Source organism: Macaca nemestrina, chromosome 10 (assembly GCF_043159975.1).
Source record: "Macaca nemestrina isolate mMacNem1 chromosome 10, mMacNem.hap1, whole genome shotgun sequence".
Lineage (NCBI taxonomy): Eukaryota > Metazoa > Chordata > Mammalia > Primates > Cercopithecidae > Macaca > Macaca nemestrina.
In genome coordinates this window covers 61,175,764-61,292,436 of record NC_092134.1, presented here as the reverse complement: position 1 = coordinate 61,292,436, position 116,673 = coordinate 61,175,764, and the positions used below count along the sequence as shown (strand labels likewise).

Sequence of the window (116,673 nt, the reverse complement as noted above, 5' to 3'; positions counted from 1 at the left end):
TGATTGCTGTTCTATAATGATTTATTCCATATGAACTGTGGGTAGGAGATTTTACATTGAGCAGAGTTGTTTCAATGTAGACAGAGGAAAGAAATAGTGATCTATAACTCTAGCAGTAGCTATTGTTTTGTAAATGAGCCTAAATGGCCAGTAAAGATTTGTGTTATTGTTTTAATGGGAGGAAATGATGAAAAATAGAGTACAATTCCAATGTGCTCAAATGAGAACCATGTCCTATTAAGTTGGCAAGTACAAGTATGTCTCTTTTCCTGTCACTCTCAGGCAATCTATGTTTGTGAAATGTGTCGTATAGACTCTAGTTCAGCAGAGGGTAATTGACCAAGTCAACTTTGCCAGTCAGTGGTTGTCATTACCAGCTATAATTCCACGTCCCCTGTGAGGAATCTGAGGCACACTTTAGTTACTGGAGTCCCTCTTTAAGAGAAAAAAAATGTTTTCTGACTGTTGAACATTAACTCATGGTACAGATGTGGTTGAAACAAGGAAGCAGTCCATTTCAGAGAGTGGGGACACTGGTTCTATTGATAGTCTGATTTCCTTATCCTGATGACGTATATTAGATACATGAGTTTGTGTGTATTTGACAGCCCCTGGTGATAAAGGACTGTAAGCAAAAGGAGAATCTGTGTATTAACTGTTTCTACTCAGTTTCTCATACTATTTAACAAGCAAACATACAAAAAGGCAAACCTTCCCTGAGTAATTTAGAAAGGCTACTTATTTTCTTTATAAGTAGAAAGTAGAATGAAACAGCTCATTGTGCTGGAAACAAAATCCCATTTGGGACTATGAAAGAACAATTTGACAATTATCTCCCTAGTTCTAAGGTCTGAGGGAGAGAAATGACAACATTTTATTATAAAGCACTTTTAATTGAAGTAATTAGGAGCAAGAATGCTTGTTCAGGCTGAAAGACTGTCAGAAGGGAAATAGATTTCTGGTCAAGTTTGCTGAGTTTGGAGGCTCTTGATGAACTTTTGTGATAATAATTAACATAATACTTCTGAGGCATTTTTAGCCTTACCAAAAATTTTTTTTCTCAGCCTCGTTCTTCTTTCAGATGAAATAATAATGTTTAGCACTTAGCCGGCATCTTTCATTCAGATGGGTCCCCTGGTTCTTAAACAATTTTTCTATCTCTACATGTGTGAATATGTGTCTACACAGAGTCATTTTAGCAATTGCCAAAATTTTCAGCAATCCCACTGGGTAGCACGTTGCAGCTGTTCAGTATTATCCAGCAAAGCTACAGTGTTTGGGAGGAAGGAGGTATAAGGAAAAAAAAAGTCAAGAAAAAAAAAAGTTTAAACTTGATGTTTATACTCTAGGAAGAATCTGGAAAGCAGAAATGTGTATATATACAAAAGGATTCGCTCAGCATCTACCTACCCTTGCTTTAATATATGAGCCACGGAGTATCTGGGAGCCAGGAAGGGACTGTGAAGTCAGTTTTAAAATACCTTTGAAATATAGTACTGTCAGCAGCAGGGTTTCCTGATGCTGTACAGGGGCATCTGTTCAGCACTGACATAAAGCATATATGCCACTTCAATGAATTAGCAATGTACTTCCTATAGCCTGCTGTGTATTTCTTAGAGATCTCACTCAAGGACTGGCCATGTGTGCTGTCTAGCTTTTAGGAGCTGATAAGTAACTGTGATCAGCCATTCAGATTTCATCTGAAAAGAAATAAAATGATTTAATTGCTTTAAAAATATGTGTACACTCACAGCATTGGTGTAACTGGAATTTGAAAAGTGATGACTGCTTTCTCCAGTAAATAGTGTAGTACCTGGCACACAATAGGTACCACCTATTAAATGAGTAAATGAAAGCATTGAATTCCTGATGATAATAGCCCTCATTTTGTATGATGGTAACTACTTTTCAACACACTTTCATAGATAACGACTTTTTTGATCTCATTGATATTTTACTGAATTTAATTTGATATGGTTAACATTGTAAGAATTTAATGTAAGACATACATCAATAAGATGACTTACATTTCTCTTTGACAAGCCATTAATCACATTCCTCAATGGATTAAACTTCTAAGTCCTGGGCTAGTCACACTGCATTCTGTGAAAAACTGCCTGACTTAGAGGCTTTGTTTCCTGTGAAGCCCAATTTTTAGCCATGTGATCCTTTTCCATTTTGTTGGCTCTCAAACCAGCTTCATAGGCCTAAGGTGAACCTCAGTAGTAGTGGTCTCACCAAAGGGCAGCCATTACAGGCTGCCCAGTAATGTATGACCTGTATCTTCATTTCCAAAGAGAAGTTGAATCAGGCAGATTTTCTCTTAAGAATTTTTTTTTTCTTTTTTTTTGAGATACAGTCTCACTTTCTCACCCAGGCTAGAGAGCAGTGGTGTGATCATGGTTCACTGCAGCCTCGAACTCCCAGGCTCAGGTGATCCTCCCACCTTAGCCTCCCTAGTAGCTGGGATTACAGGTGCACACTATCACAGCTGGCTAAATTATTTTTTATTTCTTTGTAGAGAGAGGGTTTTGCCATGTTGCCCAGGTTGGTCTTGAACTCCTGGGCTCAAGTGATCTGCCCACTGTGGCTTCCCAAAGTGCTGGGATTACAGGTGTGAGTCACTGGAATCAGTCTTCTCTTAAGAATTTGCAGTCAGTGACCGTGTACAGTGACTCATGCCTATAATCTCAGCACTTTAGGAGGCCGAGGTGCATAGATCACTTGAGGTCGGGAGTTCGAGACCAGCCTGGCCAACATGGTGAAACCCTGTTTCTGCTAAAAATACGTAGTTTTATAGAGATGGAGTCTCCCTATGTTTCCCTGATTGGTTTTGAACTCCTGAACTCAAGTGATCCTCCTGCCTCAGCCTCCCAAAGTACTGAAATTACAGGCATGAGCCACTGCACCCAATTCCAACTCTTTAATTACATGGCTGGTTCCTTTGGCAACCAGCCCCCATCCTGAGCTTTCTAGGGGCCCACCAAGACTCACCTTAGCCTCACCCCTGTTATTTAGAAAATTCCATGGGTTTAAAAAGCTTTGTGCCAGGAACCCAGGACTGAAATCAAATATATATTTCTTATTATATCATAATATCATGTAATTGATATTATGATATTGGGAAGAATAAACAAGCTAATGCCTTGAAAGATGCTTTCAACTTTCTATATGGCCTGGGTTCTTTTTTCTTATTCATCATAGTGCTTAAGTGCTGCTCATTATATGGTTTACATCAGGTTCTTTGCACTCTAGGAGCTTATATTCCAACTCAACTGGTTATTTGTTAAAGTTTTACCTTAGTTTTTTTTTTTTTTTCTTTTTTACCAGAATTTTCATTGGTTCTCTCAGTCTTTCTCTGATTGGTTTTCTAGACCAGACCTATCTGCAGGTCTTGCATTCAGAGAAATTTGGGTCCTAGCGTGATAGCCTCTTATTTCTGAGTTAGGTTTATGCCAGGGGCTCCTGGATCTAACATTTTGGGGAATGAAAAAGAAAAAAAAAGCGTGCTGGGTAGGCAATCCAGTCAGCCAGTCTTATAAAACTCTGTCAAACATTCCTGTCTAAATATTTCACAGGTACCTCAAGAGCATTCGAAAATACAGCTGATACTGCAACAACTTAGGTGTTAGATGTGTCCACGCCTGTGCAGCTGAAAATCCATGTATAACCTTTGACTCTAAAATACTTAACTACTAAGAGCCTACTGTTGTCAGGAAGCCTTACCAATAACAATCAGTTGATTAACATATATTTTGTATGTTATAAATATTATATACCATATTCTTAAAGTAAGTAGAGGAAAGGAAATGTTATTGAGGAAAATCATAAGGAAAATAAAATATATTTACTATTCCGTTAAGTGGAAGTAGATTATCACAAAAGTCTTCACCCTTGTATTGTCTTCACATTGAGTAGGTGGAAGAGAAGGAAGAAGAGGGCTTGGGCTTGCTGTCAAAAGGAAGGGAGAAGTGGAAGAAAATCCATGTATAAGTGGATCTTCACGGTTCAATGGTGTTTAAGGGTCAACTGTGTGTGCAATGATTTGGAGGTGAGAGAGGGGATGGCTTATAGATCAAATGTGGAGACCCATAAGTAGCACAGGATGTGGAGAGAGTAAAGAATGTGAGGAATAAGGAGGAGAACAGAGGCAAAATATTTGTTTCTGTGGTAATTTGTTCCCTGACAATTTAACTAAGCTGGAACTGTGTTCCTCAGTATTATTTTCATGGTATGGTTCCTGCAAGGTTTGGGTTAACTACAAGATAAATTTATTATTTTGTTTAAAAAATTCTTATTTGTGAATTTTGTGGGTACATAGCAGATATATATATAAATGGGGTATATGAGATATTTTGATACAGGCATAGAATGTGTAATAATCACTTCAGGGTAAATGGGGTATCCATCTATCCTTTCTTTGTGTTAGAAACAATCCAATTATATTCTTTAAGTTATTTTAAATGTTCAATTATTTTTGACTGTAGTCTCCATGTTGTGCTATCAAACACTAGATCTTATTTATTCTATCTAACTATATTTTTGTAACCCTTACCATTCCTTCTTCCCCCACCCTCCTCCCACTATTCTACTGTATCTCTATGAGTTCAGTTGTTTTACTTTTTAACTTCCACATGTGAAGTTTGTCTTTCTGTGCCTGCCTTATTTCACTTAACATAATGACCTCTAGTTCCATCCATATTGTTGCAAATAACAGGATCTTATCCTTTTTTATGGCTGAATGGTGCACTCCATTGCATATAAGTACCACATTTTCTTTATCCATTTGTTTCTTGATAAGATGCTTAGGTTGCTTCCAAATCTTGGCTTTTGTGAATAGTGCTGCAATAAACACGGGAGTTCAGATATCTCTTTGATATACTGATTTCCTTTCTTTTGAGCATATATCTAACAGTGAGATTGCCGAATCATATGGTAGCTCTGTTTTTAGTTCTTTGAGAAATCTACAGAATATTCTTCCCAGTGGTTGTACTAATTGATATTCCCACCAAGCAGTGCACAATGGTTCCCTTTTCTCCACATCCTCACCAGCATTTATTATTACGTGTCTTTTGTATAAAAGACATTTTCCCTGGGGTGAGACGATGTCTGGTAGTTTTGGTTTGCATTTCTCTGATAATCAATGATGTTGAACACCTTTTCATACTCCTGTTTGCCATTTATATGTCTCTTTTTTTTTTAAAAATTTTACTTTAAGTTCTAGGATACATGTGCAGAACATGCAGGTTTGTTACCTAGGTATACATGTGCCAAAGTGGTTTGCTGCACCTATCAACCCGTTATCTAGGTTTTAAGCTCTGCATGCATTAGGTATTTGTCCTAATTCTCTCCCTCCCTTTGCCTCCCCACCCTCTGACAGGCCCTGGTGTGTGATATTCCCTTCTCTGTGTCCATGTGTTCTTATTGTTCAACTCCCACTTATAAGTGAGAACATTCGGTGTTTGGTTTTCTGTTCCTGTGTTAGTTTGCTGAGAATGATGGTTTCCAGCTTCATCCATGTCCCTGCAAAGGGCATGAACTCATTCATTTTTATGGCTGCATAGTATTCCATGGTGTATATGTGCCACATTTGCTGTATCTAGTCTATAATTGATGGACATTTGGGTTGGTTCCAAGTCTTTGCTATTATAAATAGTGCTGCAATAAACATACGTGTGCATATGTCCTTATAGTAGAATGATTTACAATCCTTTGGGTATATACACTGTAATGGGATTGCTGGGTCAAATGGCATTTCTGGTTCTAGATACTTGGGAAATCACCACACTACCTTTCACAATGGTTGAACTAATTTACACTCCCACTAACAACGTAAAAGTGTTTCTATTTCTCCACATCCTCTCCAGCATCTGTTGTTTCCTGACTTTATAATGATTGACATTCTAATTGGCAAGAGATGGTATCTCATTGTGGTTTTGATTTGCATTTCTCTAATGACCAGTGATGATGAGATTTTTTTCATGTTTATTGGCCACATAAATGTCTTCTTTTGAGAAGTGTCTGTTCATATCCTTTGCCCACTTTTTGATGGGGTTGTTTTTTTCTCATAAATTTATTTAAGTTCCTTGTAGATTCTGGATTTTAGACCTTTGTCAGATGGGTAGCTTGCAAACATTTTGTTCCCATTCTGTAGGTTGCGTGTTCACTCTAATGATAGTTTCTTTTGCTGTGCAGAAGCTCTTTAGCCTAATTAGATCCCATTTGTCAATTTTGGCTTTTGTTGCAATTGCTTTTGGTTTGTCTTCTTTTGAGAAATGTCTATTTGGATATTTTGCCCATTTTTAAATTGGATTATTAGAGTTTCTTGAAGAGTCATTTGTGCTTTTTAAAATATTCTGGTTATTAATCCCTTGTCAGATGGATATTTTGCAATTTTTTTCTCCCATTCTGTAGGTTGTCTCTTCTCTTTGTTGTTTTCTTTGCTGTGCAGAAGACTTTTTTAGCTGAACGTAATCCCATTTTTCCATTTTTTCATTGGTTGCCTGTGCTTGTAAAGAAGACTTTGCTCAGTCCAATGTCCTGGAAAGTTTCCCTAGTGTTTTCTTTTACTAGTTTTATAGTTTGAGGTCTTAGATTTAGGTTTTTAATCCACTGTGATTTGATTTTTTATATGGTAAGAGATAAAGGTCTAGTTTCATTCTTCAACATATCAATATCCAGTTTTCCCAGCACCATTTATTGAAGAGACTGCCCTTTCTCTGATGTATGCTTTTGGTACCTTTGTTGAAAATGAGTTCCTTGCAGATGTATGAATTTATTTCTGGATTCTCCATTCTGTTCTATTGGTCTGTGTGTCTGATTTTATGCTAGAACCATGCTGTTTTGACTACTGTAGTTCTGTGGTATAGTTTGAAGTCAGATAATGTGATTCCTCCAGTTTTGCTACTTTTGTTCAGGATCACTTGGTCTATTCTGGGCCTTTTGTTGTTCTGTATAAATTTTAGGATTGTTTTTGCTATTTGTGTGAAGAATGTCATTGGTATTTTGATAGGGATTGCATTGACTCCGTAGACTGCTTTAGAAAATATGGACATTTTAACAATATTTATTCTTCTAATCCATGAACTTGGACTATCATTTCACTTATTGTGTCTAATTTCTTTCATCAATATTTTATAGTTTCCATGTAGAGACCTTTTACTTCTTTGGTTAATTCCTAGGTATTTTATTTTGCTTGTAGCTATTGTAAATGAAACTATTTCTTGATTTTTTTTTTTTTCAGATTGTTCACTGCTGGCACATAGAAATGCTGCTGACTTCAGTATGTTGATACGTTGATTTTGTACCCTGTAACTTTACTGCATTTGTTTTTCAGTTCTAATGGTTTTCTTGTGGAGTTTTTAGGTTTTTCCAAATATAAGATCATATAATCTGTAAACAAGGATAATTCGACTTTTTCCTTTCCAATTTGGATATCCTTTTTTCTCTTGTCTGAGTGCTCTGGCTAGGACTTCTAGTACTATGTTTAGTAACAGAGGTGAAAGTGGGCATCCTCGTCTCGTTCCAGATCTTGGAAGATTTTCCCTATTCAGTATAATACTAGCTGTGGGTCTATCATATATGACTTTTATTGTGTTGAGGTATGTTCCTTCTATACCCAGTTTTATGAGATTTTTGTTTTAAATCATGAAGGGATGTTTAATTTTATCAAATGCTTTTCCAGCAGTATTTGAAGTGATCATACGGTTTTTGTCCTTCATTCTGTTGATATGATATAGCACATTGTTTGATTTACATATGTTGAACCATCCTTGCATCCCAGGGATAAATCCCACTTGATCATGATGAGTAATCTTTTTAATGTGTTGTTGAATTAGATTTGCTTGTATTTTGTTGAGGACTTTTGCATCAGTATTCATCAAGGATATTGGCCAATAGCTCTTTGTTGCTGTGTCTTTGTCTGTTTTTGGTATCAGGGTAATACTGGGATTGTAGAATAAGTTTGGCAATATTGCCATTCTATTTTTTGGAATGATTTGAGTAGGACCAGTCTTAGTTCATTCTTCTTTTATGTTTGGTAAAATCCATCAGTGGAGGCATAGTGTCCCAAGCTTTCCTTTGCTGGGAGACTTTTTATTATGGCTTTGCTCTTGTTACTTGTTACTGGTCTGTTCAGGTTTTGGATTTTTTTCATGGTTCAGTTTTGGTAGGTTGTATGTGTCTAGAAATCCATTTCTCCTAGGTTTTCTGACTTATTGGCATATAGTTGCTCATAGTAGCCTCTAACAATTCTTTGATTTGCTGTGGTATCAGTCATAATGTCTCATTTTTTATCTCTGGTTTTATTTATTTGGGTCTTTTCTCTTTTTTCTTAGTCTGGCTAAAGTTTTGTTGATTTTGTTTATCTTTTGAAAAAAACAGCTTGTTGTTTTATTGATCTTTTGTATTGTTTTACTCATTTCAATTTCATTTATTTCTGCTCTGATCTTTATTTTAATTTTTTTCTACTAAGTTTAGCTTTAGTTTGCTCTTGCTTTACTAGTTCCTTAAGATGCATCATTAGGTTATTTATTTGAAATTTTTCTTCTGTTATGACATAGGCATTTACAACTTTAAATTTCCCTCTTAGTACTGCTTTTACTGTATCCCGTATGTTTTGGTATGTTGTGTTTTCATTATCATTTGTTTTAAGAAATTTTTCAATTTCCTTATTTTCTTCATTTACTCACTGGTCATTCAGGAGCATATTATTTAGTTTCCATGTGTTTGTATTATTTCCAAAAATTCCTCTTGTTATTGATTTCTAGTGTTATTACATTTTGGTCATAGAAGATGCTTTATACTATTTCAATTTTTTGAATGTTTTAAGACTTGTTTTTTGGCCTAACATATGGTCGATCTTTGAGAATTATCCATGTGCTGAGGAGAAGAATGTACATTCTTCAACTGTTGGATGATATGTTTTGTAAATATCTATTAGGTCTGTTTGTTTTATAGTGATGATTAACTCCAATGTTTCTTTCTTAATTTTCTATTTGGATAATTTGCTTAATACCGAAAGTGAAGTGTTGAAGTTTCTAGTTATTATTATATTGGGGTATATCTCTCTCTTTAGGTCTAATAATATTTGCTTTATGTATCTGGGTGCTCCACTGTTGGGTATGTATATATTTACAATTGTTATATCCTCTTGCTGAATTGACTCCTTAATCATTATATAATAAGCTTGTCTCTTTTGACAGTTTTGTCATGAAATCTATTTTATCTAAGTATAGCTACTTCTACTCCTTTTTGGCTTCCATTGTCATGGAATATGTTTTTCCATCCCTTTATTTTCAGTTTATATGTGTCTTTATAGGTGAAGTGTGTTTCTTGTAGGCAACAGATCGTTGGGCCTTTTATTTTATTCATTCAGCCACTCTATGTCTTTTGATTGGAGAGTTTAGTCCATTTACATTCAATGCTATCATTGATCAAGTAAGGACTTTCTCTTCTCTTTTTTTTTTTTTTTTTTTTTTGAGATGGAGTCTCATTCTGTCACTAGGCTGGAGTGCAATGGCGATCTTGGTTCACTGCAACCTCCACCTCCTGGGTTCAGGTGGTTCTCCTGCCTCAGCCTCCCATGTAGCTGGGATTACAGGCATGTGCCACCACGCCTGGCTAATTTTTGTATTTTTAGTAGAGATAGGATTTCACCATGTTGGCCAGCATGTCTCGATCTCCTGACCTCATGATCTGCCTGCCTCAACCTCCCAAAGTTCTGGGATTACAGGCGTGAACCACGATGCCTGGCCTACTCTTCCCATTTTAAAATTTGTTTTCTAGCTGTTTTGTGATCTTCTCTTTCTTCTTTCCTTGCTTCTTGACTTCCATTAATGAAGGTGATTTTCTCTGGTGGCATGTTTTAATTTCTTGCTTTTTATTTTTGTTATCTGTTTTATGTTGTTTTTATTTGAGGTTACCATGAGGCTTGCAAATAATATCTTAAAACCCATTATTTTAAGCTAATGATAACAACACTGATTACATAAACAAACCAACTAACAAACAAGCAAAGAGAAAACTTATAAGAATTCTACCCCTTTAACTTCATCCTCCTACTCTTTAACTTTTTTTTTTTTTTTTTTTTTTTTTTGAGATGGGGTCTTGCTCTGCTGCCAGGCTGGAGTGCAGTGGCACAATCTTGGCTCACTGCAACCTCCACCTCCTGGGTTCAACCGATTCGATTCCCCTGCCTCAGCCTCCCGAGTAGCTGGGACTACAGGCATGTGCCACCACACCTGGCTAATTTTTTGTATTTTTAGTAGAGATGGGGTTTCACCATGTTGGCCAAGATGGTTTTGATCTCCTGATCTCGTGATCTGCCCCTGTTGGCCTCCCAAAGTGCTGGGATTAAAGGTGTGAGCCACCACACCCACTGCTCTTTAACTTTTTGTTGTTTCTATTTATATCTTATTGTACTGTCTCTGCCTTGAAAAATTGTAGATAAAATTTTTGATCAATTCATCTGTTAGTCTTTCTACTCAAGGTATGAGTAATTCACACACCACAATTACAGTGTTGAAATATTCTGTTTCTTTCTGTATATTTACTATTACCTGTGAGTTTTGTACCTTCAGATGATTTCTTTTTTCTCATTAATGTCCTTTTCTTTCAGGTTGAAGAATTCCTTTTAGTATTTCTTGTAGGATAGGTCTGGTGTTGATGAAATTCCTCAGTGTTTATCTGGGAAAGTCTTTCTTTCTCTTTCATGTTTGAATAGTATTTTTGCTGGATATACTATTCTAGGATATAAAATTGTTTTTTGTTTTTTTTTTCCTTAATCCCTTTATATATGTCATACCACTGTCTCTTGGCCTGTAAGGTTTTGACTGAAAAGTCTGCTGCCAGATGTTTTGGAGCTCCATGTATGTTACTTATTTCTTTTCTCTTGCTGCTTTTAGAATTCTTTCTTTATTCTTGGCCTTTGGGAGTTTGAATATTAAGTGTCTTCATTTAGTCTTCCTCAGGTTAAATTGCTTGGTGTTCTATAACCTTCTTGTGCTTGAATATTGATATCTTTCTCCAGGATAGGGATGTTCTCTGTTATTAACTCTTTGATATTGTTTGGCCCTGTTTCCACACCCAAATCTCATCTTGAATTGTACTACATAATTTCCATGTGTTGTGGGATGGACCTGGTGGGATTTGAATCATAGGTTTCTCCCTTACTGTTCTCATGGTAGTGAATAAGTTGCATGAGATCTGATGGTTTCATCAGGGGTTTCTGCTTTTGCATCTTCCTCATCATCTCTCCCTACTGCCATGTAAAAAGTGCCTTTCTCCTCCTGCCCTGATTCTGAGGCCTCCCCAGCCATGTGGAACCGATAGTCCAGTTAAACCTCTTTTTCTTTCCAGCCTCAGGTATGTTTTTATCAGCAGCATGAAAATTGACTAATACAGTAAATCGGCACCAGGAGTGGGGTGTTGCTGAAAAGATACCTGAAAATGTGGGAGCAACTTTGGAACTGGGTACTAGGCAGAGTTTGGAACAGTTTGTAGGACTCAGAAGAAGACAGGAAAATGTGGGAAAGTTTGGAATCTCCTAGAGACTCGTTGAGTGGTTTTGACAAAAATGCTGATAGTGATATGAACAATAAGGTCCAGGCTCAGGTGGTCTCCGATGGAGATGAGGAACTTGTTGGGAATTGGAGCAAAGGTGACTCTTGTTATGTTTTAAAAAAGAGACTGGAGGCATTTTGTCCCTGCTCTAGAGATTTGTGGAACGTTGAATTTGAAAGAGATGATTTAAGGTATCTAGTAGAAGAAATGTCTGAGCAGCAAAGAGATGAAAGAGATGACTTGGGTGCTGTTAAAAGCATTCCATTTTAAAAGGGAAACAGAGCATACAAGTTTGGAAAATTCATAGCCTGATGAGGCAGTAGAAAAGAAAAACCCATTTTTTGGAGGAGAAATTCAAGCTGGCTGCAGAAATTTGCATAAGTAACAAGAAACTGAATGTTAATCCCCAAATGGGGAAAATGTCTCCAGGGCATGTCATAGGTCTTCACAGCAGACCCACTATAGACCCAGAAGCGTAGGTGGAAAAAATGGCTTTGTGGGCCAGGCCCAGGGTCCCCTTGCTGTGTGCAACCTGAGGACTTGCTGCCCCACCCCCCAGCCACTCTAACGATTGCTAAAAGGGGCCCAGGTACAGCTCAGCCTTTGGTTTCAGAGGGTGCAAGCCCCAAACCTTGGCAGCTTCCATGTGGTATTGAGCCTGAGGGTGAACAGAGGTCAGTAATTGAGGTTTAGGAACCTCCACCTAGATTTCAGATGTATGGAAATGCCTGGATACCCAGGCAAAGGTTTGCTGGAGGGGCAGAGCCCTCATGGAGAACCTCTGCTAGGGTAGTGCAGAAGGAAAATGTAGGGTCAGAGCCACCCTGCGCCCCCACCCCAGAGTCCCTACTGGGGCATCACCTAGTGGAGCTGTGAGAAGAGGGCCACTGTCCTCCAGATCCTAGAAAGGTAGATCTACCAACAGTTTGTACCCTGCACCTGGAAAAGCCACAGACACTCAACACTAGCCCTTGAAAACAGCCAGGCGTGGGACTATACCCTGCAAAACCACACGGGCAGAGCTGCCCAAGACTATGGGAACCTACCTCTTGCATCAGTGTGACCTGGATGTGAGACGTGGAGACAAAGGAGATCATTTTGGAGCTTTAGAATTTGACTGCCCCGCTGGATTTCAGGCTTGCTTGGGCACTGTAGCCCCTTTGTTTTGGCCAATTTCTTCCATTTGGAATGGCTGTATTTACCCAGTACTTGTTTCTAGGAAGTATCTAGCTTGCTTTTGATTTTACAGGCTCATGGGCAGAAGGGACTTTCCTTGTTTCATATGAGACTTTGGACTGTGGACTTTTGGGTTAATGCTGAAATGAGTTAAGACTTTGGGGGACTGTTGGGAAGGCATGATTAGTTTTGAAATGTGAAGACGTGAGATTTGGGGGGGCAGTGGCAGAATGATATGGTGTGGCTCTGTGTCCCTACCCAAATCTCATCTTGAATGGTACTCCTATAATTTCCATGTGTTGTGGGAGGGACCTGGTGGGAGATAATTTGAATCATGGGGGCAGTTTTCCCCATACTGTTCTTGTGGTAGTGAACAAGTCTCACGAGATCTGATGGTTTTATCAGGGGCTTTCGCTTTTGCATCTTCCTCATTTTTCTCTTGCCACCACCATGTAAGAAGGCCTTTCATCTCTTTCCAAGATTCTGAGGCCTCCCCAGCCATGTGGAACTATAAGTCCAATTAAGCCTCTTTTTCTTCCCAGTCTCAGATATATCTTTATCAGCAGTTTGAAAACGGACTGACACACTCCTTGAATAACCTTTCTGCCCACCCCCATCCACATTCTCTTTAAGGCCAATAACTCTTAGATTTTCCCTTTTGAAGATGTTTTCTAGAGATTTTAGCTGTGCTTTATTCTTTTTTATTCTTTTTTGTTTTGTCCCTCTGACTATGTATTTGCAAGTAGCCTGTCTTCAAGCTCACTAATTCTTTCTTCTCTTTGATCAATTCTGCTACCGAAAGATTCTTATGCATTCTCAGTATGCCAACTCATTTTTCAACTCCAGAATTTCTGCTTCTTTTTAATTATTTCAATCTTCCTGTTAAATTTATCTTGTAAGATTCTGAATTCCTTTCCCGTATTATCTTGAGTTTCATCAAGTTTCCCAAAACAGCTATTTTGAATTATCTGTCTAAAAGGTCACATATCTCTCTCTCTCCAGGTTTAGTCCCTGGTGCTTTATTTAGTTCATTTAGTGAGGTCATGTTTTCTTGGATGGTCTTGATGCATGTGTGTGATCTTCTGTGTCTGGACATTGAAGAGTTAAGTATTTATGATAATCTTTGCAATCCAGGTTTTGTACCTCTTTTTGGGAAGGCTTTCCAGGTATGTAAAGAGTCTTGGGTATTGTGATCTAAGTTTTTGGTTACTGTAGCCGTATCTGCATTAGGAAGCACCCCAAGCCAAATAATGCTGTTGCTCTTACAATCTTATAGAGGTACCAACTTGGTGGGCTTGGATAAGATCCAGAAGAAATCTATGCATTAGCAGGCAGAGACTCTTGTTCTCTTCTCTTACTTTCTCCCTAATGAAATAAGTCTCTGTCTCTGGGCTGAACTACCTGGAGCTGGGGGAAGGGTTACACAAGCACCCCCAGCACTGCACTGGGTCAGAACTGAAGCCAGCATAATGCTGGGTCTTGCCTGAGGCCTATGGTAATGACTGCTCTACAGTCAGCAGTTGGTGAAGCCAGCCAGGCTTGTGTCTTTCCCTTCAGGGTGGCCAGTTTCTTCCAGTTCCAGGTAGGTCCAGAGATGCCATCCAGGAACCAGGGCCTGGAGCTGGAAACCTTAGGAATCTATCTCGTGCTCTATTCTACTGTGTCTGAGCTAGTCACAAGAGAGTCTTTTCCACTCGTATCTCCCGTTTCCACAAGGAGAAGAGTATCTCTCCACAGTCACTGCTGCCCCAGGCCCCCAGAAGGTAATACCTGGCTATCTACCATGTTCACTCAAGGCCTAAGGGCTTTTCTGTTAGCTTGTGGTGAAGGCTGCCGGGCCTGGGACTCTCTCTTCAGGGCAGTGGGCTTCCCTGTGACCCTGTGCAGGTTCATAAATGCTGTCCAAGAGTCAAAGACTGGAGTTGGAGACCCCAAAAGCCTATTTAGTGCTCTACCAAACTGTGGCCAAGCTGATACCTGAGGTGCAGGACAAAGCCCCCTTTACTCTCCTCTCTCATTTTCTTAAGCAGGAGTCTCTCCCTGTAGCCACCACAGCTGGGAATGTGCTGGATCACACCTGAAGCCAGTATGGCTCTGAGTCTCACCCAAGGCCACAGCAAGTACTGCCTTGATGTTAATTCAAGGCCCAAAGGCTCTTTGCTGAGCAGGTGATAAATCATGCTAGGACTAGATCCTTCCTTTCAACACAGGGGCTTTTCATCTGGCCCAGGGTATGTCTAGGAATGTCGTACAGGAGTGAGGGCTGGAATGGGGACCTCAGGACTCTGCCCCGTGCCCTATTTTACTGAGGCTGAGATGGTATCTAAGATGCAAGACAAAGTCCTCTTTACTCTTCCCTCTCCTTTCCTAAAGTGGAAGGAAGGGGTCTCTCCCAGAGCTGCCAGTTCTGCTGCCTGGGGTTGGGGAAGGGATGGCACAAGACTCCCTTGGCCACCCCAGGTGTTGTCTCACTAGACCATGTGCTCCCTAAGTCCACTGGCTCCACTGGTGCTCCAGTACAGCACCAACATTTGTACAGGAATTGCAGTCCTTGTGGCCTAGACTGCCTTTCAGGTTTATGTAGGTCTCCAGAGCACTTCAGCTCATATTGGCAGGGCTTTCTGGAACTTAGGTTCCAACTGCTGTGATGGACAATTCCTTTCTGGCCAGGGTTGGTCTAATTGCTTTCTCTGTGGGCACCAGCTGAGTTTTGCTCTGTGTTGCTTTCCATTGTGACAGGGCAGCACTGAATTTCAATGCAAAGTACCACCATCACTGTGCTCTCTTTCCTCTAAGCACAGAGATGCTCTCTCCATACCATGCAGCCACTACCAGGTGATAGGGGAGAGGTGATGGTGGCTATTCAAAACTATCTTTTCTACCCTCTTCAGTCCTCTTTCAGTGACGTGATGTTAAACTGGATACTATGATAGTTCACCTGCTTTTTGGTTCTTATGAAGGTGCCCTTTTTTTTTTTTGATGTGGCTAGTGGTTCAGTTTGGTGTTCCCATGGGGAGAACAATTGGTGGTGGCTTCTATTTGATCATTTTGATCTGCCCTGGTCTATGAGAGAAATTTAACTGAGATTTGGAAGGTGGAAGTGTAGCAGTAGCCAGATGTCTGTATAGGACCAAGTGATCTACTGGCTTGTCTTACCTGGGTGGTGTAGGGCCATAGCCAGGCCAGCTCTCTGTGCCTCCCCTCCTTTTCCCTGTCAATACCCTCCTTCAGCTTTTCTGAGTCCTGTCTTTGGCTTTGTGGTAACAGATATCTACTATTCTTCATATCACTCACACCAAGAAGGAGGGAGGTGGTGGGAGAAATGAGGGTTCCAGTTTGTCCTTGTTTCTTCCATTTTGTCCTCATAAGTTGCCCCTTGTTTTTGTTCTTCCCTATTTCAAACCCATATTTTCTTCTGTGCTAGTGGCCCTGCTGACTTCAGGCTGAGCTCTGAAGGCAGAAGCAATAGTTTACTCAATTGCAAAGGATTTAATCTTTACAATCAATTCTTTATTCTGTGTCATTCATCATATTTCTTGCCTGTGATTAAACCCTAACAGACATCGCTCTTATTAAACCTATTGGTTTAATTGATTAATTGATTAGTTATGACATTAACATTTTTCTCCATGTAAGAATTTTAGACAGTGACAAAATAGACTGTTTAGCCAGTTTTAATAAATCAGTAGCAGGATATTCTTTGCTGAAAAAAGTCCCATTTTTAAAGAAATGTTTTCCTGTAGTAGAATGCCATGTTCAAGAAAGTGACTTTTGAAATAAATGACTTCTAGAGAGTTTTTTTCCCAATAATAGTACTATTTATATTTTAATTGCTTTAGTAAAGAAGGTAACTTTTTTTTTAACTGGTAGTTAACTCAAAACACTTAGAGCTTTATATGGCAGCATTCAAAAGGAAGTCACTTTTTTGGATATTTGAGAGCTCTAACATAGACATTGCTCTAGAGATCATGGTATTAATGATCTAATCCAAAAAATAGGTCTTCTATGTGAGTAGAAATGGCAACCCCAAATATATCTTTTTCTTTTTGTTCACAAGGAACTCCAAACCTAAATATTTTTAAAAATATTTTTTAAAAATTTATTAAAAAATATTTTTTTTAAATTTAAAAATTTAAAAATATTTTTTAAAAATTTATTTTAAAATATATTTAAAAATAAATAAAAATATATTAAAATATATTTTTAAAAATTTTAATATAAAGTTTTAAAATTTTATATTTAATATTAAAAATATGTCATAATTTTATTATATTAAATTATATTTAATTTAACATAATAATCTTATTATATTATATTAAAATTATAATATATTTTTAATATAAATATATGATATATTTTAATATAAAATAATGAAATTTTATATTTTAATATAAAATATATTAAAATATATTTTAAAAATTTAAATATATTTTAAAAAATATATTTAAAAAATATATTTAAATATGTAGTACACAGCCTTTTAAAACATACCTTCTAAATGTTTCTTACCTTAAAGGATACTATGAGGACAAAAAAAGTGAAAGCTAACAACAAAAAACCACACTGTCTTGAGCTACACATTTAAAAAAAGAAAACTATTGTGTCCTAATCCCTGGTTGCAACCGTTAATCTGGTAGATAACATTCGTACCCAAGGTTAATTTTTTTTAGTTAAGTTTAATTTATAGTATACACAGGCAATAGTGTTTTTGAAACTGGAAACTTAGCAAACCTACTGGAAACAGGTTGTGATAGTGCTGTGTACACTAGAATGAACCGAATTTAATCTCTTGGGCAATGGGAAGCCACTGTAGGTTCTTGCACCAGAAAGTAAAATTCCAAGGGATTACTTGAGCAGGGAAGTGAATACTTCAGGAAGATTAATCCTAGGGAGCTACGAAAGATATGTCAAAAATTATATTTGAGTACGATAGTAATAAATATCTATTAAAATATTCTCTCTATATTAAAAACAATGCATTTTCATTAGAGAAATTTGAAAAACTCAGATAAGTAGAAAGAAGAATATTACAAAACTCATAAAGCGTCATCATTGAATCCCAATGTTAGCATTTTTGGCATATTTTCTTCTCACCTTTTTTTCTGTTTAGGGTAACAAAGTTTTAAACATGATAGGTACATACTTTTTATCGTAATATCTTCTCATTTAACATTGTTGAATATCCTTGAAATTTATAATTTTCATAATGAGATTTTTTTATGTTTAAATTCATTAATACATTTGAGTGTATATTTTTACCTTTTTAAAAACAAGTTTATTAAGGTATAATTTTGCACAATAAACCTCAAATATAAAGTGGATAATTTGATGAATTATGACAGAAATATATATATGCATATATATATAAAATGTATGTGTATATATATAAATATATATATGTGTGTGTGTATATATATCCATGAAACTGCCATTGCAGTCAAGATATTGAACATTTGCATGATCTCCAAAGGTTTTATCATGCCTCATTACAACCATCCTTCTCCAGGCAGCCACTGATCTATTTTATACCTTTGTGTGTATTTTCTGGTATTTTATATAAAAGGAATCTTACAATATATACTCTATTTTTTGGTCTGGCTTCTTTCATTCAGCATAACACATTTGAGACTCATCTATATTGTTACATGATCAGTGGTTTGTTCCTTTTTCTCACTGAGTGTTATGCTGTTGTACAGGCATATAATTTTCTTCATAAAATGTGCATGCAGAGAACAACAAAACCACTGTGAGATTCAGACAGGAGGCACCTCCTGTATATTAGCCCTCATACATCTGATTCATAGTGCCTGTGAATCAATTAATGCCTCACCATAATTACATATTCTTATAAGCCATATAATTAAGGTCACCTGCAAATGGTCAAAATCCCTAATGTTCAATAAATTTATTCATACATTTAAGATGTGTAAGTTTTCCAGGCCTTCTAGGTACTTGAGATACATCAGCAAACCAAATAACTTTTTTTTGTTCAGATCATATTGTAATAGGAGAAGATAGGAAATTTTGTTTACAATAAGTAGTAAATAGAAACATGTAAGTCATCCAGTTTGTTAGAAGGTGATAAGTTCTACACAAAAAGGAAAAAATAGAACTGGGAACAATAGATTGGGAGTGCTGGGTATGTGTTTGTGGGGATAGAAGTAGTTGCAAGATTAAATAGAGTGATCAGGTTAGGCGTCAGTGAGATCTAAATGTTAAAATCTGATAATGTCAAACATCTACATTTTATGGCATTTTCTATGTAATTCTTTGTTAGTATTATATGACTACGTAATATTCACTTGAATGATTATGTCACACTTTGCTTATTCAGAGCTATAGTGGAACATTTAGATTACTTCTAATTTTCACAACTGTATTTAATGGTGCTATAAACGTTGTGAGCAAAGTTTTTGAACTGTACATGTTTGCAGGCATGGTGGCACATGTCTGTAGTCCCAGCTATTTGTGAAGCTGAGGTTGGGAGGATCTTGAGCCCAGGAGTTAATTCTTATAACATAACAAGATCCTGTCTCTAAAAAAAGAGAAATCATTGAATTGTCTATTGTTTATGTAACATGGATTTAGAAAAGCAAAATTACTGTAACAAAAGATATGAACTTTTTCTTTTAATGTTTTAGGTTTTTAAATGTTGAATCATTATTGCATTCCTAAAATAAATCCTCCTCAGATATGATATATCCTTGTTTCCTAAAAACACTGCTAGATTCAATTTGTTAATATTTTATTTAAGATTTTCCATATATTTAAAAAATAAAATTGACTTGTAATTTATTTTCTTGTGCTTTTTTTAAGCATTGGTACTAAGGTTGCTTTATCATCATAAAATAAATGGGCAGCTTCTCCTCTTTTTTCTATTCTCTGGAATCGTTTTGTATAGAGAGTTTTGTTTCTTTAAATGATCATCACCAGGCAAGAACTTCACCCATTGAATTGCTTGTTGGTTCCCTTCACATACCATCTTTAATACTCCTTTATCCCTCCAACATACACTCCTATGTATTTAATGTATTCCTTCCATTCATTGTTCATACACTTACATATTTTTGTTCTTTAAAAGTATATAGTATTTTAAAGTATGTGGCATTTTTTAAATGCTTTTAAAATCTACATAAATGATTTCTGGCCAAGATAGAGTAACAAGAGCAACAGCCTGAAACAAACAAAACAAAACTAGACAGAATGGTTTAGCCAATGGTTTTCCAGACAATGGAAATCAGACAATATAAAAAAGAGTGATCCCTGAAAGATGGGAAAAGATGAGGTGATCCCTATGATTTGCCCAGTTTTCCAGACCATGGTACAGAGCATGGGAACCACAGGTGGGTCCTGGAAGACTCCCTGAGTGGAAGAGATGGAACTGAGAATCTGGGGAGACCAAGGTGGCCTGAGTTTGCAGAACAGAGTACTATAGAAGAGTGAGCTGCAAAAAAACAGAACCCTGGAGATGTGCAGAAGGGGTCCTTGAGTATTTAGCAGAGTATTGATCAGGGCATATGTGTGAAGGAATTACCTGAGACCAGAGAAAGAATCATCAAAAATAATTGCATAGCCACACACACAAAAATACCTAGGAATACATCTAACCAAGGAGGTCAAAGATCTCTACAAGAAAAGCTACAAAACACTGCTGAAAGAAATCATAAATGACACAAATGGAAACACATTCCATGCTCATGGATTAAAATAATCGGTGTTGTTAAAATGGCCTTACTGTCTAAAGCAATCTACAGATTCAATGCTATTCCCATCAAGCTACAATTGTCATTCTTCACAAATTAAAAAAAAACTATTCTAAAATTCATATGGAACCAAAACAGAGCCCAAATAGCCAAAGTAATCCTAAGCTAAAAGAACAAAGCCAGAGGCATCACATTATCCAACTTCAAACTATCAGGCTACAGTACCCCAAATGGGGTGATACTGGTACAAAAACAGACACATAGACCAATGGAACAGAATAGAGCATGCAGAACTAAAGCTACACACCTACAGCCATCTGATCTTTGACAAAGTCTACAAAAATAAGTAATGGGAAGAGGAATCCCTATTCAATAAATGATACCAGGATAGTTGGCTAGTGATACGCAGAAGAATGAAACTGGACCTGTACTTTTCACCATATACAAAAGTTAAGATGAATTAAAGATTTAAATGTAAGACCTCAAACTATAAGAATCCTAGAAGGAAACCTAGGAAACACCACTCTGGATGTTGACCTTGGGAAAGAATTTATGAGCAAGTCCTGAAAAGCAATTGTGACATAACTGAAAATTGACAAGTGGGGCCTAATTAAGCTAAAGAGCTTCTGCACAGCCCAAGAAACTATCAACAGAGTAAAGGGGCAGCCTACAGAATGGGAGAAAATATTTGCAAACTATGAATCTGACAAAGATCTGTTACCCAGAATTGAAGGTACTTAAACAATTAAGCAAAAAATGAATAAGCCCATTAAAAAGTAGGCAAAAGACAAGAATACTTCTCAAAAAGAAGACATAGAAGCAGCCAACTAACATATGAAAAAAATGCTCTTTCTCACTAATCATCAAAGAAATGCAAATAAAAACCACATTGAGATACTTACACCAGTCAGAATGGCTATTATCAAAACGTTAAAAATCAACAGATGCTGGTAAAGCTGCAGAGAAGAGAGAAAGCTTATACACTGTTGGTGGGAATGTAAATTAGTTCAGCTACTGTGGAAAGCAGTTTGGAAATTTCTCAAATAACTTAAAACAGAACAGGCATTTGGCTCAGCTATCCTATTACTGAGTATATGTCCAAAAGAAAATAAATCATTCTATTAAAAGGACACATGTGCTCGTATGTTCATTGCAGCACAACTCACAATAACAAAGACATGAAATCAACATAGGTGCCCATCATTGGCGGACTGGATGAAGAAATGTGGTACATATACACCATGGACTACTATGCAGCCATGATATAAATGAAATCATGTCATTTGCAGCAACATGGATTCAGTTGGAGGCATTATCCTGAGCAAATTAACACAGGAACAAAAAACCATGTGCACGTTCTCACTTACAAGTTGGAGCTAAGCAGTCAATACTGATGGACATAAAGATGGCAACAACAGACACTAGAGGAGTAAGGGAGAGAAGGGGGCAAGGGTTTGAAAAACCATTAGGTACTATGCTTACTACTTGGGTGACGAGATCATTCATATTCCAAACCCCTGCATCACAAAACATACCTATATGACAAACTTGCACACATACCTCCTGAGTCTAAAATAAAATTTGAAATATATATATGTACAGACAGACATTGTGTATGTTTATATATACACACACGTATGTGTGTATATATATACATATATATACATATATACACACATGCGCGCGCACACACACACATATATATATAACATTGTATAATGGATCCTGGAAGACTCCCTGAGTGGAAGAGATGGAACTGAGAATCTTGGGAGACCAAAGTGGCCTGAGTTTGCAGAACAGAGTATTAGAGAGGAGTGAGCTGCAAAAATACAGAACCCTGAAGATGTGCAGAGGGTGCCCTTGAGTATTTAGCAGAGTATTGATCAGATCATATGTATGAAGGAATTACCTGAGACCAGAGAAAGAACGTCTGTTCTCACCACCTAGTCTGATAAACTTCTACAGTTGCAGCACATTGCCTACTCACAAGGGTCTTGCCTCAGTAGTGGGAAATAATTAGCCCTAGAATAATCGTGGTCCCATTCCTGCCTAACACACCTTAAAAGTAAGAAATGATCAGTGTTTATCCATAACTTAACTGATAAACTGTATTCCAAAATTGCCAGCTGATTTGTTCTGTATTCCAGAACAAAGCTCAACGACATTCATAGAAACACAAAAAGATCCAGTGCCCAGCAAGATAAAACTGGATACTGAGCATTTAATCAAGGATTACCAGGCATGCAAAGAAGCAGGACAACGTGATCCATCATCATGCAATTGAAACTAACAAGAATTGACACAGATGTTAAAATTTTTTAGACAAGGATATTAAAGCAATGATTAAATTATGTCATATGTTCAAAAACTCAAGTAGAGATATAAATAATATTTTTTTAAAAGGATAAGTTGAACTTTTAGGGTTTAAAACTAAAATATGTGGAATTTTTAAAATCACTGTATGGGGATTAATGGCAGATGAGATATCACAGATGAAAAGATTAGTGAATATGACAACATTGCTATAGAAACTCTCCAAAAGAAAACATTCAGAGATTTAAGAGGGAGATTACAAAAATGAAAACAGAATCAGTTGGCTGTGAGACAACTTCAGGTAGCCTAATATACTTGTAATTCTGGTCTCTAAAGTAAACAGGGGTGGGGGAACTAGAAGGAACATTTGGAGAAATAGTGGCTGAAAATTTTCCAAATTTAATGTGCACTATAAACTCACTGACCTAAACATTTCAAAGAACGATAGTGAAAGAAAGAGGGAAAAAGAATATCACTAAGGCACATCATAATCAAACTGCTCAAGACCAGTGTTAAAGAGGAAATATTAAAAGCAGCCAGAGGAGATGTCACCTGTGTACAGAGGAACAAAGACAAGCATGAAAACAGATTTCTCTCTGAAAACAATGTAAATCTTTAAGGTCCTGAAAGAAAAAAGTCCACTTGGAACTCTATACCCAGTAAACATATCTTTCAAAATCAATGAAAAATTAAAGAGGATTCGAAACATATGAAAGCTAAAAAAAATTATCACCAGCAGACCTGCACTAACTGGAATGCTCAAATAATTTATTCAGGTGGAAGGAAAATGCTACCATATGAAAATATGGATATTCAAAAAGAAACAAAGAACATTGGAAGTGGTAAAATGGGTAAATATATGAGTTTTTCTTATTGTGTAAATGCCTTTAAGCCATAATTACATATCCATTCACATAGTGATCAATGCCTAGATAGTCTCCAATACCTTCCTAACACTCTGTAAATTGTGATAAGCCTTCTCTTATGTGTCTATGTAGGGTTTCCCTAAGGATGTATACTTCTTAGAAAGCTAGAATTAGAAGGGAACTTCTGGATGACAAAAGTTCTTTGCCAAAAGCCTTTATATGTAACAGAGAAACTTTGGATACATTTTATTTAATATTGGGAAAGAGAGAAGGAGGACCACTTTCACTGCTACTGTCCAACACAGCACTACAGGTCCTGGATGCTGCAATCAGTTAAAAAACTGTACAAAAGACTTTTATTGGATAGGCAAAATTTTCAGATAAAATAATTATTTCTTAGAGAACCCAAGAGCGGTCAGTAAGATTGTTGAATGCAAAATCCAACGGTATTTCTCTATTTCAGTAAAGACCAATTAAAAATGCAATAGATATTATTTGCAATAAAACAAAAACTATAAAGCACTTAGGTGATTTACTAATACAGTTTGCACAAGATCCTTGTGGAAAATATTTTAAAAATTTCTATTAAGGGACATGAAATAAAAATAAATGGAGAGATATAGTCATTGTTGGAACATGTTAAAGATTAAGTTTTAGGCCAGGCGCGGTGGCTCAAGCCTGTAAATCCCAGCACTTTGGGAGGCTGAGGCGGGTAGATCATGAGGTCAGGAGTTTGAGACCAGCCTGGCCAACATGGTGAAACCCTGTCTCTACTAAAAATACAAAAATTAGCCAGGCGTAGTGGTGAGCCCCTGTAATCCCAGCTACTCAGGATGCCGAGGTAGGAGAATTGCTTGAACCCGGGAGGCGGAGGTTGCAGTGAGCCAAGATTGTACTACTGCACTCCAGCCTGGGTGATAGAGCAAAACAAACAAACAAACAAACAAACAAAAAAGTCTTACCCAGATTACTTTATAAATTCAATGCTGAGGTAATTTTGAAAAAGAACAGAGGTGCAAGATTGCCTTATTAGATATTAAGAAATAATACAAAGCCATAGTTATAAAGTTAGTATTGTATTGGTATTGGACCCAACAAACAGACTAATGGCAGCATAAGGGGGGAAATAATTGATTATTTAGAATAAGGTCTCCAGAGAGATGAATAACCAAACTGAGGAAAATATAGGAGAATATCTTCATGACAATGGGATGTGAAAAGATTTGTCAAATGAAACAAAACAAAAACCACTAGGGGCGACATTAATGGATTTACCTATATCAAATTTCAGAGGTTTCTGTCAATTGAAAAACACCACAATGGGTGAAATACTGGGGGATCATATTTGTAAACTAACAAGGAAAGTTCAAAAAATGCAATAGAAAAATGGGCACAGGGTATGGCTAATAAGTATAGGAAAGATTCTCAAACTCACTGTTAATCAGAATAATACAAATTAATATGTGACTGCAAACAACTTCATACCACTGAACAAAAATGGAAAAGCTAGATAATATCAACTGCTCATGAAGGTAAAGAGAAACTTGAAACTTTATGTACTCCTGGTGGATTGTAAACTGGAGACACCATTTTGAAAAGTGGCAAAAATAAGAATTTAGGTCTTTTTCTACAAACTGCCAAATAGTTTTCCCAAGAGTACAGTGCCTTATGATGTCTGTTTCTATATTCCTTGTGCTACATAATGTATTTTAAATTGACCAAAAATTGTGTTAATTTCATTTAATTTTTAAATTTATAGCAGTGCTATATATTTTAAATTTGTTAATGAATTGATTTTTTAAAATTATCCCCTTTTCTCATATATCTTTTGGGAACTTGGTGTTTTCCCTTTATTGATTCACATGAGCTTTCATAAAAGTATTTTTATTTCAATATATTTGCATGAAATAATTGGATTGTTTGTTTTCAATTGTGCTACAGTTAACAAAATGATCCTCAAATATCAGTTATTCAGTGGCTGCTGTTTGGTGACAGCTTTTTTGAGATTTGCCAGGCTCTGCTCCATATCATTCTAAAATCCCAGCTCAGGGAGCAGCTCACTCTGGGACTGACTTTCTTTGTGCAAAGGATAAAAATCAAGTGAACAGGTGAAAACATATAAGACTCTTAAAGCTTCTGCTCTTAACTGGCATTGTCATTCGTGCTCATATATCATTAGCCAAGGCAAGGAGAGGAAGCATATTCCCCCTACAAGGAGGCAAGGCAAGTCATATGGCAATAGGCGGGAATGGGTCATTCTCTCACTGAGAATGGAGTAACGAATGATCGAGGACAATAATACAACCTACTATAGAGCTTATTTGCAGATGACTAATTTTTTAAAAAAGAATTTAACTCCTTTTATTCCTACCCTTTAATGATGTAACAATGGAGTAAGAGCGTCTCAGAGGAAGGATATTTTAACAGTAAGAATTAACCCTGGAAAGGTACCCTGTTGTAACTTTTGGAGTTTGCAGCTTGCACTACCTTGGGTTGTTTAATCAAGTGGGGAATGTGGGAAGCCTGCTGGTTTGCCTGCTGGAGACTGGTGAGGCTAGCTGGCTGTATCTAGTAATACTAGCAGTTAATAGCACTTGAAAAAAAAAGCTGGGATTTCATAGCCATAAAAGAGTTCTGAAGGCTGAAGGGTTACACCAATTTTGAGAAACACTGGCATTCTTTCAGGGGGCACTGCTTTGGGAGAACATTCATGTGCCCAACGGGAACCGGATCAGAAAGTCAAGTCAGGGACATTTGGGTATAGGATTAAAAATTAAAAGAGTACAGCCTCGAGATGCAAGCAGTCACCTTTCCAGTCTCCACCTTTTCTGATTAACGAAGTTCTAACGTGAGTAAATCTGACCTTCTCACAACACTCTTGCACTCTCTCTCTAACAACTGCAAAATCAGCCCAACCCTCAGCTCTAAGTCTGCTCCACACATCAATCCTTGGTGTTTGAGGCAATTGTTTATTTCAGTAAGTATTTATGGAATGCATTCACATGCCAGCTCTGTGCTGGGTGCTGGGGACACACAGATGAATAGAACCTGTGCCCTAACAAGCAGACATGAACACAGATAATTATCTTTCGGGGCAGACTGATAGACACTACAAGAGAGCCCAGAACAAGGATGTGAATTCAGCCTGAAGGAGGGTGGGTCAGGAGAAGTTTTGTAGAAAAAGGGACTTGTGACCTGGATCTTGATGAGGAGGAGAAGTTTTCCAAGCACAGAGGTAGCATGTACACAGGCATGGAGGTAGAAAGAGAAGGGATGATAGAAAAGACCCCGTGTCCCAGAGCAGAGAGGACATGATGGAGGTAGGGGGAGTGGTATAAGATGAGTCTGCAGAATTGGGGCCATGATGAAGAGTATGAATTTTTATTTTGTGGGCAGTGGGGAGACATTGAAAGCTTTTGTAAGTATACATACAGTACCAAAGCACAGAGATTCATGCTTCAGAAAATAGCTATTGACAATTTAAAGATTAATTAGAGAAATAAGAGATTGAGAGTTGTGAAACCAGGAGGAAGTTAATGCCATCATCCAGACAAAATTAGCGAGTCCTAGTGAAAGCAGTAACAGTGTAAGTAGAATGGAGGGCAACAGATTCAAGCTGTATTTCAGAGGAGAAAAGGACATAGTTTGACAACAATTTGAAAGTGGTGGGTAACACAGGGATCAACAATGGCTGAGACTGCTGCATCAGGTAGAAAAGGGAGAGATTACAAGAAGAGTAGGTTTGGAAGAGAGGAAGGAGGTGCTGGGGAAGATAATATCACTATACCAGAAGAAGTCCTATTATAAGACGCCTGGGCTAGAACATTAAGCACCCAACAGTTTTTCAGTACACCATGTATTTTTCCATCTGTTGGTTGAATTTCAAGACGGACTAAAATTACATTGACATCACAGCATTTATGCTGAACTTGTGGGGTAATGACTGATAGAGAGGTCCATCGCTGGACCGCTAGGTGTCCCTTGTTGCATGCCAAAGGCTGCCCATCTCGTGACCCATACTATAATGAGTGTGCTGAGTTCTCTATGGAATATTTAAGTAACTTACTGTCCTGGTTGCTCCAGGGCTAGGTACACTGCTGGGACTACGAAAGCTGCAGCATCCCTTTTCTGACAACAGCTGCCTCTCCTTTCACCTCCTCCTCAGCTTTTCCCTGGGTGGCTGTTCTATATGCAGAGAGATAGCAAGCACTGGAGATAGGTGATGTTGCTGACTGCAAGCGGAGCAAACTGGCTTCTCTAGGCTTTTGTTTGTGCTGGCAGCTAAAGTTGTTAATTCACTTCTTGCTCTAATTAAAATTAGTTTGCTGGGTCCTGGGTCAAATTTTTCTTAGGGATAAACATTAAAATCTTATGATGGAACTGACAGGTTTTCTTAATTGTTACTGGCACAGGCTGATGTCTGGTTTCCTTCTCTCCAGGATTTGGATTAGAAAAGTAAGCATAGTTTGAAAATTCAAATCAAGAAAATAATTTCATTGTCCTCAGTCTGTTTTTTCCCCCAAGTTCATTTCTGGACACTTTCCAGAAAGAAGGCTGGTCCCTAATAGGCTTCATCCTACAAATAGGGGTGTCCTAACATACCTGCAGAATCGCTCTATTGCCCCAGCTGGAGAAAAAAAAGTTGGAGGCAAAGCATTAAAGAAGAAAACGCGGGAGAGGAGCATAAGAAGTAGGATAAGGAAGAATGAGATACATGGAAAAATCCACACCAGCCCTGTTACTTAGGGATAGAAGCAGATTTATTTTCAGCTTCAGGCCCTCTCAGTTGCATGGTCTCCTTCCAAGTTCCTAAGAGGGGCCCTAGCAATGCCTTGCCATCAATATATATTTTTGCAAAACTTTATTTGTATAGTATATATTTTTTTCTCAAAGAGGGTCTTCAAATCGTGTAAGCTGTAGGCTCCACAAAACCTGAATTTACTCTTAAAAAAGAAGAGAAAGGAAAAAGCTCCTAATACGTAGGAGTTCTTTGAACTCTCTATATGCTATATGTTAGCTTTATCTGGCTCACTGACATTCTGCAATTCTAAATGCAGCTATTTTCAAAGCAGGAAAGTTTGGGGGTTGGGTGCAGAGGAGGGGGTAGGGGAGTGGGAGACTAATTTCAGCTGGACCATTTGATTCTGTAATTTGCATAATTCCAGATAAACAAATGATGAAAGCAATGACTAATAGCTATTGTGATACTGCCTTAATTATTTCAAGCCAACAAAATGGTAATATGTCATTTGACGCTAGACTCTTTATGTTTGCTCTGTTTTGGATATATGTGTGAGCTTCAAAATTAGTCATCACAGTATGCAAAACACTATTAAAAAAAAAGAAAAAAGAAAAGACAAGGATGTGAGCATGAATGTAAAAATGCATCAGGCTCCAACAGAAAATCAGATGAAAATTGGCAATAAGCCCAGGGCTTGTGTGGTTTTGGACTCTAGCTCAGTCACTCAAAATTGTCACTGAAGTGTCATTTTCTGGAGGCATAATTGGAATGACCAGGTCTCCATGGCCTCTTCAGCTTTGACAATTCTCTTCTGTTTATTATTAATTTGTTATGTTGTTTTCAAGCATTTCAACACAATCTTCTTATTTGAAGCACATTTCCGTTCATTACGAGTTCTGCAGAACCCCCACGAGATATGATGTCAGCTTTATCGACCTGGTCTTTCCATTGGTGACATGGAGACAGAATGAGATGAAGAAGGCTGCCTTAGGTCTCACAGTCAATTAATACTTGGGACAAAGCTCAGCAGTGGTTGGTAGCCTTGCTAGCCCTATACCTGGCTACTGGGACATCCTGCTTTCATGGTTTTTCTATAGTGTGTGTGTGTGTGTGTGTGTGTGTTTTAACTACAACTTATTTTTAAATAAAAGGACTAGGGAAAAATGTATTCTTAGCTGCCTCAAGTCCCTGAAAGAACTCACAAGTGCTATTTACTGGTGATAAAATACAAGTGCCTTGTCGTGGGGATGAGATCAATAAGTAGTGTTCTCTAGACTTACTGCTGAACTCTGAGGAGATTAAGTTTGTTCTGCCTTCACTGAGGATTCTTCTCCCTTTAGAAGCAAGCTGTTGTGCTTCCATCCAGGTCTCAGGCTGAGTTATGCTACTGGGACAGATGTGCTGCCCCTGTGGCATTTATTCTCTACATTTTTTTTTTTTTTTTTTTTTTTGTGATCAGTACTGACATCACGGTGCTGGGCAGCTCAGTAATGGATATCTTGGGGCTCGTTTTTTTCCTGGAGACATCTGCTCTTCTACTTTTGCTGCATGGTTTGGTGTTGCTGTAAGCATGCTGTTCATTTGCATCAGCAGGGCTACCAATGCTCATCTTTTATTTGGACCATGAATATATAAAGAGTCAGGTTTCAATTAATTTAGATATTTCTAAAATTTCTGAACACTGGCTGGCTGGGGAAGGGAGGATGTCTAGGCTTATTTTCAGTGCAGAATATAAGCAACTCTGTGCTATGAGGCTATATGAACATCTGCAAAATGGGCTCTTTATGGTTTTAAAAAACGTGCACTGTAATGGAACAGAAGCATAACATAACCCATTAACATTAGTGTCAGCATAACAGCCTCTGAATTGCATATTGGTGAGAAAATATTGATAGCAAAGTGTAAACAACTGCAAATGGGAAATGCAATAAAGCTCTCTTCATAGAACCCGTAATTTACAATTAAATAGGCTACATTGAAATGATATGAAGCAGAGGTATGTATGTCCAAAGTAACGGGGAATTTAAATGAATGCTTGTACTTTTCCATTGACCTACAAGCAGGTGAAAATAAAAAAGAAAGAAGTAAAATGAACTGAGTGGATTCTGTGCCCAGCGTTTGGCTAATTAGGGCACAAATAATATTGTTAATCATAATTTGGGGTTGGATAAAACTTTTAGTGGTTAATATTTTATGTCCTGCAATTTAGTAGTTAGCTGATGGCAGGAAGACAATTTGTTGGAACATCTACACCGCACAGAGAGGGAACATCCAGTTGAAGGGGAATATTCTCCCAGGTATGCAGCTATATTTTGGATAAGAAATGATTGGTTTATTCTAGTAAATTTATATCTACCTTACAGAATTCCTGGGTAATAGAATTCTGTACACTAATAGATTTGCCCTAAATTAGTATTTTTCATTCTGTTTCTTCTGGGTCACTCTTGTGTTATAATAATAAGGTAACAATGGGTAAGTTACTAGTCTGGTTCTTGGGAAAATAGTCAAGTTTAAACTATTTTGTCCTATGATTGTGTGTTGAGCTCTTGGAAACAAAATAGTACTATTATAGTTTTTGTGATTCTGAAGTAAGAAACGAGGGGAGTACTGGGATGAAGGAAAGGGGAGTGTCCCTCTAGGTCTAGTGCGTGGGGATAAAACACTGGCCAGGTACAGACTGGGAATAGGCCCTTGGGGAAAGCATGGTATGATGATTAATACAGAGTGTCAACTTGATTGGATTGAAGGATGCTAAGTATTGATCCTGGGTGTGTCTGTGAGGGTATTGCCAAAGGAGATTAATATTTGAGTCAGTGGGCTGGGAAAGGCAGAGTCCACCCTTAATCTGGGTGGGTACCATCTAATCAGTTGCCCACATGGCCAAGATATAAAGCAGGCAGAAAAATGTGAAAAAAAAAAAAAAAACCTGACTTTTCACATAGCCTCCCAGCCTACATCTTTCTCTTATTCTGGATGTTTGCTGCCCTTGAACATTGGACTTCAAGTTCTTCAGCTTTGGAACTCAGACTGGATTCCTTGCCTCCTCAGCTTGAAGAAGTCCTACTGTGGGACCCTGTATATTTATACGTATATATGTATGTTTGTGTATGTGTGTGTGTATATATGTATCCTATTAGTTCTGTCCCTCTAGAGAACCTTGACTAAAACAGATTTTGGTACCAGGAGTGGTTCTAGAGGAACAGAATATTAAGGATGGAGTTCTTCTGTTGGTTTTGGGGTTTCTGAAGTTGGTTGCTTAATAAGATTAGACCCCCAAATGCTAAGGACTCTACTTCTAATACTGTGAGGAACACTGATAGTCCTTGGCATGAACTGTTTAGAGAGTTATGCAAAATAAATACATTTGACACTCCTGATTCATTGCTCATGAGAGGCAAGGAGTTTAGTGACTTCATACATAATACCTTTAACCATATGTGGAGAACCAAGGAACATAATGAGTTGTTTGCTCCTTGGTTCACTGGACAAAGTGATGAAGGAAAATGATGAACTCAGGGATTCTAACTCCCAGCTTCAGAAGTGGATATTGAGCCTCAAATCTGCTAAGATAGCCCTGAGTGAGAGTCTTATCTCCTGTAGAGAAAGAGCTGAAATTGTGGAAAAACAGACGCAAGCTCTTATCATGAGAGTGGTTGACCTGCAATGAAAGGTACATACACAGCCTCACCAGGTGGCTACTGTTAAAGTGAGGGCATTGATTGGAAAAGAATGGGACCCTGCAACTTGGAATGGGGATGTGTGGGAGGACCCTGATGAAGCTGGGGACACTGAGCTTGTAAACTCTGATAAACCCTTTTTGCCAGAAGAAACAGCTACCCCATCCCCAATAGTGGCAACATCCCCTTCCCAACCCATGCTACCATCAGCCTTTCCTCCTTTGTCAGAGGAGATAAACCCTGCGCTGCCTGAGACAACAGTGATGGCCTCCCCTGAGGCAGTTGCCAGGTACGATAATGTTGATTCTCCTCAGGAGCCACCCCAATACACCTATTTGCTTCTAGACTTATAACTAGACTAAAGTCCTAGTGGGCCCCTAGAGGTAAGGTTCAGAGTGTGACCCATGAGGAGGTGTGCTACACTTGAAAAGAACTGTTTGAGTTTTCTAATTTATATAAGGAGCAATCTGGAGAACAGTCATGGGAATGGATACTAAGGGTGTGAAATAAAGGTGGAAGGAACTTAGAGTTGGATCAGGCTGAATTTATTGATTTGAGCCCACTAAGTAGAGATTCTGCATTTAATGTTACAGCTCAGGGAGTTAAAAAAGGTTCTAATAGTTTATTTACATGGTTAGCTGAAATATAGATTAAAGATGGCCTACTGTGAGCAAGCTGGAAATGCCTGATTTCCCCTGGGTTAATGTAGAGGAAGGGATCCAAAGGCTTAGGGAGATTGGGATAGTGGAATGGATTAGTCATTTTAGACCTACTCATCCAAGCTGGGAGGGTCCAGAAGATATACACTTGACTAATGCCGTGTGATTTGTGAGGGCAGCACCTGCATCTTTGAAGAGCCCTGTAATTGCTTTTCTCTGCATGTCAGATCTAACAGTGGGAAACACAGTCACTCAACTACAAAATGTAAATACAATGGGAATAATTGGATCCCAAGGTGGCATGGGCCAAGTGGTGGCACTCAACAATCAAAGACAAGGTGCGTGTAGCTACCGTAATGTACAGCAGAGGCAAAACAGCAATCAGAATAGTCTGACTTGTGTAGAGCTCTGGTATTGGCTAATTAATCATGGTGTCCCTAGAAGTGAAATTGATAGGAAGCCTACTGCATTTCTACTTAATTTATATAAGCAGAATACTTACAGGTCAAATGGATAAAAGACTAATTTGAATGATAAAAACAGAGAATCATGATCCCTCTATCAATTTCCAGACTTGAGCCAGTTTACAGACCCAGAACCCCTTGAATGAAGGGGAGGCCAGATCACCTTGAGGAAGGACCCCACTACACTCCCAACAATTTATGCAGTGAATAATTCTCCCATCCTTCCCCAAGAAGACCTCCAGCCTTTTACCAGGGTAACTGTGCATTGGGGAAAGGGAAATGATCAGACACTTTGGGACTACTGGACACTGACTCTGAGCTGATGTTGATTCCATGGGACCCAAAACGTCATTGTGGTCCTCCAGTTAAAGTAGGGGCTTAGGGAAGTCAGGTAATTAATGGAGTTTTAGCTCAGGTCCAACTTACAGTGGATCCAGTGGGTCCCCAAACTCATCCTGTGGTCATTTCCTCAGTGCCAGGATGCATAATTGGCATAGATATACTTAGCAACTGGCAGAATCCCCACATTGGCTCCCTGACTGGTAGGGTGAGGGCTATTATGGTGAGAAAGGCCAAACGGAAGCCATTAGAGCTGCCTCTACCTAGAAAAGTAGTACATCAAAAACAATATTACATCCCTGGAGGAACTGTGGAGATTAGTGCCTCCATCAAGGTTTGAAAGATGCAGGGGTGGTGATTCCCACCACATCCCATTCAACTCTCCTATTTGGCCTGTGCAGAAGACACATGGATCTTGGAGAAGGGCAGTGGATTATCGTAAGCTTAACCAAGTGGTGACTCCAATTGCAGCTGCTGTACCAGATATAATTTCATTGCTTGAGGAAATTAACACATTTCCTGACACCTGATATGCAGCCATTGATTTGGCAAATGCCTTTTTCTCCATTTCTCTCCATAAGGCCCACCAGAAGCAATTTGCCTTCAGCTGGCAAGGTCAGCAACATAACTTTACTGTGCCATCTCAGGGGTATATAAACTCTCCAGCTTTGTGTCATAATCTTATTCGGAGAGACCTTGATCACTCTTCACTTCTGCAAGATATCACACTGATCCATTACATTGATGATATGCTGATTGGATCCAGTGAGCAAGAAGTGGCAAACACACTAGACTTATTGGTGAGACATTTGTGTGCCAGAGGATGGAAATTAAACCTGACTAAAGTTCAGGGACCTTCTACCTCAGTAAAATTCCTTGGGGTCCAGTGGTGTGGGGCCTGTTAAGACATTCCTTTTAAGATGAAGGATAAGTTGCTACATTTGGCCCCTCCTACAACCAAGAAAGAGGCACAACACCTAGTGAGCCTATTTGGATTTTGGAGGCAACACGTTCTTCATTTGGGTGTGTTACTCCAGCCCATTTATCAAGTGACCTGAAAGACTGCTGGTTTTGAGTGGGGTCCAGAACAGAAGGCTCTGCAACAGGTCCAGGCTGCTGTGCAAGCTGCTCTGCCACTTAGGCCATATGACCTAGCAGATCCAATGGTGCTTGAGGTGTCAGTGGCAGATAGGGATGCTGTTTGGAGTGTTTGACAGGCCCCTACAAGTGAATCACAGTGGAGACCTCTAGGATTTTGGAGCAAGGCCCTGCCATCTTCTGCAGATAACTATTCTCCTTTTGAGAGACAGCTCTTGGCCTGTTACAGGGCTTTGGTAGAAGTGAAGATATTTGTGTCTTATGTGAGTGCTCACCAAAGGATGAACTCTGAAGAGGAGTATTTTAATAATCAACTGGATAGGATGACTCATTCTGTGAACACCACTCAGCTTCTTTCCCCAGCCACCTCTGTCATTGCCCAATGGGCCCATGAACAAGGTGGCCATGGTGACAGGAATAGAGGTTATGCATGGGCTTAGCAACATGGACTTCCACTCATCAAGGCTGACCTGGCTATGGCCACTGCTGAGTACCAATTTGCCAGTAGCAGAGACCAACACTGAGCCCTCAATATGGCACCATTACTTGGGGTGACCAGCCAACTACCTGGTAGCAGGATGATTATATCGGAAAGGGCAGAGGTTTGTCCTCACTGGAATAGACACTTACTCCAGATATGGGTTTGCCTGTCCTGCTCACAATGCTTCTGCCAAAAGTACGATCCATGGACTCACGGAATGCCTTATGCACCATCATGGTATTCCACACAGCACTGCCTCTGACCAAGAAATTCACTTTATGGCTAAAGAAGTGCAGCAGTGGGCTCATGCTCGTGGAATTCACCAGTTTTACCATGTTCCCCATCATCCTGAAGCATCTGGATTGAACAGTGGAATGGCCTTTTGAAGTCACAATTACAATGCCAACTGGTGACAATATTTTGCAGGGCTTGGGCAAAGTTCTCTAGGAGGCCATGCATGCTCTGAATCAGCATTCAAGATATTTTAGTGTTTCTCTCATAGCCAGGAATCACAGGTCCAGGAATCATGGGGTGGAAGTGGTACCACTCACCATCACTCCTAGTGATCCACTAGCAAAATTTTTGCTTCCTGTTCCCACAACATTACATTCTGCTGGCCTAGAGGTCTTAGTTCCAGAGGGAGGAATGCTGCCACCAGGAGACACAACAACAATTCCATTAAACTGGAAGTTAAGATTGCCACCAGGACACTTTGGGCTCCTCCTACCTTTAAGTCAACAGGCTAAGAAGGGAGTTACAGAGTTGGCCGGCTGTCAAGATGAAATCAGTCTCCTACTCCACAATGGAGGTAAACAAGAGTATGCATAGAATACAGGAGATCCATTAGGGTACCTCTTAGTATTATCATGCCTTATGATTAAGGTCAATGGGAAACTACAACAGACTAATTCAGGCCTGAATACAAATGGTCCAGACCCTTCAGGAATGAAGGTTTGGGTCACTCCACCAGGAAAAGAACTGTGACCTGCTGAGGTGCTTCCTGAAGGCAAAGGGAATACAGAATGGGTAGTAGAAGAAGGTAGTCATCAATACCAGCTACGACCACATGACCAGTTGCAGAAATAGGGACTGTAATTGTCATGAGTATTTCCTCCTCCTTTTGTTAAGAACATGTTTGTGCATGTATCACTTGTTAACAACACTTAAATGTGATATGAAGTCAATAAATCTTATGTCACATGATAAAGGAAAAAGCAAATGAAATGAAGGTATTTATATGAAGGATAGTTGTGTTATGTGAGGTGTAATTACTATTGTCTTTATCTGAAGATTGTGTATGGGTTGAAGTTGTCAAGGGGTGGCCTTATGATGGTTAATACAGAGTGTCAACTTGATTGGATTGAAGGATGCTAAGTATTGATCCTGGGTGTGTCTGTTAAGGTGTTGCCAAAGGAGATTAACATTTGAGTCAATGGGCTGAGAAAGGCAGACCCACCCTTAATATGGGTGGGCACTATCTAATCAGCTGCCAGAGCAGCCAGGATACAAAGCAGGCAGGAAAAACGTGAAAAGGCTGAACTGGCTTAACCTCCAAGCCTACATCTTTCTCTTATGCTGGATGCTTGCTGCCCTTGAATACTGGACAAATTCTTCAGCTTTGGGACTTGGACTGGCTTCCTTGCTCCTCAGCTTGAAGGTGGCCTATTGTGGGACCTTGTGATTGTGTGAGTTTAATACTCCTTACTAAACTCATACATATATATATGTAATAGGATATATATATATGTGTGTGTACTTTGTATGGAAGTTCTGTAAAAGATAAGAAAAGCACCTTGAGATTCCAAAGGAAAGATCTTGAAAGAAGCGTGACATATAGTTTAAACTAGAACAATAGGAGATATATATATATATATATATATATATATATATATAAAATAAAGGATCTCTGAAGGCAGATTTGAAGTGAATGCTATCATTGAATCTGCATGATTATTATTCTTTTTCTTTCTTGGAAACCAATAATGGAAGAAGCAATTTCTTGTTTTAGCCACATAATCAAGATCCAGTCCTATGAGACAGTTCAGAAAGAAATAGTGACTGGCTTTTTAGCCCAAAGACAACAACATTCCTTCTCTAAAGTTGCAGGGGAAGGCTGGTCTGGACATGAATGTGGCTGAAGCTCAAAACTCCTTCCCCCGGTAGCCTGGTGTGTGGTTATATTCTAAGGAAAATGGCTTCCTGTGTGTCTCATTTGAGAGCACTGTGCCACTAGCAAGCTATAATGCTGACAAGTTCCTCGTGATGGCTAGGAGGGTAGTAGTTGTATGGAGGAGAAATTTCCTAGCACCTGATTTTTATGGCATATGATCATGGCAAAACCCGCACCTGCTGCAGCGTGTTCTCCGGCATGGTTGCTAGCTGATTGTAACATTTGTGGGAAGAAGCTTCCTCTTCCTGCACCCTAAGAAAACATTGTCATGCTTGTGACAGCAGTGTGTACTTTGGTCTCTGCAACAGGTTTCTGGACCACCTGTTATCCACTGTGACATCATAGGGCAACATCCCAGCAACAGTGAGTGAAACAGAACAGATTTTCCATTTCCTCTCTGGGAACGGTGCCCTTTAAAAAGAATAGGAAGACATTCTCAAGGTAGCAAGTGGAGGACTGAGAGTCATTTACATTGCCTGTCCTAGGAGAAATGGCTTATTTTGGACCCCAAGCTTGTGAAACAGGGCATTTTGGATAGATCCATGTGTGAGACAGATTCTAATTCTAGTTAGGCTCACTGTGGGCAATTGCATAGGTAAGATCAGTCATAGGTTCTCTTCAAAGGATGAGTGAAATGACCAGAACCATAGGGATTATTTTTTGAATCCTTGAGGTTCTCAGGCTTAGTCTGGCACTTCAAGGATCCCCTATATGCTATTAATAATGTTTCCATTTTCTTTTCAGGGATCCTTGTACTACCAGACTGGGGCTGAGAGCCTCAAGGTTTGTAAATAAGCCCTGTGGTTCTGGTCATTTTACTTGTCCTTTAGAGAGAACCACTAATGCCCTTCCAACCTCATAATGATTGCGGCGAGGAATATCAACAAGGAAATCTCCGTTCAACAGAAGAGAGCTTTGAGGAAAGAGAAGCTAGGAAAGGGAGTAAATATGGTGAGATCATACTTTGAAATATTCATTTTTGTGCTTTTCTTTGCTGCTCTTCATAGTATGTGACCATTTCCTGATCAGTTAGAACTATTCTCCTTCAGGAGAATTAGGATTGTGATAGCAGGCAGGCAAAAAGAAGGAAACAGCCATTGTTCGCTTTGTGACTTCCCAAATAGGTCCTTGAGATCCACATGAGAAACAGTGGTTTCGAAAGTCAAAGCTTTCTATTTTCAAGAGCCAAGTTCTGTAAAAGCTAAGAAAAGCACCTTGAGATTCCAAGGGAAAGACCTTGAAAGAAGCGTGACATATAGTTTAAACTAGAACAATGGGTAAGAAAGTGAAAATGGCAGTACTTCGGAACCCTGGCTGAACATAGAATCACCTGGAAGAGCTATTAAAATGCCAATTCCTGGGCCTCGACCCAGGCTGATGAAATTAGAGTATCTCAGAATGGTCACTGAACATTGGTATTTAAAAACAAAAACAGGGCAAGTGCGGTGGTTCACGCCTGTAATCCCAGCACTTTGGGAGGCCGAGGGGGGCGCATCATGAGGTCAGGAGACTGAGACCATCCTGGCAAACGTGGTGAAACCCTGTCTCTACTAAAACACAAAAAATTAGCCGCACGTGGTGGCGTGCGCCTGTAGTCCCAGCTACTCCGGAGGCTGAGGCAGGGAAATCGCTTGAACCCAGGAGGCGGGGGTTGCAGTGAGTCGAGATCGCGCCATGGCACTCCAGCCTGGTGACAGAGCAAGACTCCGTTTCAAAAAAACCCAAAAACCAAAACCAAACCAAACCAAAACAAAGTAACAAATAAAAATCTCTGGATTTTTCTAATGTTCAGTGAAGGTTTGAGAATAAGTGAAAGTGGGAAAACCCAAGGCTATTTTGATCGGGGAGGCAGAAAGAGAGGAAACAAGGTATGCAGCCGAAGTAGGTATATGGGGCCTGATACCAGAAGAGATGTAGGTGGATCTCATGGAGAGGATCAGTTCCAGCTTGGAAAACTGTCCAGCCCAATCTACTGCTATTAATAACATCAGATAATTGTGTGCAAGTTGAGGTCAATGACATTATAATTTGATTATGAGATTCTCTGAGGAGTTGTTGCCATATTCCACATTTTCTGGGGAAGATATTCCTCTGTCCAGTGCTTGTAGGTCATCTGGCAGAAGGGACACTCATCAGTGCCCCAACATTGTTGTGAACTATCCAGACTTCCCTGGTGGACATTTCCATTTTCATTGACCCCGAAACAGAGGGAGGGTGTCCTCAACACTTTAAGGTATAGTGAAGTTATGCAAAAAGCAGCACATGAACTTGGCTGTGGGAAGCAAGACTGTGTTGAAACTCATTTCTGCTCTATGAAAAAGGGGTATCTCAACAAAACCAAATGATGAGCAGTAGATTTACTTCAGAAAGAGAATGGATTGTGTGAGCATAGCCTCCCTAACTAGGGGTTACCATGGTGATTTTGAAACAATCCTTGATGTACCTGGTAACATATTAGGATTTGGCTCTCCGGTGAAGTTGAGGTGTTCTTTTTAAAGGAACATTTAAAATTACTATAACTAGCAGAGTTGAGTGTAAAAGGAAGAAATACAAATGAAAATTCTGGCAATATTTCTGCATCCACCACCAAATTTTAAATGGCAGAACTGATTTTTTTTTTAATGTAGTAAAATGGCTTTTAAGGGTAAATTTACCAATTTTTTTCAGACAACATGTAAATTTTGACAAATTTTATAATAATAAAAACTTTAGAAAGATTATAATAGTCATACTTGCATGACTTTAATGTTAATAGGGGTATAAAATATCGAAGTATATGTTTTATGTAAAATACATCTGAAGAAAGTCAGAAAACCTCACTAGCAGAGAGCTGGGGATTATTGAATCCTCCTCGGTGTGCATGTGTAGCCATTATGAATAGAAATAAATGTGTTCAGCCAAAGCAGGAGACTTAATTTTTACAAAGAAGGAACGTTAGGAATGACACAGGTGGTAGTGATGCTGAACAGGAAAATAGAATTCTCTGTACTTTGCGCCAAGTAAGCTGACATTGAGATCAACAGCACTGTGCATTCTAAAGTACTGCTGGGTCAGTTTTGTATCGAAAATAAAATTACCCTATTGTAAATCAAAAATAAAATTCTAAGCCCCCCAACCAACTGAATGGACCCCTCTTCTCGGTCAAGGGCATTCTAAAGTAAACCTGAAACACTAGTTCTGGTCATGATGGGAATGAGTGGTTGGATAGGATTCACTATTATCTTCCTTCCTTTGGAATTCAGGCATAGCTGACCAGTGTTAACATTAAAACAAACTTTAAGACTTACAAAACAGACTTTTCAGAGCAATAACATACCAGTGTGACAGATAGCAGGCTCTGAAAGAGATCAAAGCATTTTAGCTCAAAATATATTTCTTTGACATATTTTGAAATGGCCTTGCAAAGCTGTCTCTTGTGGGGAAAGCCTACGTTCTGTAGAGAATTCTCTTCCCTTTCCAAGTCTTTTTCCTGATCCAGGAGAGAATTAATAAAGAGTCTGGCACCTTTTAAAGTCTAGCAAGAAACATTCTATTCTCTCTGAAGAATACATACATATAGTCTATTTTCTCTGAAGACTTCATCTGCATAACAAGAACCTTGGTCCCCACAGCCCCTATTTTAACTCAGACACTCCCTTGTAGTGACTCTAGGTTTGTAGATAAACTCTTTATCAATTACAAATCAGAGAATCTTCAAAGCCACCTAAGACTTGGAATCCACCCCCTACCCTCACCTCCACTTCCAGTTGTTTCACTTTTCCCGACAAAACCAATGTATATCTTATATGTATTGATTGTTATCTTATGTCTCCCTAAAATGTATAAAACCAAGCTGTAGCCTGACTACCTTGGGCACATGTTCTCAGGTTCTCCTGGGGCTGTGTCATGAGCCATGATTACTAAGTTTTGGCTCAGAATAAATCTCTTCAAATATCTTACAGAGTTTGCCTTCCTTTGTCAACACTATTTTGATAAATAGTCTTATTTATTGAGGATATAATTATTTTTATTGTGACTAGAGCAGCCATAATATGAGTGGCAGAGTATGTTAAGGAGCTGGATGGCATAGCCTAGTAATTAGTCTGGGAGTTCTCTGTTGTCTGTTTTCCCTGTGCATGATTTTCTCAGGTATATGCTGAGATTGTTATTTCAACTGAGTTTTGGCACAACAGCCAATAAAAATAGTGTAGCTCATTGAGCAGAACATAAATGTTCTGAAAACAAATCTGGGGAGAGGGTGAGGAAGGAGTAGTAACTGCTGATATAAAGGGCTAAGCTGAAAACAATCAGAAAACTCCTATAATGTAATAGTTCTGCTTTTTTAAAAGTTTTAATTTTTTCTCACCAAAAAGATTATAGGATGCCAAGTTAAATTCAGATTTCAGAGAAACAAAAAATGATTTTTAAAAAAGTATTAGTACATCCCATTTAATACTTGGGACCTGCTTATATGAAGATATAAGGCACCTTGTATTTTATCTGGCAACCCTAAATAGGTAGTCACACCTATGAGGTGAGTCTTGAGCAGGCCCTCAAGGAAAGTTTCTATGAATAAAATGCTATTTTTTCCCCCTGACTACTCTAAAGCCTGATATTCCACTACAAAATCATTCCTTTGAGTTAAGACACTATCCAAGAGGTCTTTTAAAAATGCAAACATGATAGCATTATTTTATCTTAGTTTACCAGGGACTCATGCTATGAGACCCCAATTTTTCACTGCCCCGATAGCCACAGAGGAAGTCTTTTGTGACCTGTGGGCTTAGCTCCATCCATTCATTAGCTAGTCCTGAACAAGGTAGACAATGCTCTTGAAGTCTCAGAATGACCACCAAGGGGTTCTGGAATTATTTTTGTGGTTACGGTTTCTGCTCTTAGGATGACTTGGCTTTTTATTATAGCAGTTTTGTGTCTCTGAAGCTGCAATCTTCACTCACTCATATTTGTTGAGTCTCTCTATGCCTGGCACTATGCCAAGTATTTCAGATAAGAAGACTAAAAATAATGATTCTTGTCTTCAATGAGTTTACAGTCATAAATATCAATACAACATGACTTGCTATAATGTAGGTAGTACAGTAGAAGGAGGCTCTGGGTGCCAAGGGAGTATGTAAGATAAACCTCCAAATCAGAGTGGGGGTATTTTTACAGGTAGTTAGGCTTGCGTGGGGCAGGAGAGGGCTTTCCCCTACCCACTAGAAATGACAGGTGATGGTTTGGCAATTATCACATTCCTCTTTAAGAGTGATAAATTGGCAGCTGGTGCCAGGGAGAGGCTAGTTCCTGATGGTCCACACCTGTTAATATTAAAGTGTTAATTAAAGGCAGGCCCCAGGGAGAAGAAATTTCCTGGGCATGCACGTTAAGAGACAAAAATGGCAAAGTATGATCTTCTGGGTACACTCCATCAGAAAAAAAAAAAAGAAATCTTCAAATGGGCATGCATACAATTTCCTAAACACACTGCACCTGCTCAATTCTGAAGGGTAAAAAGGACACTGCACATGCGGGAAGTCCACCATAAAGGAAGAATCACAGGAAAGAGGTAAGCCTGTAAAGTCCCAGGATCAAGGTTAAAGGCCCTTTTCTCTCTCTTTGACCTTCAGGTGCTCACTTGGATCTCTTCCATGGGTTCTTTTTTTTCTTTCCTATTCTAAAGCCTTTTAAATAAACTTCCACTTCTGCTCTGTAATATGCCTCAGTCTCTTTTTGGCTTTCTGCCCCTCAGTTGAATCCTTCTTCTAAGGAGGCAAGGGCTGAAGCTGCTACAGACCTGCACGGATACACCGCCAGTGACTTAGGGTAATGTGGATCTCTTCTACCCTAATAGTGATATGAACAGGAGATAGGGAAATACCAGGTAGAAGAGGGTGGTCCCCTGCAAAGGCCCCACCTTCAAGCCTGGGTGCCCATGGCACTAAATGAGAACAGGCACTCCTGTTTTCATGCCCCAAAAGATGCCTTTTGGCCCACCATGCTCCCTACCCTGCACCCATATAAGCCCCCAAACTCCAGGCTCCAGCAGCACACCAGCAGACTAGCAGACCAGCAGATGGATGGCAGAATGACAAGGGAGAGACAAAGAGAAGATGAGGAATATCTGGATGCCAAGAGGATTTCAGTAGGGGATGGTCAGGGAAGAGTCAGGCTGCTGGGCGACCAGACTCCAGGGGAAGATCATCTTCCCACTCCACTCCCCCTTCCAGCTCCCCATTCATCTCACCAAGAGCCACTTCACCACTCAATAAAACCTTGCATTCATCCTCAAGCCTGTGTGTGACCCGATTTTTCTGGGATGCTGGGGAAGAACTCGGGATACAGAAAAATGTCATACTGGCCCTCTGCCCTTGTGAAAAGGCAGAAGGTCCACTAAGCTGATTAACACTCAAGCTGTCTGTGGACAGCAAAGTTGAAAGAGCTTTGTAGCCCTGGGGTTGCAGGCACCCACCCCTAGACACTACTGTGGGGCTGAGAGCCCGAAGTACTTGTCCTGGCCTCTGCACCTGCCCATCTGCATGCTCCCGCTCCCACTAGGGATTTGAGCAGTGGGGCGACCAAACAGATGAACCACATCCCTCTTGCACATCTTGTGACAGGGATCAGGGAACTCTCCCATTTCAACAGTGTTAGGAAAGACTTTTGGAGAAAGTGAAGCTTTAATAGAGTTTCAATGGCAATTAGGAATTGGCCAGATGACAGGAGTAGGAGGAAGGAGGGAAAGGCCTTCTAAGAAGGGATTTGTTCATGCAGGGAAACAAAAGGGAGAGAGAACTCTGTGTTCAGAGAATTATGAATATGGTTCATGCTTAGCTCTAGGATGTCTGTTAGATTTGGGGTACAGGCTGGCGAGAGGTAATGCTGGAGTAGCAGGAGCAGATTAAGAGGATGTCTCTGGCATGCTGAGAATTATTTACCTGCATTTCCCATATTAAATGGGCTAAGTAGGCCTCTGTCTCAGTTTCCTTTTCAGCATTGGGCCATTTTTTTTTGAGGCTAGAGTATTGTTCTGACCCCTTTGGCAGGAATCATGTATCATCCTACTTGGTTCTTTTTAGTCTCTCCTTGGTCATGATGGTAGTGGTGGCTATGATGTGTGTGTGTATAAGTAGAGGGTTAGGGATGAACTAGATCCTATTTCTTGAATTACTGGATTGGGTTCAGATGCCAATATAGTAGAAGAAACCCAACACCATACCCAAATACCTTTCAGGTGTTTTTGCTAGTTTACTTCTGCCACCGTGTTCAATTACCAGATTGAACCTTCTTTGTTACAGATGATGAATTTATCGAAACTTAAGTTTATCACCCACTTTTGTAACTATAGATTGGACAGATTAACACTGCTTTTAAGGAGTGGGCCGGGTTCCTAGTGCCAGTAGTTCAAGGTTCTAATTTTACTAGCAACTGTTCACCTATGGCATCTTGTCATGCCTCAAAGATGAGTTTCTGGAATGATAGCTCAATCAGGAGATAAATAGTGAGGAGAGGAGGAATTCATTGCTTCTAGGGAGGACACACACCTCAGAAGAGGTTGACTTTTTAGGGGCCATGGTAGGACTCACAGTGGGTCAGTGTTTTTTGCCAGACTCTGTCTCTTTCTTTGAACCCCCTCCCCTGCAACCCACCCATCCTTTAAAGTTCTGGCTGCTTTGTCTCTATTGGTATCCCACCCAGCTCTTAGCTTCTACTGATTGCTAGCTGATTGTGCTATTGTTTTTGACAATGTCCTAGGGGTATAACTTGCTCCAAAGTCTAATCCAATTAAAGTCATATCATTTTGCCAAGCACTCTTTGAAATTTTCTCTGACTCCAGGTGAGTTTTAAGTTTCTCTTTCCCTGGTTCTCTCTTTTAAACTTCTGGGCAGGGGAGATGTCTCGTGTGTTACTTGTGGCTATCATAAGCTACTAGCCTCCTTGTAAATATTCACCATCAAATTTTCATTGTTTTCCATGAAGTCCCTGGACTTGAATTCATCTTCTTTGTTCCAAATTGAGCCTTGGAGAGAGCTATAGAGCCCTCTGTCTGAATGGCCTGACTTTCTCAGTGGGTAGAATATCCATGCTACTCTGCTGGAGCTAGAGTCAGGAACAATAGCCCACTTCTCTCAGAATAACAATGCTGTTCTGTGAGTGGGCATTGGGGATATGTAGTAGTGTCTGGTGTTCTCAGCTTGCCCCTCTTGGTGTGTAACATCTATCTCATGGGAGGGCCAGGGATAGGGTGATTGGAGCCCAGTATTCTCAGCCTGTCATGCCTGTAGCAGAGCTTCTGCTCTGCCAGGAGCTGGTGGAGGAGGGGAGTCCCAGACTTCTCTGCCATGTCTACTTGGAAGAGAGTTTCTACAACACAGGTTAGGGGATGAAGGTGGGCTTGATAAATATGGACAGACTGCCCCTTCCAGGGAGAAATCATCACCCTGGCTTGGGAGCTGGGAAAGAAGGAGCCCTGTCTTCTCAGCTGCACCTGCCCCAAGTAGAGTTTCCATCACACTAAGCTGTTCTTACTGAGATTTATTGTATTTTCTTGCATAAGTATTTCTCCATTTGCTATATGCCCTTAGGACAATTTCCAGAGACTTTAAATTGTTGTTGCTTTTTTTGGAAATATAATATTCTCTAGTGATGGTTGTTTTGGGAAGAAGGTCCACAGATCCGCATACCACCATTCAGACTTGTTTCATTTAAAATTATGTCTTAGATTCCATCTTGAGGAAGAACCCTGGTTTATTCAACCTCTCTTTGTTTTTGGAGTTTTAATTTCTTCACAACACTACAAACATGCTACAGTAGCCACCAGAGTAGCTTGGTCTTAATACACATCCTGAATTGTTTTCCTACGATACGTCTCTTGTCCCTTGAAGTTTCATAGATGGTTCTAAGCTAGTGCCTGGCTAGATTCTAATGAGGGCTTAATCATTAGGGCTTGAAAGTAAAATATTATCTTTTAAAAAAATTCTGTTTTCGTGACACCAATTCTATTTCATGGTCAAAAGCTGACTCCTTCAAAGACCGAGTCCTTTCTGTATAACCCATTTCATTTTGTTTTCTTTATGAAAACCTCTTTCAGTCTTCAGATCATTTGGGTAGCAAAGGTATGGTTAGTTTTCTAGTCCTGATAACTAATTCTTCCCAGTTCTAGAATTTCTCAGCTTTTCTCCCCGTGCACATAGTGCCCAAATATCTTAAACAAAAAACACAATAAAACATGATTTTTATTAAAACTAAGACCTGTTCCTTCATAGGTTTTGGGAGTTAAAGTAGAGATTCCTAAAAGTAAACTTTTTCTATTTTAAAATTTCCTAATTTCCTCTAAAGATATTCCTGGTGCTACTCTTATTTTAAAATTCTTATCTCCTACTAGGCATTTCTCACTTCTAGAAATGTGTCACGATAATAAGAAAATAATTTAAAAGATCTAAAATAAGGACCATGTGCTATTAAAGGTATTTAATAGTGATCTCCTTGAGGAAAGTATATGTTTAGGAGTGACGCACACCCATGTATTAGTTATAACTGGCTAGCCTTCACTGAGAAACTAAATTCCTTGTCTAGTTTAAATACTTGAGGAGATGTGTTCAGTTGTCAACATTGTCCTTGTTTCTTTACTCTTAGACTGTATTAATAAGCTTGCAGAAACTCTCTTCTGTAGTAAATTTGGACTATTCATTTTTCCCCAAGTATGTAATGTCCAGGCTCACCTCTTATTTTTACTTATGCTACCTCGCCCATCTGAATTTCCATCTCTTACTTCTAATTATTTTTCAAGGCATAACAAAATAGCACGGAGAGGCTAATTTTTCCAGATATGAATATATTTAAGATTGGGTAGAACTAAATTAATGGGTCAGAAGAGAGTGGTGAATAACAGATTTAAATACACAGAAAATTTGGTCAATGGAAAAGTGTTTGGTTGCTCTGCAGCTCAAACCCCTTGAGGAAGGGGGAGCACGCAGACGGGCTGGTGCAGAGGCAAGCGCTCCTGCTCCGCGGTAGTGTCTGGGGGTGGGTGTCTGCAAATTCCATGTTACAAAGCTCTTTCAGCTTTGCCGTCTGCAGACAGCTTCAGTGTTAATCAGCTCAACTGACCCTCTGCCTTATCGCAAGGGCAGAGGGCCAGTGTGACAGCCTTCTGTACCCTGGGCTGTTGCCCAGTGTCCCGCAAGAATTGGATCATACGTGGGCTGGAAGAATGAGTGCAAGCTTTTATTGAGTAGTGGAGGTGGCTCTCAGTGAGATGGATGGGGAGCCGGAAGAAGGGATTAGGTGAGAAGGCCGTGTTCCCCTGGAGTCGGGCCGCCTAGCAGCCTGACTCTTCTCCAACTGCCCTGCCGAACTCCCCTCGGCATCCAGACGTCTCTCTTCTCTCTTTCTCTGCCGCATCATTCCGCCGTCGCTGGTGTGGTGGTCTGCTCTGGAGCTTGGAGTTCGGGGTTTATATGGGGGCAAAATAGCGGGTGTGGTGGGCCAAGAGGCAACTTTTTGGGCACGAAAACAGAAATGCCTGTTCTCATTTAGGGCTGCGAGTATTCAGGCTTGAGGGTGGGGGGCCTTTGCCGGGGAACTACCCTTTTCTACCCAGTATATCCCTGTCTCTTGTCCCTATCGTTACCTGATTAAGGAATTTTGAAAACAGGTCTAAGCAGGCTTGGTTCAGCTCCTTCAGGTTTCCTCTCATTTGTGGACTGTCCTCAGATGGACAAGTTCTATTCTGCCTTGTCACCCTGGGGAAGCTTGCAGTTGTGCAGATCTACTAGAGCTGAGTGCTAAGTTTACCTAAGGGAATATGATAATAGTAAAAGGCTAAATTGCATCCTATAATGTAATCTTATCTTCAATAAAACTGATTTTTAAAATCTGCATCTTTTGGTAACAGCATTTACTTATCAGTTGGCTTTGAACTTGGAATAGAAAAGGAACATGATTACTCTAAAACCTCAGTCTCAAACTAAAAAAGCCGTTAAAAAAGAAAACAATAAATAAAACTTCTATCAAGTCTCAAGACTTCTCTCATCATTGAAAGTCACGGTAAAATCTTTTACTTTCCATCTCCCAACCTTTATACTGATATTCCTTGTTTGGCACTTACTTATTGCCATGTGTATTTACAGATTTAGATGTATGAGGTAGTCTCCTTTAGAGTGTGAACTTTTTGAAGGAAGACAATCTTTTAGTCATCTTTGAAAACCTAAAGTACTTTCCAGGGTAAATGCTCAGCAGGTGTTGAGTGGTATCAGCTGGGCTGAACAGCTCTCTAATGATTACTACAAACCAGTTCCTGATATAGTGACTTATCTTAAATAATAATGTTAATGAATTTGTTTTGTACTTTACAGTTTTCACACTGTACATCGAATGACATGACTTACCTTATTTAGTCTTTAAAGAATCCCAGGAGACAAGCAGAACAAATATTTCTATCTTAGATGTGACAAAAAGATGTCAGAGAGGTGAATTGCTTTCTTAGGATCATGGTGCTTATAAATAACAAAATCCAGAACTTCTAATTCCTGGGAGGTAACTCTTTTATTTTTCCACAACTGCTTCTTGCATGAAGGTGAGACCCACAAGTGACCTTCCAGAAATGTAAATAATCCAAGAGCATTAGAAAATATGTGACATTTCCAAGGCACTAGTTGAAATTTGATGTGAAATTCCATCTGACATGTTTGTAAAGCTTTAATTATTTAATCAATTTAATACCACAATATTTAAAGCAGCAACAAAAATCACTGGGCATAACCAATTTCATCCATAAATCAGACATTTTGCACCTCAATTTTTTACTCTCATTTCTGTTTTGTGAACTAATTGGCAACACTTGATGGAAATTGAAGATGCAGACAGACTATAACAGGTGGAGCAATCACATCTTCACAAGAAAATTAATTTATACACACACACACACCAATACACACACATATTCATAGCCTCTGATCCTGCCAAGGAAAGAGCCCCAACAGTGCGGTTAGCTGCAATTATGGTTAAGTGTCATAAAACAATTTTGGCATATCATGGTGCCCTTAGGAATCACAGTGATCTCTCAGTTCTTGGTCTTCCAAGCACGTTTCAATCTCATATGAATTCATCCTTGCAAGTTTTCTTTTTGCTGTTTTGTTTGTCAGAAAAGTAATTTAACTACATCCTGCAACTTGTTTTGCGAAAGCAACTATCTTGCAAGCTGGACTAGAACAAAGTATGTCAGTATGATTTATAGAAATTGCTGTGACTCTGCTGCAATGAACAGACAGCTCCATATATGACAGTGCATATGTTCAAATGCCTTTTCACAAGAACGGTTTCACTCAGATTTCCTGATTTTTTTTAATGCTTCTGTGATTACATGGTTACCATTGAATGTTTGAGTAGAAGCAGTCTTTGATTACCTTGTGCCTTCTTTTTGGTAAATTCTAACAATTTTTTTTTTTCTGGCTTGAAAATTGCAAAACGAACAGAGTTCTTTGAGTTTAGATTAGACTATAGACCTGACTGCAAGGAGTCCAATAACTCTTATTTTCTCCAAACTGTAATTTGGAGTTCACTAGGTACCTTATGTAAGGTAGGTGTGTGATGTGTACTAGGTGAGAAAACTCAGAATTGGTTATAAGTCCTCATACTTCATTCTTTCATATACAAAGACTGAGAGAAAAAGGAATAATTTATTATTATGAAATGTTCTATTCAATTCTTTAGTCAATATGAATTAGGAATAAAGCACTGATTTGGGATGACCTGGGAATGTTTCAAGAACAAAAGTATGGATAGTGAGTCTTAAATAGGTTGAGTAATAGAGAGAGTGTTAGAAAAATAGGAAGGAAAAAAGATTGCAGAAGTAGGAGGAGGTTGATCTTTTTGTGCCTCATAGGCTGTGATTAGGGCGAGTTTATTCTGAGTGGAAATTTTTTCAAAGTTCTAAATGCTATTTGAGGAATCTAAGTGTCCTGGAGGTGCTGATTTTAGGTGAAGAAACAAGGGAAACAGTCATTTATTTATCTGTCTTTCATCAAATATTTATGAAGCAATTATCTCATGCCAACCATATTTTATGTCCCCAAGAATAGGAAATGCTAGGATTCGGTAATTCCCCAAACAGAAGTCCTTGCCCTTTTCAAGCTGACATTCTAGCATCACGTAATAGAATGTTTGGTACCAATGCATGTGAAAATTAAAGCAGGGTAGAGGGCTGTGTGCACATGCTGTTTGGTAGGGTGATGGAAGGCCTGTTAAGAGATGACACTTAACTGACATTTACAAGCAGTGAACAAGTGAGCCAAGCCAATATCTGGGTGATGATTGTTCTGAGCAGAGGAAATGGCAGGATCAGCAACTACACTGATGTTTTCTTTTTCTTCTTTTTTTTGAGACAGAGTCTTGCTCTGTCACCCAGGCTGGAGTGCAGTGGCGCTATCTCGGCTCACTGCAACCTTAAGTGATGGTTCTAAAAAATCCAGGAATATAGAATGTGAAGACAGTGATAGAAGATGAAGACAGAGAGGTAGCTAGGATCCTTGAAGGGCATGGTGAGGATTTTAGTTTTGCTTCTACATATAATGGGAAGGGATGAGAAGCTTTTGAGCAGAAGAGGGACATTATCTCATGTGTTTTAGGAAGATCATCTTAGCTGCTGTGTGAAGGAGCAAATGTTCAAAGTACAAGGACAGTTAGGAGGCCATAATAATAGTTCAAGCAAGAGATGATGGTGGCTTTGATCTGGTGATAGTAGCAGAAGTGGTGAAACATTGTCAGGTTCCAAGTATACTTAAAAGGAAGAGCTACTGGGATTTGCTGATGGATTGGATATGGAGTCTTAGAGAGAAAGCAGTCAAGTAAGATTCCAATAGTTTGACCTTATATACCCAGTGAATGGTGGTGCTAGTTTTAGAGTTGGGGAAGACCATGGAAGAAAATGGGAGGTGGAAAATAAGAAATTCGTTTTGAGTATTAAGCAGCAGATGCCTATTAGATTTTTCTGTGAAGATGTTGAGTTGGCTGTTGAATACACAAGCCTGGAATTCAGGGTCAGGTCTGGAGATGAAAATTTGGAGATACTGACATTTGGATGGTAACAAAAGCTGTAGAAATAGATAAACCAGATAGGGAGTGAGTTTAGCCGGGAAAAGAGAAGATCATTGAGAAAGGAGCCTGTGATTTGGAGATCAGATGGGGAAAGGCAAGAGATAGGAGAAAGGTGAGAAAGGTATGGCATCTCAAAACTAAATTGAATATTTGAGAAAAAGGGCACGATCAATGTGTCAAATAGTGCTGGAGAGTCGTATAGGAAGAGGACTGAGAATTGACTGCTGGATTTCATAATGTAAAGTTCACAATGTTCATGCAAAATGTTTTGGTAGGAGGTGTCAATGAAAGTCTGACAGGAGAGAGTTTGGAAAAGAAAAGTGAGAAAATGACAAGAGGATATAGGCAATGAATTTTTTTATTTTATTTTTTCTGTAAAAGGGATGAGAGGAATGGGATGAAAGCTAGAATGGAATACAATGGAATACAGAATCAAGAAAGGTTTGTTGTTAAACCAGCACTTGTACCCCGTGAATCTAAAATAAAATTGAAATTATATGTATATATATAATATATATGTTTCATACATTCATATGTGTATATATTATGTGTATCTTTCATACATACTTGTATATGTAGAAGAGTAGGCTCCTTTGTTGCGATGTGTGTGTAATTGCCTCTTTGTATCTTTCAGTAATTCTCACCTTTTTATTGATTTATGAGTATTATTTGTATATTAGAAACAATAATTGTTTACCAAATATGCTGTAACTTTTCATTTAGGTTGCCATTTATTATTCAGTCTTATTTCTGATATTACTTTTTAAATACAGTCTTAAATTTATATACAGTAAAGACTATTCATCTTTTTCTGTTTCAATTCTTGTTTCGGTGTTTATGTAACCCAGATGTCAGATTTTCTTTCAGAATTAAATAAGATTTGCATAATCCTCTGTTCTATTTTGTTGGAAGCCTTTCCTAAGATATCTGCAAATTCCTGATGGCTTATATCTTATAGCATTTTCTGACTTCATGAACATCTGATTTTCTATTTACTTAGTTATGATTCCATGCCAATTTGTTCACCATTCCTTGAATTTCTCAAAAGCCATTCACACAAGAGATTGAGACTTATTTATTCTTACAAATGGCCAATCAATGTGCCAAGTGCTGAATACCCCTCTTCTGCCTTAAATGCCATTTTAATGTATTCAGAACTTCTATATAAACTTGGGTCTGATTCTAGGCTCTTTAATTCTGTTTGATCTGTCAGTCTACAATATGATTTTAATTACAGTAACTTTATATTTATTCATTTATTTAATGTATTTATTGACTACGTAACGTGTACCAATCACTAGCAAATGCTAGGAACACCAGGCAAATATGGGTTTCTCTTTTTATGAAGCTTAAATTCTAGTGGAAAGTTACTAATAATTAACCATAGAATACATTGAACAAAAACAAAAACAACAATAATTGTCAAGAAACACATACTTAGAGTACAGTGATAGTAATTCCATGATCTACTTTATAGAGGAAGATCAGGAAAGACTTCTGATACTTTATATAACATTAGACTTCACAAGAGAAGGATGGGAATGACCCAGCCACATGAATTCTTTCAACTAGGCTGTGATGAAGCTAAGGCAATGGCAGAATTTCAGTAATATGAATGTAGGTGACATGATTCTTCTGCTTAGTAGTTTTGTATTTGTTAACCTTGAACTGCCATTTCTTCAAGATGATATATAATTCTTCTTGACCATATGCAGGGATTTTCAAATCAGATATCTAACTTTGGCAAAACATGTTTGAGAATGTTTTATTTTCCAATTATTTTGTTTTCTTTAGGCATGCCAACTAGCTATACATTGGACCTCTGTTGCTTTCACTTCATATCCATCTTTTTCAATTTAATTTTTTTTCTCATCTCTTCTTTATTTCTGTATGATTTACTCAAGTCTGTCCTCTACATTATGGATTTTGTTTTCTCTGTCTTTTCTCTGCTTTTCACTGCTGCAAATACAATGTTAAGTTCTCCCATAGTGTTTCTTTTTTTCTAATTTATTTCCTTTCCTTCCCCAGTTCTCTTTTCATCTCATTTTGTTGTCATGTTGTCTCATCTTACATCTCTCATTTTATAGCATTCTTGATTTTTTAAAATTTCTTTAGAGGTTAGTTATTTTCTAAATCTAATTGTGAAATTATCTCCTCTGAATTGTGCTCTTTTTCTACCATTCATGCCATGCTTTTATTTTTTCTTCTTTAAGGGGACAGAATTTTTCCATATGTTTGATGTTTCTTTTCTTCTTTTTCCTCTGCTATTTATTTAGAAAAAGTTCTCTCTGGTTATGTTACATACCCATATTGTTGGCCAAGATTTCTTGGCTGCCCTCCCTGCCTCTCTGACTTCCATTTGAATACTGTTAGGAACTAAGTTGGAACTCACACTCAGTCAGTGGCTCTCAAAGTGTGGTCCACAAAACAGTAGCATGAGCATCTTCTGGCAATGTACTAGAAGTGCAAATTCTTAAGCCCCCATCCCAGGTCTCTTGAATTTGAATCTCTGGGATAAAACCCAGCAATCTACATTTTGAAAAGACCTCCTTGCAGGCACGGTGGCTCATGCCTGTAATCCCAACACTTTGGGAGGCTGAGGCGGGCAGATCACCTGAGCTCAGAGGTTCAAGACCAGCCTGCCCAACATAGTGAAACACCATCACTACTAACAGCACAAAAAAATTAGCCAGGCATGGTGGCGGGCACCTGTAATCCCAACTACTTGGGAGGCTGAGGCAGGAGAATTGCCTGAACCTGGGAGGCGGAAGTTGCAGTGAGCCGAGATCGCGCCACTCCAGCCTGGCGACAGAGCAAAACTCCGTCTAAACAAATGAGCCAACAAACAGAACAAAATGAAATGAAACAAAACAAAAGAAAAAACTTTCTCGTGATTCTTAGGCATATGAAGTCTGAGCATCATTGGTTTAGATATGTTTCCCTGCTCCCTCTATGCCACGTAGTTCCCTTTCTATTTATGTTCTTGTCACATTTCTAAATACTAGAATTCTGGGGCAATGTACTTGAAATTGATTACTGTTATGTTGGTAGTATTTAGTGTTCTATGGGTGTTTGAGTAGAAGTATTCACTGTCCTGGAATTCCTTTTCATATATTCAATACCAGAGATTTTTTGGTTTGTTTTAGTAAATACAAAATTATTTTTGGTTCCTCTCACCTGTATCTCCTTTCTCATTGGCTGCAAATTGTACCTGTATTGTATGACCTTCTCATCTTAGTTGCTGATAGACTTTGCCGCTAATAGTATGTGTTATCAGTTGTACCAAATTAAAACTTTTGCCAGCCGGCTGCGGTGGCTCATGTCTGTAATCCCAGCACTTTGGGAGGCTGAAGTGGGCAGATAATGAGGTCAAGCAATAGAGACCATCCTGACCAACATGGTGAAACCCTTTCTCTACTAAAAATACAAAAGTTAGCTGGGCGTGGTGGTGTTTGCCTGTAGTCCCAGCTACTTGGGAGGCTGAGGCAGGGGAATTGCTTGAACCCTGGAGGTGGAGGTTGCAGTGAGCTGAGATCTTGCCACTGCACTCCAGCCTGGCAACAGAGTGAGACTCCATCTCAAAAAAAAAAAAAAAAAAAATTGCTGCATTGATCCAAATTTGGAAGAATATTTGTGATGTTAGCTATACATCAGTTTTCTGCTATACACATTTAAGAGCCAGTGGTTTATATTATGTCTAGTCATATTGTTTTTTGTGGGAGTTAAGATGAGAACTAGAGCCATGCCCCAACCTAAGAGCTTTTCTTTTTCTGGGTTATCTGTGGGTGAACTGGAACTTTTGTACTGGAAGATAAGCTTTTGGATTTGAGAACATATCCTGCTTTGTTGGCAGAAGGATAGGGAGGGGATTGGTTTATTTTCATATTTAAGAATGAGTTGGCTAATTTGGTGGGATGTCAAATGAAAAAGAGCTTCCATATTGGCAGATTACAAAGGAACCCAGGAAAACTTTTAAGGCTAACAGATATGTTTATTTGATCTTGGTATGTATTTTCATGGATATGAACACTCATCCCATTGTACACTTTAATATGGATAGTATATTTCATATCAATTATGCTTCAATAAATCTGTTTTAAAAGCTCCATGGGTTTTGTAGGCATGTCAGTACAGTTTGCCCAACAGTATGGTTTGTGGATGTGGGTCATTGGCTCTAACCATGGCACTTAGTAAATTTTCCTGTCTTCCCATCATCCACAGGACAGAAAGTATGGCAAGATATACTGGCTTTGTTAGGCCTATCACTGTGATTTTTGAAGTGTTTCTGATACTCAGTGAAAAGCATACTACAAGATATTTTGGCTAACGTTCATCCTAGCTCTCTTCTTGTATGCTGAGAATGGAAAGCAGAAACAATATTCCTAGACTCCTTAGAAATATTATAGCATGAGACTTTGATTAAAATAATAAATGTAGCAGACAGAGGTAGAGTGTGGGGGCACAGGTTGCTGCAGAGGTGACATGGTTCTGGAGCCAGCATATTAAGTGGTGACCTCCTAATGTGGAGATGGTTTCCTGATCCAGATGCTTCCTGTCACAGTGGTGGCAGTGTTCCAGTCACATCAGAATTAGTATGGTTTTGCAGTCAACAATAGTGCAAATAGACTCCTGATTTATTATCTTCCTGCATTGGCGATGGTTGCTTTTTCATTCACAGTAGTGGCAGAATGTTTCCAAGGGCTAGAAGTTGGTCCTGGGAGATTAGCCTGGAGCCAGTTCCTCCAGCTGTTCAAATTTATATAAGCACTGAATTCCCTATATAAAACGCTTTCTGCTTAAACTAGTTAACGTGGATTCTGTTGTGTGCAATGGAGCCCTGAGTCATAAAGTAATTAGCAGAAGTGGTTGCAGGCAATAGAACATAAAAAATAAGACTTTATTGTATGTACAGGCTATTATGGCACTGAGTGAGCAATTACTTAAATTATCACTTCTGGTTATCTGAAATGCTATTGAAGGCAAGGATTTGGAAGACAGAATGACTATTGTGATAGACAAGCATAGGGGGCATGAGGAAGAAAAGGACTTTGGGGTGGGTTGGTATTTCTTTTTTTCCAAATTGTGCTTGTGAACTAAAAGAAAGAAAGTGATAGGCTCAATATTTTAAATTCTTAGCTCTAGGAACTGTCTGAGAATCAAGGAATTTCTACAACTGTTCTTGAAAAAGCTCTCATCTTTTGTAGCCTCAAGACTAATTTAGATGGAAATCAGATGGAAAGCCTGATGCTGCAGTTTGTTGAATTATAAGGTAGGTTGAATTTACAGTTTTACCATTTGTTTTTCAAAAAATTGAAAACATTGCCTTGGAATGAGATAGACCTCATCATTGAAAGGGTTTCATTTAGGAGAATTTGAATATATATGCATACTCTATACCCTTGAACCTTACCAAGTCTCTTTTGCCAGCTAAAGCAGCTCCTCCTTTGCCTGATGATGTTGATTTTACCTTATTTGAAGGCCTATAACAGCTTGTCTGAGGCAGCTTCCTCTCAAAGTGATGACGATTCTCCTCTTGCAGTATCTTTACTAACTTTATTGTTACCACATCCATAGCCAGTCAGATTCCTGCATATCTCAGGCAACAATTACAATGTCAAGACTTAGGGGGAAAGGCATTTAAATGAAATGGGTTAAATGATTTTTACAAATATATTTATAACAGCGGAAAACTAGAGATTATGTGTGGGAAATGGATTTTGATGTTGCTAGACCAAGGCTTTGATAGGTCTAAATTCATGATATGGACACAATTACCAGAGATGCGGGATTCAGTGTGTAGGCTGAGCATCTGAGAGTATTTATGTTTATTCTGATAACTGATTAATCCTAGACTTAATGGCGGCTTAAGCTAAATGAAATTGAGATGCTATACATTTTTGAGTATCATAAAAAAGAAGAAATGCAAATCTTAGAATGGGTTTAACATGTAATTAGTTTAATTGTCCTATAACTATGTCTCTCAAGAGTCCTCACATCGGCAGGGTGCAGTGGCTCACGCCTGTAATCCCAGCACTTTGGGAGGCCGAGATGGATAGATCTCCTGAGGTCAGGAGTTTGAGACCGGCCTGGCCAACATGGTGAAACCCTGCCTCTGCTAAAAATACAAAATGAACCAGGTGTGGTGGCACATGCCTGTAATTCCAGCTAACTGGGAGGCTGAGGCAGGTGAATCACTTGAACCCCGGAGGTGGAGGTTGCAGTGAGCAGAGATCTGCTGCTGCACTCCATCCTGGGTGACAGGAGCGAAACTCTGTCTCAAAAACAAAGAACAACAACAACAACAACAAATCAACAAACAAAACTCATTGATAAATGCATTGATGAAGGCAGTTTTTTTGATATGACTGTTTTCTATAGGCTAGAAATAAAGACAGACATGTTGCCATTCAAATGGTATCACAACTTTAATGGGGATGTAGAATTTTATGTAGTGAAGGCCAACTCTGGCAACAACCACATCAGAAAGCCTAAGCAGAGTTACCTCGATAGGCAGAAGGGTAAGGGTGGTTTGATGGTGTTGTGCTGAACTCTTATTAACCTCAATAGGGAAGGCACCAGGTTCAAGAGGCTGAAGAAAAGACCCAGAGCCAGCAAATGAGACATGGGGTTTCACTAGGGACTTACATGCAGGGGAGAGAGTCCAGTGGTGGTGAGCTGAACAGAACTACCTTACTTATAGAAATGATCGAGTGGTGGCACGCTGGACAAGATGTCCACCTTACATACAGTCCAGTGGCAGTGGACTGCTTAGACAAGTTATCTACCTTACATACAGTCCAGCAGCAGCGAGCTGGACAAGATAATCACACGACCCAGTGATGACAGAATGGGTAGGAAAACTGCCACTGCTTGCAAACAGCATGTAGTTTGTATAGCATTTTCACTTAACACCATTTTCCTCTCTGATCTCCACCTGGCAACCTTCACTTAATCCAAAACTCAGGGCCTCAATCCCCTATAAGTCCTGTGTTGCAAGGGATGAGCTAGGGGCACATATGTTTCTCACAGACAAGGAACAAATCTCTGGGCTGGCCACTTCCAGATTGCCAAGCTTGGAACACACATTCAGGGGCATCTGCCATACAGGGTCATTCTAAGGATATGCTTAAATTATTGCTATCAGGTGCATTTACCCTACAGCTGACATAAATGTTTAGTGTGGCTTATTGATCTTGGGGCCCTAGGAATAAAATAGATGGGCAGCTCACTGAAAACTCAAGGTCTGTGAACAAACACGTGAAATGAGATATCATGATAATCATGACCTCTCACCAATTCCCAGACCTGTCAGCACATGGATGAGTCTCTTGAATGAAAGGGAATCATTGCTCTCTCTGTGACTTTGGATTATTCCTTCTTTGTCACACCAAGGGACTTCTGGAATCTTTATTCTTTCTAGTCCACCATCAAATTCAAGTTTTCAGTTCACTAATGATCCTTGAAGATAGACTACCAACATCTCACAAGCAGATACCATAAATCTTCCTCCCATTGCTGATAATAAGGTAATAATGTACGGAGTAAAAAAAAATACTCAGATCTTTCAGCAATTATTGATATTAGTTCTGAAATAACACTAATCCCTGGGGACCAAGCTGGCACTATGGTCTACTTGTCAGGATGGGAGGCTTATAGGTTCTAGTGAGAAATGCAATTTTAGCCAATGTCTACATCAGAGTATTTTTGGTAGGTTTATGTGTATATACTATGGTTATTTTTCTAATTTCTGAGTATAGAATCCATATATACATATATAAACATATATAGCCACACTTTGCTTAACTTAAAATGTAGTCACACATATTCTGAGAAATGCATTGTTAAGAAATTTTGTTGTTGAGTGAACATCATAGAGTGCACTTACCTTATACACACGTGGATGGTTATAGCCCACTGCACACCTAGGCTGTGTGCCATAGCCTATTGCCTCTAGGCTATGAACCTGTACAGTGTAATACTGTACTGAGTACTGTAAGCAATTATAATACCAGGGTAGGTATTTGTGTATCTAAAGATATCTAAACATAGAAAAAGTAGAGTAAAAATACACTATTTTAATCTCATGGGACCACTGCCATATATGTGGTTCATTTTTGACAGAAATGATGTTATGTGGCACATGACTGTGTATGTACATGTGGAGATATATATATATCAATCACATATACGTATGCACACACATACACAATCACCAGCAGAATTCACACATGCCATACTCTCTGTGGTAACTAACCATTCTCCTTTCGAAGAACAGCTCTTGGTGTGCTAGGAGACTCTAACAGGGACCAGATATCTAACCATAAAATTCCTAGATATCTGTATGAACTGAGCTCTTTCTCATGAATTTGGCAGTGTCTGATTCACCAAGTCATAAATTATGGTATAATCAGCAGTGCTCCATCCTCAAATGAAAGTATAATATATATTTCTAAGGCTTGTGCAGGTTCCTCTGATGCACTCCATTCTTCCTTTAACCCACATCTAGGACTGGACGGGAAGTTTCATATGACCTGAGATAGAAAAATAATGAATCCTGTGTAAAGATGATTTCTCATGACATGTAGCATGAGCTGGAAGTAGACTGACTGCTGAAGCATTATAGCTTTGCTCTGGGGTGTTAAGGGAAGACAGAGGAGAAGGAAATCTTCCCAATGGGCAGAACATACAGTGATAAACCTAATAGTCTATTTTGCCTAGAATCAAAGAATGAAAGATAGACGAACGTGTGTGTGTGTGTGTCTCAATCATGGGCAATAGCTAATGACTATGGGTTGAAAAGATTTGAGTACTGATGACAAATATTTGAGGATGCCCCCAGAGGCTGAGGCATGTGTCCTTTGTGATTATTCTCCAAAAGGTCTCAGTCTGAGACAAGGTTCTTAAAATCTGAACATGATGGTCACTTGTTTAGATGAGAGAGAAACTCTTTCTCCAGCCACTCCAGTGTTGGCTCAATAGGTTAATGAACAAAGTGACTATGGTAGCACAGGTGGATTTCTCTATCAGTTTAAGTACATCAACTTTCTTCCACCATAGTTGATATGGTTATATATCAACTAACTGCCCAAACTGCAAGGAACAGAGAATCATGCCTGCATAGTTTGGTGGTAGACAGATTATATTAAGCCCTTTACATCATGGAAAGAGCAGTAATTTTCTGTGCTAGAAATGGATTATTCAATCTAGATTTGGATTTGCCTTCTCTGCTTACAAAGCTAATGTCAGAGGACTTACTAAACAGATTATTTGCAGTATCCCACACAATACTTTTTCTGACCAAATAGCTAATTTTTATAGCAAAAGAAGTAAAGCATCAGGTTGATGCTTAAGGGATTTCACTGGTAATACCAATCCAGAAGCAGTTGCTGTATACAATGATGGAATGGCCTACTGAAGACTCATTATGACAGTATATGTGTAACATACCTTGTGGGATTAAGGTGCTTTCTTACCAGATGTGTTATTTACTTTAAACCATTGATCAACATATTTCTTCCATAACTGGAATACATGGAGCCTGAAAATAAAATGAGAGACATGGGAATCACATCTCTCAGAATTATATCAAATGACCTACTTATAACATTTTGCTTCTTGCTCATGAAATTTTAGGCTCTGCTTGTTCAGAGGCCTAAGTATCTAAGAGAAGACTGTGTCCTCCAGGGGTACAAAAATTTAATTGGAAGATGAAATATCAACTGGCTTTCTTAAGAAAAAGAGGCTAATCCTATATTGGTGGGCATAATTGATTCTAATTATGAAGGGGGAAACAGAGGGAGGCATACGGCTGCAACACTAGTCATTTTATGCCATACAACACTAGACATTCCAGAATGTCTCCTATAATTGCCAGTCTATAACTAAAGGACTAAAACAGATATGCATATTTTGGAGATTGTTTTTTTTTTTTTTTTTTTTTTTTTTTTTTTTTTTGAGACGGAGTCTCGCTCTGTAGCCCAGGCTGGAGTGCAGTGGCCGGATCTCAGCTCACTGCAAGCTCCGCCTCCCGGGTTCACGCCATTCTCCTGCCTCAGCCTCCCGAGTAGCTGGGATTACAGGCGCCCGCCACCTCGCCCGGCTAGTTTTTTGTATTTTTTAGTAGAGACGGGGTTTCATCGTGTTATCCAGGACGGTCTCGATCTCCTGACCTCGTGATCCGCCTGTCTCGGCCTCCCTAAGTGCTGGGATTACAGGCTTGAGCCACCGCGCCCGGCCGAGATTGTTTTGTTGTTTGGAAATACCAGTATGAAAAAACAGGTTATATGTAGATACTGGGTAAACTGAAAACAGCTTTTTAAAATAAATATTCCAAATTTTCTAGAATGAAAGGTTGACAAACTAAAAACCACATTTTCAGGCTCTCTTGCAGCTGGAGTTCTGGACATAATTTAGATGATACCAGTCAGAAGCATCTTTTTGTGTGTGATATATTGATTATTAATTGATTCACGTGGGTAGTTCTCGTTGATGTGATACATCCATTTTGCTTATACAAATAGAGGATGATAGAGGTTGCATGGTTCTGGGGTCATCTGCTAAAGCTTTCTCATTTAGAATGTGACTCCCTGATTCAGTAGGTTCTTTCAGAAGAAGTTTTCTTGATCACAGCAGAGACAGTGTGGATTTGGGAGCTGTTCAGATTCAATCCTGCTCCTCTTGACCTTCCAGCAATTTTGTAAGTACTTAGTTTTCTACATTGGATCCTGTTATGCTTTGACTAGCTAGGGTGGATTTTATTTTCTGCAATAGAACTTTGTCCAATATCTCTTCCCTCCAACTAGAGATATTAGTGAGATTTTTTTTTTCTGATAAATTTCCACTTCCAATCATGTCATGCTATTCTTTTGAGAAGGTAAATGATGTAGATTGTTGGCAACTTGTTTTAATTTAGTGCAAATGTAGACAATGTTTCTCAAATGTTGTCCTCTAAGGTCAGGCTTCTGTCTTATTTACAGGACTGAGTTTCTTTACTAATTTTGATTCTTTCTTAGAGATTTATTTTCAACAGAGAAGAGATCTTTAGTAAGTTATTACATAAAAAATCCTGAACTGATTTATTCTAAAGTTATTTTAATTTCAAGCTCAGTTTACATTCTGTTGCTCAAGCTGGCAAGCTATATAACCATGCCTTCCTATCTATTTGGGGATTCCTTGAAATAGGAGAACAGATTCGTCTAAAGATATCCTCTCCAGTTCTCAAGTTATGTCAATGAAACAGACTTTTTTTTTTTTTTTTAAAGAAGCCCAAGGGTTTCACTTCTACAAACCAGTGGCAGTTTCAGTGGTTCTCAACCTTGGCTATACACAGAATAATATGAGAAACTGCTAAAAAGTATTAATGCAAGGGTCACACCTCAGATAAATCATTCTCTTAGTAGGTATGCATTTTTAAAAACCTCCCCCAGATGTTTCTGATTCACAATTAATGTTATTCTGCGTAGACTGCCAAACAAAATGACATATCCTGAGTGGCTTAAACAACAGGAATTTATTTTCTTACATATTCAGAGGCCAGAAGTCCCAGATCAAGGTGCTGTCAGGGTTGATTTCTGGTGAAGCCTTTCTTCCTGGCTGGTAGACCGATTTTTCTCTGTGCCAGTGTGGCGAGAAAGAGATCTCTGGTGTCTCTCCCTCTTCTTATAAAGATTCAAATACTAGTAGGGTGCAATGACTCACGCCTGTAATCCCAGCACTTTGGAAGGCTGAGGTGGGAGGATTGCTTAAGCCTAGGAGTGCAAGACCAACTTGGGCAACATGGTGACACCCTGTCTCTATAAATAATAACAATAATAATATAATAATGAAAGAAAGATGCAAATACCCTCAGAAAAGGGCCCCACCCTTATGACCCCATTAAACCTTAATTACATCCTTCAAGGCCCTGTCTCCAAATATAGTCATTCTTGGGATTAGAGTTTCAATATATGAATTTTAGCGGACACAGTTCAGTCCATGACGTTGGTGACTGATAATCACAGCTTTAGTGGAATCATTTGGACTTTGGGGTTAGATCTTAGGGCAAAAGAAAAAGCCAGAGAATCACAGGTTTACCAGATTTAGTCTATGTGGCAACCTGGCAACTTCCACAGGGTAGAATGGAAAGAAGTGACAATATATAGGAAAGGTATGGGCTGGAAGAAGGAGCTAGTCAACCAGAACATATAGTCTTGGTAGTATGGCAGGCTCAAGTCCAGTTCAAGCTGGCATAAGGTGTTAAGGTTTGTATAGCCTTAACATTAAATAATTCACATTTAATGGTGAATTGCATAATGAGACTTGTCAAGGGCTGGAGTTCTTAAAATGATGACTTCTGAAGTAGACAACAAGAATATGAGAGCCAGGGTCCAATTTCAGTGGGGAATAGATGCATGGTCCTGGAAACTGGTTTTCAGAACAATGCTATTGACTTTATGTGATAATTGGAAAGTAAGTCTCGAGACCTCAAAAGCCAACAAGGACACACATTGGGGAGGTTAGAGAAGATTTAACGGAAGGCTAAATCTATCCCCATGATCAGCTGATGTGGGAACAGCTGACTATCATTAAACTCACTTGTCGGTGGTGTAAAGAATCTTTTTAATACGGATATGGCTCTCATTGGTCTAGTCTCTGGAGCAGTGGTTCTCAAACTTTAGTGAGCGTCAGGACCACCTGGAGTGATTGCTCAAGCAAGGATTGCTTGGCTCTACCTTTGAAGTTTCTGGCTCAGTAGATCTAGGATGGACCTATTCTGACTCAAAAGGTCAGGGGTGGATGAAGAATTTGCTGTTGTAACAAGTTTTCAGGTGCTGCTGGTTTGGAGACCACTTTGAGAATAACTGAACCTGTGTGCATGTAGTAGACAATTTATATGTGAATGCTTAAAAAGGTAAAGCATTATATATATGTGCCCATCTCCACAATTTCTCTCTCTCTCTGTCTTTCTCTGCACAAATAGCTAAATAGGAAAACTCAGAGAAGGTAGGAAAGCAACTTTTGATAATTGGAGACAGGGTGTTATATAGATATCCAGGGAGCTAATCTATTCGGAGGGCTTCTGGGTAATGGGAAAGAATCCTCCAGATAATACTCAACCAAGAAGTTATTATTTCTGCCTAAAGCTAAGGAGATCAATAAGCTCTCTTCTATCATAACAGTGGCCACATGTTTTAGCAAGGGTTACTGGCCCTTTTCGATGTGCATATTATCAGAATTCTTTGATATAAATTAACTTGTGCTCTTCTCTCAGTTTCCTTTCTCATCTTCAAACCACTAAAGATAGATTCTCCTCAAAAGGAAAATTAAGGATTTAGGGAAGGAATCTTTTAGAAAAAGAGGCCTTATCTAAATGTCCAAGAAAAAAATAGTGGAATTAGTTTTGTTAGTCCAAAGCTTAAAGAAAAGGGGAAAAGACCCAGGCTCTCACTTACAAGTGTTCTAACTCTGCTTTGTGTAAATGCAAGAAGTGCTCTTTCTAATGTAGCTTAGGCTTAAAAAATTATTTGGAGGATTATCTGATGGATGGTAGGAAAATATAATGAGAAAGGGGTCTTTTTCTAATTTATATTAAGTCTCCATTTGGGCTAGCAGGTTCCCAGCAGAATCTCTGGTTAGGTGAGGTTGGTGGACAAAAAGAGGGGAGTAGAGCCTGTTGTGAAAGACTGTGTCCAGATGTCCTGGTCCATTTCTGAGGGTGCTCCTATATTTGTGTTGCTGTCTAGAAGTTGCCAAGCGAATGGTGTGAGAGAAGTACCAAGAGACGGATACCTTTCTCATGCTACAGAACTGAGTGGGACCAAGGAGCCAACACAAGCCCACTGCCTGTGGGATAGCTCCCAGAAGAGGGTATTTTAGTGACTAAGAATGTTATGGCCTATGTTCCCCAAGAGCTTTCCTACTGATTGTTCTATCATTATATGGTTCATATTGTCACCTGTCTATGCCTGAAGACTTGCTCACCAGTCTTCCAGCTGTTGAATTTGTGAGACTTTAAGTTGCCCACATTCAGAGTCATCAAATGAGTGGGGATAATATACTACATGAGCCTTGAGTCTTTACATGCCCACTGTTCAATTGCTCTGTGAGGATGCTTTCTCCCCAAACCCAATAACACTCTTAAGGCACAAGAGGGTTCTAGACATTTAGTGGAGTAAGTTTATGAGAAGGACCTGCCATATCTCTACCACTGGACAGGGTAAGGGCACATCAGTATCTTCCAAGAAAGGCACAAATGGAGGAAACTATATCTCTTACACGTAGAAAGCTACATGGCCAATGTCTTGGCTCTTCGTTCATCTATTAAGTAACAAACAGGACAGAATATCTGGTTCAACTGAAGTTGGTTAAAGTATGACCTATGTATGATTTCAGACAAAAAGATTGAGAACACTGTATGACAGCTAACCTTGATTCAACACTTACTGCATGCCAGATACAATACTAAGCCTTTCACAAGTATTATCTCATTACATCTCCAAGCAACTCTATCAAGTAAGCATTTTTAAAATTTTCTCATCTTAAATATGAGGCAACTAAGGTTTAACTCAGGTCTGCTTGTGTAGTGCCCATACAAGCAGTGCCTATATAGTGCCAACAGTACAGCACTATATTGACTCTGTAGAATAGAGCAATGTGATTAATGTATTCCAGTTTAGATTCAAGGATATGACCAATATAACAATGACTGGTAGTCATTAGAGATGGGCACAAATATGAATAGGGGTGGGAAATATCAAGGTTTCAAGTACAGGAGATGAAAGTGACATGGAGTAGAACCAAACCTAAGATAATACCATGGCCACTCCTAGCTAAAGTTTTCATCAGTGTCCTAATAATTTGAGGATTACAAAGTTGCTTCACAAGAAGATGGTTCCAATGTTAAATATGCTTACCAGAAGTTGCAGAGGATAGCTGCTTCTTAAAGATGCATAGTATAAATTAGCTTATTACCAGAACCTGTTTAATGTTGGTTTTACTCAACATTTTTCAAACATATGTGGTTGCAGATCTCTTTTATGTGTAACAACAAATTCCCCCAAAGGCTCTGCTGCCCTAGTGAGATGAGATTAGTAGTCAACTTCGGAAACACATTGAAGTTATGTCAGAATACTATCTTTTATTAGTGTATTGCATTTAAAATTTTTGTATTTATGTTTGAGCTACTGACTAGTGAGCTATAAATTATTTTAACTACTTCTTTTATTGTCTCTATAATGCTCAAATAATAAAATAATGCCTTCAGATATTAATAATTAGAAATATGTGTTTAGGGACCCCAGTGCCATTTACAATCATTATCTGGTATCACAGTTGGACAGAATAAAATAAAGTGGAAATGGAGTGACTTTGTGGATAGACAGACCTTCAAGTGACACAAAGCTAGTAGAGGTTGCTGTGACCTGATAGTGGGTAGGAAAGGATTACCATCCAGGTGCTCACCAGTTATCTGACTAAAGGTTTCACTTGACATTAGAGAGAAATGGCACAATTTCCTGTGATACATAATTCATAGCAGGAGAAAGATGCAAATATAAGGTTTAAATAAATAGGAAAGTACCCAAAACCCAGAACATAGGACACTCTTGAAATAGCCTCCCTGGCACCTTCCTTTAAGGACCTACTTATCCCATCTGCATTGTTCCTGAATGTGCTCTTGTGTTACTACAGTGATTGAAGGGAACCAATACTTCAATGGGACTTAGAAAAGGTTTTTATTATGAAATAATTGTAAACTTAAAGAGTTACAAGAATGGTACAGAAAAGTCCCATATGCCCTTTATATCCTTCATGTAGATTCAGCAGTTGTTATCATTTTGCTACATTTTCTTCCTCTCTCTTTCTCTGTGTGCACACACACACACATACCTACACACACACACACACATACACACACATTAATTTTTCCTAAACTGTTTATAAGTTGCAGACATTACATACCTTTGTCCTCAAATACTTCAGTGTATATTTTCTAAGAACAAGGATATTCTTAATTATACTATGATGCATTGCAAAATGGCTAAATATTCTTTCCATACCTGTATGCATGTCCTTTTATCATGTAATTTTGATGCTCTTCCTATCAAGAGAACCAGTCTATTTCTTCAACCCCTGAATCTGAACTTAGCCATGTGACTTGCCTTGGACACGGAATATTAAACGTTGATGTAAGCAGAAGCTTAAAAAATGCTTGTGCTTTGGGACTTGCTCTCTCTTGATACTGGGCATGTGTCTGCCACCACGTGAACAAACCTGTGCTAGGCTGCTAGGGAAAGAGAGACATCTAGCCATCCTCTTTGTCAACATCAAGCCAAGTGTCATTAGTGTGAGTGAGGTCATCTAGACTATATCATTTCAGCTGAACCCACCCAGAATATAATTACTAGCCAATTCACAGAACCATGAGAAAGAATTAATGTTTGTGGCTTTAAACTATTAAGTTTTAACATGGTTTATCTGCACAGCAGAAACTAATCTACAGAGTAAAATGATAAAAATAGGAAATATAATATTAACACAATTTTATTATCTAATTCATGTTCAAAATTTTCCAATTGTCCTAAATATGTTTCTTATATAATTTTTTCCTTCCCAATTCATGTTGCAATCCAGATTCATGCTCTGCAATGAGCTGTCACATCTCTTTCATTTCTTTTCATCTGGAACTCTTCCTAGCCTATTTTTTTCCTTCATGGCTGATATGTTTGGATAGCACAGAGCAATTATTCTGAAGAATGTCTTTTAGTTGGAATTTGTATGATGTTTCTTTGTGATTAGATTTAAGTAATATACTTTTTCTGTAAGAATACTACATAAATGATCCCATGTCCTTCTTAGCGCTTCATATCAGAGTACATGGGATGTTAGTTTGCCTTATTATTGATGGTATTAACTTTGTCATTTCATTAAGGTGGTGTCCACCTCATTTCTCCACTGTAATATTACTATATTTCCCTTTGCTATTACTAAATAATCTACAGGGAGCTATATTATCAAAGTAAATATCTTGTTTTAATTCTACTTTCACACAATACTTTTTTAAAGTTTTAGTATGTATTATGCTTTTCAAAAAATTTTTATTTTATTGTGGTAAGAAAACAACCTGAGATCTAATCTTCATAGATTTTTAAGTGTATTATATAATCTTGTTCACTATAGGCACAGTATTGTACAGCAGATCTCTAGAATGTATTCATGTTGAATAGTTGAAACTTTAAGCTCAGTGATTAGCAATTCCCCTTTTTTGCCTGGCTCCAGCCATTGGCAACCACCATTCTATTCTTTGTTTCTATGAGTTTTACTATTTTAGATACCTCATCTAAGTGGAATCATGCACTGTTCGTTCTTCGGTGACTGACTTGTTTCATTTAGCATGATATCCTAAAGGTTCAGCCATGTTGTCCTACGCTGCAGGATTTCCCTTCCTTACTAGAAAAAATTACTACTGTGGTATTTGCAAAAGGGCCTCAATGGGATTTTTGAACATAGGATTTGACAGCATTAGGTAAATCTCTTTGTTTGACTGAATCTATAAGATTAGCAGTCAATGGTAGCAGGTAGATGTCACTGGAAAGACTCCCTTTCATGTGGAACAAGCTGGTCAGCAGAGGGAAGAATGAAGCAGAGCTCTGCTCCTGAGTCCTGGCTGCATCCTTGCCTTTTCCACATCCAAAGTGTTATAGCTTCTTAGTTCTCAGAGTCAATGAAGTCAACTTTTTGCTTAAAGTTGGGTTTTTGTTACTTATTATGAAAGTAATTCTAACTCTTTACCTAATGTACCACCCATACTTACAAGTACAGTCCATTAAAAGTATACTGCCAATGTAAATATTACTAAGGTAAACAAGATCATGAGTGTGAATTATGAAGATAAGCATGCCACTATGATTCTATGAACAACCTCAAATGGCAAAAGCAATTCAGAAGAATTTTAGAGTCTGATTGTGAAGAAGGATCAACTCTGAACATATATTGCAGGCTGGGATCTCTGGAAGTAGACGCTGAGATGGAGTTTAGGGTGTTAGATGTTATTTAGGGGTTAATACCTATGAAAGGAAAGAAGAAGAGGCAGAATTGGGCTGATACAGAACTGTGATTCAGGCCTAACAAGGCCATGGCCCACCTCGTCAGTCAGAGCACCCTGTGTCTGGCTAAAATTTCTGGTCCAGCCAGGCATGGTGGCTCACGCCTATAATCCCAGCACTTTGGGAGGCTGAGGCAGGAGGATCTCTTGAGCCTAGGAGTTTGAGACAAGCCTAAGCAATATGGTAAAACCCCATCTCTACCAAAAAAACCCAAAACACACACACAAAAAAAACCCCACAAAAAAACAACAAACCCAAACTCCCCAAAATTAGCTGGGTGTAGTGGCGCACACCTGTAGTCCCAGCTACTCAGGAAGCCTAGGCAAGAGGATCACTTGAGCCGAGGAGGTGGAGGTTGCAGTGAGCTGAGATAGTGCCACTGCTTACATTCTCACCCTACTTGGTCTAGATATGGCTGGCTTGGGAAGGGAATGAGCTCAGGCTAGCTGACTCTGCAGCTGATGCAGACCCTAAAGGAGCTGACAGCTAGAGGCTGTGAGTGTGGGCAATGAGTCTTTCTGGTTGGTTCATCTTTGTGCTTTCCATACTAAAATACTCAAAAAGGGGGTGACAGGTATTTGTATGAGTAAATACATGCTGTCTCAGTTAGTTAAAACTAATTGAGTGCATTAATGTAGTGGTATGATTTTTTCCTAAGAAGCTGTTACTAAATCTATGGTGCACGTGTAGCCAATGTCATCTTAGAATGGGAAAAATGCAGCAATTGAAATTGAGTTGTTAAATGAAAAGTGGTCATTAACTTGTTTGAAAATTTTCAGTCACATTTCGTTTATTTCAGAGATAATAAATGAACTCTGAAAACTTTACTTCCAAAAGAGTTACTTCTCATTTAAAGATAGTACAAAAACTAAAATAGTCACTTTGATATTTTGATACCAAGGTTGCTGTGGATTTATTTAGAAGAACAAGTTGAATAATACCTTAAAGAGAGGCAGAAAGCATGCAAGAAGAACAAGATAAATAATGGAAAATAAATTTTTTTTTCCATTGGTAAAGAAGCTAGGGCAGTCCAATAGATCATGACGACAAGTGAGCGGTGATAACTATAAAAGATATTCTTGGAATGGCTATCCCCACAATTCAAGTGACTGGCCTTAGTCCAGGTCTTTATTTCTAGGTCTTAAAAATGATATGTGTCGGAGCATCACCAAAGGTTTTTTTTTTTATTGGAAATTGCTATAACTAAGGACAGATATGATTGGAATTTGGAAGGCAGCATTTATCATTGCTAAATTGGATTGCTTATATTTATAGTTCTTTCAAAAGTACCAAACATGGAAGGTTTCCACTTGCAACAATTCTATAATATTATATGTTAGCTTAAAAAATATGAGAATAAGGTACTTTTGAGACTTGATTTTATAAATAAAGTTTGGAAAATATACATTGTGCCTTAAAACCTGAAACCAGAAGTCTAATCAATTCAGGTCATTCAGTGGCATTTATCTAGGAATGTATACTGAACACAGTATATTTATTTTGAAGATCAAATAAATAGCTACAATAAAAACAACCCAAACAATCCAAACTACAGTCTAGCAAACTATGACCAGTAAGAAAAAAATTGTAAAATTTCTATGTTATCATATGAGTAAATATATATTATAAATTCTACATATGTAGAATAAAGACTAAAAACCATTTTTTTTCTATAAAACTAGGTTTATAGAATGTCACAGTAAGGTGTGGGCTTAGACAATAAAACTTTTTTCCCTTTAAAAAATAAATATTTTAAACTGCACGGCTGCCTGAAACTTCAGATAGCTGTGGAATTATCCCCCAAATATATAAAATAATAAATTATAAACTAGCATTAGAGCCTATATATTTATATTAGCCAGCAATATTACTTATGAAAGTAATGATTGGGCTGCCTATGAAAGGAAAAATAAACAAATACAAGTGAGTACTTGGAACTGTTTTCTAACCTTATGCCATATTGTATTTTGTCAAAGTAATCTCCAAGATACATAAAATAAGGATACTTTTTGAGAGAGAAGTCTGGGGCTATAATTGCCAAATATACATTTTAAAAAGTGTTAAATAGTTTTTTAAAGATCATTTTAACATACAATTCAGAAAATGAGCAATTTCTATGATATCAAGCACCATTAATTGAAATGTTTGCACCTTTGCTTTGATAAATTTGCCTCACAGATGATTCAGAAGCTTTTTTGATTAAATAGTCTACGCTTCTAAGTTGAAAAACACATAGGGAAAGTATTTACTTTGACTTAGTTTGGTAGCATGATGGTGTACATAGAATATTGTACTGTGTATTAGGATATTCAGGTCCAGATATTGAATCATCAGACAGTTTACTGCTATTATAAATAGCAATATTTATGAAAACAATAATAATAAGAATAATGGTAACAGCACTGATGATATCAAGACTGAAATTTAAAATTCCAAAAGAAATAATGACAATACATAAAGTGGTTTAGAACTCTAAGAACTGATTTTTAAAAATCTTGCCCAGTAGACCAAACATTTTATTTTCCCAAACTAATAATACAAAGGAGCCTAAGCTGATAACTGTTTTACTAACTAGAAATATCTCAATAATAGAAAGGAACAAAATTACTGTAGCCTGTGGGTTTGACAAGATTTGATGAGGGATGGAAATGGAGGAACATCAAAATAGAGGTAGCTATCATGCTGAGTGGAGTAGTTCCAGAATGGCTAATGAGAAATCTTATATACCTGCAGAATCTATCCCACTCAGGCATCAGTTTAAAAGTTATCACTTTCTACTAATTGTAATACATAAGAAGAATATTTCTAACTTCAATACAAGATATTATAACGTATTTGACTAGCACTGTTAAATTGACTTGAGAACAGATTTATCTGAACTGTGAAAGCAAATAAAATGATAAATCTAGGGCAAGAAATATCAAAATATTTTTTTAAAATAAACAAAAGAAATATCTGTGATATTACTTCTCATGAGAAATTGACTGCAGAGGTAATTTCTACAAACTGAAGATATATAGAAGAACAATTTGGAAGGTTCCCAAATGTCACTGAAACAATATGGCCTTGAGAAGAGATAAATTGGACAGATGGAATCATGCAAATGTCACCTATTGGAAATACGAACAGGAGGTGACTGATGTAATAAAAGCAGCTTGTAACCAGAAAGCTCAGGACCTGACTTATTGCAGATTTCTGGTACAAGAAGTTCATGACAACACTTGGAGTTGTTACAGGATATATCGTGAGTAAATCAGAAGAATACTGGATTTAATAAGACACAGAAACAAGCAACAACTGCAAATAAGAGTATTTTGAAGTCAGTAGAATTTACATCAGTAACATTTTACCTACTTTCTATAAGCTATCGGCATGAGTTTTGTTATAGATTTGTCCCATTGGGAGAGAAATATCTCCACTGATGAGTTTCAAGGATTTTACAAATTACTGAAGGACTAAAAAGTTAAACTATTATAGAATGTACCTGTCACCTCCAGGCACCTCATGTTCCAGTCACCCACTATCCTAACACACACCTTTACTTTTCCAAGTTACATATCTTTGCTAATGCTTTTTGCTTTTCATGGCATCCCTACCTCCCCATTTTTACATATCCCCATCTCACCTTCAAATACCACTTGCTTCGTGAAGCCATTTCTGGTCATCTCAGTGAGATACCATCTCTTCCTTGTCTGAACTCTACAGTCATAACTCATGTATGGCTTTTTTTGCTTTTGACCTCATATTATAGCTAGTTATATTCTTATACTATTTCCTTATTAAATATAAATTCCTCAAGGGAAGAGTTTAATCAGAATGAGTTTCTCTACAGCAGTTAACACAGTATCTTGTATATACAGTAAACATTTGTTAAATCAACAAACAAATCATAGCCTAATTTCCAAACAGTTAATAAACTAAGAAATATGATTGAGTCTACTTGTGATTCTTCTAGTTATTTATGGGATTTATAAAGGTACAGGCAGTCCCTGCCCTTTGTTACTTTACAATAAGTTGTGCTATCCATGTAGCACATGGTAGCCAATTAATATTATCTAATAAATAATCACTATTAATAATTAGTAATTAATGTTACTAGTAATAATTACTATTGATTAGGTGGTATTAATTGATGCAGCTTAATTAATACTTGTGCCTCCATTCTGAAGTTCATTTGTTCTTTTATTATCTCAGCCTATGCAAATATGTATTAGGGTACTAAGGTGTGCTTTTTTTTTAAAAAAAAGTTATGTTTTTAGAGCTTTGTTGTATATTTTAAAGCAGTTTACAATTTAGATACTTTGAGGCAAATAGGACATGTAGAAATATTTGTGTGACTTTCATCTTATTTTTAAAACACTAAATAATTGTCAACATCTTAATATTATAATAAGAATTAACATTAAAAACACTAGATTCCTGCCTTCTCTTGAAAAATTAGATCTGGTAATACTATGTCCCTATTTTTCAGGACAACAATTTGCTGGATTCAAATAGTGCCAGCCCCTTTAGGCATGGAATGTTCTCTAGTTTTGGACAGTTCCCAGGCCCTTTTTCTTATATGTTTCTTACCTGGTCATTTTAGACCCTTGAGTTTATTATCCTTATTTTAACATTCCTTTTGAAAAGGGATATTATAGCAGAGACCTTAACTCTTCGTTACAATCAGTTTCTTTGTCCTGGATCTGAAGCTAGACTATGTTTTTCTAGCTTTCCATGCAGTTGAGTTTGGCCAGTAGATTGAGTTCTAGCCAATGAATGGAGTAGAAGCAATAATTGTTACTTTTCAGGCTACCCCATGCAAACTTTCCATGCATACTTCTCCACTGACTTTTTCCTTCTGAAGCTGGATGCAGATGAACATAAGGGCCCATGTACTTGGCAGAGCCACAAATGGAAGGAGTCTGATTCTTCAATGATCCTGACTATAGGAGAGCTGACCTACTGACTGTTATGCTTCCTGTTATGTGAGCAAAATATATACAACTATGGTAAAACTTTATTTAGGTCTCTTTATTATGGCAGTTAGCCTACCCTGAACAATCCAGAGTGCTAATGACCTGGTAATTGTTAATGGCAGTCCTGTATGAAGGTATCTGATTCTTGGTAACAAATAACAAGGTAGAAGAAGAGTGAGAATGGATGACTTATTTTTCCTGGTGGCACCATTGGTTTTGTTATATAGAGCTACATTTGAAGTTTTGGATTCAATTCACTATACAATTAAGAAGTGTCTGGCGTGCAGTGCCTTGTAAATACATTTCAGTAGTAGAAAGGGTTCACTGAAGGAAAGAAATGTTGGGTCATCCTTGACTTTTAAAATGCTTTCTACTCAGAGAAGCCCTATCATTAGCATCAACAACAATCCTCTACTGACCTCCGGGCTTAATGCTTCGAGTTCATCTCCAAGGTCAGTAGAATGATTTTGAATTTCTCTGCTAGCTTTATTGGAATTTTGTTGAGAGAAAAAGAAAACCCCGGTTTCAACTCGCTTGTGCAGCTTCTTCAAAGGGCCCTAGGCTAACCAAACCAGCTCACTTCTCTCTTCATAAATTACAAAGTTTCAAGCAACAAAAATTTAAATTAAATATTTAATGTGTATTATCATGTGCATATTAGTTTTGGGTTAATTTGAAGCTATACACCTAGTTATTTATATATAGCATGATTTAAAATTATGTATTTGTATGCTAATAATATACTGGAGAATATTATACCTGTTTGTAAGATTTGAAGCGTGATTTTCATTGACCGGAGACTAGTTTCTACAATTATTCCGTCTTTGAAGTCTTCATCAGGGCAGGTCTCTGTGGGGAGAAGCCTAGAAATTTCTAGCTGTTCTGCTTGCTATTGGGTGGATAACTTCAATTTTGGAGATAGGGACAAGGAAGTTGATCAATTTTGAACTTTTATGCGCTGTACATGGCTGTAATATACTCAGTGGCCTACACCTCCCACTTATTATGTCATTTTTATAGTTTGCTCAATGGCAACCAACTTTATGACATAATTTTTAGAAACACATTGCAATAAAAGTAGAAAATATCCAACATCTTTTAAACGTGGAGTTTGGGTAGAAATGTTTTATATCTGTCAGATTGAGAGCTATCCTGTCACTGAATGCATTAGGTGGAACTTATTAAATAACAATGGCTTTACAGGTGAATGGTATTTTAGAGCCCTGAAATGTTAGAAATCAAAATAGTCCTTTGACTTTCAGTGTGTCTACCCAACTTACCTTCTTTGGAATTTTCCCCACATTTTCTCCTGAAGAAGTAGACCTAGGCTCAAGTAACCTTACCCCTTTGGCTATGACTGGAGTAACTCAGGGATGGAGAGTTTATTTAAACTGAACCAATTAAATTATCTCACTTTCCTTTGTTTGAATTAAGAGCTATAAAGACCGAATTGGACAGTTGGAGGACCCAGAGCTGTTGTGAGGGAATGAATGAATCAAGTAATTGCACTAAAGAAAAAGATTCAGGACTTCAGTTGTACCAAAATATCAGCTTTGCTATTACCAAATGTGAATTGGAAAATCACCTGGACTCAGGACCAAAATTGGCTGGCTTCTTACCTGTTACCTCTGTAGTTGAAGTTTTCTTCTAGTAGCGGAAAGAACAGATATAATTTCACAGACCTCCCCCTTATCCACTCCTGTTGAAAGGAAGACTTGCCAGGATAAGCATTCTGTACAGCAAACATACCACCCTGGTGGAGAGAGAATACCCAAGCCATGTAGGAAGGGCAGGCCCCAAAAGAAAGAATTAAGAAAAGCCTGGATTCTACATGTCCAAAGATGCTCTTCTCGGCCTCACCAGTCAGATAGACCCTGCTCAGGGAAGGAAGTGTAGGAAGAGGGTAAAGAGAAGATGCATTTCCTTCCCAATACTCTTGAAACAGGGAAAACGTCCAGTTTTATGGGCCAAAGCAGGAGTCTGGGGCTGGAAAGAGGCTTATTTTCTCTATGTGGTCTTGGAACCAGTGTTGTAAGACAATGTTATGGGGGAATAGGAATTAGGAGTCTGTAAGCAGAAACAATATGGGAAGAGGAGGTGAGATATCAAACAGTTGGCAGAAAATGTGGAAAAAGGAGCTACCTGACATTTCTATTGCCATGAAGCTTGCCCCTTCTTCTTAGTATGGGTTCTGTGAGAGTCCCTCAACTCTTTATAACTTCTATTACTTAACTTGGATGAAAAACTTTCCTCTCTCTTTAACCAAGCCATCCCTAAGACACTAACTAACCTTTACTAAAACTTTATTACACTGTGGTATGTACCCAATAATCTCGACTTAATTTGGTGAGAGGCTGATTTGTTGTAATGAATGTAATTAAAGATTTGATATTTAAAAGGTTTAGCATTTTAATAGCCCCCTTTGCCCCAATACAGACTCCCAGAAACTGCATAGAATATGATAAGGAGCACTTAGTAAAATCTTCTCTTGAACACTAGTTCATGTGTGGAGAATTATTAAACGCTTTCTTTAGATAAGATATAATTCCCCAGAATTGCTGTGAATACATTTGTCATAGTTCTAACATTTATTTGACATTATAAAATGGTCAAGTACAGACAAAAAGATCACGATATTAGGTTCAGCCATATGACATTTTCATTTTTTCAATAGGCCAAAATAGTCAAATATTGGTAATTTCATATGCATCAACTTTATTATGCACCATAATAGCGTTAATGGCTTTGTGTATCTGAGAGGTGAGGGCTTCTTCATGCAGACTGTTTAGAGTCTAGTCTAGACTAAAGCATACAGAAATGATGCACAAACCGCAGTTAAAATTTTGCAGTTTGTCTGTGCAAAGTGAGAGAAATAATGACAGTATGAAGGATTTTTTCAACAGTTAAATGTCTTCAATTTTAAAATCCTGATATTATGGGATTTGGGCTGGATAAAATATATATTTTTTTGTAAAGTGATGTTAGAGTAGATGATACTTCTAAAATCTCACTCAAAAAAAAAAAACCAGCGGAAAATGTATATCAGCCTTCAAATTTGTTCTTGAATTTTTACTAATCTGTAAAATATAAATGGTTAGGAGCCACCCAAGGCTACATAAAATAGCTAGAAGCAGTACAACACAAATATAAGCAAGTAGGGAAAATCAAAGGTTATGCAGGTAATGAATTTTTAGTTTTTTTTTTCATTTATTCATGCTATATCTTATAGAACACCAAAGGTTATTTCTTGCTACCCTTAGGGGAAGAGGGTCTTCGGTGCCTGGGGTCTTCTATTCTGCTGTCACCTGTATTTCTCCTTTGCTGGATGGACAGGCATAACTCTTTCTTGTAATTCATTGGTAGCGACGTAACATCCTTCCAGTTCCTTCTCTTCCAAAGCCTGAGCAAGATTATTACAGAAAGGTTACCATTCCGTATCTGATCTTCCCCTCCCCGCTTCTTCCCCAGCCCAAGCACATGTTTAATTACTGCAGAGGTTTCTGATGTTTTTTAATGGGGCATCTTGAGGGTCTCAAAATACCAGAACCAATCAAGAAGAACAGAGATGAAGATTTTGTCTCTCTTCCTTTTTTTCCTGTAGTATGGAAAGGAAGAACCTTCCTTTAATTAGGCTTTAAAAAATCCTCTCTCTCCCCTGAATGACTTCTCTTTCCTTGATAATTTTCTGTCTGCTTTCCTGTTCCCTGTTTTGTTCCCTACTCCTCCCTCATAGAAGGCAATTTCTATTCCCCTCACCTGCAATTTCTTCTTGTGTCTTAAGAGCTTCAGGCCTTGACTGTATCTGATTTGGAGGTGAAGAGTATGGCTTTTTGCCCCATTCATTAGGGAAAAGTAAGATTTTTCAAACCTGGTTCAGTCTGCCCTCCAGCAGTTGTTGTGGTTGATTTCCTCAGTAATTTCACCGAAGAAGCAAGGTAGGGATTTTTTTTTCATAGACAACACAGAATTATCTGAAATAAGTAAAGTATATTTCTTCTATTAATGTAATTGACATTGCTCATTGCAAAACAACAACATCTGCAAATATAATTATTTTACTAAAAAGATTTTGACTTTTTATTAGATATGGATCTTTTTTTTTTTTAAGCCCTACTACTGCAGTTGTAAGTGGCTCTCCTTCATTGGCCTGGGGGCGGGGTAGCACTAGTTCCAATTAGATTCCATTAGATTTTAAGTCTCCTGGCTGATAGGAAGTAGGACAAAGAGTCTGTGTTGCCAGCTTATCTTACCAATTTGATGATAGAAACTATATTAGGCATGGTGGAAGAGAAAAGGATGAGGCATAGGACCAGGTATTCAGAAGCTCACAGTTTAGCTGGAACTGTACTCTTACCAACATTTATATCATCATGTACTAAGTAGTACACTAGCCTAGAAACAGACTTTTGGCATTCAGTACAAGAAGTATTTGCTATTGAGGCAACTTTAAGAAGTCACATAGGATTAATTCATAACAGTTCATGAAGTGTTTTCCTTCTTATTATTTCATTTGATCCTTGTGATTATGTTATGAGGTAGATATTGTTACCTTATTTTACAGATAATAAAAGCTCAGAAAGCTGAAATAACTTGGTTAAGGTCATGTAGTGTATTAGGGTTCTTCAGAGAAACACAACTAACACACACACACACACACACACACACACACACACACACACACACACACGAAGTCTCTATTTGCTATTTGCAAGCTGGAGTACCAGGAAAGCTAATGGTGTAATTCAGTCTGACTGAGGCCCGAGAGGATGGTGGTGGTGGCACTGGTGGTGGATGGGGCATGATGTATCCATCCCAGTTCAAGTCTGAAGGCCCAAGAAGCAGGAACACTGATGTCCTAGCTCAAATGGGGTGAGGGACAGTAAATTTGCCCTTCCTCTACCTATCTTCTCTAGTCAGTATACTGATGCAAATGTTCATCACTTCTGGAAACAGCCTCACAGAAACACCCCAAAATAATGTTTTACCAGCTATCTGGGCATCCTTTAGCCCAGTCAAGTTGACACATAAGAGTAAACATCACACCCAACTTCTGAGAGGCAGAACTGGGATTTACATTGTAATTGAAAGATATATACTGCCTTTGACTGTTGTGAACTGCATTACCAGATTAAATGTAGCTAAGATTATATATTAATAGGTTATCTTTAAGTTTAAACAAATAAACAGTTTAACGGTCTATTATATATATTAAACCAAGGAAGTAATATGAAATAATTAATATGAAAATATGAGATAATATAGCCGTAACAAACAGATGAAAACTCTGGCCAAAGGAACATATGTGTTGTTTGATAAACTTAAATTAACAGTGATAGTTCCTGATGTTGCCCTTCAACAAAGCAACCATATAGAGAATTTACACAGCAATGACATATATTGTTGACATATGATTCAGAGGAATTGCTAAAACAAATGTGGAGATGGAACAAATTAAAGCTATTATGATTTTGGGGATAGAGATTTAGTAATCAGTAGTTCCAAGTCTTGAGCAAGATGAAATTCATTATAGTTGTGAGTAAACTCTTTCAATTGCATTGGCATTTGGAATAAAACTAGCCTAATTTTCAGTTCTTCTTAAATAGGTAAATCCATTGTGAAAGTGTATCTCTAAAACAATTGGCATCAAATCAGAAAATAGTATTTTTGTATCTCAGCTATCAAGATCTGTTTCAGACCAAATTATTTATTGCCTATTTTTCTGTATTCTCTCAACCCTGTACCAAGTAGAGTTGGGATAGTAACAGTAAATTTAAATGCCTTCAAGAGCACTGTAGGCTACATTAATGGGAGAGAGTGGCCGGGTTTCAACAGACTATTGGGCTCCGTGGTGAATTAGCATGTGAACTCATCTACAGAGGCAGCCTTAGCTCCTGCTGATGTTACTGTGTGAAAATGTGGGCCTTAGTGCTGCCACATCATCCAGTCTTTCAAGAAATGCCAAGAAATCTGATTTTTTTTGTATATGTGAAAGACTTTAAAAAAAAATCAGAATAAATTAAGCACTTTGAAAAAGACTTAGGGAAGGGGAAAGCATGCCCATGGTTAACTTTTGCCTTGCATATTGACAGTTGCATACTTCTGAAGTTTAGCCTTGTTCCTTTTCCTTGTGTCTTTGGTACCACCTACTCAGCTGCAAGAATCTTCCCCATCCAGATAGATGCTTATCCCGTGAGGGTCAGGAGAAAGGCCTTTGGAGACAGACCTGCCCTTTAAGCAACTTATTTATACTCCTACTCATTTTCTGTCCTCTCAGAAATGAGGATAATAAAATGCATATTCACTTAGCTGCCCTAAAAACTTGGTAGGCAGGGAAGGAAAGAATGAATAAATGAAGTAACATCTGCAATTGCCTGTAATAAAAAAAGATTCTTTTTTGCTTCAGTGCGATGATCTCCAGTAAATATTATAGAGTGAAGAAATCTGATCAACTAATTTTTACTAAGGTATAAATGATTGATAACAGCTTAATACTATATTCAACTCAGGGGTATACATCACTCATATTAAAGAATGTACTTTAATTTTAAATAGTAGGATTTCAAACCTTACAGGTAAATGGGTATTCTGAAGGGGGAATGATGGACATTATGGATAGATGCTGATGCCCTGGTATGAAATATGTAATTTGAGAGTGGAAGAAAAATTTAAAGAAAAATGTAGGGGCTGGCCACCTTGTTGAAATTTCTGAGAGACCAGTGATTTGGGATATGAAGGGATATTCCCCCCAAATGCCTCTAAGAAGGAGGCATAATGCTTAGGGAGTCGCTTTGGACTTTGGAGGCAACATATCCCACATTTGGGAATCTTCTCTGACCTGTTTATTGAGGGAACCCATAAAGCTTTCAGATTTGGGTGAGAGTGGGAGTAAGAGAAGACACTGCAGCTGGTCGAAGCTTCAGTGCAAAGCTCTGCCATTTAGTCCTTATGAGCCTGCAGATCTAGTGGTGCTTGAAGTGTCTGTAGTTGGGATGTCCTATGTAGCTTCCAGCAGACACCTTTAGGAACCACACCCACCTACCCGAATATGTACTACATGCATCCAAACAAGTAGTATTCGGAAGTAAAAAATAGTCTACTCTTGAGAAACTGCTCTTGGCTTGCTACTGGGGCCCACTGAAAGTCTGATCATGTAAACTTAGTCTCCAATAATGACCTGAGTGTTTTTTGCCTTACCAGGCATTAATATCAAGTCTGTCTAGCAGCACTGCATCATCATGTAGAAATGGCATCTATACGACCAGGCTTAAGCCAAGCCTGTAGGCACTAATAAATTGTAAAAGCAGGTGACTCACATTTCCAAAATACCTACTCCTTTTGTAGTGTTACTTTGCCATCAACCCACCTGTGGCCTCATGAAGCATTTTCTACAACCAGCTAACTGACAGAGAAAAAGTTCGAGTCTGGTTTACATGGAGCCCTGCCTGGCAATTGGGCAGTGCACAAATGCCCTGCTGTAGCATTTTAATCCAGGGAGGAGGTGGGCCTAGAGCATAATGGGTAAAGAAGATTCTTTTAGCAGGTGGAAATTTGAATGGTTTAAGTGATTTTCCATTTTGTCTGAATGGTCAGAATCACGGCTCAGTACCAATTCATGGAAAGAAACTAAGGAATTCAGGAATTTTGGAAAGACAATGGTTGGAAGATTGGTGATAAGTAAGTTTAGGGAAGAAATATGTGAATAGACTTCTAATAATGGGCCCAGAACATAAAATTGTTTGTATCCATGTGAATATTTACCGAAGTTCCTCCTCTGTAGAGATCTGTTGTAATCTTGTGGACAAAACAACTTTTTCTGTAGATGTCATTATTATCTTTCCTGGCCACACCGGGATCAATGGCAAATGAAAAACGTGACCATGGTGGCAGGGATGAAAGTAATGCATGGACTCCAAAACAGAGTTCTCTTCACCAAGATGGATCAGGCTACTGCCCTGCTCATTGTGTGATTTGCACCATACTATATAAAGATTTGGAAGCCACCTTAATGGTAGGTCATTTAAATAAGCCCTTTCTGTTTTAGAAGGGACAGCAACTTGTCATTGAAATAGTTATTCATTCTGGATTTGATCCGGATGCTGCCATATTTCTGCATGCACCATAACCTGTAGACTCACTGAATGCTTCAACTTCTGCTATGGTATTCTATACAACATTGAGCCAGAATAAATAACTTATTTTGAATAAAAGTTAAAGACAGTGGTTGTACTTTCATGGAACACACTGGTCTTACTATGTACTATGTCACTTACAGACAAAAACCTTTATAGAATGCTTAGCGGGCTCTATTGAATACTGGTTAGTGGAGATCATGGCAGAAGTGATTTGATTCTGGAACTAGGAGCTATTACAGTAGCTTCCTGATTCTACAGCCAGCCTCTTCTTTCTATAGCTGTCTTATTGTATCAGGGACAGCAGCTCTCATAGCATCCAAGTTCTAGAATGAGACTTTGGGTGTCATTCCACGAATCTCAGACTACCTTCAGTTTCCACAGCCCTTCTAAAGACTGTCATGTAATAACCCCCTGTAACAATTTCCATGTTTGTTTCAGTTAGTAACTATGGATTTCATTTTTTCTCTTTCTGAATCCTGACTGATATGGGTGGGAAAGTCTTTCCTAATATCCTTCTGCAGACAACTGTTTACGTACGAGTAAAGGTTATTTTAACCAGGGCCTTTTAACATGTGGAAATTTGAGAACGTTTCAACAGTAATGGATTATAATAGATCCTTAAAATATTTTATTGTTGTCATAATACTCAAACTTTGAGAAAGGGAAAAAACAGAGTATAGGTATTAGTTCTTTTGGAGTTTAAGTAAAAAAATGTAAAGGTAAAACTAGCAATAATAAAAAGTGTTTGGAGATGTCAATGTGGTATTTTGTGATTGATGAAATGCGCTACAGAATAAAAGTGTAAACAAGCCTTAATATAATGCAAAAATTATATCTATTCATTATTTGTTAAAAGCAGTGACTGAAATACTTTCTAAAAACAGAATCCTGCCACTGAAGTTGAGCAGCAATAATAGCATTAATAAAAGATGTCTGCCTAAAAGTCTCTAAATAGAAGCTTTTCTGGGTTAGCTTTATAGATTGGAAAATTCGGGGGAATTTCAAAACACAAGGTCTGTACTTTCCAGATCTCACTTTGTGCATCTGCTGACCTCGTTTCATCATTATTATCAAATGCTAGAAGTTTATAGTGACTACTTATAAATGACTCTTGTAAAACTTCTTAGTGATTTTATGTAATATTAGAGGAGATTAGTTCAGAGTCTACGTGAACCTGGAGGACCTATTATTTATATTAGTGCTTCTGAAACTGGGGACTCAGCAGGTTGGAGTGGATTTTGAATTTCTGCATTTCTAACAAGGTCCCAAGTAATATTGATGCTTCTGGTCTTCAGATTGCACTTTGAATAAGAAGAAATTTTAAGCCAAAGTTTGAAATAGAAATCATTGAATTGTCTTGCCCTTTTAAGATAGCAGCAATAATTTGATTGATTTACTGTTATAATCAAGAGAAATTATTTGGATGCTGCATCTAACCAAGACCTAATGCCAATTCAGGATAAATATTTACAAAAGTAGAAAGAAGGCAGAGAATTTAAGGCTGTGATTGAAAGCACTGACAGAGTTTGAACTCTGGCTTAACTCTAAGGTGTTTCTACATTACAAAGCAGAATCTACTTTATAGTGTGAACTTTGGAGTTAGCAAAACCTGGATTTGAAGCCTGGATCTAAATTTTTTGTTGTTGTGGTATGAACTTGAATAAATTTTTAAAAAACTCCTAACCTTGGTTTCCTGATCTGAATGCCACAGAGTTGCTGTGACGTTAAAAGGGACAACACAGGTGAAAGGCTTAATTGAGTGCTGTATATAATAAGTGCTCAAAAATTACCTATTTTGCTAGTTGTTATCTTCAATAAGCAAAGGAGTCTAGATCCAATTTGTAATTTTTATTGGAGTAAGAAGTCTTGACCAAAAATCTATTAGCTGTAGCCAGTGGATGAGGTGGTTTTGTGAATATTAGTTTATTACCATCATCATCACATCATTATGAAATAAGAAGCTGATAATTGCATATAAAATATTTATCTGAAAGAAATTGTGAATATAAAATTTGGATAAATTTTATTTTCAGATTCTTATAATTGGAAATTGTCTCATTTAAGATTTTTGGCTAGGATCTTTAAGTATCAGTATACTAAATTTTGCCGTTGTTATAAATATGTAAAGAAAATAAAGTTTGTGTTTATAAAGATTTAGCTGTGTAGTCACCCTAAAGCCTCTGATGAATTCCATAAACATACAGATTAATATTTAATATGTATTCAGCATGTTCCATTTCAACCTCAAAAAGTTTTTTTTTTCCAAATGAGGAGGCATTTGTGCAGTTGTTTGCATCTGTAGAACCCCAACATTGTATTTATGTAAAATTATACTTCAGGATAATTGCCTATGTAATTAACATTCAGGAAGAAATTATTTATTCAGTAGCACATTTCACAATTCAATTTCAGCCTGTGACAAAGAGGCTTTTTAAATGTTAATCTTATGAAAGAAAATGGAGCAAATAGTAAAGCCTGTGGATTAATACAAGAGGCAGCTATTTACAGCATAACATTCTCCCTCACTGGGAATTACCTGTTTTCTACCAGAGAGTCTAGGCATGTTTCAAACCTCACTGGGAAGTAGGGGGTTGAATCTTGTGTTTTGTGCATGTTACATGGTTTCACATCAGGTGACCAAATAAAAGAGCAAAATGATTACCAATAATTTTGTTGTTGAAGCTTTAAAAGAGACAGAAAGAATAAATCCACAGTATGGTGGAGTTTAAAAAATGAAAAAATAAAGAGGTATGTTTTCTCAGTCTCCATTCTATGGAAATTTTCCATTTTGGGTAATAATTCTTTCAAAATTCATGAACAGGATCCACACCTCCTTTCCATCAGCTAGCTACATTTTCCAGTAACTTATAGGTAACATCTCTTGAAAAACACAGGAACTATTCCTGTAACATACCTATGATTGTGGAAACTGGTGGAAGTATGAGGGAGATAAGAGTAATTAAAAATGTTGTCATCTATTATTTGCATGTTTTTTTGATTCCTGAATATCATGTTGTAATAAGGTTAAATAATTTGATAAACACCCAACAGAACCTAAAAACTTTTGGGAAAGTAATTAATTTTCTAGCCATACATGTGATAGGAGATTAAAATTTTCTTTCTCTTTAATTACTCGGAGATATAATTTAAGAGTTTGAATTTATTTAAAAATAAATGTGTAAATACCCATTTAGAAAGATTATTGATGTTGATATACAGAATGAGATAACATATATTCTTGTTTAATCATAAAATAAAACTTTGTTGTCATTGTCACTACCTTAGTCTACATCACCAAGACCTCTCATCTGTACTATTGCACCAACCTTCTTATGGAGGTCCTTGTTTTCACACTTGCCCAATTGCCTATAGAGCAGCCAGAATGAACTTAAAAAAAATTCAACTTTTATTTTAGATTGGGGGATACATGTGCAGGTTTGTTAACTGGGTGATGCTGAGGTCTGGGGTACTGAGCATGGTACCCAATAGTTTTTCAAATCTTTCCGCCCTCCTTCCCCCTTCTAGTAGTCCTGTTGTTGCCATCTTTATGTCCATTGTTTAGCTTCCACTTATAAGTGAGAACATGCAGTAGTTGGCTTTCTGTTCCTGTGCTAATTTGCTTAGGATAATAGCCTCCAGCTGAATTCACATTGCTGCAAAGGACATGATTTCATTCCTTTTTATGGCTACATAGTACTCCCTAGTGTATATGTGCCACGTTTTCTTTATACAGTCCACCATTGATGGGTGTTTAGATTGATTCTATGTCTTTGATATTGCAAATAGTGCTGTTACGAGTGGATGTGTCTTTTTGGTAGAATAATTTATTTTCTTTTGGATACATACCCAGTAATGGAATTACTGGGTGTGTTCAACTGTTCTCATGTTGCTATGAAGAAATACCTGAGACTGGGTATTTTTAAAGAAAAGAAGTTTAATTGGCTCACAGTTCTTCAGGGCTGGGGAGGCCTCAGGAAACTTACAATCATGGTGGAAGGGGAAGCAAACATGTCCTTCTTCACGTGGCAACAGGAAGGAGAAATGCCAAGCAAAGGGGGAAAAGCCCCTTATAAAACCATCAGATCCTGTGAGAACTCACTCACTATGATGAGAATAGCATGAAGGTAATCACCCCCATAATTCAATTACATCCCACCGCGTCCCTCCCATGATACGTGGGGATTATGGGAACTACAAGATAAGATTTGGGTGGGGACACAACCAAACCATATCACTGTGTCAAAGGTTAGTTCTGTTTTAAATTCTTTAAGAAATCTCCAAACTGCTTTCAACAGTGTCTGAAATCATTTACATTCCCACCAGCAGTGAGTCAGCGTTCCCTTTTCTTCACAGCCTCACTAGCATCTGTTGTTTTTTGATGTTTTGGTAATAGCCATTCTGACTGGTGTGAGGTGGTATCTCATTGTGGTTTTGCTTTGCACTTCTCTGATGATTAGTGACATGAAACATTTTTTCATATTGTTGGCCACTTGTATGTCTTCTTTTGAGAAGTGTCTGTTCATGTCTTTTGACCATTTTTAAATGAGGTTGTTTTTTGCTTGTTTTTGTTCCTTATAGATTCTAGATATTAAACGTTTGTCAGATTCAGTTTGCAAATATTTTTTTCCATTCTGTAGGTTGTCTGTTTACTCTGTCAGTAGTTTCTTTTGTTGTGCAGAAGCTCTTTAGTTTAATTAGGTCCCACTTGTCAATTTTTGTTTTTTGTTGTAATTGCTTTTGAGGACCTAGTTATAAATTATTTCCGAAGGCTGATGTCTATAATGGTGTTTCCTAGGTTTTCTTCTAGGATTCTTATATTATGACGTCTTTATTTTAAATCTGTAATCTATCTTGAGTTAATTTTTGTATATAAGGTGAAAGGAATGGGTCCAGTTTCGTTCTTCTGCTTATGGCTAGTCAGCTATCCAAGCATCATTTATTGAATAGGGAGTGCTTTTCCCTTTGCTATTTTTGTCGACTTTGTCAAGGATCAGATGCCTGTAGGTGTACAGCTTTATTTTTGGGCTCGATATTCTGTTTCATTGGTCTACGTATCTTTTTTTGTACCAGTACCATGTTGTATTGGTTATTGTAGCCATACAGTATAGTTTGAAGTCATGTAATGTGATGCCTCTCACTTTACTCTTTTTGCTTAGGCTTGCTTTGGCTATTCAGGCTCTTTTTCCGTTCCATATGAATTTTAGGATAGTTTTTTTCTAGCTCCATGAAGAATGATATTGGTAGCTTGATAGGAATAGCATTGAATTTATAGATTATTTTGGGCAATACAGCCATTTTAACAATACTGATTCTTCCAATCCATGAGCACAGCATGTTTTTTCATTTTTAATGTAATCTATGGTTTCTTTCACCAGTGTTTTGTAGTTCTCCTTTGTATAGATCTTTCACCTCTTTTTTAGATGTATGCTTAGGTATTTTATTTTATTTTTTTTTGCAGCTATTGTGAATGGGATTGTAGTCTCTATTTGGCTCTCAGCTTGAACATTATTTGTGTACAGAAATGCTACTGATTTTTGTGTACAGAATGAACTCTTAAAACTTCACTTTAATTATATCCACAGGTTCCCACCACCACATCTCTCCACCTATCTATACCTATGCCATTTTAACACTTTTTCTTTCTTCCTATTATTTTGAATAAACTCATTATTATTTCATCCAAGGCTAACCCTCTACTTGTGTGTGACATGGCATCTCCTCTTATTTACTAAGTTGTACCAGTCCAGATGCCCTCTTGCTCTCTCTGGTTTCATCACTTTTTCCCTTTCCATTGTATAATATTTATGATCATATCTCTCCAAATCTCCCTCCAGATATTGCCCCATTTTTTGCTCCCTTTTACAAAAAAGCCCTCTAAATAGTAATTTATCCTAATTTCCTCCAATTCTTCCATTCTCCCTGAGTCCACTCCAATCAGATCACCACTATTATTTTATTGAAGCTATTTCAATCAGAGTTTTCCGATGACCTCCACATTGCAAAATTCAACAGTAAATGTTTAGCCTCATTTTTAACTGAGTTGTAGCCTCATTTGGCACAAATGATCATTCTTTAATCCTTGAAACACTATCTTTAGTAAGCTTCTGTGCCATCACAGTTTCCATTTTCTTCCTACCTCATTGGCAGTTCCTTCTCAGATTTTCTTATACATGCTCATGGCATGCTTCCTCACTTCCTTCAGGTCTTTGCTGAAGTATCACATCACAGTGAGGCCTTCCCATTCTACTCTATTTAAAATGGCAACCCACAATGGTACTTTCTTTCTTGGCTTTATAGCACCCACATTGCCATCCACATACAATATGCTTCACTTATTTATTTACTAGATAGCTGATGCCTTCACTAGAATAGTAGTTTCATGAGAGCAAAGGATTTGTCTAATTTTTTTTATGGCTGTACTTCCTATTACAAAGCAGTGTTTAATACATAGCAGATGATAATTAAGTTTATTGAGTGAGCAGATGTAACTTTTTTGCTTAAAACTTTTAAATGGTTTATTTTTAGACTTAAGGTAAAATCTGAAATGTTTACTATGGACCATAAGTTCTGGGTGATCTACTCATTCCTTCCTGTCTGACTTCTTGTGTTCCTCTCTTTCTTGTTTCTAGTTTGAGTTCCCAGAACAGTTGAGTTGAGTTTGAGTTCCCTTTTCTGCCTCAAGGTCTTGATATTGTTCCATATTCTAGGAACACCATTTCCTCCTTTGTGTATCTGGATCCTGCTTATACTTTAGGTATGGGATTAATAATTACCACCTCAAAGAGGCCTTCCCTGGCCATCATATTTTCTAGGTATTCCCCTATCATTCTCTATTAGCGTACCCTATATGCTTTATTCATATATCTGAGTTCTGATTACATCTTTTATTGTTAAAATTGAATATAATCCACATGCCACAAATTTGTCCTTTTAAAATATACAATTTAGTAATTATTAGCATATACAAAGTTGTGCAACCATTACCACTATCTAATTTCAAAATATCTTTATCACCTCTAAAGGAAATCCCATACTCAATAGCAGTCACTTCCTCATTTTCCCCTCCTTGTGGTTCCTAGTCAACATGAATTTACTTTCTGTCTCTGCGGCATTGCCTTTTTAGGACGTTTCTTCTAAGTAGAATCATATAATATGTGACATTTTGTGTCTGGCTTCTTTCACTTAGCATAATGTTTTCAAGGTTCATTCATGTTATAGCATGTATCAATACTTCATTCTTTTTTATGATAAATAATATTGTATTGTATGAATATACCACTTTTTTTTAATCCATTCATCAGTTGATGGACATTTGGGTTGTTTTTGCTTTTTTTGGCTATTAAGATACTCTTATAAACAATTATGTACAAATTTTGGTGGGATATATATTTTCATTTCTCTTGTGTATATACAATTTTTAATTATATGTTTATCTGCTTGTTCCTTATTTAACTGTCAATTTTAAAATAAGGATATGCTTTATGAGGACAGGGATTATACTATATTGTTCACTTCTGTAATAATTCCTCAGTATCTAGAATAATTCTTGGCCACAACAAGCACTCAATATATATTTGTTGAATAATAAAGGCTTGCAGGTACACCATACACAGCCTGCTTTTTCAGCTCATGGTTCAATGGGCAGGTTAGCATTTTATAGTGAATTTTATTTTAGGAGCACTGGATTCTAAGCTAGAACACTGGGCTAAAAAGTTCTTTCTGTCTGAACTAGATATGTGGCTTTGGGTAAGTTCTTAATATCTGTGGGCCGTTCTTATTTTCTCATTTGTAAAATGGAAAGATTGGAGTAGATCAGATATTTTCCAAATATTTTCTGTCAAGGTGAGTGTATTAGTCCATTTTCACATTGCAATAAAGATACTACCTGTGACTGGGTAAATTATAAACAAAGTAGGTTTAATTGACTCACAGTTCTGCATGGCTGGTGAGGCCTCGGGAAACTTACAATCATGGCAGAAGGTGAAGGAGGAGCAGGCCTGTCTTACCACGTGGAGCAGGAGAAAGAGAGAGAGAGAGAAAGAGAGAGAGAGAGAGAGAGAGAGAACGAGGCAGGAACTGCCACACACTTTTAAATCAAGAGATCTCATGAGAACACACTCACTGTCATGAGAATAGCATGGGGAAAATCCATCCAATCATCTCCCACCGGGTCTCTCCTAACACTGGGAATTACAATTCAACATGAGATTTGCGTGAGGACATAGAGACAAACCATAGCAGTGAGTGTGAGGTTGCCTCAGTCACCATCCCTTTCCTTTGACTTGAGTGACTATGTGCTTAGAGTAACAGGCTCCTACATATTATGTCATTTAAAGATCACCATAGGAGGTATGTCAGAGCTTAAAAAAAAACAGCTTAAATATTCACTGGACACAACAGAGGTAGGTCAAGCTGCTCTCAGCTCTAACTTCCTGTGACTTTAAGTGCATTTGGAAATAAAAGGAAAGAGGGACAGGTAGAGTGCCAATGACTAGGAGAGTTATCAGATACTACCTGGATAGAGCCTGTTGGGTTGGTGAAACTACCTGGAAACCATTTATGCCAAACTGTGGTAGCATGTTGAAGGGCCAAAGAAAAGACCACATGGAGGATGAGAATGTGATATAGATTGGAGCTAGAATTTGAAAGGCTGTAGATGCCAAGTAATATTTGTACCCCAATAGTACTACAAATATTAAAGAGCTACTATGGTGGTTTAAATAGGTGACATGATAAAAAGGGAAAGAAGATAAAGACATAGTAAACTAGTATGCCACTCCAGCAACTGAGATAGGCCTTCAAGAGGCAGATAATTCAATTAAGTTACTTTGTTCATTATTCATTCAGTGAATTAGGGGCTTGCCATTTAGTTCTTGGATTATGTAAAGATTCTTCTGGTCTCTATACACCAGTGCATTTTGATTAGGAAGCTCACACTATTTTCATGTTTGGATCCTAGTATGAATTTAAATTCTAAAGGGCTAGCTTGTTTGAGGTTTTTTTTTTCCTTTGTGTTAAATTTGGTCAATTGTGGTGAAATTAGCTTGAACTCTTTAGAGTCCCTTTAGTGGTTATATGCATGTGTAAATTTTTTAGTGGGGATGTATGTGTGTCTCTCAACTGAATGTAGGGTACAACTGAGTAGTTTTACGGAGTTCTAAGATATTCCTTAAGTGAATAAAAGAGTGACTAGAGAGTCTTTTTATTTCTTGCATGTTGATGGCTGGAGATTTATTTCCAATTGACTGTGTTCCACCAATGGAATAAGAACAGTGTCAGTCGCAATCCATTAAGCCGACATCTCTTGTAATTGAAAGCCAAACAGGTTTGTGTAGTATAGTAAGGATTGTTTGTGGATTTGTGAATGTATTGAGGAGAGGGAAGGTGGGATAGAAAAGATAGTAAGGAGGAAAGTCTGTAAACATAATGTTCAAACCTCAGTTTATTTAAGGAACTTGAAGTCTATCATAAGAGGGCTCCATTTAGTAAGTAATCCAAAAGATGTGTGTTAGAATAGACACCTGTTACCTGAGAAAACTGGTATCTCATCTTGAGTTACGTTTTCTACAAAAATATTATTTTTGATAATGGTTTATATTATTTATTATGAAGTTAGAAAACAGGTTTCCTGAGCATAAGTGGCGAGTATTGACTATTGGGAAACAAATAAAAATTACGAAGTTTACTTTTGTGGCTAGATTGGGACATGCAGGGAGTTAAAAGGAGATATAATGAAGAAATAACTTTTAGGGTTCAAATTTTATTGTTAACACCTAGTAGAACAATGGAGAGGCAGTCTTGCAAATTTGCAGTCTAGATCAAGCTGAAGGTACTGATTAACTTAGCCATTTGTACAGCTTGTCTTGCTTGTAAGGGTCTGTCGAGTAGAGAAAACAAAAAAGTAAACAAGCTTATATAATACAGATGGGGCTAATTGTACAGCATGTTTATAAGTGTGCAAAGGCAGGGCACCTAAACCAATCTCAATGGTGTGGGGGTCAGGGAAGCATTTGGGAATAGCTGTGAGCTAAATTGAGCCTTAGCAAGAGGTCTGGAGTAGGACAGTGATACAGGAAGACTTCCTAATAGAGGTAGCAGCATGTAAAAATTGCTAGGGGTAAAATTCTGGAGTACTATATGTCATTAACTATATTAGTTTACTTAGCTTAGTATTCCTGGAGGTCTCTTTGATCTCTCTAGGAGATCTTTCCTGGAGTGGGACTAGGGAAGAATGGAAAGAGATACAATTGAAGCAGTAAGCAGGGTCAGATCATGGAGTCCTCATAAGCCAGGTTAAGGAATTTCAGTCAGTGAAAGAAAAATAATTAAAGGGTAAAAAGAAATTGCCACAGCTGGAACCAATAACAGAGTTGCAAGATCCAAATCCAATCACTTATACTTATTATAGATTTTTTTTTTTTTGGAAAATTTTAGGGAGGCAGAGAGCTATCAAAAGAATAAAGTAGAAAATTGGAATAAGGAGAGATCAATATTTTTGGCTAAGATTTTGAAGTTCAGTTATTCCCTAATTTAGCCTATCTCTGTTAAGCTTCTAGTCAATTTCATGTGCTGCCCCTGCACAAGAGGTGACTTGAGGACTCCTCTAGGCTCCAGAACCTCTGAGAAGAGTCTCCTATGGATCATAATGGGGATGACCTCAAATACTTGTAGGAGTGAAGTAGTTAACCTAATGGAGTGAAGCATGCTGGGAGGTAATAAAACACGCTGGGAGGGGAGTGAAGTATGCTGGGAAGGGGGTAAAGCATGCTGGGAGGTGAGTGAAGCATGTTGGGAGGGAAACACAGGAGGGAAATGGAGCATGCCGATCCAAGCATGTGCCATTAAAGGAAGCAGCAGTTACTAGGCCAGCTGATGGATAGTAACCCTGCCCTGGTGTTGCCACATCTGCTTTTTCAAATATTGACAACTGACTAAAGTGTCCTCTGGTCTCTGTCTTTGCTTATATCATAGCCACATGCTATCATTTACGTTGTTAGACTCATGAAACTATGGAAGCTACTACCAAAACTTTCATTAAGAAATAATCAACAGTTCATAAAGTTTCCATTTTTAGTAATTCCAGAACTCTGTTATTAATTTTGAGTGAAAATATAAAATGCAGAGTAGATGAGATATTTGTACTGGCCTCAACAGTACTGTCTCTTTCAGCAAGCAACCTATATGGGAAGCCAGTTAATCGTGATGATTGCTTGGTGAGATGACTAAAATCAGATTTTGATTTTAATTTGCATCCAACTCCATGGTAGGCCTTGGTCTTAGATATGCATGAGTTCCTCTTGTTTCTTTGCTGCTAGGATTCCCCTTTTGTCTATCAGTGAGATCCCTTGTCTTTTAGTTTCCTCTTTCTGGCCAGTGGGGAGCCTTGAAAGGAGATCTGAGAAAAGGAGGAGAGTAAGGTCATGTATTTATTCATTTAAATGCCTCAGGGAGAATGCACATTATAGAGTTGTTGAGAAGTTTCAATAATATGAATTTAGCATAGTCCCTGGTATATTGCACTCTCAAAAATACTTTTCTAAATTAATTTTGTTTTTAAAGGAGTAAAGTAATTAATATAGCTTAGGAAATCAAACATTATTTTCCTATCTCTACTGTGGGAAGCTGATGTCCCTTTGGGCCTAAGATTGGTTTTAGCTTCACTTCTAGTTCCAGATTTCTGCATTATCCTTTCTGGCTCGCTATCTCCACTCGGAACATTAAAATGAATTTCTTTTTATATAAACCCTCCTAGAATTATTCTAATATGAATGTGCCATCTACTTCCTGTGGGAATCCTGACCATTCAATACTTGAAACCTTTATCATTTCTAAGTCCCATTTCAGGCAGAGCCGTCCTAACATGCAATTCAGAATATACCACTTCCCTTCTAAATAGTCTATGTATGTCCATTAGGCTAGACATTTGTTAATTGTATCATTTAGAATCTTTTGTTCTAATAAAATATTTATCTATATTATTAAATTTCTGAATACTCCATTTGGTTCTTTTTTATGTTTCCCATTCCTTTGGTATAATGTTCAGATTTTTCCTTTGGGTTTCAGCTATTTAATATTTTTATTATTTTAAACATATTTTATATATTTTTAAATTTAATTCTGTAATCTCAAGTTTTCATAGTTCCAATCCAACTGTTTTTAAGTTTGCTATCTCTTACACATATTGAACTATTCTTTTATAATGCTTATTTTCAGTTCACCTTTGTGCGTGTATGAGAGAGAGAGAGAGAGAAAGAGAGAGAGAGAGAGAGAGAGAGAAGAGAGAAACAATGGTCTAGGCCAGGCGCAGTGGCTTACGCTTGTAATCCCAGCACTTTGGGAGGCTGAGGTGGGAGGATCACGAGGTCAGGAGATTGAGACCATCCTGTCTAGCATGGTGAAACCCCGTCTCTATTAAAAAAAATACAAAAAATTAGCCGGGCGTGGTGGCAGGTGCCTGTAGTCCCAGCTACTCGGGAGGCTGAGGCAGGAGAATGGCATGAATCCAGGACGGGGAGCTTGCAGTGAGCCAAGATTGTGCCACTGCACTCCAGCCTGGGTGACAGAGCAAGACTCTGTCTCAAAAAAAAAAAAAAAAAAAAAAGAGAATGGTCTAATGCTGCAGAATATGGGAGAGTCACTGCAATTCACTCATTTATTTCAGGAGTCCTCGGAATGTCAAAAGCCTGAACCTATTTTATGCTATTTTATATTAATTTATTGGCTCTGAGGTTCTGAACACCACACACTAGCACAGGCCTATTTTTTGGTGTGTGATGTTTCTAATAAACTTTCTTAGTTGTTTACTCACTTGGAGCTCAGGAAGAGTTAAAGTCAATTACCATCTGCCTGTACTAGTGAATAAATTTTTTCTATTATACCCCTAAGTGATCATGTAACCCTAAGATCCTGGGTTTATGAGGGTATCTTGGTTGCAAGTCTCCACATACATAGACCAGACACATTCTTTTTTCCTTGTGTGTGTCAAGTCCTAAAATAGTAAGATTAGCTACTCTCCCTTTGACCCATCCTCACTTTCCCAATTATAGCATCAGCTTATGTCATTATACGGTGTTTTGAGGATTTCCATGTTATTACATGGTAGTCTGGGGGAATCTTGTTTGGCACCTGATTATTTCACTTGTTTTTTTTTCTGAGTTGAGTAATGCATTTCAAGAATGTTAAATCACAGCCAGATATCTTAGGATTTGCTGTGGGAGGGTTTCAGGTTATCAAGTCTGTTATATTTTTTGAACATACACTCTTGAATTGACTCACTAGTCTACTCAGTCTTTCTTTTCTAGCAAAGTAGCCATATAATTGGTAGGTTCAATAGTATATTTCTATTATCCTCCTCCATGGCTGCTGTGGCATTTGATACTCTTGCCCACATTTTCCTTCATCTATTACCCCATCTCTTTGCTTCCAGGGTATTTGTCACTTCTGACTCACCTTCAGTCTCTCAATTTACCTGAATCTTCTCCTATCCACCCCTCGTTCACTGTGCTTCCTGTTATTTTTTTTCTACATGAATTAGCTCTTTTCTCTTACACATTCTCCCTGGGTGATTATATAAAATCATAAATTAAACAATCACTTTTTGTTTGATGCCTCCTTATGTTTTCCTACTAGTCAAATTCTTTCCTGAGCTCAAAACTCCTGATTTAATTGATTAATTATTTCCAGCTGATGTCCCTCAGGCATCTCAAACATGTCCAAATTTAAATTCATTACTTTTCTTGCAATTTCTTCCCAATTTTCTATTTAAATTCTCAGCATCATTGTCAAATTAGACAGGAATAAGATTGGGTCATTAAGGTCAATAACTGTCTTTGAGTAAAAGATTTTGACAATACCAAAATGTATGCTTATATATATCAGAAACTAGATAATGAGCTTCCTATATACTTTTTTTCCTCACTAGTATTTTCAATGTTTATGTTTATTGGGTTGAGTTGCTTTGTCCTATGTCAGGCCATGAAAAACAGCTGTTCAAAATTTAAAGGCAAAAAGGTTAAGATTAAGTGGATTTACCATCTTTATTTCTTTTCACACTTTCTAGGAAGGGTGCTAAATAAACTATGATGGATAATATTTTTAGAATGAGGACATAAAATAACATTGTGTGCTGGTAAAATAGCTGTAAATTGTTACAGATAATGGAAAAGATGTTATTGTCTTTTCAAGGAACTTGTTTGATAAATGGTCTGAGCTAATCCCTCCGTAGCCTATGTTTCAGCCACTCAGACTGCTTATTCCTCAAACAATCCATGAACTTCCACTTTGGGTCTTTGTTCATGCTTTTCCATCCCCTTTGGTACATGAAAATTTTACTCACTATTGAAAACTCAGGTCAAATGCTGCCATGGCTCTGAAGCTATAATCCTCTGAATTAGAATTAATACTCTTCCCTTCACCCTTCCCTTCATGTGCCAAAGCACTGTTTTTCTTTTTCTTTTTCTTTTTTTTTGAGAAAACGTTTTATCATGCTAAAAAACATATAACATAAACTTATTCTTTTAAAGTTTTTAAGTGTACATTACAATATTGTTAACTATATGTACATCGTTGTACAGCAGATCTCTAGAACTGTTTCATTTTGCATGATAAACTTTATACCCACTGAAAAACAACTCTCCATTTCCCTTTTCCCCCAGCCCTTCGCAACCATTATTCTACCTTATTTTTCTATGAATTTGATTACTTTAGATACCCCACGTAAGTAGAAATATGCAGTATTTGTCTTTATGTTATTGCCTTATTTCACTTAACATAATATCTTCAAGGTTCATTCATGTTGTGGCATATGACAGAATTTTCCTTTTTTAAATAAGGCTAAGTAGTATTCCGTTGTATGTCCATACTATATTTTCTGTATCAGTTTATCAATTGATAGACATTGAGGTTGCTTTCACATTCTGAATAATGGTACAATGGACATGGATGTTCAAATATCTCTTTGAGATCCTGTTTTTAATGCTTTTGAAAATATACCCAGAAATGGGTTTATTGGATTTTATGGTCGTTCCATTTTTAATTTTTGAGAAGACTCCATGCTGTTTTCCATAGCAGCTGTGCCATTTTATAATCCCACAAATACTTCACAAGGGTTTCAATTTTTCCACATCCTCATCAGCACCTGTGATTTTTCTGTTTTTTGATAGTGGCCATCCTAACAGGTGTGGCATGATATCTCATTATGCCAAAGGACTGATTCTTTTTTTTGAGATGGAGTCTTGCTATGTCACACAGGCTGGAGTGCAATGGCGCTATCTTGGCTCACTGCAACGTCCGCCTCCCGGGTTCAAGCGATTCTCCTCCTTCAGTCTCCCAAGTAGCTGGGATTACTGGGATTACAGCCTCCAAGTAGCTGGCACCCACAACCATGCCCAGCTAATTTTTGTATTTTTAGTAGAGACAGGATTTCACCATGTTGAGCAGACTGGTATTGAACTCCTGACCTCAGGCGATCCGCCCGTCTCAGCCTTCCAAAGTGCTAGGATTATAGGTGTGAGCCACCGCATCCAGCAGGACTGATTGTTATTCAATTCTGTCTTGCATTTGAATTAGTTGTTTACATGTCTATTTCTTCACTAATCAGAGAGTAGAAACTTTACTTGTAGTAACCTCATAGTGCCTAGTACATAGTAGGTGTTCAATGCATATTTATATTTAATTCCTGTTAGCAGGTTATCTATGTCCTGTTGGTTGTACATCTGTCAGCATGTATAGAAAGTGCTGATCTTTTCAACACCAGCCATCTACTTCTTTTTTTAATAGAAAAATATGGACTGTGTTTCCATATTATCCCTTTTCCCATGGAATTCTATTTTGTTGGGGTAATTATTCTATTACTGTTACAAAATGAAAATTTTAAAAAAGAAATATTAATACATAGTTATATTGCTTTGTGTGTAATAGCTTTATTTTAACATGAAATGTTACATTCTACAAATCAACATGTAAATACTAATATATAATATGTTTATCTACATATAATAATATATATAGGAGAAAATATTTTGCATATGGTGAATTGAACTTGGCACTAATGACAACTCAAAGTAAAGAAACAAACTTGTTGAAAGCAACTGGAACTACATGATTTATTGAACACAATGGGATGAAAATAAGACTTTTTACTTTTCTCTTTTAGTGTTGTACTGTAGGGTTCTCAACATTTTCTATTACAGCTTGCTAAAATGAATCAATAAATCTCTACATTTTACTTGCAATGTTATTTTATCTTTCTCTTGGACATCTGCTCATACTTCATCCTTTTGAGAAATTTTAAAAGGCTGCTTCCCCCCAAGATTGCCTGTTACAGCTGATGACCAGAAAAGATAGTGCAAAATAGAAAATGGGAGGACAGCAGGGCTATTACATATGGTCCAGTCACATTAGCTTAGATCAAAAGTGCTTATTCTGTTTTTTATCCCATGTCACCTGATCCTTGGAGTCTGACTTTAGGCAAACAAAGAAAGCACAAGCTCAGTGGGACAATTAAAAGGTCACAGTTGAATTTTTTAGGACTTGAATTGAACCTTGTCTAGAGTGACAAGGTTGGGTACCATATGTCAATACTAGTGAAAAAAAATGCACGAAAAAGTTGCATAATAGGAGATAGAATTCCCTAACAAAAAGGACAGCAACTTTAATATATGGCTAGAATTCATTATTTATGCAATGATTACAAAAATAAACCTCAACAAAAAAGACACCAATAGATTATAAGCTATTCTGGTAAAATGTCTATGTTGCCCTTTATTAGTAGAATATGTCAGCAGCTGTGCTTGACATGATCGAACAGGATAGTTTATGTTGTGTTGCACTTACTCTTCCCTACTGCTTTGTATACAGCAAACTAGGATATCTGCAGGCCTCACCATTCTCTGCAAGCAGTGAAGCCACATTAACATTAATACCTGCATTTTGCTGCTTTGTAGCACTTTTCTGTACAACTGTGGGACGTCAATTTTTTCCTTCTCCCATTTTAAATCTCCCCTGTTTATTTCTAGGCATCTCTGGGAGGGTTCTCATAACGTCTGAAGAAGAATCCCATTAATCTGCTTTTGTCTCTGATGTCAGCTGCTCACGAGTCACTGTCGGAAGTGTCTCAGTACTGTCGCTGGTGCTGGTGCCATGCTGAGCATCTCAGTCCATTCTGTTGCCCCCTCCATAACTGTCCCACATTTTAGCCCTTGGGGTCTACTAGGCCTGTGTAAATCGTAAATCTCATGGAGTTCCTCTTAAACACAGCCTTTCTAGCTTCTACCTTCAACCTTCAGCTGTTCGCTAATTTCTACCTTCCATATTCCACCCTCTGCCCTTTACACACACACACACATTCACACACATACACCCCTCATACCCTTTACACAGTTTAGACACTCAAGAGTCAAACCTGCCCTTTAACCTAAAACAAGAGTCGTTCCTCATTTCAACTTAAACAAATGGATTCGGAGGAGGAGGGGCAGGGCACATTTCATTTATTTGCAGTCATTGTTCAGGTTCCACATGAATATCCAATCTGATATTCATGATATAAGAGACAGGGAAAATCAGGGTAAAACAGGTTAGATAGGGAAATGAGAGTGTAAAATAGGAAGAGATGAGCTCAGTCATTGCAGCCTCTTGGAAAGTAAAAGGAATGGGAGTGGCAAATAGTAGTGCTTACGAGTACAGACTGCTGGGTTTCAAATCTAGCTCTACTACTTATATGATTGGGGCAAGTTACCAAAATCCTCTATCTATTTTGTTTCTGAACCTCAAATTGGGAATAATAATAGTATCTATCTTATAGGGTTTCAATGAGGATTAGATTAGTAAATATATGCATAGTACTTATGAAGGGCGATGTACCTATTGACTATTATTAACTATTATTGTTTGCCATGAAAAATATCAATGAATCCTAGATTCTATATCCATGCCTTAATCAGGAATTGAATTAATTCATGCGTATATGCCCATCTTGAAGCCACGATCAACATTTCTGAATCCAGAGACAGTTGTGTTCAGCAGGTTGTTAAAACATCCCACTCTTCTTAGAGTCTGAAACCTCCAACCCTGTTCATCAATGCTATTCTTATGATTTCACTAGGCTCCTGCGCCATAGATAATCACTGCCTTTCTGCTGCTCCGAGCCTGCTACCCCTGCCTTCTTGACCTTTTCAGATTTCCCTCCTTGTCTATTTCTCATCATAGAGGATCTTCCACATGTCTTCTGCTTAGCTGGACTTGTGGTCTTGGTCTCTCTGAGTCGGTCCTCTCCTGTTGAAGCTGTACCCTGCCATGACAGGACTGAATATTTGGAGATTATAAGCAGATGGATTGTGATGAATATGATCTATTTTGCCCTCGCTCATCTCAGTAACAGGTGGCTGCTCAGCCAGCTGGGGTCTTCTTGAGGACACTCTCCCAGGCCTCCCTCTGACCATATGCTCTCCCGTCCAGATGGTGACATGGTTCCCCAGAGTCCTGAATCAATGTAACGGGAGATGGCAGGCCTATGCTGATTTTGCCTAGGGTCTAATACAAGCATGCAGTTTTTAAATTTTATTTTCTAATTTGGGAAAAAGGAACAAACCCTATGTGAAAATCATGTTCACAATGTGGTTTCAAATTCTCTCACAGGAAGTCTAAGTTTGTGTGATTAAATTAACATTCATAAATGCCAAGGCAAGGAAACAAATTAATTTAACTGTTGGAAAAGATAGAGATGATTTTGGATCATCTAATAATCTAATGTATTTGATGATTTACTTCACTGATCTGATTTCTCTTTGTAAAGATTCTTGCTACATTAAAATAGGTGTAAACATGCTTATTCTGTTAAGATTCATCTTGGTAAGTGGTGGAGACAAGTTGCTTTCACTTAAGGTTAAAATAACTACTTTACGCTCTATTCCAGAACTAACTTACTTTCAAACAAATTATGGCTTACAAAGACAGTACATATTTGCTTACAGTTTATCTCTGCTTATACAGTTTGTTTTCTGATGCATTTATGCAAGTGTTGATTAAATCCTTCATGCTGCTTGAATGCTTATTATCACTGAATTGTTGGTTAAGAAAATCAGAGAAAAATGTTCCAGGACCAGACATAGACATGGTTGAGGCCTAAAAAAGAATAAATGATAAGGACATTATTTAAGAGGTTGAAAATTTATAATAACTGCAAGGGTAACAGTTTATGGATATTTTTCCAGTTAATTTTAAAACTTTTCCAGTTAATTTTAAATTTAAAATTTCAATATTAATATTTTAAAATATGAGCTTTGTGATATCTAGAACCACAAAGATTACAAGTTCTATGAGATCTATCTATCTATCTATCTATCTATCTATCTATCTATCTACCTACTTTCTGATAAAGTAGCATACCTATCTCTTGGGTGTGTGTACCTTTAGTGTATGACATTAAAAATTTTAGCAACATTCTTCTCAGTAATATGCCTTCTTCTTGACATGACAGTATTCTGATGATGATCTCCATTGTTTCCCTTGTGCATCATCTATGTTCAATGTGTCTGCTATTGTTTATTTCTTGCCCTGCAGATTAAGCTCAGTGAAGAGGAAAGAAAGGTTAAGAAGGGAGAGGAAACTAATAAAGGACAGAAAGATCAGGGTAACAGCAATAATGCTGCCCAAATAATGTTCAATATTTTTGTTAATGGATAATATTTTTAAAAAGAGAAAATTATGACTCCTACAAATATGAAATGAATATATGTCAAAAATTTTATTTAACTTTTTAATTAATGAGAACCAGTAAGATGTTACAACTGGTTAAAAGGAGAATTTAACTTTCAACAATTTATATTTTCCTTTGGACAAAGTCTATTTGCATTTGTATGAACAGAAATCATTTGCATAACTTTGAGCAAGAAACATTTTCATTACTATCAGTTTTCTAAATAGTATGGTCAAAACAACCAAAGATAGAGATAATCTTAATGGTGAGGGTTAACACCAACTTCTTTTCTTTTTCCTTTTTCTTTCAAGTATTTTAAAATCATTCATAATACTTTCTGATTCATACACATAATGCCGAAATCTCAACATAACATTCATAAGGTAAAAAATTTCAAAAGCAGTGTTGCTTTATTTCAAAACTAATGAAATTTTAGGACCTTATCAGCTGGCTGGCCATGTAATTGATGCCTATCCGTTGATTCGACCACTCTCCTAGACCTGACTCCAGTATTTGTTTCCTCACACTTAAAGGGAACTCAATGAGTCAGGTGAATAATGTGCAAACAGGAACTCTCTGTCTTTTTCCTGCTTCTGGACAAAGCTTTGCTTGCCAGTCCAGCTCTTTTGGATGACAGAGGTTCCACACTAGGAGTGGCAATCAGAGAAAACTAGAGACCACCATTCCCAGCTCTGTTGCAATGGTGCTAAGGTTCTGCCCAAAGGGAAGGCAAGCCATGAGGATGAAGGGCTTCATAGTTCTGGTTGAAGGGGCTTACTTTGTATGTAACAGATAGGAAAATATATACTGTGCAAAAAGTAACAATGAAAGAGCTGAAGTGGCTGTGCTAATATTAGATAAAGTAGACTTTAAAACAAAATTATTTCTAATGATAAAGAGGAACATTTTATAAAATAGTCAATCTATCAGGAAGATATAATAGTCATAAACATATATTCATCAAGCTTTCGATAATTTAATCAGTGATCAAAGAACAACAGTGTACCGTTTCTAAAATATTCAGAGGTGTTGATAATACATATTAATTCCAACAATTATTCATCACTATTTTGGCCCAGGAATTGTGACAGGCCCCGGGGACCCAAAGCTATGTAGACTGCTAGTCCTGAAGAATTTAGAAGACATAGGTATTTCAAAAACTTACTAGTTTAATATTCTAATGTGATAAGGGATTTTATAGAGTATTTGGAGAAAGTATTTTAACAAGAAAGACTAATTTAATACAATAATAGAATAAAGCTAATTTACTCTATAGATGAAGTCTTACAAAATGCGTTTATAACATTATTTCTTTTGATTATCACAACTACTTGCTCTCATGCAGCTAAAACACTTGAAGTTCAGAAAAGCCAAGTCCAAAAATCTGATATGCAAATATGTTTACAATATATCAAAGAAAAAAACCTGTCTACAGAACTGTGTGCATTATGTAATCCCACTAAAATGTATACATGCATACATGTACATATATATACACAAAAATTAGAATACACATACAGAAAATAGGGTTTGGAAGTATAAACCAGCATGCTAGAAGTAGTTGTTTTGGGTTGTATTTTGTTTTATTATATTTTCATATACATATTTTCTGATTTTTCTTTAATGAACATGTATGTATTCATTGGCTTAGAATTAATGCATTGGCTTAGACACGTTAAATTGACATAACAATAAAATTGAACCCAAATGTAAAAAGATAAAACTATAACACTCTTAGAAAACTTAGGAGTTAGACTTTATGATTGACTTTTTAGATAGAATACCAAGGTACAAGCAACCAAAGAAAAAAAAGATAAATTGAACTTCATTCAAAGTAAAACATTGTGGTATGAATAATAACATCAGGAAGTTAAAAGAATCCACACAATGAAAGAAAATGTTATCAAACCACACATCTGATAAGGAACTTGTATCCCAATTACATAAATATCACTTACAATCCAATGACAATATAACAAATAACCCATTAAAATGGGTAAAGTGTTGGACATTTCTCCCAAGAAGCTATATAAATGATTAATAAGCATCATCAGTTATTAAGGAAATGGAAATTAAACTACAATGAGATACCCCTTAAAATCCACAAGGATGGTTATAATGTAAAAGATAGACAATAACGAATGATGGCAAAAGTATGGAAAAATTGATATTCTTGAAAATTGCTAGTGAATGTATGATGGCACAACCACTTTGAAAAATGATTTGGCGGTTCCTTAAAGTGCTAAACATAGAGTTATCATAGAACCCAGCAGTCACACTCCTGGCACACACCTGAAAAATGAAAACACATATCCACACAAGAACTTGTACATGAATGCTCATAGCAGTGTTATTCATAATAGTCAAAAACCAGAAACAATTCAAATGTCTATTACCTGACGAGTGGATAAATAACATATAGTACATCCATACAGTGGGATATTATTTGGCAATAGGAGGAATGAAATACTGATACATGCTATAATATAGATAAACCTTTTCCACATTAAATTAAATGAGGGAATATAGTCACAAAAGATTACATGTTATGTATATATATATGATTCCATTTCTATGAAATGTCCAGAATAGACAAATCTATAAAGATAGAAAGTAGACTAGTGGTTACCTTGAGATGAGGGTGGGGGAGTGTGTTGAGAGGGATTGTTAATGGGTATTGGTTACTTTTAGCGGGACACAAAATGTTCAAAAGTAGGTTGTGGTGATTGTTGCACAATCCTGCGAATATACTAAAAACATTGAAGTGTACACATTAAATGGGTAAATTATACTGCATATGAATTACATGACAATAAAGCTGTTAAAAGTATCATCTTTTGAGTGCATCACAGTTAGCAAAGGCACTTTTCTAGATATTTCTTTTAAATGCTACAATAAAGTTTGTAGCTATTTCTTAATAATAAATCTTATTTTCAAACAAATTTTAGAGAGGGAACCTAGCTTCAGAGAGAGACAGTGACTTGCCCAAGGTGAAATTAACAGAGCTAGAACAGGGATATTAAATTTTTTTAATTGAAATCTCCTGCTGTTTCCACTGTACCATGCCATTGGTTATATTATACCTGCGAAGATCAAATTCGAACGTTTTCCATATACTTATTTAACTTATGTACCTGGATTTGTACTGGGATTTTGTAAAATTCAAAAGCAAATTACTTGCATTATTTGCATGCCATAACATAAAACAAAATTTGTTTAAACTTCTGTGAGCCAATTAAAAGGATTACATGTGAGTTGAATAATTAATTTTATTATGGTACAACCCATATCACATGGATCATCTAATTGGGAACTGAGGGGGAAAATGAGCTTTAAATAACTAATACTTTAGATCTCCTTAACTTCCATATGCATGTTTAGTATGCTAAAATTCCAACTTAAAAGTAAAACACAAACTGCAAAGTTAATGAAAACAATAACAACCCTTTTAATCTTTGGTCAGTGATATATAATTAGATATTTATATTTTTAGGAAAGTTAAAATTTTGTACATTTTACTCAATGAAGATCAAGAATAAATAGCTGGATAATTTTATTATAGTTTGTGGGAGCGTGCCTTAGAAATGGTAAAGGGTTAATATACTTACTAATCTGGCTAACATTTTTTAGAGAGGGCACGAAGGTGTCTTACATTCTGCTGCAGTTCTCTTTCCAGAGCACTGCATTTTGAATACTGAAACACAGCACTTCGTAGAATGTAAAATAAAACCATTAGTTCTCTTTGACCCTATTCCAGGATAATTTGACTAGAAATTAATAACTGTCAACTAGAGATATTTTGCTGGCACTAAGGCAAAATGATGGGTAATTCCTCCTTTGGGTTACTCAGATTGCACACCACATTTACATTTGAAAATTAAGTTACTGGCTGGAGTGAGGAAAAGGATTTTAATCTGCAAAACAATTATTGCTTTTTTCTGAGGTCACGAATTTGGTTTTCTAGATATTTTGAAGTGCTGGCTCACTCAATTGCTGAGTAACAAGTCTAATGATAAGGTTTCAATGACTTTGTAATGAAGTATTCAGTGTTTTACATTTGCGTGGATCTCTACAAGATATTTGAAACAAAATTATCCCATGACAACAATATAAAACAAAACAAACAAACAATATCAATGACACATAATGTTTACCTAGTGCTGAATACATGGATATGTTTTTGAAGAAAAAATAGACCCTATAAGACAAAACTTAAATTGGGATTAAAATCCATATTTGCTTATACTTTTTCTCCTTTGAGATCATTTCTCTTCATCCTACTCCTGGCCAAGGAAACAAAATAATTTTTCTCTATATATATATTCTCCTGTGCTACAGCAGCAATAGTCCTGAATCTCTGAAAGCTTTGTAGACATCATTAGAACGAAAGAATTGTGTCTTTTTCACTTTTTAATTCTATGCAAATGATCATTTATTAGTGCCTTCTTTGCATTAGGTGTTCCCCATACATGACCTACTTGCCAGTGATGGGAGGCACGTGGGTTAGAGCCAGCTCAGGTTCCTAATTCATTATATACTTTTCTACCACTTCGTTCAATAACTGTTTGCTCGTCTTCAACTGCCCTTACCAAATCATCATGGCAATAGTGTAGTTTGAGATCCCACAGCTTTGTTTTCAGGGCTTATGATGATTTAGATAAATTTGGGCTCATGAGGCAGCTTTGTTTGGTGTCTTCAGCAAGAGTTTAAAAGGACAGATGGAAATGTGCCCATGGCATATCAATGCCTTGGAATTCACTGCATGGCAGCAGTGACACCTGAATTCCTGGGATACGGGTGATTGGCGCTCAGAAATGGTTGGAGACTCACAATTTGGAAACTAAGCAGCTACCTTTGAATATGGAAGAGGATTGTGGTTATGTTAACATTTCACTTCTGAATATGCGCTTTCGCCAAAAGGAAAAATTTGGATGGGCTATAAATTTAGCTGGAAAAAGTTGAGGTATTGTAACAAGACAAAGCTGGGTTTACATGTCATCTCTTCTATCCTACTAAATGACATTAGGCAATTTAGTCAATGTGAGTCTTTTTCTTCATTTGTAAGATGTAGATAGGAAAATTTATCACTCTGGTTTGTCATAGTGATTAAATTAGACTATACAAAGACTTAGAAGGCATTTGAGTGTTAGTGAGCTTTATGCTTTCCAGAAATCTAGTGAATAAGGGCAACCAAGGAAAGACTGGGTAGATTTTGTGTTCAATTCTATGAAACTTTTAGGGTAGCAGCCTGGAATTCATGTGTAGTTACTAAAGCATGCCAGCTCTGTAGTATTTTATGATTTACTGAGCATTGTCAACCCATTATTTCACTTTATTCTTATGAAATCCTTTTGGTAGATGTAGGACCAGCATTTTACATGTATAGTATTTAAACTCCATTTAATATAGATGAGGGGACTGATGTTTACAGATGTCTCGTGACTTAGCCAAAGTCACAGAATTATTAGGAGAAGCAAAGATAAAAGTCAGGTCTCCTGTCATCAACAGTGCCTTCTTTAGGGGCCTCTTCTGAGAGGAGGGAATATGGTGGTCTTGCAAGGTTCATGGCATTCAGATCAATTGAACCTACAATTTCTACTTCATTTATTCTCCTGTAAGATATGTGCCTTAAAGAGAAAAAAAATGCCTTTTAAGGGAAAACACAGAAACATTCTAGTAATATTTTTGTACCTTGACAATTCATGCTGATTGATTTGTTGTGTCACCAAACAAATATCATTTCTATATTTTCAATTACCATTTACATTTCCTCTAAGGTTTTATACCAGTCTAGTCATCTAATGAATTAAATTTGCATTCATTTCACTTTAGAAAGGTTGAGAGAATTTCTTATTATGAATAATTTAATGGAAAAAATTTACATAAATTGAATTCTTCAAATTTCGTTTTAATGGTATTGGCCATGAAAAGTAAACAGCAACCTAACTTCATGGGTATTTTTGCATTTTGTGTCTGAACGGATTTTAAGGTAATGCTAGTTTTTTTTTTTTAAGTAAGATTGTGTTAAAGAAATTGTTCATATGAGCAATTATAGTTTTCTGATTTTACTATATACTCCATAAATGATTTCTTTTTGAATTTCAGTGTACATTGCTGTCCTAAGAAAACAAAATAGGAAGTGAATAATGTTTAGTGACAAGAAATCTTAAAAAAAGAAGAGCAGAAATGAAGGTATAGGAAACAGGTTCATATACACAGTATCTTTACTCTTTCCTGCTCAGCAAATCAGGCCTAGTAATGAACTTTGATTGTTCCATTCAATTTCAGCTAGTAGCTGTAATGAATCAAGTTACTCCATAACCTCATTAATACTAAATACCTCCCTTTCTAGCCTTTGGTTTCCTAAATAACTATCCATCCACATCTTGGTTAAGGACTTTTCCTAGTGCCTTTAGTAATTAATGGATGGTAGCTTTACTCAACAGCCTCTGAAAAAGCCAAAGATCATTTACTATATTTGGAAAAATTCAATGGATGTCTGACAGCACGTGAGAGTTCCTTGCATCTGTCAATCTCTTATTTGGTCATCAATGTGCAGTCTGTCAGTTAGATGGTCTCTGTAGGTAGAAGTAAGCCTTGTTAATCTCTATAAAACCCAGAAATCGCTGCTCCATCATTCCAACTTAATGACTGATTTTTATGCTGGAAGAACAGTGCATATACATTTAAAGTAGCAAGATCTCTGCAGATTCAACAGAATGCTAAGTGAAACAGAGATGCTTTCGTTGCACAATATAATGAATCAGAAACATGAGAAACATAAAAATTTTAAAAACATAAGCTTAAATGTCAGATTGCAGAACAACAACAGCCCAAGCTTTTTACTATGTTTGATGGGAAAATGTTAGAACAAAATATTGCACTTATCTTACAGAGACCTGGAGTCACATATACTCATTTATTTCCGCATATTAAGACAAACTTTAAGATTAGTATTAATTTTAAATTTTTGTCTATAACAAAAATGTATACATGATTATGATTGATGATGTAGGTCACTTCATGATCTAACCATGGCACATAAGTAGTCTGCATCAATGGGCTTGAATTTTACTTTCATTCATGGTCATTCATTTATTGGAACAGACGTGTAATAAAACATTACAGATACTAATGTGAGTTATAGATAATATAGGCACAGAAAAAATATGAAGTTACTTTCCATATGATCACAATTTTGTATCAGTGAGATTTTAAAAGGAAAATAATAGAAAATTTCATCATTGTGGCTTCTGGATCAGGTATAAATTTCATCAAACAAGTTTGATTAAAAATGTAGCTTATGGCTATGTATGATTACCAGCTCTCAGCTAAAGGAAATGTAAAGTTGAGAGAATTGCCACTTTGATATTCTTCTTCTGACATAAAATACCAAATACAATGGCCTTTCTCAGACTATATATTCCTACAATTTCTTACATTTTCATGATGCTGTTTTTTTTCTCACTCTTCAATTTGAATAACCCCATGTATTAGTTTCTTAAGGTTCCTGTAATAAATTAGTACTAACTTGGTGGTTCAAGACAATAAAAATATATTCTCTAAGAATTTTAGAGCCTAGAAGTTTGAAATCAAAGTATCAGTGGGGTTGATTTCTTCTGGAGGCTCTAAGGGGGGATGCATCCCAGCCCTTTCTCCTAGCTTCTGGTGGCTTCGGGCAATCCTTGATGTTCCTTGGTTTATACTGCATACACATAACTCTAATTCAGTCTCTGCCTTCACATGGCCTTCCCATCTGTGACTCAGTGACTCAATTCTCCCTCTCCCTTCTTCTTATAAGGATACTTATTACTGGATTTAGGGCCCACCCTAAATCTGGATGACCTTATCTTGTAATCCTTAACCTAATTACATTTACTAAGATGCTTTTTCCAAATAAGATACTGAGGGCTAGGACTTGGACATATCTTTTGGGGAGCCATTATTCAACCTATTTTACTCCCTTATACCCTAGTTTCACAAATTGGTCAAGTCCAATCTAAATTTTGCCAGATAGCAAAGAAATAAAAGAATCAATGACAATAAAATTTTCACAAAGTCAAATAAATTAAATGCAGAGAATGGTTCTTTATTCTGAGGTTAGTCCTCCCTAGTTTCTTCTTATTAAAATGTGATAGTAATAGTAGATGGCAATTATTTTAAAACATTTTCTGTATTTTTTTTTCTTGGCACATTTTGGAAAAGACTGTACTAATGCAATGAAACTCCTAAATTGATTTATCTATCAATTTATTAGGACTCTTATTTGCCAGTGGCCAAAACTCTGTTTCTGAGAATATAGCTGCTTGAAGTTTTGGATTCATTCATCTGACATATATTCTTAAGAGCTTATTTTGTGCCCATCACTGTCTTGCTATAAATGAGACTAAGAATGTTTTTGTTCTCATGAAGCCCAAATTGTAGTAATCCACATTTTTTCAACTTGATCACCAAGAGGTAAGAAATCTCCACAGCTACAGTGAGAGTCATTTTCAGGGAAGGATTCCAATTGGCTCAGCCTGAACTATGTGCCTTCCCACCCTTGAAGCAATCACTTTCCCATCTTGGATCACCTGCTCAGCCCTGGGGGTCCACGTGATAGGCCTATTGCTAAAAGGAGGTGAGAGAAACTGCATAGACAAAAACAGAAGATGTTGATGACCATTGCTAAAGGTCATCACAAAAGTGTGGTTTTGTGCACTACAAGTGCGTAGCATTCAGTTTTGGATTTTCCCTGATAGTCCATGGTCCTTTTGTCCATCTTGGTATTTATTTCATGCATGTGTTCACTGGAGGTCTGCTGAGATATTGTACCTGATTTTGGGAATGTAAATATAAGTAGAACACAGGTACTTCCCCCAAATAACTCACAATTTGTAGGCAAGAACAATTGTAAACTTTCAATTAAAACATAGCATGGTAACTACTCTCATTGGGATCTGGAAAAAGCACTGTTTGCAGAAAGAAATAACTAACTAAGCCTGGAATGTGTTAAGATTGACAAATGAAAGGACAAGCATGGAGTGAGCCTTACAGGCATAAATAAAAAATGGGATGTGAAAGGGCACAGGCTTTGGAAGGGGTACTGCATACTTTCAGATCAGTTTAGGGTAGTTAGATCAGTTTAGGATGTGTAGTGGGGAGAGTATGAAATGGGGCCAGAGGTTACAGAGTGAAAGCTTTATATGACTTGGATTGCATCTTTATAACAAGCCTCTTAAATGTGTTTGTGGTGAGTGGATTCTCTTTTCTTCAGTCCTGAAAGTTGTTATCCAATTATTCTCCTTAACGCTTGTTTTGGTCATGTTATCTTTTTGTTGAAAAATTGACATAGACTGCTATGACCTAAAACATATAGTCTAGGCTTGCAGCTCTTGTTTTAGAGATAATATAAGTGAAGCTCTTGAGACAGTGCCTGGCAGGCACATGGCCAGTTCTCATTTCATGTAAATTACTCATGTTATTTGTGTTGTTAGCCTGGCATTCCTGCATTCTCTAGGTTATTTTTTCAATTTCTTCTATTATCACTTTCCAATCTGTCCAAAACCTAAGGAACTCATTGTTTTCCTGACTGTGTCTTGTTTCTTTCCAGCTTTGTTGCTGTAGTATCTTCATAGGTTGGAATCTTACCCATACTTCAAACTCTCACTTGAAGGTTACTCCCATCCCCCTTAGTCAGAAATTATTTCTCCTTTCTTCTTATATAATTTTGCTTGAGCTTCTTTGAAGACATTTAACATGGAGTTTTATACTGTAGTTATTTGTGGATGTGACATCCTATCTAATTTTTTACATCAATTTGACTCTAAATTTTTGTTGTTGTCGTTGGCTGACTTTTCTTCCACCAAGGACTGCTACTGGATATTTTTGATGTGGGTTTTTTTGTTGCCTTTCCTCATTATGAAAGTTGGTATGGTGTGGTTGTTTCTAAGAGAGTTTTAAATAAATATAACAACCTTCATTTTTTAAATATATAAAAATCATGAACATTTTTCTGAAACCTTGAGCCAATGAAACGAGGCAAGATAATGAAACGAGGTATAAATATTAGAAAGGAGGCAGCAATATTATAATTATTTGCTGAAGACATAATCATCTACTTGGAAACTAAATATATTCAGTTTATTTGAGAGAATGCTTTCGCAATATGCCTATTAGAAAATATGTATGTATGCGTATTTGAGAAAAAAAGATACAATCTAATAACACTTGCAACAGAAGTAGAAAATGCTTAAGAATAAATTTATGAAGAAATCCTTAGAAGCATAGAAAGAATGAAACTCAAGAATTACTGAATATCATGAAAGAAATTCTTTGAAAGAAGTATGTGAAGAAATAGATATGAATAAATATATCAAGTTCTGTGAGACATCTTACTGTTGTAAAACAAGCTAATCAGTAATCTTTTTTGTTTATCTTCAGACCTTGTAAATTGTTCTAAAATTCATCCAGCAGACTAGAGATAACACTATTGAAATGGCAATTCAGGATGAGAAGAGTCCTACTCATTATTAAAATATAGTATACAGCTGTAATTAAAATAGTGTAGAAAAGGTACAGAACTAGGGAGACAGATCAGTAGTTTAAAGGAAAAAGTCCAGAAATAGACACAAGAATATGAACATATTTGACCTAGTAAGTGTGGCTTTTAAAAAGAACAAATAGAAGGTGGAATATTTCATATATGACATTGGATAACTGACAATATTTGGGAGAAAAAAACAAAGTTAGGTCAACAGAATACCATACATTCAGCTATCTACTCATAGTGACTTAAAACAAGACCCTGTTTTTGTTATCTGTCTCAGATTCTGTGGGTCAGGAATTTGAGAAAGACCCATATGATTGGGTCTGGTTCATGTTTTCTCATGCAGTTGCAGTGAAATGATGGTTTGGAGCACCTGGGTTCTGGACCAGCATCTCTCTGTGTAGTGTCGGGGTCTCTTCATGTGGTTTCTTCTCATGGGTGACTTTGGGCTTCCTCACAATGTGGAAGCTTCAGGGACTCCAATTTCTTACATTGTGGTTGAAGGCTTCAGGAACAAGTATTTCAGCAAGGAAGACAGAAACTAAATTGTATTTTGTTACTGAGCTGTAGAAGTCTCACAGCATCATTTCTGCCACATTCTCTTGGTTAACATTGAAAAAAAAGTCTGTCCAGATTCAGGGGTAGAGGACATAGATGTGCTTTTCTGATGGAAGGGTTGTCAATATCATGGTGAGAAGAGTGTGTGGAATGAGAGAGATTGTTCCTGGTAAGAAGAGCATGTGGAATGAGAGAGATTGTTCCAGCCATCTTTGCAAAATACAGCCTGCCACACTAAGTCGCAGGTTGCTGACTGGGACCTCTTGGATAAATCTGAGGGAAAGTCTCCTCATCTCTCTATAATGATAACCGGCATCATAGATCAATGATTTTCAAATGTTAGCATGTGACACAATCACCTGGAGGGCTTCTTAGAACAGAGATTTCTGGATCTTTGGCTGGGTTTCTGATTTGTTATATCTGGGGATAAGAGGATGAGAATTTGCATTTCTAGTAAGTTCCAAGGTGATATTGATACTACTGGTCTGAGGAACACATTTTGAGAACCTCCATTCTACATTATAGCACTTGTTTCTTTTTACTTACTACTATCCTTCATGTGGATGTCACGGGCTGAGTAAGCAATCCTTTTCCATGTATTAAATCCCTTTCAGGATTGTTCCAGACCCCTATTTGCATTCATAGTGGTCCTAGGGAGATGTGTGGGATAAGGAGAATAGGAGAAATCTCCAGGCTTTGTGAATTTCAGCCAGCCTGCACCTCTACCATTTGGAGTGCAAAGGTTACTTGAGTTTTTGGTGGAAAGGAATACCACAGAAGATAATTTGTTGCCATCTGACCCCTTAAAAAACTTCTGCCTCAGGTGCCAAAGATGAAGCTCCTCCTTTTATTAATATCTTTCACCAAAGGGCTGCTGATAACCTAAGACAAGTTCTATTCACATAGCACTGTGGTGATGGGCCCTATATGACAAGTGTTGCTGTACTGCCCAAAACTTCTCACCAAGTCAGCATAGTGAACTGAGAAAGAAATTACAAGAGGCAATCTGGGATCCCATCAAATTTAAATATTCTTATAGTCTCCTTTTATGGCTTTAAAAAATTTCAGGTGTAATTAATCCTTGTGGGAAGACCCGAGTTTAGCTGTAAAATCAGAAAATGAAGGCAGATTGTACAATATAGTCTCCTGGGATCTGAAATTGGTGATGATATCGTGGAAGCTTGCCATCCAGAGGACATCTGGAGATTTATTTTTCCTGGTTTTACAACCCAAGGTTAACAGCTCTGAACTTTGTAGAAACCCTGATACTCTCACTGGTAAAGCTTATTCACAGTTGACTTAAAAGCTCAAACCAAATAAGGCAGGCAGGGAAGAGCATCTTTTACCATAATTGTTCAAGGACAACTTTGAATATTGGGCTCTGATTCTGTCCATATTCATGTAAGATCATAGTTCTGTCTCAGTGCACATAGAATCTTCCTTATTCAATTTTTTTTAAAAAGATAAATATTTTCTAACCCCAAGTTACAGAACCGTTAATGTAATAGAAATTTATCTACCTATCTTAATCAGTATATTCGGCAATATGAACTCAGTGATATATAGATTTAAAAGATCTTAATTTTCTCCAATAATTGACTTCAAACATGCTTACTTGACATGCCCATATTCATCCATTATGTAGAATTTGGACAGATCTCATTGATTTTCAGTCCCTTTCAGGTGTACAAAGTTCACTTTAAGGATTCTATCTCACATCCAGCTCAAAGCACTGCATAGCCTCTAATTCACCCTTGGCCAGGTAGAGATTCTTGCTAAGAAAGGGAACAGAACCTATCATTTTTCTTCCTCCTTTTTTTTTTTTTTTGTGCTACTCTATCCCTTGGGGTATTAAGGCAAGGTGTAAAGGATGGGTGAAGGAGAAATATCTCCAGTTTAAGTCACACTATTGCAGTCTTCCCTTTATAGTTGATGACTTCTGTATAGGGGGCACCCAACCCTGGCTCCAGGGCAGAGTCACTACTGAATCATCCCTGACATGGGAGATGTGCTCCTGCAAGACTTCATCCAAGTCCCATCAGTCTTGGATCCCAGTGGCACACCCAAGCTGGGGCTGGGGCTTCCCTCTTTGTCAGGCAGCCTCTTTGGTTATTTTCTATGGTGCTCCCTCTCAATGAAACTCAGTGAGACTTAAATTCTTGCCACTTCAAATGATAAGAGTGCAGGCCAGCCTTTTCTCTCTCACTATTTCATTCTAACTTCTCCCCCACTGTTTACCTACATACACAATGTGGATCAACTAATATGCTACATAAGGGTATATCCAATCAGGAAGTGAGAGGTGAGTCTATTTTCCTTGCAAACATTCTTCATCTCTACAAGTGACCTTCAACTCTGTCATATCCAGTGCACTCTTTTAAAAACAATACTTTGTATTGTTTCTTTTTTTAAATCATGAAATGAAATTCAGAGATAATGAAATTTTATAAAACAGCATATTTAATTTTTAAAGGAACATAAATTTGAAAGAACAATACAATGCTCTAACTATAAAATAAAGGAGAAGGAACATAATGAAGTTTATAATGAAATAATATGCAATACATATTAATATGTAAGTGCTCTGACATGATTATACCAGAAAACATAATGAAATAGTCACATTCTTGCTACTAGTTATGATGAATATTTGGATTTAAGATTTTTAAAAACCCAGAAGCCATTCTCTATATAGGAAGAAAATTTAAAGGGCAGAAGAATGGGTGGGCCCTAATTAAAACTAGTGGAATGGTAAGTAATAATAGCCTGACTTACATGTAAATGGTAAGAGAAAAATAAAAAAAAAAACCTTAACAAGATAGGGATAACATGCCATCACAAATTACAAACTGTCAAAATGGAGGATTTTTAGAGTTAGCAAATGAGCTGGTATTATTTGTAAATATAGTATGAAAATAGTTTCTATCTTATGGCATAGGTTGGTCAGTGAAGAAATAACAGAGAAAACATATTTCTCATTCTGGAATGCTACCACACGTCAGGACGTGTATTCAGTATCTGCATGTCTAGCAGAACATACTGGAATTATGAAGGTGTGAAACAAATCTTCACTGAGTGGGACTCTCTTGTGCATCGCAGGACATCTGGAACTTCTGGTTCCTTCCTACAGAATGCCTTTAATGCCCAACAAACACAGTGAGAACAACAACAACAATAATAATAAAAACCTCTCAAAATTTCCAAAATATTATCTAAGGGATAGTTTCTTTCTTGTGGGAAACAAAACATCTTGATTTTTTCTTTCCTGAATGAAGCCAGATCATCTCACTCGTGCATTGAATGCTGCTTTCACTGAATTAAATTTTAGCATAATGTCACTGATTTACCCTAAAATTTAACATTGTATTTTCCACAAATATAATATTGAAGGTACTATTCATA

The 116,673-nt window shown here is 37.5% G+C and overlaps 1 long non-coding RNA gene across 4 annotated transcripts; it reads left to right on the top strand.

Annotated features, from left to right (window-relative positions):
• Positions 1 to 37,654: 37,654 nt before the first annotated feature.
• Positions 37,655 to 116,329, top strand: LOC105473362 (uncharacterized). Of its 4 annotated transcripts, none has more exons than XR_011609030.1 (5): positions 37,655 to 37,844; positions 37,994 to 38,200; positions 48,123 to 48,274; positions 56,527 to 56,591; positions 116,210 to 116,329. It is a non-coding gene; the product is annotated as an uncharacterized lncRNA (long non-coding RNA). The 4 variants fall into 4 exon arrangements; XR_982198.2 differs by lacking the exons at positions 48,123 to 48,274; positions 56,527 to 56,591; positions 116,210 to 116,329 and adding exons at positions 42,735 to 42,794; positions 42,978 to 43,051; positions 43,265 to 43,504; XR_011609032.1 differs by lacking the exon at positions 48,123 to 48,274.
• The last annotated feature ends 344 nt before the right edge of the window (positions 116,330 to 116,673 follow it).